A 144179-nucleotide genomic window follows, 5' to 3' on the forward strand; every position below is an offset into this window, starting at 1 on the left:
GCAGCATCTGTGGAGAACATGGATAGGTGACGTTTCACAGAGTGCTGGAGTAACTCAGTGGGTCAGGCAGCATCTGTGGAGGACATGGGTAGGAGACGTTTCTGGTCAAGACCCTTCTTCAGACTCAAGGGGAAACATAGCTGCTTCAAGAACACGTGAAGGTAATGTGTAATCTTGGCATTGGACCTTAGGGTGGTGAATCTGTGGAATTCATTGCCACAGACGACAGTGGCGGCCAAGTCAATGGAGATTTCTAAGGCGTAGATTGACAGATCAGAATCAGAATCACGCTTTATTCGCCAAGTATGTTTTGCAACATAAGAGGAATTTAATTGGCCCGGTCAGTCATACAATTAAAAGCAACAAATCACTCAAAAACACATTTTAATATGAACATCCACCACAGTGACTACTACACATTCCTCACTGTGATGGAAGGTGAAATAAAGTTCAAGTCCTTCCCTTAAACCCCCTTTTCACGGGGCGACTTGACGCAAGAGGTAACCAGAGTTTAACATCGTGGGAACCTCGTGCGGTAACAGTACGGCATTCGTGGACCACCGTGGCGCTAACAGCAGGTAATCGTGTAACTTGGGTACTCGGGAGAAAATTCAAACATGTTTGAATTTGTCCAAGAGTGACTTGTACACTTGTGGTTGAGCATTGCAACATTTTATGAACGAAGTGTCCCGTGCGATATCCGTAGTAACTCTTGCGGTCACCGTGGGAACTCCTGCGAACGGTGAACCCGGAAGGTGGATAGAGTGAATCCAGCCAGTTTGCTATTTACATACAAATCTAATAAAACTAGCTAACAAGCATTTCATTAATGTCAGTGTGTCTCTTTTTGTCTGAAAGCAGTTTCTAACTGGAGGAACTCCGCGGGCCAGGCAGCATCTACAGAGGGAAATTGACAGGCGAGCCTTTCCTCAGGCTGCCTTATCTCTCTACCCCCCAACTCCCACCCACACACACAAATGCTGGAGAAACTCAGCGGGTGCAGCAGCATCTATGGAACGAAGGAAATAGGCAACGTTTCGGCCCAAAAAGTTGCTTATTTCTTGTGTATGTGTCGGAAGGAACAGCAGATGCCGGTTTAAAGAGAATGAGTTCGACGGCAGGCAGCATCTTTGGGGAGAAGGAATGGGTGACATTTCGGGTCGAGACCCTTCTGATATGCTGCTTGTCCCGCTGAGCTACATGTTGTGTCTATCTTCGTTTTAATCCAGCATCTGCAGTTCCTTCCTGGCCGAACCCAATTGAAAGATGAGAGGCTGGGCGATAGAAATCATTAATTGAATTAAATAACTAGATACCTGTCTAATCGTATCTACAGGATTGGACAGGCTAGATGGAGGAAGAATGTTCCCGATGTTGGGGGAGTCCAGAACCAGGGTCCCAGTTTTACAGTCTACCGTGGGAACTCTTTAATTACAGCGGGAAACCTTCAGTTTCCCAGGGGGTCGGGACGGGACTGGAGTTGGCAGGGAAAGGTGGGGGAGTCGAGGGAGAGGAGGGGGAGACAGATGGGGGTGTCTTCATTCACTGGCGGTGGGTGTCTGTCACTGAAACAGGCAGGTGAGATTTCGCATCCACCTTGTGTGTGCCTCTCTCTCTCTCTCTCTCTCTCCCTCCCTCCCTCTCGCACAGGCATGAATGGAGGAACTCCGCGGGCCAGGCAGCATTTACGGAGGGAAATGGACAGGCGACCCATTCTTCAGGCTGCCTTGTGTCTCTCTCCCCCCCCAACTCCCACCCACACACGCGAATGCTGAAGAAACTCTGCGGGTGCAGCAGCATCTATGGAACGAAAGAGTTTCTCCAGCATTCGTGTGTGTGGGTGGGAGTTGGGGTGGGGGGGGGGGGGAGAGAGACATAAGGCAGCCTGAATGGGTCGCCTGTCCATTTCCCTCCGTAGATGCTGCCTGGCCCGCGGGGTTCATCCATTCATGCCTGTGTGAGAGAGGGAGGGAGAGAGAGAGAGAGAGAGAGAGAGAGGCAGTCCTGGTCAGTCCTTTGAAGATAGACACCAGTTGCTTGGAGCAACTCAGCGGGACAGGCAGCATCTCTGGAGAGAAGGAACGGGTGGCGTTTCGGGTCGAGAGCCTTCTTCAGGCTGAAAGTTTCACCTCTCAGTAGATCATAAAATAACACAATCATCACGGTCAATGTGAGATACAGTTTATTCATATTTGACAAAATAAAAAGACGACTTCTTGCACATATTGAGAGAAGGTGCATCACACCAAACAACATTTGTCTAAAAAAACACAGATTATTCTTCAGCTCATTAAAGAGCTCGGGTGAAAAAAACCAATATAGTGTGTGACAACAAAGTAACATCATTTGTGCCACGTGATTAACTACACTACAGTCCACGATGTTCATTCACGATTAACGGGAAAGATCGGGAGGCGGACAAGTCACTCGCACAAATGACAGAATTGCCGAGTACCGTGGGAACTCTTTACTCTATCCCCGTTATATCGTGTGATATCGTGCTAGACCCCGACCACTCCACTCTGGCTACATCTTGCGTCAAGTCGCCCCGTGAAAACTAGCCTTTAGTTCTTCCTTGGTCTGGGGCATCGAGCCCCCGTTGACGGGATGGTCTTGACTCCCGTAGTCGGCGGCGTCAGGGCCCTCCGTGTCGAGGCGTTCAGCTCCCACATCGGGGGGGTGTCAGCCCCCCCCGCGCCGGGCGATCAAACCTCAAGTCGGGGCTGGTCGAACCTTCTGCGGCGTTGGAGCTCCCGACCGGCCTCTCCCGAGACAGCGAGCCCTTGATGGTAAGTCCGCAGGCCGCGGTGGGAGCGATCCCAGGCAAGGGATCCGCTCCGATGTGAAGTCTGCGCCCCGCGGTGGGTCTCACGACAGTCCGAGGCGGCTTCCCGCTCCAGCGAGGCCGCAGAGCCCGGAGAATGTGATCCGAAAATTGATCACCTCTCCGGGAAGGTAAGAACATGGAAAAAAGTTTCCCCGGATCCCCCCCCCCCCCAACGTAAAACATACCGAAGTACATTAAATCAAATTTTAACAAACACTAAAAAAAACCAAAAGATGAAAAAAAACAAACAGACTGCCGGCAGGGCTGGCCATCTCCCCAGCGCCCCTGTAGTCTTTTTTATTCTTGATTAGTACGGGTGTCAGGGTGGGTTATGGGGAGAAGGCAGGAGAATGGGGTTGAGAGAGAGAGAGATAGATCAGCCATTATTGAATGGCAGAGTAGACTTGACGGGCCGAATGGCCTAATTCTACACCTACAACTTATGAACTTATGAATGAATGGCGGAGTAGACTCGATGGGCCAAATGGTCTAATTCTCCTCATATGACGTACTATTTTAACCCGCAGAGCTCCTCATTCAGCCTAACTGCAGTCAATAATTTGCTATGCTCGGATTCCCTTCTCCTTGAGAACCTTTGTTTCTGATCTTTGGAACATCCATGCTTGAATGGCAGAGTAGACTTGATGGGCCGAATGGCCTAATCCTGCTCCTACAACTTATGACCTTAGCACTACATCATCTGCTTGAAGCTCATGGGCTGGTTTGTTAATGTACTTCTTGGAAATACAAGATCAGGTTGAGTTGGGTTTACAGAATGAGTAACCCCGGTGTGTGATTTTCAATCAGCCCCACCCAGACTTGCTAAGTAAATTATTACTTGTGGCAAGATTTAGCAAATGTAAAACAAGTTAATTTGCAGGCTCACCAACTAATAAAGAGCAGTTTAACCCTTGTTCATAAGTGTGTCAAATATTGTTCTTCATCTGGTCACGGTGGCACAGCGGTAGAGTTGCAGCCTTACAGCGCCATTGACAATAGACAATAGACAATAGGTGCAGGAGGAGGCCATTCAGCCCTTCGAGCCAGCACCGCCATTCAATGTGATCATGGCTGATCAACCCCAATCAGTATTCCGTATGGCTGTGCTGGCTCGAAGGGCCGAATTACCTACTCTTGCACCTATTGCCTATTGTCTGTTGCATCCCGAGGAGATGCTTTCTGGGGCAAGTGAGAATGAGAAACCTTACACAGCGATATGTGGGCTAGGTTACGTAAACGCTTGCCCCACCCTGAGTTAGAAGGACACTTTGACTGATCAGAGGTTTGTGGTAAGCAAATACTGAGTAAACATGGTTCCTATAACTGAAGTGTGAACTGCCTGCAGTTACTGCTGTGACAATTTCTGACAGTTTTACATTCTAGATGCTGCATAAATAATGGTGCCAATGATTGAGCAGGGAAAGAGTATCATTGTAGCAAGGTACAACAACTTAAAATCCAAAATGTTTATTGTACAATGAGATATTTATTTCAGTTTAGTTTAGTTTAGTTTAGTTTAGTTTAAGGATACAATGCGGAAACAGGCCCTACGGCCCACCGAGTCCGCGCTGACCAGCGATCCCAGCACACTGACACTATCCCACACACACGAGGGACAATTTAAATTCTTATATCAAGCCAATTAACCTATAAACTTGATAGGCACAAAATGCAGACTGAAGAAGGGTCTCCCCCATTCCTTCTCTCCAGAGATGCTACCTGGCCCACTGAGTTACTCCAACATTTAGTAAGTAAGTAAGTTTATTGGTCAAGTATTCACATACAAGGAATTTGCCTTGGTGCTCCGCCCACAAGTCCCAACATGACATGTTATGTTAGCTTTCATTGCAAAAGGATTTGAGTATAGGAGCAGGGAGGTTCTACTGCAGTTGTACAGGGTCTTGGTGAGACCACACCTGGAGTATTGCGTACATTTTTGGTCTCCAAATCTGAGGAAGGACATTATTGCCATAGAGGGAGTGCAGAGACGGTTCACCAGACTGATTCCTGGGATGTCAGGACTGTCTTATGAAGAAAGACTGGATAGACTTGGTTTATACTCTCTAGAATTTAGGAGATTGAGAGGGGATCTTATAGAAACTTACAAAATTCTTAAGGGGTTGGACAGGCTAGATGCAGGAAGATTGTTCCCGATGTTAGGGAAGTCCAGGACAAGGGGTCACAGCTTAAGGATAAGGGGGAAATCCTTTAAAACCGAGATGAGGAGAACTTTTTTCACACAGAGAGTGGTGAATCTCTGGAACTCTCTGCCGCAGAGGGTAGTTGAGGCCAGTTCATTGGCTATATTTAAGAGGGAGTTAGATGTGGCCCTTGTGGCTAAGGGGATCAGGGGGTATGGAGAAAAGGCAGGTACGGGATACTGAGTTGGATGATCAGCCATGATCATATTGAATGGCGGTGCAGGCTCGAAAGGCCGAATGGCCTACTCCTGCACCTAATTTCTATGTTTCTATGACATACAGTGACAGTTACGAATGACTCAGCAAACACTAAACATTAATAATAATAAAACATTCATGATAAAACACCATTGATCAAGCATGTGAACCAACAAAATGCCAGATCAAAGGGAGGCTACAGATATTTGGCTGTTGAGTAGAGCAACTACTCGTGGATAAAAACTGTGTTTATGTCTGGCTGTGGCAGCTTTGGCAATCCGGAGTGCCTACCTTCGATTTAAACCAGCTTCTGCAGTTCTTTGCTACACAAACCTGTACGTCTTTGGAGTGTGAGAGGAAACCGAAGATCTCGGAGAAAACCCACACAGGTCACGGGGAGAGCGTACGGACTCCGTACAGGCAGCACCCGAGGTCAGGATCAAACGCGGGTCTACCTCTGCACCACTGTGCCTCCCCTATTATAATGCAGAAATGACTAACAATGCTTTTACAGATCTTTCTATCTGTATCTCACTATCTGTCAAAGAGCAATTTATGTCGGTGCTCACATCAAGGTAAATTATATTTCTTGTATCAGGGTCTTTAAGGTTCTCAGTATAAACATGGAAATTATGCCAAGTAGTGTGGCATTCTGAGAAAATGTGTGAAGAATGACAAAGACAATGGTTCAGTGGCACATTATTTGTAGCAGGTGCAACTGCACAGTCAGATTCTCTCTGCATATTTACACATGTGGGCACCACCATGTTTTGGGGCCATTTCCAAAGTCCGGTTGACCCACGCGCTCAGTCTACTGGAGCGGCTCCTGATCCAGGCGAGCCCCAGGCTTCTGCAGGGCCTTCCTCCGTCACCCTTGACCGGATCGGCCCATAAACCGTGAACCGACGTCCCTCTCCTCTCCTCTCCTCTCTCTCTCTCCTCTCATCTCCTCTCCTCTCTCTCCTCTCCTCTCCTCTCCCTCCTCCTCTCCTCTCCTCCCCTCCCCTCTCCTCTCCCCTCCCCTCCCCTCCCCTCCCCTCCCCTCCCCTCCTCTCCTCTCCCCTCCTCTCCCCTCCTCTCCTCTCCTCCTCTCCTCTCCTCTCCTCTCCTCTCCTCTCCCTCCCCCCTCTTCTCTCCTCTCCTCTCATCTCCGCCCCTCTCATCCCCTCTCCTCTCCTCTCCTCTCCTCTCCTCTCCTCTCCTCTCCTCTCCTCTCCTCTCCTCTCCTCTCCTCTCCTCTCCTCTCCTCTCCTCTCCTTGTTCCTCTCCTCTCCTCTCCTCTCCTCTCCTCCTCCTCTCCTCTCCTCTCCTCTCCCCTCCTCTCCTCTCCTCTCCTCTCCTCTCCGCTCCTCCCCTCCCCTCCCCTCCCCTCCCCTGTGGAAGTCTGTGGAATTCTCTGCCTTAGAAGGCAGTGGAGGCCGGTTCTCTCGATACTTTCAAGAGAGAGCTAGCTAGGGCTCTTAAAGATAGCGGAGTCAGGGGATATGGGGAGATGGCAGGAACGGGGTACTGATTGTGGATGATCAGCCATGATCACATTGAATGGCGGTGCTAGCTCGAAGGGCTGAATGGCCTTCGCCTGCACCTATTGTCTATTGTCTTACCTCAAGATGGAAGGAAGAAAATATTCCTGAGTGAATAAAAGAATGAGAGATAATCACATTGCAATTGATTGTTAGAGGGGTCAACTGGAGTATGGTGAGCAATTTTGGGCCCTGTGTCTGAGGAAGGATGTGCTGCCTCTGGAGAGGGTCCAGAGGAGGTTTACAAGAATGATCCCAGGAATGAATGGGTTAACATGTGATGAATATTTGACGGCACTGGGCCTGTATTCGCTGGAGTTTAGAAGGATGAAGGAGGGGGACTTCATTGAAACTTACCGAATAGTGAAAAGCCTGGGGGGGTGAAGTTCAGTTTGGCCTAGTTTATTGTCATGTGTACCGAGGTACAGTGAGAAACATTTGTTGTGGGCTAAATGTGGAGAGGATGTTTCCACTAGTGGGCGAGTCTAGACGAGGAGGAATTTCTTTAGTCAAAGGTTGGTGAATGTGTGGAATTTATTGATACAGACGGCTGTGGAGGCCAAGCCAGTGGATATTTTTAAGGCAGAAATTGACAGATTCTTGGCTAGTACGGGTGTCAGGGGTTATGGGGAGAAGGCAGGAGAATGGGGTTGAGAGGGCGAGATAGATTAGCCGCATTTGATGGCGGAGTAGATTTGATGGGCCGAACGGCCTCATTCTGCTCCTATCCCTTCTGAACATGAACTGGGTAGATGTTAAGGTGTTGCTTTGTTGTGTGAGATATGGGCAACTGTGATTCAGTCACAAGAAGCCACTGACATGCCTCATTGCATATCAGTCAACATTAATCCCTCAGCTGGGAATTAGGCAGAAACATGCACAATGCCTGTTAGCTGTGCAGTGATTTGTAGTCTTTAGTGTCTTTTAGGACTGAGATAAGGAGAAATGTCTTCAGTCAGGAAATTGTTTACCTCTGGAATTATGAATGAGGAGTATATGATGGCTCTGAGTCTGTAGTTGCTGGAGTTGTGAAGAATGGGGGGGGGAAGGATCTCAGAAAGTCATGAGGTCATAAGGTCATAAGGTCATAAGGTATAGGAGTAGAATCAGACCATTCGGCCCACCAAGTTTAATCAGCCATTCAATCATGGCTGATCTATCTCACCCTCCTTCTTCTTCTTCTTCTTCTTGCGTATGGCGGGCACAGCCTAAAGTTGTAAGGCAACTTGTTCTCATTGATCTTATTTGATTGTGCACGCCGGGTTGATTGCATTCGTCGAAACAGGGCGGACCACGTGAAGGTTGCAATCTCTCACCCCTCTCACCCTCCCAACCCCATCTCACTTAAACCGTAACCATAAAATGATGAAAGGCCTGGATAGAGGGTGGATGTGGCGAGGATGTTTCCACTGGTGGGAGAGTCTAGGGCCAGAGTCCACAGCCTCTGAATAAAAGGACCGACCTTTAGAATGGCGATGAGGAGGAATTTCTTTAGTCACAGGGTGGTGAATCTGTGGAATTCGTCGCCACAAGAGGCTCTGGAGGCCAAGTCAATGGATATCTTTAAAGCGGAGATTGGCAGGTACTTGATCAGTACTGGTGTCAGCGGTTATGGGGAGAAGGCAGGAGAATGGGGTTGGGAGAGAGAGGTAGATATTTTGAGTCCATCTTCAGTGTAAACCAACATCTGCTGTTCCTTCCTACATACTATACAATACGATACGATACGATATGATAATACTTTATTCATCCCCGGAGGGAAATTGTTCTGCAAACAGTCACAACAAGGTATGCAAAACATTTTTTTTTAAGTGAATAAAAATAAATAGACAAGCGACTGTGGGCTGGCTGACATGTGCACATAGCCTTCACTGGAACGAACAAACAAACAAACAAACAGACACAGGATTCTAAACTAGATTGCTCCCCCCTCTCCTTCACACAGTAGGCATGTTACAATACTTACCTTCAGCGGCGCTGCAATTCTGCCACTGGCCGTGTGCGCGATTTTGGCGCATTTGAGGGGGGGTTAAAACGCGTTTTTTTTCTTACCTTGTCCCGGATTAAACTTGGTTGGAGTGCAAGCTTTAGCTGAAGAATCGTTCCGACGGGCGTTCTGTGTATTTTTATTTTTTAATCGCCGGACTCGTTCAGCGCTGGAGTCATTTTAAAATCAGCTTCTAAAGCCGTCAACGCCGACAATGGGGCCAGATTTCATGTAGGTGACAGGTAAAAGAAAGCTGTTTATTTTTATGTATAAAAGTGGTCCTTAAGATGCCTTTAGTTCGCATTTTAAGTTGCGAAACGGTGATTTAGTCCCCATACCGACCGGCAGTGTTTTTCATGCCGATATGGGGATCTAAATCACTGCAAACCGCAACGTTCCAAATGGTCGCGTTCCAGAAAAACCCACAGACAAGTTGATTTAAATGGCCATTAATTTACAGGTATTAAACCTTAAATTCCTTCCATTTGGCCTATAAATCCATGACAACGAGATTTAATAATTATGTTATATTCTGAATTATTGTGTGAATGTTATTTGGACACTTAGGCTATTAAAAAATGTTAATCTATTCTTAAGAAATTGATAGATGTTTATATCTAGTAATTGCATTTTGTAATTAGCTACAATTAGGTAACTAACTAATTATATACTTTTTCAAGTCATCTAAGTGAGATTGTTTCATATTTGTTTCAGAATGCTTCAATCTATAATAACTGAAAATTTCTTTTAGTTCTCTTAATTTTTAAGAAAGTTATGGCCATTTGACTGTCCTCGATCACAGCTTTTGTGTTAAGTCAATGGAAAAGCAACAGGGAACAAGATGCTAATTTCCAAGTATGAAAATGGCCATAACCTTTTTAATACTGAAGAAATGAAAGTGAATTATGTGTCAAATTAAACTTCTTTTTATGCTTTATCTGATGGGATAAATTACAGACTTGATTTTTAAAATCTCAAAATTTGTAATATTGCTACACACAGGCTCCCCCTTTGTTCTCCCATCATCCTTCATGGTGGTACCCCATTGTCTTTCCCTCCCTAGGCCGGCGTGGCTCCCCTGGGACATATAGCACAGTATAGCACAGGAACAGGCCCTTTGACCCACAATCAGCCATGATCACATTGAATGGCGGTGCTGGCTTGAAGAGCCGAATGGCCTACTCCTGCACCTATTGTCTATTGATGACTGCGCTGAACATGATGCCAAGACCAACTCTCATCTGCCTGTACATAATCACTCCATCCCAGCATAACTATTTTTATTTCTACAGACGCTGTCTGACCTGCTGATTTCTGAGTGTTCCAGCAATTAAAATAATTCTTTGTGGTTTAAAAAGAGTCCCTCTGTTCCATTTAACCCATTGAGATATGCGTTGAATTGGCGAGGACTATTGAGTTCACACCTCCATTCCATTGATAGAACATGGAAGATGGAACAGTACAGTAGGGGCGGTCACGGTGGCGCAGCGGTAGAGTCGCTGCCTTGCAGCGAATGCAGCGCCGGAGACCCAGGTTCGATCCCGACCACGGGTGCTTGACTGTACGGAGTTTGCACGTTCTCCCCGTGTCCTGCGTGGGGTTTTCTCCGAGATCTTTGGTTTCCTCCCACACTCCAAAGACGTGCAGGTTTGCAGGTTAATTGGCTTGGTGTAAATGTAAAAATTGTCCCTAGTGTGTGTAGGATAGTGTTAATGTGCGGGGATCGCTGGTCAACGCGGACCCGGTGGGCCGAAGGGCCTGTTTCTGTGCTGTGTCTCTAAACTAAACTAAAAAAAAGCATGCAAACAGGCCCTTCAGCCCACAATGTCCATGCCGAAGATGTGACCAAGATAAACTAAATCTCATCTTCCTGTACATGATCTATATCCCCCCATTCCCTGCTTGCACATGTACCTATCTAAAAGCTTCTTAAGCACCATTATCGTATCTGTCCCCACCTCCACCGCTCTGTGCATAAAGAATTTGCCCCATACACTTGTCTCCTTTAAACTCAGCCCCTCTCACCTTAAAGCAATTCCCTCTAGTCTTTGACATTTCCACCCTGGGGGAAAAGGTTCTGACTGTCTACCCTATCTGTGCCTCTCATAATTTTACATCAGGCCTCCTCTCAACCTCTGACCTTCCAGAGAAAACAATCCAATCTGAAGAAAGGTCTCGACCCGAAACATCAACTATTCCTTCTCCCCAGAGATGCTGCCTGTCCCACTGAGTTACTCCAGCATTTTGTGTCTATCTTCGGTGTAAACCAACATCTGCCGTACAGTTGGTCTATACAGTCCAGGGCTGGTCCAATTCCTTCTATTAGTATTGATTACATGAGGGAGGACAATTGATTCCATACTTTGACTCCATTGATGTCAATACAAATCAGAAATACTATTGACAAAAATATCAAACACTAATTTTCCTGCCCTCTTGGGACTAAAATGTATGGAACGAGCTGCCAGAGAGGTTGGTTGAGGCAGGTACTATCGCAACATTTAAGAAACATTTAGACAGGTACATGGATAGGACAGGTTCAGAGGGATGTGGTTCAAATGCAGGCAGGTGGGATATGTAGATAGAACATGTTGGTCAGTGTGGGCAAGTTGGGCCGAAGGGCAACTTTCGTCGCGGAACTGGCGAGCACTCGCCGGGGGTTGCCGGAGGGGAGCGCTCCATACGCTGGTCTGTGGAGTTCCAGCTGGCGCGGCGTCCGGAGCCTGGGATCCCTTGTTGGGGACCCCGGAGGAGAAGAGCTTGACCGCCGGCCCGCGGCCAACTTCTGACCGGGGGCGCGGCGGGGACTTATGATCCGGAGGGGGGTCCCTCGCCGGGGACCTCTGGAGAGGAGCTCTGACCGCTGGCCCTGCGGTCTGCGGTCTGCGGTGCTTCTGGCTGCGGTGCGGCGGGGACTTTAGATCTTCGACCGCCGGCCTGTAGCCTACACCATCTTTAAGGCACCGATTCAGGATTTACCTGGACTTACCTTGTCTGCACATCTGGACACCCGCAGCGGCGACTGCGGAGGGTTGAGGTCCCGACCATGGGGGAAAATGGAGGAGGACTGGCCAAATGTTGTACTTCCACCACAGTGATGAATGCTGTGGATGTTAGTGGTAAATTTTTATTGTGTACTGTGTGTTCTTTTTTTATTGTACCGCTGCTGGCAAATTCATTTCACTTGCACTTTATGTGCATGTCACGAATAATACTTGACTTGACTTGACTTGACTTGAAGGGCCTATTTCCACGCTGTTTGTCTCAATGATCCTGTGACTCTAACCATGACCTCCCATCCAAACTGAACACAGCGTTGTTTAGTTTAGTTTAGTGATACAGCGCGGAAACAGGCCCTTCGGCCCATTGAGTCCGTGCCGACCAGTGATTCCCATACACTAGCACTGCCCTCCACCCATGAGGGACAAGTTACAATTTTTACCAAAGCCAATGAACTTACAAACCTGTAAGTCTTTGGAGTGTGGGAGGAAACCGGAGCACCCGAGGAAAACTCACGCAGGTCACAGGGAGAACGTACAAACTCCGCACAGACAGCGCCAGTAGGCAGGATCAAACCTGGGTCTCTGGCGCTGTAATTCAGCAACTCTACCGCTGCCCCCGTTATTGACGTTGGTTATTTTTTTGGGATAAATGTTACAATCAAGTCCAGGAATTCTAGGTTTGAATTGCATTGTTACTGGTTGCAACACTTTGTGAGGAATATTCAGTCCACTCTGTCCCTATGTTGCTTGCCAACTATTATCCATTAACCAGCTATTGTGAAATGTCTAATCAAATAATGTCCATTTGCACCGCTTACCTGCGGTCGGCACATGTCATTCCCCAATAACATTAGAGCTGACATCATTGTATTGTAGGACAAAGTGTGGGGAATTTCTCAAGACCTTTGTAACAAGGGCAGTGGTTGTTTGGAAAGCCATTCTGTACAATGCCCTCATAGTCTCCGCCATCTTATCTTTATTATATGTCTGCCCCGTAATCTCTATGTGGTTTCCGAAGGCGTGAGAGGTTATCATTTCAAACAAAAATGCGGAGCAGAACATATTCAGCTCTGAAACAGGCAGGAGTGCAGATTGATGGTGGACCCTGCCATATACTGCCCAATACACAGGTTTGTGTAGGAACGAACTGCACATGCTGGTTTAAACCGTACATAGACACAAAATGCTGGAGAAACTCAGCAGGACAGGCGGCATAAGCTCATAAGGTCAAAAGTGATAGGAGTAGAATTAGGCCATTCTGCCCATCAAGTCTACTCCGCCATTCAATCATGGCTGATCTACCTTTCCCTCCTAACCCCATTCTTCTGCCTTCTTCCCATAACCTTTGACACCTGAACTAATCAACAATCTCTGCCTTGAAAATATCCGCTAATTTGGCCTCCACAGCCTTCTGTGGCAAAGAATTCCACAGATTCACCACACTCTGACTAAAGAAATTTCTCATCTCCTTCCTAATAAAACGTCCTTTAATTCTGAGGCTACGACCCCTAGTCCTAGACTCTCCCGCTAGTGGAAACATCCTCTCCACATCCACCCTGTCCAGACCTTTCACTGTTCTGTCTGTTTCAATGAGGTTCACACCTCATTCTTCTAAACTCCAGCGAGTACAGGCTCAGTTTCGACAAACGCTCATCATAGGTGAACCTACTCATTCCTGGGATCATTCTTGTAAACCTCCTCTGGTCCCTCTCCAGAGCCAGCACATCCTTCCTCAGATATGGGGCCCAAAATTGCTCACAATATTCCAAATGCGGCCTGACCAGCGCCTTGTAGAGCCTCAGCATTACATCCCTGTTTTTGTATTCCAGCCCTCTTGAAATAAATACTAGCATTGAGTTTGCTTTCTTTACTACCGATTCGACTTGCAGATTAACTTTTTGGGAATACTGCACCGGCACTCCCAAGTCCCTTTGCACCTCCGATTTCTGGATTCTCACCCCATTTACTAAATTGTCTACGCCTTTATTCCTACTACCAAAATGCATGACTCCACACTTTGCTACACTATATTCCATCTGCCACTTCTCTGCCCACTCTCCCAACCTGTCCAAGTCCTTCTGCAGAGTCCCTGCTTTCTCGACACTACCTGCCCCTCCACCTATTTTCGTATCATCCGCAAACTTAGCCACAAAGCCTTCAATCCCCTCGTCCAAATCATTAATATACAACGTGAAGAGCAGCGACCCCAACTCCGACCCTTGGGTGATTGGGCAGATGCATGGCAGATGCAGTATAATGTGTATAAATGTGAGGTTATCCACTTTGGTAGCAAAAACAGGAAGGAAGATTATTATCTAAATGGTGTCAGATTAGGAAAAGGTGAAGTACAATGAGCCCTGGGTGTCCTTGTACATCCGTCACTGAAAGTGAGCATACAGGTACAGCAGGCAGTGAAGAAAGCTAATGGCATGTTGGCCTTCATAACAAGATGAGTTGAATATAGGAGCATAAAGGTCCTTCTGCAGTTGTACAGGGCCCTGGTGAGACCACACCTGGAGTACCGTGTGCAGTTTTGGTCCCCTAATTTGAGGAAGGACATTCTTGCTATTGAGGGAGTGCAGCGTAGGTTCACGAGGTTAATTCCCGGGATGGCGGGACTGTCATATGATGAAAGAATGGAGTGGCTGGGCTTGTATACTCTGGAATTTAGAAGCATGAGAGGGGATCTTAGGGAAACATATAAGATTATTAAGGGATTGGACATGCTAGATGCAAGAAACATGTTCCCGATGTTGGGGGAGTCCAGAACCAGCGGCCACAGTTTAAGAATAAGGGGTAGGCCATTTAGAACTGAGATGAGGAAAAACTTTTTCACACAGAGAGTTGTGAATTTGTGGAATTCTCTGCCACAGAAGGCAGTGGAGGCCGATTCACTGGATGTATTCAAAAGTTTGATAGAGTTTGATAGAGATCTTAGGGTTAGAGGAATCAAGGGGATATGGGGAGAAGGCAGGAACGGGGTACTGATTGGGGATGATCAGCCATGATCACATTGAATGGCGGTGCTGGCTCGAAGGGCCGAATGGCCTACTCCTGCACCTATTGTCTATTGTCTATAATGGACTCTAAAATCTTACCAATCACCGATGTCAGACTAACCAGCCTATAGTTCCCACTATTCTGCTTTGCTCCCTTCTTGTGCAGTGGGGTAATATTGGTAACTTTCCAATCATCTGGGACCTCTGGAGAGAAGGAATGGGTGACGTTTCGGGTCAAGACCCTTCTCCACAGATTTTTCACACAGAAGGTGGTGGGTGTATGGAACGAGCAGCCGGAGGAGGTAGTTGAGGCTGGGACTAACGCAATGTTGGAGAAACAGTTAGACAATTACATGGATAGGACAGGTTTAGAGGGATATGGGCCAAACGCAGGCAGGTGGGACTAGTGTAGATGGGGCATGTTGGTTGGTGTGGGGAAGGTGGGATGAAGGGCCCGTTTCCACACTGTATCGCTCTGTGACTCTTCTTCAGACATTGAACTTATTTAATGCAAGGTCATTTAACCATTTGGTCTTGTGATTAGATCGAGCACTGGAAACCCCCAGCAAGAAGTCCATCGTAATGGGAAAATCTCCGGCCATTTATTGTCCTGGTAGGTTATCTCCTCATCGGTTACAGGATGTAACAAAGATTGCAATCTTTTGTGGATTGTTTAGAAATTGCACGCTGCTAAGTAATTGGAGAAGGAAGGTGCATGCTTCATGGATGGAGGGAGAGGCTGACACGTTTGGCTTAGGTACCATTACCTTTCTGGTTTGCCATCTCCTTCTCAACTATTCCTCCTCAAGACTTGTCCCTCACTTTTGATGACATCTCTTGGTGTCTTCATCATTTCCTGCTTTCCTGTATGTATACAACGATGGGGCGGCACGGCGGCGCAGCGGTAGAGTCGCTGCCTTACAGCGCCAGAGACCCGGGTTCGACCCTGACCACGGGTGCCGTCTGGATGGAGCTTGTACGTTCTCCCCGTGATCTGCGTGGGTTTTCTCCGAGAACTTCGGTTTCCTCCCACACTCCAAAGACGTACAGGTTTGTAGGCTAATTGGCTTTTGTAAAGTGTAAATTGTCCCTCGTGTGTGTAGGATAGTGTTAGTGTAAGGGGTGATCGCTGGGTGGCGCAGACTCGGTGGGCTGAAGGGCCTGTTTCTGCCTTGTAACTCTAAAGTCTAAAGTGGTCAAAAAGGCTTTTGGCACATTGGCCTTCATCTGTCAGAGTATTGAGTATAGAGGTTGGGAGGTCACGTTGCAGTTGTATAAGAAGTTGGCGAGACCGCATTTAGAGTACTGTGTTCAGTTCTGGGCACCATGTTATAGGAAAGATATTGTTAAGCTTGAAAGGGTTCAGAGAAGATTTACAAGGATGTTGCCAGGAGTGTGTTTGCTACAGGGAGAGTTTGTGTAGGCTGGGACTATTCCTTGGAGCCTAGGAGAATGAAGGGTGATCTTATAGAGGTATATAAGATCATGAGAGGAATAGATCGGGTAGATGAACAGAATCTCTTGCCCAGGTTAGTGGAATCGAGGACCAGAGGACATAGGTTCAAGTTGAAGGGGAAAAGATTTTTTTCACACAAAGGGTGTTGGGTGTGTGGAACGAGCTGCCAGAGGAGGTAGTTGAGGCTGGGACTGTCCCATCGTTTAAGAAACAGGTACATGGACAGGATAATTTTGGTGGGATATGGCCCAAGCGCAGGCAGGTTGGACATGTTAGCCGGTGTGGGCAAGTTGTGCTGAAGGGCCTGTTTCCACACTGTATCACTCTATGACTCAAAGAGGAGATATCTGCTGCTACTGAGGCACATTGCCCATTTATCTGCTGCAATTTTCGCTTAACAATGATGCATAATAATATTACCAGATCACAGACTATCAACATTTATATCAAGGAAATCAATTCTCAGCCCAGTTGTGGGAGATAATTTACACTGTAAGGCCTTTCCTTGAGAGAAGCACGACAGATAGACACAAAATGCTGGAGTAACTCAGCGGGACAGGCAGCATCTCTGGAGAGAAGGAATGGGTAACGTTTCGGGTCGAGACCCTTCTTCAGACTGGAGTAGGCATTAATAGACTTGGCATTGATGTCACCAATAATCTGTCATGAACCAACCACATTAATGGCTAGGAAGACACACCTACGCCTCTACTACATCAGCTGACTGAGAAATTCGGCATTCTTAAGGGCCTGTGCCATATAGGTGATTTTCTAGGCGATTACAGGCGACTAGGCTGTTGCCACGTGGTTGCCGGGGTGTCGCCTGTATGGTCGTGAGTCGTCTCCTCAGTCGCCCAAAGAGTCGTAGCGTTTTTCTGGTCGCCGTTGGATTTTGCGTCAGTCGGCAACTGTTGGCTAGACAACCATGAGCGTAGCTTGACATCTCCTGACGTGGGTGCTGTCGCTAGGCGACGTAGATTGTTGCCGGCGCTGACTTTGGTGAATTCCATTGGCGAATACCTCCGTCAACCGGTGACAGGTGCCGGCGACTGAATTGTCTCACCTTGTCATTGCTTGTCACGGGCGGACGTAGGTCGTCGTAGGTGTGGTCATAGGTGGACGTCCTAATGGGTCGCCGGTTGTCGGAAGCTTGACGTTGAATAGGTGGCAGGTTGTTGTAAACATTGTCGTGGACATTGTCATGGGGGGGGGGTCCAGTTGCCAGTTTTTCGGCGACCTGCTACGACTGTGACAGTCGCTGGCAGTCGTCGAAAAAAACGCCTAAGTGGGACAGGCCCAATAGACAATAGGTGCAGGAGTAGGCCATTCGGCCCTTCGAGCCAACACCGCCATTCAATGTGATCATGGCTGATCATCCACAATCAGTACCCCGTTCCTGCCTTCTCCCCATATCCCCTGACTCCACTATTTTTAAGAGCCCTATCTTGCTCTCCGGCCTCCACCGCCCTCTGAGGCAGAGAATTCCACAGACTCACAACTCTCTGTGAGAAAAAAGTGTTTCCTCATCTCTGTTCTAAATGGCTTACTCCTTATTCTTAAACTGTGGCCCCTTGGTTCTGGACTCCCCCAACATCGGGAACATGTTTCCTGCCTCTAGCGCGTCCAAACCCTTAATAATCTTTTACGTTTCAATAAGATCCCCTCTCATCCTTTACAAACATACAAGCCTCTACAGGTGGACCGTAGAAGGCATACGTTCGGGTTGCACCACAGCTTGGTTTGAGAGTAGCACTGCTCAAGACTGATAGAAATTGTTGCAGATGCAGCCCAGTCCATCACACAGACCAGACTCCCCACCATTGACTCCGTCTACACTTCATGTTGCCTTGGAAAAGCAGCCAACATAACCAAAGACTTGTTCCACTCCCGTCATTCCTTCTTCTCCCTGCTCCCATCCGGCAGAAGATACAGAAGCTTGAATGCGCGCATCACCAGACTCAGGAACAGCTTCTTCCCCTCTGTTAATGGTCTTTTCGTTAAGCTAGGGTACTGTCCTCTACCCTATTGTGGACATTGGACTTTGTCTCTGGAACTGATGCGCTACAATGCTGAGAACTATATTCTGCCCCCTGTGTCGGGGAGGAAGGGGAGAGGGGTCGGGGAAGGAAGGGGTGAGGAGGGTCGGGGCCAGTTTTGGCCTGGGAAGGGGCTAGAGGGGTCGTTGGGGGATTGGAAGGGGGGGGAAAGCTGGAGGGGTCGGGGAGGAAGGGGGAGGGGTGGGGGGGGGGGGGGGGGGGAAGACTGGGAAGGATAGAGGGGTCGGGGGAGAGAAGAGGGCAAAATCAAGTTAGAGGCTGCCTCACAGCGGAGAGGGACCACGGGGGCTCTCTGTACGGGGTACGTTCTTCCTGGGAGGGGTTTTCTCCGGGTGGGTTATCCTCCCTCAAGTACAGGGGATTGGCTTTGGGGTCTTAGTGTGGTATGGGGGAATGGGGGAGGGGTCGGGGAGGGCCTGTTTCCGGGGGGAGTGGGTCGGGGAAGGGATAAAGGGGGAAGATAAGGGGAGGGGTGGGGGAGGAAGGGGGGGGGGGTAGGGGGAGGAAGGGGGGGCAAAAGGGGTCGGAAGGGGAGAAGGAGGAGGGGAGGGGTCGGGGTCGGGGAGGAAGGGGGGAGGGGTCGGGGGGGAGGGGAGAGGGGTCGGGGAGGAAGGGGGGGGGGGGGGGGGGGTCGGGGGAGGAAGGGGGGGAGGGGTCGGGGAGGAAGGGGGGAGGGGTCGGGGGGAGGAAGAGGGGGGAGGGGTCGGGGAGGAAGGGGGGGGGGGGGGGTCGGGAGGGGAGGGGAGGAAGGGGGGGAGGGGTCGGGGAGGAAGGGGGGAGGGGGGGGGAGGAAGGGGGGAGGGGTCGGGGAGGAAGAGGGGAGGGGGGGGGGAGGAAGGGGGGGGAGGGGAAGGGGGGGGGGGGGAGAGGAAGGGAGAGGAAATGGGGGGGGAGGGGGAGGGAAGGGGGAGGGGTCGGGGAGGAAGGGGGGAGGGGTCGGGGAGGAAGGGGGGAGGGGTCGGGGAGGAAGGGAAGAGGAGATGCGGGATTGTGAGTGCTAATTTCAATGTCCACATCGGGAACAGGAAAATTAACTTCCAAATGCAGATCATGGAAAAATATATTGGAAAAACAACTTGAATTCCCAGCACGTGGGGAATAAATGCTAATCTGCCCTCAGGTTATCCCATTTTAAGAGAAAGCAACTAGCAAAATGATTGTCTGAAGAAGGCTCTCGGCCCGAAACGTCACCTATTTCCTTCGCTCCATAGATGCTGCCTCACCCGCTGAGTTTCTCCAGCATTTTTGTCTACCTAGTATTAGGATTCAATTGTTTCCCAGTAGGATCCTGGCAACTTTCAACAAGGGTATAAAGGCTCATAAAATCCGATTCAAATCCATCAGAAATAATCTGCTTGAATTGAAGTTGAATTGAAAGATACAGTGTGGGGATAGGCCATTCTGCCCACCAAGTCCCTGCTGATCCATTTACACCAGTTCTATGGTATACCACTCCCTACACACACAGAAGCCAATTAATCTACAAACCCGCACGTCTTTGAAGTGTCAGAGGAAACCGGAGCACCTGGAGGAAACCCTACGTGGTCACAGGGAGAACATGCAAACTCCACACAGACAGAGGATGGTGGGTATATGGAATTCATACAGAGAGTGGTGGGTGTATCTAACGAGTTGCCAGAGGAGGTAGTTGAGGTGGGTAGTATCGCAACTTTTAAGAACCATTAAGACTGGTACATGGATAGGACAGGTTTAGATGGATATGGGTCAAACGCAGGCAGGTGGGACTAGTGTAGATGGGACATGTTGGTCAGTGTGGGCAAGTTGGGTCGAAGGGCCTGTTTCCACACTGTATCACTCTATGACTCTAGAGATGTTGGCCCGACTCACGGAATTACTCCAGCGCGTTGTGTCTTTCTTTTTGTTAATCAGCATCTGCAGTTCCTGCAGTCTCTATTTCTTTTAGGTGGTATGACTCTATGACCAGAGAGCAGACCTGAACTACGATCAGACTATCGTTGATCGGACTTCGTTGGCTTTGCGTTGCACCTTATTCCCTTATCATGGATCTGTACACAGGGAACAAAAACAAAACGCCATTTTACGACATTTCTATTTTTCCTGCATGGACAAGAAATTGTAAATGTTCTACATGTGGATAAATGTGAGGTTATCCATTTTGGTGGCAAAAACGGGAAAGCAGACTATTATCTAAATGGTGGCCGATTGGGAAAGGGGGAGATGCAGCGAGACCTGGGTGTCATGGTACACCAGTCATTGAAGGTAGGCATGCAGGTGCAGCAGGCAGTAAAGAAAGCGAATGGTATGTTAGCTTTCACTGCAAAAGGATTTGAGTATAGGAGCAGGGAGGTTCTACTGCAGTTGTACAGGGTCTTGGTGAGACCACACCTGGAGTATTGCGTACAGTTTTGGTCTCCAAATCTGAGGAAGGACATTATTGCCATAGAGGGAGTGCAGAGAAGGTTCACCAGACTGATTCCTGGGATGTCAGGACTGTCTTAGGAAAGAAAGACTGGATAGACTTGGTTTATACTCTCTAGAATTTAGGAGATTGAGAGGGGATCTTATAGAAACTTACAAAATTCTTAAGGGGTTGGACAGGCTAGATGCAGGAAGATTGTTCCCGATGTTGGGGAAGTCCAGGACAAGGGGTCACAGCTTAAGGATAAGGGGGAAATCCTTTAAAACCGAGATGAGAAGAACTTTTTTTCACACAGAGAGTGGTGAATCTCTGGAACTCTCTGCCACAGAGGGTAGTTGAGGCCAGTTCATTGGCTATATTTAAGAGGGAGTTAGATGTGGCCCTTGTGGCTAAGGGGATCAGGGGGTATGGAGAGAAGGCAGGTACGGGATACTGAGTTGGATGATCAGCCATGATCATATTGAATGGCGGTGCAGGCTCGAAGGGCCGAATGGCCTACTCCTGCACCTAATTTCTATGTTTCTATGTTTCTATTAGTTAGCGTCAGCGTGTGGGATCTGGTGTCGGTTCTGAAGGTCACACATTGTGGCATATCTGGTACGTTACTGAATTGGATTTGTGACCTCCCTCCCAGGAAATAAACAGTGAGAAGCGATAAATTGATATTTGCTTTCTTATCTTGACACCCACACAAAATTGCATTGGGTTCCACTTGGTTCCTTCACTTTATCAACATCCTGATTGTTGTCACCAGTGGCGATGGGGTTTTTTTTTTTCTAATGACATGTGTCCTCCGCGCACTCCTTCAATCCCTCCGGTGAAAGATAAAGACAAACCCGATCTCGGCTGGAAGCTATAAATAGAATCAGAATGACAAATTGTCTACTATCTTCAGTTTTGTGAGAGTGCGAGTCAATAATTTAGTCAATAATGTTGGCTTGTGAAGTTTCCCATCCAAGTCCCTCTGATTATTAGCATTCTCTTTAGAAGGCTTGGTAATCAAATCGGAGTTACGTCATGGCATGCCGGAGGCAAGCTCAGCTGGAAAAGGTGGTGAAAGGATTGGTAAAAACAACGGCAAATCGCATCACAGTTGGTAATTTTGAAATATTAAAAATGAATGATAAACTTTCATCAGAGCTGCCAAAAACATCCATGCCATGAACGCGCTGCCAGGGGTGGTGGTGGAGGCAGAGGTGTTTGAGTTTGGTTCATTGCCACGTCTACTGAGGTACAGTGAAAAGCTTTTGTTGCGTGCTATCCAGTCAGCGGAAAGACAACACACGATTACAATCGAGCCGCCCACAGTGAACAGATACATGATAAGGGAATAGCATTTAGTGCAGGGCAAAGCCAGTAAAGTCCGATCAAAGATAGTCCGAGGGTCACCAATGTGGACAAGCTTTTCCCTTTGAGAATAGGGAAGATTCAAACGAGAGGACATGACTTCAGAATTAAGGGACAGAAGTTTAGGGGTAATATGAGGGGGAACTTCTTTACTCAGAGAGTGGTAGCGGTGTGGAATGAGCTTCCAGTGGAAGTGGTGAAGGCAGGTTCATTGGTATCATTTAAAAATAAATTGGATAGGCATATGGATGAGAAGGGAATGGAGGGTTATGGTATGAGTGCAGGCAGGTGGGACTAAGGGGAAAAAAAATTTGTTCGGCACGGACTTGTAGGGCCGAGATGGCCTGTTTCCGTGCTGTAATTGGTTATATGGTTATAGGTAGATAGTAGTTCAGCACAGCTCTCTGGTTGTGGTAGGATGATTCAGTTGCCTGATAACAGCTGAGATGAAACTGTCCCTGAATCTGGAGGTGTGCGTTTTCACACTTCTATACCTTTTAGACCGCCTTTTAGAAACATAGAAAATAGGTGCAGGAGTGGGCCATTCGGCCCTTCGAGCCTGCACCGCCATTCAATATGATCATGGCTGATCATCCAACTCAGTATCCTTTACCTGCCTTCTCTCCATTTAGCCCGATGGGAGAGGGGAGAAGAGTGAGTGGCCAGGGTGAGACTGGTCCTTGATTATGCTGGTGGCCTTGCCGAGGCAGCGTGAAGTGTAGATGGAGCCAATGGAGGTTTGTGTGATGGTCTGGGCTGCGTCCACAATTCGCTGCTATTGGGTGGAGCTGTTCCCAAACCGTGCTGTGGTGATGCATTCTGGTAAAATGCTTTCTGTCGAGGTTGGTGAGAGTTGATAGGGACACAGTGGCGTTTAAGTGGCTGCTATATAGGCACATGGATATGCAGGGAATGCTGGAATATGGATCATGTGCAGTAAGAGGGAATTAGTTTCTCTTGAGATTATGTTCGGCGCAGACATTGTGGGCCAAAGTGCCTGTCACCATGTTGTACTGTTCTCAGTCTGAGGAAAGGACTCAGTCAGTAAATTTACAGGTGGCACAGCGGTAGAGTTTCTGCCTTACAGCACCAGAGACCCGAGTTCGATACTGACTACAGGTGCCGTCTGTACGGACTTTGTACGTTCTACCTGTGACCACATGGGTCTTCTCCGGGTGCTCCGGTTTCCTCCTACACCTCAAAGACGTGCAGGTTTGCAGGTTAATTGGCTTCGGTAAAATTGTAAATTGTCCCTAGTGTGTAGGATAGTGTGCGTACGAGGTGATCACTGGTCAGTGCCGACTCGGTAGGCCGATGGGCCTATTTCCATATTGAATCTCTACAGTAAAGTCTAAGATCACCTATCCACCTGACCCGCTGAGTTACTCTTGCACTCTGTGAAACGTCACCTATCCATGTTCTCCAGCGATGCTGCCTGACCTGCTGAGTTACTCCAGCACTCTGTGAAACGTCACCTATCCATGTTCTCCAGAGATGCTGCCTGACCCGCTGAGTTACTCCAGCACTCTGTGAAACGTCACCTATCCATGTTCTCCAGAGATGCTGCCTGACCCGCTGAGTTACTCCAGCACTCTGTGAAACGTCACCTATCCATGTTCTCCACAGATGCTGCCTGACCCGCTGAGTTACTCCAGCACTCAGCAGGCAGTGAAGAAAGCGAATGGTATGTTAGCTTTCATAGCAAAAGGATTTGAGTATAGGAGCAGGGAGGTTCTACTGCAGTTGTACAGGGTCTTGGTGAGACCACACCTGGAGTATTGCATACAGTTTTGGTCTCCAAATCTGAGGAAGGACATTATTGCCATAGAGGGAGTGCAGAGAAGGTTCACCAGCCTGATTCCTGGGATGACAGGACTTTCATATGAAGAAAGACTGGATAGACTCGGCTTATAGTCGCTAGAATTTAGGAGATTGAGGGGGGATCTTATAGAAACTTACAAAATTCTTAAGGGGTTGGACACGCTAGATGCAGGAAGATTGCTCCCGATGTTGGGGAAGTCCAGGACAAGGGGTCACAGCTTAAGGATAAGGGGGAAATCCTTTAAAACCGAGATGAGAAGAACTTTTTTCACACAGAGAGTTGTGAATCTCTGGAACTCTCTGCCACAGAGGGTCGTCCAGGCCAGTTCATTGGCTATATTTAAGAGGGAGTTAGATGTGGCCCTTGTGGCTAAGGGGATCAGGGGGTATGGAGAGAAGGCAGGTGCGGGATACTGAGTTGGATGATCAGCCATGATCATATTGAATGGCGGTGCAGGCTCGAAGGGCCGAATGGCCTACTCCTGCACCTAATTTCTATGTTTCTATGTATCTATGTATACTTTTGTGCAAACCAGCATCTGCAGTTCCTTGTTTCTACATTATGTATTGCTCTATGTTCTATGAAGCTGTTGGTGTCTAGATTGGCAGCTGTTGTGTGTTACAATTCCTCCATATAATGTGAACCACCAGAAAATAAACAAAACATCCAGGTTATTGCAAATTAAAATCTGTGATTTTTACCTGTGGAGTCAAACATTCATAATGGGAATATAACAAAAATATTCGATGTTTTAGCAGTTTATGTCAAGGAATCTTGTCTCATACCATGAATGCAACGTAATAGCAGGTATCGCTGCATCTTATTGTGCCACCACCATATGTGACATATTTTCACGTTGGCTCAGCGGTAGAGTTGCTGCCTCACAGCCTCAGAGACCCAGGTTCGATCCTGGGTTCAGACTCTGAAGAAGGGACCCGACGCTAAACGCCACCCATCCGTTTCTCTCCAGAGATGCTGCCCGACCCGCTGAGTTACTCCAGCACTTTGTGTCTATCTTTGATATAGGCCAGCATTTGCACTTCTTTGTATCTACAGGTTTGCAGGTGAATTGGCTTCTGTGTGTGGAGGATAGATCTAGCGTACGGGTGATTTTCGGTCGATTGGCTTCTGTAAAATGTTCCAGTTCAGTGTGATAGAATTAGTGTGCGATTGATCGTTGGTCAGCATGGTTTCGATGGGCCGAGGGGCCTGTTTCCAGGCAGTATATCAATAGACAACAGACAATAGACAATAGGTGCAGGAGTAGGCCATTCGGCCCTTTGAGCCAGCACCACCATTCAAAGCGTTGATCATGGCTGATCATCCACAATCAGTACCCCGTTCCTGCCTTCTCCCCATATCCCCTGACTCCGTTATCTTTAAGAGCCCTATCTAGCTCTCTCTTGAAAGCATCCAGAGAACTGGCCTGAACCGCCCTCTGAGGCACAGAATTTCACACTCATAACTCTCTATGTGAAAAAGTGTTTCCTCATCTCCGTTCTAAATGGCTTACTCCTTATTCTTAAACAGTGGAAGGTACACATAAATGCTGGAGAAACTCAGCGGGTGCAGCAGCATCTAAGGAGCGAAGGAAATAGGCAACGTTTCAGCCCAAAACCTTTCTTCAGAACCCCTTAAACAGTGGACCCTGGTTCTGGACTCCCTCAACATCAGGGACATGTTTCCTGCCTCTAGTACCTCTGAAACTAAACTAGTGCAAAATGTCCATTTGAAATGCCACATTAGCAACGCCTCAGACATCAAGTCACACCTCCTTTGTAAAACTGCCAGGTGATGTTGTTAGCTAAAACACAAGGTCCATGCAGGTCGGGTGCCAGAGTTACAGGCTATTTTCAACCTCAGAAAATATCTGGCCCGTACGAAGCTTTTGAAAAAGGAAGGTGGCATGACAGGGTTACAAAAATGTTATGTGAAATAATGTGCGCGCAACGCACAACACGAGCGCGAAGCCCCTAGCGGTCCGGGTCCAGGGCCCGCTTAATTACGTTAAATTTATATTTAAAACTATGATGCAAAAAGAAAGTCATAAACTAAGGAATTCATATTTTTCAGTCTTGTTATCAAGGAAAAGAAAGAAATTCTAATTGTTTGATATTATTCATATAGAGGAGAAAATAATAGCTCAAAAACCTACCTTAATTTTGTAATCTCACAAAAGATAATCCCCCTTTCCCTCTCCCCCTTCCTCCCCTTCCTCCCCTCCTCTTCCCCTCTCTCTCCCCCCTCTCACATTCAAACAAAGAGTAGGGATTAACGGGACCCTTCCATAATGGCAGGCAGTGACTAGTGGGGCACCGCAAGGCTTGGTGCTGGGACCGCAGCTATTCACAATATACATCAATGATTTGGATGAAGGGATTCAGAGTAACATTAGCAAATTTGCAGATGACACAAAGCTGGCTGGCAGTGTGAACTGTGAGGAGGATGCTATGAGAATGCAGGGTGACTTGGACAGGTTGGGGAGTGGGCAGATGCATGGCAGATGACGTTTAATGTGGATAAATGTGAGGTTATCCACTTTGGTAGCAAAAACAGGAAGGCAGATTACTATCTAAATGGTGTCAAGTTGGGAAAAGGGAAAGTACAACGGGATCTGGGGATCCTTGTTCATCAGTCCATGAAAGTAAGCATGCAGGTACAGCAGGCAGTGAAGAAAGCGAATGGCATGTTGGCCTTTATAACAAGAGGAATTGAGTATAGGAGCAAAGAGGTCCTTCTGCAGTTGTATAGGGCCCTAGTGAGACCACACCTGGAGTACTATGCCAGTTTTGGTCCCCTAATTTGAGGAAGGACATTCTTGTTATTGAGGGAGTGCAGCGTAGGTTTACAAGGTTAATTCCCGGGATGGCGGGACTGTCATATGCTGAGAGAATGGAGCGGCTGGGCTTGTACACTCTGGATTTTAGAAGATTGAGAGGGGATCTTATTGAAACATATAAGATTGTTAAGGGCTTGGACACTTTAGAGGCAGGAAACATGTTCCCGATGTTGGGGGAGCCCAGAACCAGGGGCCACAGTTTAAGAATAAGGGTAAGCCATTTAGAACAGAGACAAGGAAACACTTTTTCTCACAGAGAGTTGTGAGTCTGTGGAATTCTCTGCCTCAGAGGGCGGTGGAGGCGGGTTCTCTGGATACTTTCAAGAGAGAGCTAGAAAGGGCTCTTAAAGATAGCGGAGTCAGGGGATATGGGGAGAAGGCAGGAACGGGGTACTGATTGGGGATGATCAGCCATGTTCACAATGAATGGCAGTGCTGGCTCGAAGGGCCAAATGCCCTACTCCTGCACCTATTGTCTATTGTGTAGGAAGGAACTGCAGATGCTGGTTTAAACCAAAGATAGACACAAAAAGCCGGAGTAACTTGGCAGGATCTGTGGAGAGAAGGAATGGGTGACGTTTCAGGTTGAGATCCTTCTTCAGAAAAGAAACCTCAGATAAACTAGGTGTCTTTCTGAAGTTAGAACTTACTTTGTATGGCTCAACTAATATCCCGCTAACCCTGCTGATATATGTATTTTTATTTCTATTTACTTGTTGTTATTTGCACTGCACACTGAATGGACACTGGTTGAGCAACGTTTTTTTGTTTCCTCTGGGTATGTGAGTACTCAGGAAATAACAATAAAGATATACTGATATACTGATACTGATACTGATGAAATTGGAAGCCAGAATAATGAACTGTTTCTTCTTCCTCACACAAGTAGATTGAAAGCAAGGTGATAACATATCTGATGGAAAAAACAGTCACAGTAAATGATAAGCTGGTAAAAAAAAAAACGGCTGGAGTAACTCAGCGGGTCAGGCAGCATCTCTGGAGGACATGGATAGGTGACGTTTCACGTTTCACAGAGTGCTGGAGTAACTCAGTGGGTCAGGCAGCATCTGTGGAGAACATGGATAGGTGACATTTTGAGTCAGGACCCTTCTTCAGTCCAACGTGAACCACTGCCTATTGAATTGAATGAAATACTTTATTGTCACCTGTGACAAGTCACAGTGAAATTCTTTGCTTGAGAGTAGCAACGTAAAGGGTGTTTACAAAGTGTCCCACGCCATCTCTCCCCCCCCTCCCCCCCCCCCTCCCCCACGCCGGGTCCATGTTTGTTCTCCTCCCCCCTCACGGCGCTCCTCCTTTGTTCCTGGCCGTGCGTTCTCTGGCCGTGTTCGAGGCGAGCCCCTGCTGCGGGTTCCGTGGGCCCGGGCTCCGCCTCCTGTCACCTGCACGTTTAGGTCGATATTTAATCCTGATCTTATACCTCACCTCTTCTTTCTTGCACTAACCTCATATCTACTCAAAGTAGATTTCCCTTCTACATTCGACTAGATTTCACTTATTTCCAGAATCCCGACAGTGACTGAGCCTTGACGGTCATCTTGGGACGAAATATCCAACGATTCAATGTTCTCTGGGAAAGAAATTTCATTCAATCTCTATCCTTGAAATCAAACTCCTCGTATGTTGCAAAACATCTTTGGCTAATAATGTATGATTATGATTATCATCCTGAATGGGCAATACCTTAGTTTGAGTGGGAAGGAACTACAGATGCTGGTTTTTACCGAGAATAGACACAAAATGCTGGAGTAACGGGCCTGTCACACTTTCACAAACTAATTCACCACCTTTTTTGCTCATGGACATTTTTCATCGTGCTAGAAAAAACGCCCCGACCTACTTGATGTCACGAGTACCTACGACTAGCATCACGTCCTGCTACGACCTACCTACGATCTCGTGACGACCATGCTGCGAGTACTAGTCAAGGGCAAACTCGGCAGAGGTCGTGAAAGTGGGACAAGCCCTTAACTCAATGGGTTGAGCTACCACCCCTTGTAATAATCAACATCAATGTTCTCTATATCCCTTTTGCTGCTCTAACTTTAAAGTCCGTTTCATTGCTGACTCTTTCTAGTTCTGATAGAAGTTGACACCCCAGAGCATTGACACTGTCCCTCTCTCCAGCAATGCTACCTGACCAACAATTCCTGCTTTTCTCCTAACTCTAATTATCTGCCGAAGATAGACACAGAATGCTGGAGTAACTCAGCTGGGTCTGGCACCGTCTCTGGAGAAAACTAAACCTAAACCTACATGATCTTGGTGAGACCACACCTGGAGTATTGCGTACAGTTTTGGTCTCCAAATCAGAGGAAGGACATTATTGCCATAGAGGGAGTACAGAGAAAGTTCACCAGACTGATTCCTGGGATGTCAAGACTTTCATATGAAGAAACACTCGCTAGAATTTAGGAGATTGAGGGGGGATCTTATAGAAACCTACAAAATTCTTAAGGGGTAGGACAGGCTAGATGCAGGAAGATTGCTCCCGATGTTGGGGAAGTCCAGGACAAGGGGTCACTGCTTAAGGATAGAGGGGAAATCCTTTAGGACCGAGATGAGAAAACCATTTTTCACACAGAGAGTGGTGAATCTCTGGAACTCTCTGCCACAGAAGGTAGTTGAGACCAGATCATTGGCTATATTTAAGAAGGTGTTAGATGTGGCCCTTGTGACTAAGGGGATCAGGGGGTATGGAGAGAAGGCAGGTACGGGATACTGAGTTGGATGATCAGCCATGATCAAATTGAATGGCGGTGCAGGCTCGAAGGGCCGAATGGCCTACTCCTGCACCTAATTTCTATGTTTCTATGATCTCCTAGTTGCTAAACACTTTAACTCCCCCTCCCATTCCCACACTGACCTTTCTGTCCTGGGCCTCCTCCACTGTCAGAGTGAGGCCCAGCGCAAAAACAACACCTCATATTTTGCTTGGGCAGTTTACACCCCAGCGGTATGAACATTGACTTTTCTAACATCAAGTAGCCCTTGCTTTCCCTCACTCTCCATCCCTCTCCCTTCCCAGTTCTCCGACCAGTCTGACTGTCCTCCTGATTAAATTTTACATTGTATGCTTCCTGGTCACCTTCCCCGAGCTAACATTGATCTATTCTACATTTTCCGTGAACTTCATCCCCTTTGATCTCCTGTTTTCACACCTTGCCCTTCCATATCTGTCATTTCCCCTCTCCCCTGAATCTCAATCTGGTGAAGGGACTCGACCCAAAACATCACCCATTCTTTCTATCCAGAGATGCTGCCTGTCCCGCTGAGTTACTCCAGCATTGTGTGTCTAGTCTTTCAGTCAGTACATTTTTGGACTAAATAACAGTTGAAAGTGGCCATGGGGAACATGTCTGTACAAAACAATCACATAACAAGTGAAACAAAGTCATCCTTTGAAATGAAATGCCCTGTGAAATGTAGTTCTCATTGGCAAACCATTTAAGCCCCTGTCCCACTGTAAGAGTTCTCCCGAGTTTTCCCCCCGATTCAAACTCGGAGAATGTCCGTAGCGGGTCCGTAGATGTCTCGTTGTGGTTCGTACGAGTAAAAGTAACAATTTTTTTCATCACGAGTATTTTTTTTACTCGTGGACATTTTTCACAGTTGAAAAAACGTCACGTGTTTACCTGATTTCCGAGTACCTACCGTTAGCATTACGAGCCGCTACGTGACGTCCACGAACTCCGACGGACCCGCTACGGACATTCTCCGAGTTCAAATCAGGGGAAAACTCGGGAGAACTCTTGAATTATCTCGTACAGTGGGACAGGCCCTTTAGAGTCAGACAGCAAAGAAACATCTTGTCCACAGATGCCCCATCTGAGCATGTTCCCCTCTCAACCTCAGATAGATGGACACAAAGTGCTGGAGTTACTCAGCGAATCAGGCAGCATCTCTGGAGAAAACGGGTTCAGACCTATCCTTTGTCTCCAGAGATGTTACCTGACCTGTTGAGTTACTCCAGCACTGTATCCATTATCGGTACGTACCAGCATCAGCAGTTTCTTTCTACACATTCCCTTTAAACCTCTCTCATCCATGTACCTGTCCAATTATCTTTGTAAATGTTGTCCTTGTATCTGCCTCAACTACCTAGCATGGTGGCACAGCGGTAGAGTTGCTGACTCGCAGTGCCAGAGACCCGGGTTCGATCCCGACTACGGGTGCTGACTGTTCAGAGTTTGTACGTTCTCCCCGTGACCTGCGAGGGTTTTTCTCCGGGTGCTCCGGTTTCTTCCCACACTCCAAAGACGTGCGGGTTTGGAGGTGAATTATCTTTGGTATAATTGCAAATTGTCCTTAGTGTGTGTAGGATAGTCTTAGTGTGCAGTGGTCGCTGGTCGGTGTGGACTCGCTGGGCCGAAGGGCCTTTCTTTTCCGTGCTGCATCTCTAAACCAAACTAAACTGAATCCTCTGGCAGGATACAGGTTCGATACATCCACCTGATGCCCGATACCCCTCTGGTTCCTTTTAAATCTTTCCCCTTAAACCTATGTCCTCTGGTTCTCAATTCCCCTACCTAGGGAAAAGGACTCTGAGCATTCACCCTGTCTATTTCCCTTTCATGACACAGAAATGGATTTCAGTCCAAAACGACCTGAAATTTTGGAAGGCTATTTGGAACTACCGCTCGTCCATCGAGAGCCTGCTGACATACTGCATTACAGCATGGTATGGCAGCTGCACCATGGCAGACAGGGAGAGGCTTCAGAGAGTAACCAGGACAGCGCAGAGGATCATTGGCTGCCCTCTCCCCTCCCTGATGGACATCTACACCTCCCGCTGCCTTAGCAGGGCAAAGAAGATCATCAAAGACAGCTCCCATCCTGCGTTTGGACTTTTCGACCTGCTGCCCTGTGGAAGGCGCTATAGGTGCATCAAATCCAGGACAAACAGACTCAGGAATAGTTGCTTTCCGAGAATTATAACTACTATAAATTCAAATTCACACATGCACTGACTACACCGCCCAACACGGACTTCCATCTGTATATATGTATATATGTATGTAGCGCCGCAGAATGTGTGCACCTATTCCACCCCCCATCTCCCTTCTGTTTTTTGTTTTTTCTGTTTCTTGTTTTTTGTGCTAAATTGTATGTATGCACTGAGTACGAGCAGCTTTCAGTTTCACTGTACATGTATAGTGACAATAAATGGCATATCTATCTATATCTAACTAGAAAATTATAAGTCAGTCGCGAATGACAACAAATACATTGCCTCATTGAAAGATCAGTCTAAACAAAGTAACTCCGATATCTTTTTTCACCACAAACTGCCTGACAGATCTGTTTGTGGTTTAATCAATCAGCAAATCCAATTAAATTCATTAAAGACACAGAATCTGCCATTTGATCTTGTGCACAAAATTGTGATTGATTGTGAATGCTGAGTGACGTTGAGTTTTGCTACATGGTTTTGACCAAGCCCAAATATGACGGCACTTTCGAAAGAGATGGGTGACGTTTTGCGTTCCAAAAGCGGAATTCAAAGTAGGTGAGAATGCAACATATAGCTACGTTAAATACAATGTCAGGGTGGCACGGTGGCGCAGCGGTAGAGTTGCTGCCTTAGTCAGCAGAAAGGTAATACATGATTACAATCGAGCCATTTACAATGTATAGATACTGTACATGATAAGGGAATAAAGTTTAGTGCAAGGTAAAGCCAGCAAAGTCCGATCAAGGATAGTCCGAGGGTCACCAATGAGGTAGATAGCAGTTCAGCATTGCTCTCTGGTTGTGGTAGGATGATTCAGTTGCCTGATAACAGCTGGGAAGAAACTGTACCTGAATCTGGAATTTGAGAACAAAGTAACATTTAATGGAATTGCAGGTGATCTTTAATGCCGTCAGCAATGATAGCACCCTGATGCATTTACCAGTAAACTAATGCAAGTAGAATGAGTTCATGCTGCAAGAATGTTTAAATGTCCAGAGTAATGACTTGATTGTCGATATGGTAACAGATTGTATTCAGTTCAGTCTAGTACCATTGAGGGCACCTCCATCTTGGAGACATTTAGGAAATTCTGATCATAGGCACCTGTGTTTGGAGTTTGCATGTTTTCCCAGTGACTATGTTGGCTTCCTCTTTTGCCGGTGCTTGGTTTATTGCCACGGTGTACCGCATGAGATGCAGCGCAAAGTATTTGGTGCGTGCTAACCAGACAGCAGAAAGACAATACATGATGACTATCAATGGATGGAGCTGCTCCCAAACCACGCTGTGGTGCATCGCCGTAAAAAGCGCTCTACGGCGCATCTGTAGAAGTTGTTGAGTTGCAGGTCTTTAGTGTCGTTTCCCTTACATTCCCTCAACCCATCCCTTCCCCACCCTGCTAGTTTCACTGTTCCTATCCCTTCATTGTCTCCTCTTCCACAGCCAACAATGGACCATTGTGGGCTCCACCTTTCGATGGTGCCAGCTCTGATTTGTTCTGTACCTTTATTTTTCATCTCCCGACTGCCTGAAGAAGGGTCTCGACCCGAAACGCCACCTATTCCTTTTTTTCCAGAGATGCTGCCTGTCCCTCCGACTCCAGCATTTAATGTTTATCTTGTTTGACTGTCCCGTTAAATAAGGTGACTGGGGGAAAAGTTCAAGATTCAAGATTCAAGAGAGTTTATTGTCATGTGTCCCTGATAGGACAATGAAGTTGCTTGCATCTGTTGAATTAGATCATAGGAGGTGGGTCATATTCAGCCCCTCATGCCTACTTCGTCATTCAGTGGTAGCCAGTGCCATCTTCTTTGCTGCCCTGTGCTGGGGCAGCAGGGCGAAGGCCCCGGATGCCAACAGGATCAACAAACTCATCAGGAAGGCTGGCTCCGACCTGGGGGCAGAGTTGGATTCATGGGAGGTTGGTCTTGGAGGGAAGGATCCTCATCAAACTGCAGAGCATCCTGGACAATACAGCTCACCCCCTCCATGACACACTGGTCAACCTGAGGAGCACCTTCAGCAACACCTCCTGAAGAAGGGTTTTGGCCCGAAACATTGCCTATCTCCTTCACTCCATAGATGCTGCTGCACCCGCTGAGTTTCTCCAGCATTTTGTGCATCTTCAGCAACAGACTGGTTCCACCAAGAAGCAACACAGAACGCCACAGGAGATCCTTCTTCCCTGTGGCTATCAAACTGTACAACTCCCCGATCATATAACCATATAACAATTACAACACAGAAACAGGCCATCTCGGCTCTACAAGTCCGTGCCGAACAAATTATTTTCCCCTTAGTCCCACCTGCCTGCACTCATACCATAACCCTCCATTCCCTTCTCATCCATATGCCTATCCAATTTATTTTTAAATGATACCAATGAACCTGCCTCCACCACTTCCACTGGGAGCTCATTCCACACCGCTACCACTCTCTGCGTAAAGAAGTTCCCCCTCATATTACCCCTAAACTTCTGTCCCTTAATTCTGAAGTTATGTCCTCTTGTTTGAATCTTCCCTATTCTCAAAGGGAAGAGCTTGTCCACATCAACTCTGTCTATCCCTCTCATCATTTTTAAAGACCTCTATCAGGTCCCCCCTTAACCTTCTGCGCTGCAGAGAATAAAGACCTAACTTATTCAAACTATCTCTGTAACTTAGTTGTTGAAATCCAGGCAACATTCTAGTAAATCTCCTCTGTACTCTCTCTATTTTGTTGACATCCTTCCTATAATTGGGCGACCAAAATTGTACACCATACTCCAGATTTGGTCTCACCAATGCCTTGTACAATTTTAACATTACATCCCAGCTTCTATACTCAACGATCCTGATCCTATACGATCCTGATCCCTCTCCCCCTCCCCCCAATCTTTGCACGTCCCCAATCCTTTCCACTTATCACTTTAATTTCATGTTTCATGTATTTTGTGTTTTTACGACTGTTGGCAGACCAATTTCCCTCCTGGGATAAATAAAGTTCTATCGTATTGTATTCAATAAGATTCCGGCTGATCTTTTACTCGAGCTGCTTCTCTTCTCTAAACCCACTACCTCTCAGTTCCTCAACATCCAAAAACATATAAAGCACTGGTTTGAGACTATTCAGTGACTGGGCCTCCTCAGTCCTTTGAGGAAGTGCGTGTCAAAGACCATCTCCCCTCTGGGCGAAGATACATCATTCCATCTTGATTTTGAAAGTTACATGCTTTGGCCGGGGGAATAAAGGGCCTGTCCCACTTGTGCGACCTAATCCCCAAGTTCTGGCGAGTTTGCCCTCGACTCATACTCGCAGCATGGTCGACACGAGGTCTTCGTAACTCTCCTTAATGCTCGAGAGTGGTCTCCGCGTACTCGAGGCCTCAGCTACGCCACGGCGTTTTTTCCACAATATGTTAAAAAATGCCCGTGAGTTAAAAAAGGTCGCCATGGAAAAAAATCTATACTTTTAGAGGTACGAGATTCTCTGGATGCTTTCAAGAGAGAGCTAGATGGGGCTCTTAAAAATAGCGGTCAGGGGATATGGGGAGAAGGCAGGAACAGGATACGGATTGGGGACGATCAGCCATGATCACATCAAAGGGCCTGCTCTTGCACCTATTTTCTAATCATAGGTTTAGTCATAGTAGATCGGTATGTTAGACGTAGGTGATCGAGAGTAGTTGAAGATAAGTCTTCATCATAGTCGAAGGAGGTTGTCTTTACTCTACTATTGGGTTTCCAATTTTCCCCGAAGTTAGTCGTAGCTGGTCTTCAACATAGGCGAAGGTCTTCAACATGTCATTTTTTCCAAACTCTTCAAAACTCACCAATTAAGTCACCCAAGTGGGACAGCCCCGTTACCCTCGCATCTATTGTCAAGCTTAGGAAATATTCTGTATATTTCAATGAGATCACATCTTTCCACCCTCCCTCTCCCCAATCTTTGCACATCCCCAAACCAGGACTTTCCACTTTAATTTCATGTTTCATGTATCTTGTTATGTTTTGTGACTATTGGCAGACCAATTTCCCTCTTGGGATAAATAAAGTTCTACCTATCGTATCGAACCTGCATTACATGTATGAATTTGAGTTGAGTTTATTGTCACGTGTACCGAGGTAGAGAAAAGCTTTTGTTGCGCACTATCCAGCAGAAAGACAATACCCAATTACAATCGAGCCATCCACAGCGCAGATATACGATAATGGGAATAACGTTTAGTGCAAGATAAAGCCAGTAAAGACCGATCAAAAAAAAAGTTGGAGGGTCGCCAGTGAGGTAGATGGCAACACAGGACCTCTCTCTAGGTGTTGGTAGGATGGGTTCAGTTGCCCGATAACAGCTGGGAAGAAGCTGTCCCTGTATCTGGAGGCATGTGTTTTCACATTTCCATACCTTTTGCCCGATGGGAGAGGGGAGAAAAGGGAGGGGCCGGCGTGCAATGTACTTGATTCTGCTGCTGGCCTTGCATGGGGAGGCCATTTTCATTTGCATTTCTCCTTCCATGGGAGATTTTGCAAGGACCTTTTTACAATTACATCTTTTCTCATGCACTTGAATCCTCTTGCTCAAAAGGCCAGAAGCATTTGTATTTCTAATTTCATGCTGTACTTCCATGTCAACATTTTAATTCTTGTGCAGGAAGGCCTATTGTTAGGTGGGGAGGATGTACCAATGACAGGGAGCCAGAGAGCAGTAGTGAGTGAGACAGAACACCCAGAGGGAAGAGACGAACTTCTTCAAAGTAGGCATACCTTGAGGAGCTTTGGCAGTGGAGCAGACAAGATGTGTCGGAAGGAACTGTTACACCAGAGACAAAATGCTGGAGTAACTCAGCGGGACAAGGCAGCATCTCTGGAGAGAAGGAACTGGTGATGCTTGGAGTTGGAATCTTTCTTTCGATTGAAAGGTAGGGAAGGCGAGAACAAAACAGGGGACCTCAGGCAGGGTGGAGTCCATTTGGCCCATTGTTGGCTGGGGAAAGATGTGCTTCCACAATGGCCCATTGTCGCTTGGAGAACAACCCTATTCCTCTGAGCCTTCACAATCCACATATTCCGTTTCCTCATTTCACTTACCCAGTGTAAATTCCCTTGACCACACGTTGACACTCAGTTTGCATCAGAAGCAAAGCCTGGAAGTAGCACAACTCCTCCAAATCATTGATATAGATTGTGAACAGCTAGGTACCCAGCAGTTATCCATACATTAGCTCATCTTCCAGCCTGAAAATGCTCAATTTTTCCTACTGTTTCCTGTCTCTTAACTAATTCTCAGCTTATGCCAATAAATAAATCCACAATCTTAGATTTTGCATGTCTCCATATTGAAATAAAAATGTAAACTTCCCCCTGCTACTCACTTCAACAATCCAATCGGTTTGCGAAATCTAATTTCCCTTTCATTATCTGCCCATTCCTATTATTTTTCAAGTACCCCGCTATCATTTCATTAATAGTCCAATAGGCATTAAATCATGCAAGGTTAAAAGTGAATACTGGTTGTAATATGGAGCTTCAAGATAGTCTCTCTAGTTTAGTGATACAGCGCAGAAACAGGCCTTTCGGCCCCACTGAGCCCGTGCCGACCAGCAGTCCCCGTACACTAACACTAGCCTACACACACACACACGGGACAATTTACAAGCTTACCAGGTCAATTAGCCGACAAACCTGCACATCTGAGTGTAGGAGGAAACCCGAGCACATGGAGAAAACCCACGCCGTTCATGGGGAAAATGTACAAATTCCATGGACAGCACCCATAGGCAGGATTGAACCTGGGTCTCTGGTGCTGTAAGACAGCATCTCTACCACTGGCCCACAGTGCCACCGACCAGAACCGCCTGCATCGGGTGACATTGACAGCTGTGTGTAGGAAGTAACTGGGGGCTGATGTTGTCGACCTCCCTGTGGTGAGCCCTGTCGACTGACCTCATTCAGGCGAATGACAACAGAGACAGCAGCAACGCCACTGCTTGGCACCAACCAAGCACCCTTTTTTAAGGGCAGGAATCTACCGATGTCGAACCGTATGGCATTACCCTGCTGCAGACTTCCGCTGCCTCAAACGCAAGATGAAGGAAGAAATTGCAGATGCAGGTGTAAACCGAAGATACACACACACAAAAAGCGAGAGTAACTCAGCGGGACAGGCAGCATCTCTGGAGAGAAGGAATGTGTGATGCTTCGACCCTTCTTCAAACTAGTTAGGGAAAAGATAAATATAGACGATGAAGAGAGATAAAGAACAATGAATGAAAGATATGAAAAGAAATGACAACAATAATGGAAACAGACCATCGTTAGCTGTTTGTTGGATGAAAACGAGAAGCTGGTGCGATCTGAAGTTTGAGAAATCACAAATGATACCACAAGCGAAATACGAGATGCTGTTCCTCCAATTTGTGTTTAGCCTCACTCTGACACTGGAGACCTAGGACAGAAAGGTCTGTGTGGGAATGGGAAGGACAATTAAAGTGCTTCGCAACCGGGAGATTAGGTAAGTTCAGGCAGACTGAGCGAAGGCGAAATGATCGCCAAATGATCGATCGTCCAGTCTTGCCGATGTACAAGAGTCAAGAGACATCTTGAACAACAGATACAGTAGATGACGTTGGAGGTGGTGCACGTGAACCTCTACCTAACCTGAAAGGACTGGCGAGGTCTTTGGATGGAGTAGAGGGAGGAGGTATAGGGACAGGTGTTGCATCTTCTGCAGAGGAAGGTACCTGGACAACTAGATAATCTCATCATTTCCGAATGGTAAATCAGGCACTGATGATCAATAAATATTGTAGAATTGTTATGCAAATTTGAGTTAAAAACTTCAGAATTTCGTGAAGATATACCAATGTTGGAAAAAAAATCTAGGTTGAGGCAAGAACATTCCCCCCCCCATTCAGTCATAAGTGCCATTAGTTTGGTCTTCTGTACCGTGATAAATTGTACAAACTTCCTACTTGCTTAAGTGCACATTTTAAATTCATTTCTCGCAAAATTGCTTAAATGGCTGCAAATAGTACTTTTACCTAAAGATCTGTGCAGTATTAAGTAATGCATGGAGAGGTACCTGTCAGCCATAATTCAAATGTGGCCTATAATGAAAGAAATGGTAATTTCATGGTTATGTAGTCCCTGAACAATAGGGCCTTCTTATAGAAAAGGGGATTTTTTAGCTCTAATGCCATTAATGAATTCATAGGTGTGCAGTTACCAAGGATCTTTCAATTTAACACATTCTCGATGTCAATATCCATGGCAACTACACACCTCCCGTCTTCATGGCTATTTAAAACGGCTCCTTGCAACAAAAATCTACAACCACATTATGTCGTCACGTGAGAAACGGCAGTTAACAGGCCATGGAAGCTATTAAAAATTCTACATATAGCTTCCCCCTCAGCTCCACACAAAGCACTTTTTTCCAAACAAAACTTTATTCCTTATGATAGCCATATACATGAATAATAGCAAATTAAAATGAAAAAAAAAACCCTAGTAAATCTAGAACAAGCATAGCTTTAAGAGGCTGTACTTCAGTGATAGTAGAGACCTCAGACAATGCTGCCTATGTTGATTTTTTTTTTTTTTTTTTTTTTTTTTTTTTAAATGGAAAAGGCTTTTTAAACAAAGCAATCTTAACTAATGTACAAACATTATTTCAACTAATGGAGGTTAAGTTTTTTTTAAAAAGACTGAAAAGAAATAGCAGCACATCAGGCATCAACTGCAGTCTCATGGTGATGATCCCGCCCAAGGGCCTAGCAGAACTAAAGTCGTATCTGATTTCTCTTTTGGAAAGTAGCTAGTCAAAAATGAAAAAAAAAAAAAAAAAAAAAACCTTGGAAAAAACAGAATTAATTCCTCACGAGATTAGCTGAAAGATTCCACCCTTTCCCCACTTTGAATTTACTCTAAATACTCAACGGAATGTAGAATAGTTCTGGGATGGGGGTGATGGGGACTTTTTCTTTTAAAACGCCCAACATCAGGACAAAATTCTGCAACTACATTTATTACTTCAAGAAATAAAATGGCTCATGAATAATTACAAGATTAATATCCTTTCAGATCAGTTTTGTTAAGATATGCATCACCATGTGAAAACACAAAGTTCCACAACCAAGGAAGTTTCACAGAAATGCAACACCAAACAAAATGGCACACAATGCAAATTTTTTTTTCTTTAAAAAAAAAGCTCATCAGCAGTAGTACCATTAAAACAAAGCATTACACACATTTAAAAAGGAGCAAAGCTTCTTCAAAAAACACAGCTACAGCAAAAATACAAAGAACGTACACCGTAGAGACACAGAAAACGAAATGAATTTCCAATACAGAAAGAAAATTCTGTGCGCACAACCAGTTCAACACCCAAACACTTAACAGTTTGATTTAAGTTTTGTAAAGCTCATCGCACGTGGTACCTTTGGAAGAGCTTAAAGCATGCCCATGGAACCATAATTACTTTGTTGCAGACACGGGACCAGGTTGTTTCACACTACCAAAAGCACAAGTATTCTCAGGTTGGAGAATATTCAAAATTTGCAAGAGAGCGAGTGGTGCCCTCAAAAGGGTCATAAGGTGAATAATGCCACAGCCTAGCACACCTTTGTAGTCTAATAGTTTAGGTTTAGTATCTTCATCACACATCAGGGAGAAGTAGACAATGCCAACTTTTCCTCACAAGCTAATGAAGATGACTTGAAGAAAGGTCTGAAGGGGCTCAACCCAAAAAGTCACCTACCCAAGTTCTACAGGGTTGCCGCTTGACCCGCTGAGTTACTCCAGCACGTTGCATCTTAAGGTGACTTGCACATTGGATTGCGAAATAAGCAAGCCCTCTGCTACCAAGTTTTTATTTGTAGAAAAATGTTTTGGAAACATTGGTTTACTTGTGGAATTAAATTAATATTAAACTTTACTCGATTGTCTTTTAGCAGGTTTGAACATTATGTTCTGCGACAACTCAAGTTGCATAGTCATCAATGCTTGGCTATGTAATGTGCAGAAATAATCTAAATCTTAAAACTGTGCAATAGATCACTTAGCTTGGAGAAAGTTCAGCTGCAAGAAATGTTTCCAATTTATTCTCCCGACCCCTTCTCTATCATGGCGGCCTCCGTTAATGTCGAATACAAAAATGGTTCACAAGTCTCTAGTGACTAATTGCAAGGTTATAATGACTCAATTATTCTGTAGCTGTATGATCCAGCGTTCTTCGAGAAGGTTTACTTTAAAATGGGGGGGTGAAATTATGAAAAAAAGTCCTTAGATGTGAAATTAAAAAATCTGTAGATCTGTTGCACAGACAATTTAGTTCGGAAGGCTAGTTATGCTAGAGGACTACACTATACAGCTGAAAAGTTAAATGCGCTACAAGGGTACTGTGTCTTCCCTGGAGTCTCAAAAGGTGCACCATTACACTGTTGAAGTTCCAAAACGCTTCTGCTTTTGTGTTGTGTGAAACAAGAAGCTGAATTATAGCAATGCACCGAGCAAGATAAAGTGATTTGATATCAAACATGTTGTTTTCCCACTAACACGACCACTATGGGTTCAGGTACACGGTTACAATTATGCCCATTAGATGGCTAATTTTGTTTTAAAAACAACTGAGGTAATAAGTTAAAAGTGCCAAGGCCCACAACTGCAGGACCATGGTTTAATTGAAGATAAAGGTGAAGCAAGTCAGAAAACAAGGAGTATATTAAGCTTGATTTTAAAAAAAAGCTTATAGAGTGTAGGGATGGAAAACTGTGGTGACACTAAGAGTTCCAGGTTTCAAATCGGAGCAAGAAATTTGTTAACATTAGGTTAGGGCCTTGATGCTTTTGTTGTGGAAAAAGAAAGTTTAGTGTTTTCTGGATATATAAAATATGGCCGCTTGTTAGGCGAAAACAACGTGGTTTAAACACAGTTAAACCAGTGAAAAACCACCGCTATACACAAAATTTCTGAAATAGGTTTTGAAGTTCGATTCATAAATTTTGTCTTAAAATCGTCAGAATGCTGTTGAGCCAGTGATTTACATAGAATCCATCAGATTCTCCACCCTCTCCTCCCCTCAAATTTTCAACGCTGAATTCACAGGCACCCTTTGTGTTTTGGAAACACCCAACACAACAATGTGAAAACTGACAACACTTTTAGGCAACAAAACAAAGCTTATATCATGGGTACTCTTTTTTTTGTTGAAAATGTGATATTGCTATGCAGGCCTGCATATTCCATATCTGAAAAAGAGCTGTAAAATAGGAAACAATGTAAAAGCTGCTATGATTAGGCTGATAGCATTTTTACTTGATCCAACTATCCCAGAGTGGGGATGATGCATATACATATTATATACATTATACTGTGTGCCACTTTTGTAGAAGTCTTTTCCTTCAGTTTTTTTTTTTAAACAGTCTATAAAACAGGCTTGCATGGCCTCAAGTCTAGAAATCCAGCACTTTTGACAGTGTCCCATCCGAGCAACCCCCTCACGTCTGAACAAAAAAACTTTCCCTTTCTCATGATAAACCTGGTACAAATTTTCCAAGGTGCCAGCTTGCTACATATGAAGTCCTCACTCATTTCTCTAATGAGCCGTTCCATTTTTGATTCATTTCCACGATCTGGATCAAAGAGAAACATTTCACTGGGTTCTTGTTTTTTTAATGAACATTGATGTTCTTCCTTCAGTTTTTTTTTTAAATTTCCATGGATTTGCAGGATCCAACATTCCAACTGGTAAATCCTTTCGAAGAATGTAAACAAGCACCAATAAAAACCTGCCCCAACATCCCGAAGGAGGAGACAGTTAATAGCAGTGCTCAATTAATATGTGCTTCCCTACAAAAACAAGCACGCTACGAGTTTATATTCAGAGCTCTAACGCGGTTGCTTCTCTCGTCTCTGGAAAGCTCAAGTCAAGTTTGCACACCATCGCCTGAACAGGAATCAAACTGAATCAGGGCAGAGTAGAAGCCATTTCCAATGACCAAGTCCAGCAGTCAAAAGCCAAGTCTTCATCTCTCATCTTCTCTGATTGCCATATACTGGATAAGCTAGTGTGACATTAAGGGAGTCATTGTGCTGTACGAGTGACGTATGCTGATAATGAAGCACCAGTTCTCGAAGGGAGTTGTACAAGTTGTATGGCTCCGCAAATCCATATCCGGTGGGAGTTTTATTTATGACACAATGTTTCACATCGCCATCCACCCTAAAAGGAGGAAAAGAAAAATTGAAATGAATTGGAAATAGTACATCAATCAATAGAGTTTAAAACCCTTTCGATTATCTTTAGGTAGAAAATGTCAACTTATACTTGTTTGGATAATATCACCTATCAAGAATTAAACATAGAATGGTATAGCAGAGGAACAGGTCCTTTGGTCCACCATGTCCATGCTGAACATAATGCCACGTTAAACTAAGTTCAGAAGTGAACGGAGCAGATTTAGGCCGTTCGGCCCATCATCTACTCCGCCATTCAATCATGGCTGATCCCTCTCTTCCCCCTGAAGCCCATTCTTCTGCCTTCTCCCCATAACCCCCCATATCCATGCTAATCAGCAATCTATATCTCTATCTGCACAGGATCCATATCCATGTAAACCTCTCAAGGGCCACAAACACAACTGCCTCCACCATCATCTCTAGCAGCATGTTCTAGGTGTGCGCCACCCTAAAAAAAAAAACTCCAAAAAACTTGCCCCTCACATCTCCTTTAAACATTTCCCCACTCACATTGCAGATACGTCCCCATGTCTGTGATAATTCCATCCTTGGGGGAAAAACTTTCTATGCCTCTTGGAATTTTATATACTTCTATCAGCATTAATGCTTGACACACCAAGTACTGATATCTTCCAGCAGACACAACAGTAATATTCCAACCAGGTCTCCGATTTTAAACATCACATAGAAACATAAAAAATAGGTGCAGGAGTAGGCCATTCGGCCCTTCGAGCCTGCACCGCCATTCAATATGATCATGGCTGATCATCCAACTCAGTATCCTGTACCTGCCTTCTCTCCATACCCCCGGATCCCTTTAGCCACAAGGGCCACATCTAACTCCCTCTTAAATATAGCCAATGAACTGGCCTCAATTACCTTCTGCGGCAGAGAATTCCAGAGATTCACCACTGTGTGAAAAAAGTTTTCCTCATCTCAGTCCTAAAAGATTTCCCCCTTATCCTTAAACTGTGACCCCTTGTTCTGGACTTCCCCAACATCGGGAACAATCTTCCTGCATCTAGCCTGTCCAACCCCTTAATCCAATAGTCCAACGTGATAGGAAGATCACGTTGCACTATTGTTGGATAAACTTGTCTGAAATTCAGATGGCGAGTGTAGCAGAAAAAAAAGCTGTTTAACAGAGACGGGTCAGAAAACAAAACAAGGTGGAAACATAGAAAATAGGTGCAGAGGTAGGCCATTCGGACCTTCAAGCCAGCACTGCCATTTAATATAATCATGGCTGATCATCCAAAATCAGTACCCCGTTCTTGCTTTCTCCCCATACCCCCCCGATTCCGTAAGCCCCAAGAGCTATCTCTAACTCTCCCCTTGAATATTCTTGAACGAGAACAGTTAATAAAAGGGAACGAAAATGTGATATAAATTAATGAATTATTCCAAAGCATTGGCTGAAAAATCACTTTAGCTTGCATCCCCAACATTTTGTAAAAATTGAGCTAATCCATTCACCATATTCAAATCTAGGCTGCCACTTCAGGAGTACTTAAATTCTGCTTCACCGCTGGAGGTGACGTACTCCTGATAAAATATTGAACCAAGGCCATATCTGACTGCTGAGAAGTATGGACTACATGCGTTGGCCTCGGATATTCCTCAAGGCAACAACAATGCTCATGTATGTAACCCTGCGACTTGGTTGCTATGTGTGTTTCTCCAAGATCTTCAGTCTCCTCCCACATTCCAAACACGTTTATAGGTTAATTGGCTTGGGTTTGTATACATGGTATACGTGTAAGTTGTCCCTAGCTTGTGCAGGATAGAGTTAATGTACAGGGTTTGCTGGTCGGCCCGGACTCGGTGGGCTGAAGGGCCTGTCTCCCCGATGTATCTTTAAATTACTTCAAAAGGTTATTAATCATGCAGGAAAATCTCTACAGTGCCCTGACTATGATCTTAAAATAGTTTTGTAGAGGCAAAGGAGTGTTTTATAGAGCATCTGCAAGCAAAGGCAGAGATCACGTACACGACTGAACACGCGTAACAGCCTGGCTTGCTGCTCTCCCGGATCAAGAACGTCCCATCCAGTTTTCCTCTTAGAAGGCTCTCCGCCCGAGTCCGGTTAAGACTCCCCACGTTCCAAGACCGATCATCGTGATGAGGTAGATCTTCATCATCCTCCACCATAGAGTATTGGCTAAAATAAATAAAACATTTTCGGTTATCAAAGCATCAAAATCCAGGAAAACAGTATCCATGTAAAAGTAGTTACAAATTAAAAAGTCACTTACTCTTCAGCGTTCTCGTTCTTAATGCCCAGCCACTCGTTAATCTTCTTTTGTCGAACTCCCTTTTGCGTCAACCACCTTGAACAGAAAAATAAAATTGACAGGAGTGAATATTATCGAGTATACAGATTATAAGAAACCCAAGTCACTATTTATAATCCACTTTACCCAATATTGTGCCTTTGCCCAGTCTAGTCATAGCCTCCAATGCTTTTGGTATCACAACCAAATCTCTGCCCAGGTGGTCCACTGTCATATTGAAGGAGTTAATTTTCTGAATCACAATGCACGGCAATTTCTATTTCCAATCCAACTGCAACAATCTCATAAAGATTTCAACCCAAATAACATGTTTCTTATTGTGCTGTATTCATATAGCTGCCACACATGCATCCCGAGAATTTCAAAACACCAAACAAAATTACAGCAGAGGATGTTTCCACTAGTGGGAGTCTAGGACCAGGGGCCATAGCCGCCTCAGAATAAAAGGATGTACCTTTGGAAAGGAAACGAGGGGGAATTTCTTTAGTCAGAGGGTGGTGAAGCTGTGGAATTCTTTGCCACAGAAGGCTGTGGAGGCCAAGTCAGAGGATATTTTTTTAGGCAGAGATAGATAGATTCTTGATTAGTATGGGTCTCATGGGTTATGGGGAGAAGTCAGGAGAATGGGGTTGAGAGGGAAAGATAGATTAGCAATGATTGAATGGCCCGAGTCGACCCGATGGGCCGAATGACCTAATTCTGCGCCTAGAACTTATGATGGAAATCTGAAATTGCCAGCTGGTCAGGGAGTGTACACGCCGACATTTGCCTCACGTCCCAAGTATTGCAGGACCTTAAGGTTTGAATGACCTTGAATTATTTTGCTTACGTGAGGTACTGGTCTCTCGTTTTTCTTAGTTGAATGAGGTCAGGTTTGATGCTGTTCATCCGTTTGTCAATCTCCCTGTAGTCAGCGGCTTGTTTCTTCAAATCTTCTTCTAACCTCCGTTTGCTGTCGACAATTTCACTGATGCGAGACTTCAGCTTATCATAATTTACCATAATCCTAAAGAAAAGTACATTATGAACATTAACTCTGAACATGATACGTAAAGTAGGAACTCCCAGTTTTAGGTTAAGGGTTAGTTGACTTAAGCAACCACAGAAAATGGGCCCTTTGAAAAATTTCAAAAACATGCCTTCTCCAATAGATTAATTACAAATCTGATACTGCTAGCGAGATAAAATTAAATCTGGGGAAAATAGTATAGATGACTTAAGGACATAGGAAAGCAGAGGAACTGGAAAATATTGTAGAATTAAACACAAATATTGTACGATAAAATAAGCAAACATAAGATAGATAACTGAAGTCAAAACAACATCAAGAAAATGTGGACATTTTCCCCCGAACTTTCACTAAAGTAACAAAAACAATGAAAATCGTAGGAGGGAAGATTACAAGAATAAGAGGAAAGTGACATGAGGAACTGCAGATGCTGGAATCTTGAGTAAAACAGAGTTCGAGCAATAGGGGGAATTTTTTTTTTGAAAAGCCAAACCAGAGGAAAAATGCCTTGGTTCAAAAGAATTGCACCATTGGATATTCAGGTACAAGCTGGAATATAATTATATTCACATACAATAATTCAATGGGAGAAAAAAGAAAAATGGACAGGAGTGCAATTCAAATAAAAGGCGGATTTCTAGATTCATTCCCACCACAGACCATGTGTCATCGTGGCTTTTACAGAAAAAGTAGAAAAGTACTAGAAAAAAAGCACAAGATATCTAGGAGACAGAATGAAAAAAAGATACTTTACTTACATTCCTAAAACAGTTATTGTTTAGTTTATTATTGTCATGTATACCGAGGTACATTGCAAATCTTTGCTGTTGCATGTTATCCAGGCAAGACTACATATGATTACAATCAAGCCGTCATATTTAAAGGGTATATTATTCAGTGCAAGATAAAGTCCAATTAAATGTCAGTTTAAAGGTCTCCAATGAGGTAGATGGCAGGTCAGGGCCGCACTCTAGCGTGAGAGGACCACTCAGTTGCCTGAACAGACCCCGAGTCTGAAGGTATACGTTTTCGAACTTCTGCATCTCTTGCCCGATGGGAGAGGGGAGAAGTGGGAGCGACCGGGGAGAGACGGGTTGATTATGTGTAACCTACATTCTAAGAATTACCAGGACAAGTAGATAAGTGCTTACATTAATTAGAAAACTAAACATTCAGAGCACTTTACGAAAGAACTAGGTTTAGTCTGCAGCGATGACAGAGAATTTCCTTTTGCCTGCCACTTTAATTTTTCATCTCACCAATCTGCAATCAGTGGCTTCCTGCATTGTTTATAACAAGCTTGAGGAACAATACCTCACCTTACACCTGGATTGGATATTTATAACTTCAGGTAACTGGCCATTTCTGCTGTTAAATAATCCATCCATGCTGTTAAGTGTATTGGCTTCTTTTTTTCCCCCTCAAGCACAGCCTGACATTCATTACATAACATGTTATGTTTCTTTATTTGCATTCTCCTAAATGCCCCAATTAAACCACTGACCAGAAGACCTCCATAACCTATCCCACGCAACCTGGCTGTGCCCCATAGCAGGTTATGTCCTTTGCATTAGACAACCCTTCCTCCACCAAGTGCAACATTAAACTGACTTTTTCCTCCTCTCCCCCAGTCCAATTATTTCTTGGGAAGGATGACGTGGGTGTTGGACTAAAGACGTATGGGAATGCAGCACATAATTTACAAAATGGACAAGAAAATCATAACGAAAGCAAATGTAAATCGATTCAAGAGGAATAGAATCCAATATATGGGAAATGTAAATTTCCATACATCATGAGTGCATAACTTTCAGTAGCATATGTAACTCTGAACTTTATAAAAGTGCAGTGCAACACTAAATTAAATGCAGAAAAGGTCAACTCGAGAGAGGATAAAACTATCGGAAATGATAAAGCAGATTGACAATTGATTATCTTTCTCTTGGGAGAGGGAAAAATAGATGGAGAGCCAGGATGGTTCTTCAAAATAATAGAGGCTTTATACAACAGACATGCAAAAACCAGTTTCCGATTGTGACCCTGTTTAAGTCTGAGGCAAAGATAGCCATCACAAGAATTTCGCTTTTGTTTACGTTTCACTAATGCAGAACTTACTGTTGCATGTGGTGTTTGAAACGGCTATGATTGATGGAAATGGGCTCAATGCAGACGTGTCGGTGATGGGAAAAGGGGAACATAAGAAATGTTTGAAAACAAAAAATAAGGCTCATTAGGAATATAAATATGGGTGTAGACCAGTTAGATCAGACGGCCTGTTACTGAGTTGTAATTAAAAAACCCCCATATAAAACAGCATTGAAGGACTATTCAGACCCAGATCAGTCCACATCGTTCATGCACCATTTGAACCGTATCCCATGACATGTATTTTTTTCTCTCTCGGAAGTTTATGTAACCTTCCATTGTCTGTGTTTATACCATTTCCTGCAGTACAGATTTCTGTACTGTCACCACTGCTTAACATAGGTGTTCCTTTCAAAGTTAGTGCAAATACATACTAACTATATCACAACTGGAAATTAAATTAACAATGAAAGACCAAAGCTAGTAAGTTGAGTAGATATGAACCTTTGGATCTCTTTTTCATTTCCTTCTCGCCTGAATTTTTCAATGTACTCCTTGCTGTACCTTTCCTGTGTTTGACACTGTTCCTCGAATATTTTGATTGTTTCATTAAATGCTTCAATTGCTGTCCTTTTCATTTGTATTTCCTAATTGAAAATAAACAGTTAAAGAAATTGAACACAAATAATTCCATTTCAAAAATCTAAAATCAATTTTATTAAATGAATAATTAACAATTCAACTCTTAACAAAAAATTTAAAAAAATCTAGTCAACCTCAAACATTTTGTTGCACAAAAAAGTATCAATTTTTTTAATAGACATTCTGTTTGCAGCAAAACTCACTTGAGATGTCCTTGTACATTCTTCATAAAGTCGGTCGTATTCCCTGCTTTTCTCTTGGTATTGAGTATGATACTCATGGAGTTTCTTGCCTACTGCATCAATGTTATCCTCTTTTACCACCTGATCCTGAAGACAACACAAGAATATGGACTGATAAATAACCAGCACCACACAGCAGCAATGGATATTATACAAAAATCTCTGACGAATCAAATCATGCTGGTCGATATCAGAAGAGATATTATTCTCTTTTCTCATCCACTTAAATGGAAGTCAAAGACTTCCGTGCAAGTCCCAAAGCTCCCCGACAGATTCAGAACATCAAATCTGTCATTTTCCTCTGGCAGCTGTGAGTCCAAAGGCAAACTTAATCCAGAATTAAGGACAATGAACCACAGCTGTTAGAAGCCAGCAATGCAGGTGGGGGAGTTTTGCCAGCTGTTAAAAAGCTTTTTATGGAGGGTTTCAGGTATTAGGGATATCAATTGCCATTGGAGACGCCACTGCTAGTGAGATCACACTGCTGGATACGCTGGGCCAGAAAGGTGGGCCTTCTATATCTGTGTATTGTGGTGATCATGGATGGTGATAGGATGGTAGACAGTGGAATGTGTCAGCATGATCTGGTTCAATATCATAAAGTTTCCTTCTAATTACGTAATTATGTGTAGGAAGGAACTGCAGATGCTAGTTTATACCGAAGAGACACAAAATGCTGGAGTAACTCAGCAGAACAGGCAGCATCACATGAGAAAAGGTGACGTTTCGGGACGGAAACCTTCTCCAGACAGTTCAAGCTATAATAGGCTTGCTTTACATTTAAAGAAAGTATAAAGGACCACTTGCAAACAAATCATACCTGTTGGAACTTGGACACAGGATACAACAGTTTAACATCTAGCTTTGGGTTGTATTGTGCCAAAGATTCATGGCGATAGTGATTTATAAGCTCCACCACCGAATTGAAAGTCAATGGGTCAGAAAAACCATATTTGCCATCTCGATGAAAAATTTTGATTAATTTATTGTTGCCGCCTTTCCTGTAAAGAAATCGCATTTTCCAGTTTAAGTTTGGCAAGACCGTATTTCATGACTCAGCACAAAAGAAAAAGTTCAGAATATTGGGAAAATTCACCTCAAGGTAAGAGTGTAGTCACCATGCATTTTCGTAGATGCATCTCGGACCAAGAAGGTACCGTCAGCGGTATCGCGCAGTTTTTCATTGACTTCCTCCCTGAAATCAAAATTAATGTTCCGTTATACCAGTACTCTGTGGCAGAATGCAGCTTAAGGATTAAGCAGAGAGAAAAATAAAGAAATAAATTTAGCATTTAGGTGCAACTTAGATAAATACTGCTGTAGAATACAGAGATACTGTTTTGGGAATGTTAACTTCATTTTAGCAGATACTTTTCCTTTGGGAACAAGTTTGAATCCAATTTACATTAGAAAAATGTGTGCACGTTATATATACAGTGCCCTCCATAATGTTTGGGACAAAGACCCGTCATTTATTTATATGCCCAATTTGAGGTTTGTAATAGAATAAGTCACACGTGGTTTAAGTCCACATTGTCAGATTTTATTAAAGGGTATTTTTAATACATTTTGGTTTCATCTTATGTTTATGCATATGTAAAGGAATTGCATCTGTTTATCCATTTCAGGGCACCATAATGTTTGGGACACGTGGCTTCACATGTGTTTGTAATTGCTCAGGTGTGTTTAAATGCTTCCTTACTGCATGTATAAGAGAGCTCTCAGCATCTAGTCTTTCCATCACCTTTGGAAACTTTCATTGCTATTTATCAACATGAGGACCAAAGTTGTGCCAATTAAAGTCAAAGCAGCCAGTATGAGACCGAGAAACAAGAATAAAACTGTTAGAGACATCAGCCAAACCTTAGGCTTACCAAAATCAACTGTTTGCAACATCATTAAAAAGAAAGAGAGCACTGGTGAGCATACTAATCGCAAAGGGACTGGCAGGCCAAGGAAGACATCAACAGCTGGTGACAGAAGAATTCTCTTTATAATAAAGAAAAATCCCCAAACACCTGTCCGACAGATCAGAAACAGTCTTCAGGAATGGATTTGTCAATGACAACTGTCCACAGAAGACTTCATGAACAGAAGTACAGAGGCTACACTGCAAGATGCAAACCACTGGTTAGCCGCAAAAATAGGTTGCCAGGTTAGTTTGCCAAGAAGTACTTAAAAGAGCAACCACAGTTCTGGAAAAGGTCTTGTGGACAGATGAAACGAAGATTAACTTATATCAGAGTGATGGCAAGAGCAAAGTATGGAGGAGAGAAGGATCTACCCAAGATCCAAAGCATACCACCTCATCTGTGAAAGAGTGGTGGGGGTGTTATGTTATGGCCTGGGCATGTATGGCTGCTGAAGGTACTGGCTTACTTATCTTCATTGATGATAAACTGCTGATGGTAGTAGCATAATGAATTCTGAAGTGCATTCAACAGCAAGACAATGATCCCAAACATACTACTAAAGCAACAAAGGAGTTTTTCAAAGCTAAAAAATGGTCAATTCTTGAGTGGCCGTCAATCATGACTTGCATACTTCAAGCCATCATTGCATGCAAAGGATATGCAACAAAATACTAATAACTACTTTCATTTACATGAAATTGCTGCGTCCCAAACATTATGGTGCCCTGAAATGGGGGGGATGGGACGGACTATCTATAAACACTGCTGTAATTTCTACATGGTTAAAATCAAAATTTATAAAAATGGCCTTTATTAAAATCTGACAAGGTGCACCTTAACCACATGTGCTTTTTTCGATTAAATATCTCAAATTGTGTACAGAGGCAAATAAATAGATGATGGGTCTTTGTCGCAAACATTGTGGGCAAGCCACCCAGCCAAATACTTTTACGAGGTTTGCATAGTCCAGTTATGTTCCAACCTGCATGCAGCAGGAAAAATATATTATAATCAAGGCCAACTTTGACTCGGTGAATGTTTCTTCTCCAATTTAATTAATCTCCTTAATGCTACCGCTGTTGACAAGCACACACGGACTCCACTTTAGCTATTCAAATAACAAAGATAGTTTTTTGAGGGTTCGGTGTTTATATTTAATCGCATTTCCTGCTCTATATCTGGCTGATCATTTTAGCTCCATCTTAAGGCTGAACTATAGTACTTACTGTTTTCTTTTAATACTTGGAACTTCTAAGCTCAGACTTACCTGGAAATGTCTCCCCAGTACCATTCAGCATCTTGTAGAGACATGGTGCTATTTATTCCGTTGTTGGTTACAGGTGTTACTTTTGGTGGTTTCGGAGGCAGAGCTGTGTGAATTAAAAATAAAAACTTAGGAACATTTCCAAAATACTTGTTTTTTTAAAAAATCATGTCTAATATATCAGATTTGTTTTAGATAAAACATGCCAGTCGAATGAATAATAGGTTTTCAAAAGTTCCCACAAACAAAGAACACATTTTAACAGTACTCAAATGTTTAATTACTAACGCTGTGCGTTAAATGCGACTGTATTAAACTTTTAGTGCATTGCAGTTGGCTGTGGTTAAAATGGATGCTGCTTAGCCTCACAAGAATGAATCATTTTGTATTAACAGCATCCTTCAGCAACACACCAGAAATCAACTGTTATTTAATTAAGGAAGTCGATTTAGTGTATGAAGGAAAATGCAGTGGTTGAATACACCAAGTATCACATTCTAGGGAAATGTATCATAAGGAAATAGATAATTCCACAATATGGGCAATTACCCAACTGCAATAAGAATGAACACATCCCTCCAATTCAGCTTTCCAGAAATTCTGCATATAGGCAAGGACAGACCAAAAGATGCTTGATGCCTTTAACTGATAATCAGCAGGGAAGATTTGGAACTTGATTGCGAGTCTAGTTCTATACTGAAATAGTCGCTTATTTGCTATAGGATAATTCAACAATATTAAATTTGAAAGCAATTTTAAAAATATGCACCAAATTAGATCTTACTTTTGAAACAAATAGCAAATTATGAGCACACCTGAATTTAAGGAGCTTCCCAGAGCTAAAACATGTTCAAATAATCACCAATAATATTATGTAGCATCAGGAAATGTCCAATGATGTATTCAGTACCCTACCAGACGTGAGCACACCTGTCAGATTAAATCTGACATTATAGCACTTTTGCGTAACAATTTTCAAATATTCTCCTACTCATTTTTAAGTTTCAAAAAAAAAAAAAAAAACCCAAATATTTTTCCCGGTCCACTTTAAGTACTTCATCTGTTTGACTGGTGGAGAAGGAAATGGCCATGGAAGAGTTAAGATACTGCACTGAAACCCTGCTCAGAGCTCTTTAAATGAACCATACAGAAACAAATTCTACAGCCAATAAAAACAATACTGCAGAATTTTTTTCAGCTCCAGTGGACATTAAATCGTCAAAGATTAGTCATTAATATAGGGACACTGAACACAGTCAGGCTCTTTATAGGTTTTGAGCTGCACATTAAATATGCCATAGGAAAGAATATGAACCAGCCACTATCATATAACGCTGGTATCTAAAATGCAAATTAAAAACCTACGACATGTCAGCCAATTTAATTTACAAAAAAAAATACTAACTTGCAATTGTTCATAGACCCATTATATTTTCCCCACATATTTCAATACAATTTAACATAACAGATTACTGACTAAAATCTGCAGATTTAACTCCCCGTTATTCCAAATTTGTATAGGATACAAATTGGACTAAAGATTAAGTGAAACTATATATACAAAACAAAATAGTTAAAATTAAGATCAGAAAAATCAGCACTGATATTAGGTCAACTTTAGAGTTTGAAGTGAAGCTGCATTTCATCAATTTGTCTGCATAAAAATATACATTTTTTTCAGTTTTTACTGCAAAAGCAATCCTGGAATGCGCAACTTTCCTCTCAAAATTCAGCCCTTGTATCATGAAACTAGAATTTAACATTGCACATCATTTTAATGTCAATGAATCCTGCACGGGTCTCAATAAACCATCGCTGTGATGCTCATCACATACAAGTTCAATTTGTCTGTGCAGATTCAGAGGCATCCGTAAAGTCATTCTTAGCTAATTACTTATCTTGAAATCATTTGTTTGTCTAAATGCACTCCTTTTACATCACTAGTTAGATCTGAGAAAAATTTACCGTGATGCATCTTGCTAAACATCAGCTTATTTACGAACCTCACAGCAAGGGTAAAACAATATTTTGGGGGAATTTCCTTTTATCATTCAACATTCTTAAAAAGGGATAAATATACTCTTATCAGTTGCTAACTAGTGTTACAAGCAATAACTAAAGAATCCCCGACAGCTCTGAAGTTAATGAGTCCGGTACAAAGTGATGATGGGGGAGGGTTTTGGGGAGGAGGGGAGTAATGGGGGTCGTGGGAAATCTTCCTCATTCACAATAAACATGACATGCCTTTTCTGAAACGTTACTAACACTGTACAATCGGCATTGCTCACTTGTTACCAAGAATAACATCCCAGTTTCTAACATTGAAAAATTGTACACACATACATTAAAACCAGTGCTGGTTTGATTTTATTGCAGCATTACCTGGTGGATCCATTTCTATGTAAAACATCAAATCTGTGGCACAGTGAAGTTCTGTTCTATGGTAGTCTAATTCTAGTTCTTCCATATTCCGAACAGTATTGCACAATAAGATTCAAACACTGCTGCTCAGGGTCAGTCATAAGAACAAATGCAGTCTTTTTATAATGGTGTCTTGGAATTCATTTTAAAACCTATGAAGGGCTGCACTGTAACCTCTTACATCATACTGCACAGCCAATCCAATCCAGATAATGTCACCAGACCACTCCTGCTCATTTCCTATATGCAGTGGCTTTCAGTATCATTTTATATTTCAATTCCAAAATTAAGTACATGGAAACATTACATTAGAACAGAAATAGATAACAGAAAAAATTAACCCTTGCAATTTTCAGCTTCATATCCAAGGGTTCCAGCTTGGTACATCCCACTTTTGGCAAGCTGACAAAACCCTAACTGCAGCACGTAGGCTTCTCACAGCATTTGGCAACAGACACAGCTAGTTCATTTCAAGAAGTGTTAACATTGAGAAGGATTTACACTATTTTAAAACCTATTGCAAACCTGAAATAGCAAGTCTAAGGTGAACAAATAACAGCACATTTCAAAATAGCTACGAGCCATTAAAAAGGTAATACATAAAATCCAGTTAAATTATCGGTCTGAAGTTTTTAAATATACATCAACTGACATGAAAAAAAATGACACAGGCAAGGAGGTAATAGTGCAAAGTCCAACAGGAAGAACACACACATATACACCAGAGGACAAAGCACTGCCCAAGTGGGTTTACCTATACAGAGCTTTGCTCTTGAAATACCTCAGCACTTGAGTTGAAGCATCCCACTTTCTCTTAATTCTACTAGATCAAAGTAGGACTAAATCAAAAGGGAGACACAATGAGACATTCCTCTATTCTACTCAAAAGCTGACTTTGAGACTTCACTGCAAAGTTGCCACTTGGCAATCAAAAATCACAACGGGATTAACAGCCAAAAAAAAATCAACCCGATACACTTAAAAACCTATTCAAGATCCCTGCAAAACTGTTGCAGCTTTTAATGAGCCATTTATGGTACAGCACTTTACCGATTTACAAGTCTGATGAATTTTCTATTTGTCTATCTGCTAGAGAAAGTTTGCAATAGAGGTTTCATACAAAATCCAACACTGAAGTGCTTCTATTAAACTGGTAATGGGACCACCTTTTTTCTTTAAACAATTAACATTAAAAAACTATGATACTGTGGAAATACACTCCGATTAAGTATATGCACAAAGGTAAAATTACTTTGACAGGTGGTGGTTAAAAAAAAAATAATTGAAATAGTAATTAGTTATGAAACCAGAACACGAACATTTTAAACCTCCAGGCCTTTACTGAAAGAGCCTAGCCCTGGTTGCATACACTTGTACAAACAGGTTAATGCACAACTCAAACCAATCTATCTTACTGCGCACCATATACTAAGCCAGCATAGGTAGAACAGACAGGTGATTTTCCACTGCCTCCACTTGGTCTGCTATGGCAAGTAATAAGTACAATGTATTTGCTGGACTCAGGAAGGAGAGGATAAAGAAATAAAAATCGTGCTGCAAAACTTAAGAAATAAAATTAGATTAAAAAGAATGCACATGGATAAGCTTACATTTTGCAGTGTATTATCACCATTTGTGGTTTGTTTTGATTAAACTTTTTTTTAAATTTTTATTTTCTTAAATAAAGACAGTCTCTACAACATTCTGGACAAATGTAGAAAAACTTAAAGCCAACCACCTTTTGCCTTTCCCAAATGCATGTTTAGAGTTGCAGAAACAGCTCGACGTCTGTTAAAAAACAAAAAACAACCTGTCTGTCCTCAAAAATGCATGCAACTGGTCTATGAACTTTTTGCAATGAGGGTGCAGGTACCTCTGCAGAGCACAAAGTTAATAATTAAAAAATGAACCCAAGTTCTGTACTTCCAGCACTGCCAGTGGTCTGCATTTAACTAACGATAAAGATCTCTCATTAAACATTAACCTAAGCAAGCTCAAATATTTGCTGAGTTTGGGATTTGTATCTGGTATGAATACATGAAGGGGGAGGAGGGGTATTCTTGGTGGGAAGGAGGAAGGGAAGGCTGCGTTAGAAATGTGAATAAGCTCTCACAAACAAAAGTACAAGTTTCTCCAATACAGAAAATACCAGACCCCAATTCAGAAACACTGCAAACTTTCTTAAATAGTCCCTGCAGAAAAGCAAACTATCTCAAGCAGCTGCATGCAAGAAGCAAGCTAAGCTTGTTCAGCAAAAATACAATCAAAGCCTTCCTCAAGCTTTCTTTTGCAAGCAATCCAACTTGGAATCAGACTATGAATCCCCTCAGGTCAGGCTACAGGTGCAGAACAAAAATTACTGCATTAGTTTAGACAGCTCATATTTCAGCCCTCAGTGCATTTCAATGGAAATGCCCACGTGGCAGGCAACTCGGTACAGATTTTAAGAATACTCGCGATAAAGATTTCAAACTGTTCCAAGGAAGTTAATCATCAACACTAGCATAAAGTTAGCTTAAATTGCAAATATGTCCTACAAATCTTCTCAATTCACCCCCCAAAACAAATTATTAGTCATAGAGTCAGAGTCATACAGCTTAGAAATAGGTCCTTCGGCCCAACTTGCCCACGCCGAGCAACACGTCCCATCTACACTAGTCTCACCTGCCTCAGTTTGGCCCAGATCCATCTAAACTTGTCCTATCCATGTACCTGTCCAAATGCTTCTTAAACGTTGCGATGGTCCCTGCCTCACCTACCTCCTCCCGCAGCTTGTTCCATACACCCACCACCCTTTGTGTGAATAATTACCACTCGGGTTCCTATTAAATCCACCCCCCTTTACCATAAACCTATGGTTCTCAATTCCATAATTCTGGGCAAAAGGCTCTGTGTTTATGCAATCTATTTCTCTCACGATTTTGTACACCTCTAAGACCACCCACCCCTCATCCTCCGGCGCTCCAAGGAATAAAGTTCTAGCCTGCTCAACTTCTCCCTATAGCTAAAGCCCTCAATTCGTGTCAACTTACTTGTAAATCTTCTCTGCATTTTTTTACAACTTGACAAGACCACTGTGACCAAAACTGAACACAACACTAATTGTGGCCTCAATCTAACTGCAGCATAACCTCCCAACTTCTATAATCAATACTGACTGAAAGGCCAATGTGCCAAAAGCCTTTTTCAACATCCTATCTACCTGCGACTCGACCTTCAATGAACTATGTACCTGTACTCCTAGATCCCTCCGCTGTGCAACACACTCCCCAGAGCTCTACCATTCACTGTGTAGGTCTTGCCCTCATTAGGCTTCCCAAAACACAACCCCTCACATTTCTATGCATCCTGCCACAATGGGGATGGTCAAACCAACAAAAACAGTAAACATATGATATTTGTATCCTCAGCAATGCTTTGGCCTATCATAACAGCAAATGGCAGCACCACCAATTCCAAGTACTGAGTGAATGATTTATAAGTATTCCCGAGGTCGCTAGTTTTCAATCAATTTAATTTTCTAGTTTAGTTTAAATACAGCATGGAAACAAGCTGATCAGTCCACTGACTCATTTCCCCATCGATCACCCGTTCACACTAGTTCTGCGTTATCCCATTTTCTCATCTATTCCGACACACTACGGGCAATTTTACAGAGGTCAATTATCCTACAAACCCATACATCTTTGGGATGTGGGAGGAAGCCGGAGCACCTGGAGGAAACCCACACGGTCTCTGGGAAATGGTGCAAACTTCACACAGACAGTCTCTGAGATCAGGATTGAACCCAGGTCTCTGGAGCTGCGAGGCAGAAGCTCCATCAGATGTGTCACTGTTCTGCCCTTTATATTAACAAACAGCTGAGTGAATATAGTACACGAGGGGTTCCAAAAATACTTGAATAAATGACGTTCAAGAATCATCTGCACTTCTAGTCAAGACATTAGATTCAAGCACAACACAGTAAATTGGTTGGGACGTGTCTTGTCCACACTCAAAACCAAATCAGACCATTTGATGCCATCTGCAAAATATTAGAATGGATTGCAAGCAGAGGAATGTATCGCGCATGTCTAGTTTCCAAGAAAATGCTCACTTGTTTTTCATCAGGTCATTGGGTTCAGAACTCAATTCAGCTTTGGATACAAAAAAAGCGAATCCATTCCAAGGGCAGATTGGAGGTGTCCATCTTAAATGTCAAATTAGCATTTCACCAAATGTGATATTAAAGAGCTCAATTGAAACTAAAGTCGATGAGAAGCTGGGGTAAACTCCATTAGTTGGCAACACGTCTTGAAAAAAGTAAGGTAGACACAAAATGCTGGAGCAACTCAGCGGATGAGGCAGCATCTTGGGAGAGAAGGAATTGGCGATGTTTCGGGTCGAGACCTTTCTTCAGACTGATGTCAGGGGAGAGGGCAGGACACAGAAAGAATGTAGGCGGAGACAGTAAGACTAGTGGGAGAACTGGGAAGGGGGAGGGGATGGAGAGAGAAAGCAGGGGCTACCTGAAGTTAGAGAAGTCAATGTTACCTGAAGTTAGAGAAGTAGGATGGTTACTGTAAAGAAATCATAAGTTCGGAGCTTCCAGGCTTATGTAGTAACATTCCTTCAGTGTGAGAAATATCATGTTCAGTGCATGTTGCACTTTATTCCATTACATTCACAGCTCATTAGATAAAGAAAAGCCATGCTCATCAGGATCAAAGTACCATTTAAGACATGCTAAGTGTGACCTCCACATAACACCACATCCTACATTGACAGCATTGACCAAGTCTCAAACTGCCTCCCAATGAAACGAGGCACTGGTTTAGCGCAAAGGGAACCAGAATACTCAGAATACTCTTTACTCAGAGAGTGGTAGCTGTGTGGAATGAGCTTCCAGTGAAGGTGGTGGAGGCAGGTTCGTTTTTATCATTTAAAAATAAATTGGATAGTTATATGGATGGGAAGGGAATGGAGGGTTATGGTCTGAGCGCAGGTATATGGGACTAGGGGAGATTATGTGTTCGGCACGGACTGGAAGGGTCGAGATGGCCTGTTTCCGTGCTGTAATTGTTATATGGTTAGAATACGAGATTGACCCAATATATTGGCTTACCGATAACTACCGAACACCATGGCCCCATAGCAGAAGCATCCACGTTGCGGGGCTGGAAACTGGAAGTATCCTGAGCTAATTCTGCTACCACAATCATCTATTGAAACAAGTGATGGTTTCCACTGATTGCCGCCAGAAGCTGCCATCCTTTTCAGATCGGATGATGGCAGCGAGGTTAACATTTGTAACAAGATGGAAACGAAAAGACCAAACACCAAGCACTAAAAAAAGCGCCCGACCATTGGTCATCCAAACAGATTCAACCTAACAATTTAATTCATTCATGGGATATGGGTAAACCCAGAATGGTTTCCCCCAATTTTGTTAGCCCTTGTTATCTCCTCCCCTTCCTCAGCCCTCAGGCTCCACCTCCTCCTTTTTCCCTTCTTCTCCCCGCCACCCCCCATCAGTCTGAAGAAGGGTTTCGGCCCGAAACATTGCCTATTTCTTTCACGCCATCGATGCTGCTGAACCCACTGAGTTTCTCCAGCATTTCTGTGTACCTCCCATCATTTATCTATTTGCCTCTGTGCTCCACAATTTGAGATTTGTAACAGAAAAAAAAAAATATATTGTATTTGGTTAAAGTGCGCATTGTCAGATTTTATTTCATTGTATTTTTATACATTTTGGTTTCACCATGTAGAAATTACAGCCATGTTTATATATAGTCCCCCATTTCAGGGCACCATAATGCTTGGGACACATGGCTTCATAGGTGCGTTTAATTGCCTCCTTAATGCAGGTATAAGAGCTTTCAGCACCTAGTCTTTCTTCCAGTTTCCATCATGTTTGGAAACTTTTATTGCTGTTTATTAACATGAGGACCAAAGTTGTGTCAATGAAAGTCAAAGAAGCCATTATGAGACTGAGAAACAAGAATAAAACTGTTAAGAGACATCAGCCAAACCTTAGGCTTACCAAAATCAACTGTTTGCAACATCATTAAGAAGAAAGAGAGCACTGGTGAGCTTACTAATCGCAAAGGGACTGGCAGGCCAAGGAAGACATCCACAGCTGATGATAGAAGAATTCTCTTTATAATAAAGAAAAATCCCCAAGCACCTGTCCGACAGATCAGAAACACTCTTCAGGAGTCGGGTGTTGATTTGTCAATGTCCACGGAAAACTTCATGAACAGAAATACAGAGGCTACACTGCAAGATGCAAACCACAGGTTAGCTGCATAAATAAGAATGGCCGGGTTACAGTTTGCCAAGAAGTACTTAAAAGAGCAACCACAGTTCTGGAAAAAGGCCTGTGGACAGATGAAACAAAGATTATTTTTTGTCAGAGTGATGGCAAGAGAAAAGTATGAAGGAGAGAAGGAACTGCCCAAGATCCAAAGCATACCACCTCATCTGTGAAACACGGTGGTGGGGGTGTTATGGCCTGGGCATGTATGGCTGCTGAAGGTACTGGCTTACTTATCTTCATTGATGATACAACTGCTGATGGTAGTAGCATAATGAATTCTGAAGTGTATAGACACATCCCATCTGCCCAAGTTCAAACAAATGCCTCAAAACTCATTGGCCGGCAGTTAATTCTTCAGTAAGACAATGATCCCAAACATACCGATAAAGCAACAAAGGAGTTTTTCAAAATGAAAAAAATGGTAAATCGAGTGGCCAAGTCAATCACCAGATCTGAACCTAATTGAGCATGCATTTTATATGCTGAAGAGAAAAGTGAAGGGCACTAGCCCCCAAAATAAGCATAAGCTAATGATGGCTGCAATACAGGCCTGGCAGAACATCACCAGAGAAGGCACCCAGCAACTGGTGATGCCCACGATTCGAAGACTTCAGCCGTCTTGCATGCAACAAAATACTAAACATGACTATTTCATTCACATTACATTGCTGTGTCCCAAACATTATGGCGCCCTGAAATTGGGGGACTATGTATATAAACACTGCTGTAATTTCTACATGGTGAAACCAAAATGCATAAGAATGGTCTTTATTAAAATCTGACAATGTGCACTTTAACCACATGTGATGTTTTCTATTACAAATCTCAAATTGTGGAGATTTACCACCTCAGGCAATTGAGGAAATTCAGAGTGTCTCCGAGGATCCTCCAGTGCTTCTACGCAGTGGCGGTGGAAAGCATCTTGTCCGGGAACATTACCATCTGGTTCGGGAATTGCTCTGCCAAGGACAAGAAGGCTCTGCAGAGAGTAGTGCGTTCGGCCGAACGCACTATGGGAACTTCACTCACCCCCCTGCAGGAACTATACAACAGGAGGAGCAACTCCAGAGCAAACAAAATCATGAGAGACCTCTTCCACCCCTGCAACGGACTGTTCCAGCCGCTACGGTCAGGCAAACGCCTCCGTTGCCATGCAGTGAGAACGGAGAGGTTGAGAAGGAGTTTCTTCCCAGAGGCAATTCGGACTGTAAACGCCTTTCTCACCAGGGACTAACTGTACAGAACGTTTTTCCTTCTATTATTTATTATGTAAAATAATATGTGTGTTATGATTGTGTTTATAATTTGTTTGGTTGTTTTGTTGTTCCGCGAGCATTGCCACTTTCATTTCACTGCACATCTCGTATGTGTATGTGACAAATAAACTTGACTTGACTTGACACCGTTAAATAAATAAATTATGGGTCATTGTCCCAAACATTATGGAGGGCACTGTGTATATGTATGTGTGCATGCTTATGGGTATACACACACACAGAACTTTTTTCTCTCTCGTTTATCATATTGTTTACAGTGTACCATGTTTACATATTCTGTTGTGCTGCAGCAAGTAAGAATTTCATTGTTCTATCTGGGACACATGACATTAAACACTCTTGACTCTTGGATGCGCATGAACACAGAACTAGATTACAATTTGTCAGTTCAGTGTGGGGTATTGGTAATAGTAAATGGTACTGAATCTGTAATTAACAAAAGCAGTATGCATCTGTAAAGTTTACATTTGAAGACTACATAATACATAATTTGTGCTGCCACATTGCAGATGACTGCAAAGATCATTGCAGATGGCTGCAAAGCAAAAGTCTGAGGAAAGGTTCCAACCCGAAACGTCACCTATTCTTTTCTCCAGAGATGCCGCCTGACCTGCTGAGTTACTCCAACATTTTGTGCCAAAGGATTATACAATCCAGTTGAGCTAATTGAGAATCACTGCAGAGTCCTTTAGTGTGAGGGGTGAACATTTTAAGTGGTTTGTAATTCCAAAAGCTCACCTACCTTGCATAGTATTGTGTTATATTACTCACTACCAAAGTTTTCTACAAGTACTCATCCCAAACATTCATGCTCACAAACGCAGCAATGTCACAAGCCTTGCATTTATTGTGCCAGCTCTTCATGACAACAGAACTCAAACACTGCACACACCTATTCCCCAGGGATAAGGTGATATAACCAAACTTAACCGCAATCAACCCCAAACAGCCATTCATGGGCATGGATGCATCCCTAAATTACCTGCATGGGAGTTAGTTGGCCATCATTGGACCATGGCTAGCACAAGGACTGGAAATATCAAAGACCCAACCAAAACCCCCTTCCTCTTTCAAGTACATTTAAAATAATAAAATTGTAGATAGACTGCAATGACACATTCCTTCCCTCCTCCCAAACTTTTATTCACTACAACTTCTACCCCATTTGCCCAAAAAGCACATGCTCTAGCAATTGTATCAAGAAAATGTGACCAGGCCAGAATGTTACTGAGCTTCATTTGTTCATCCACAAGCTCAGTAATCAACATTGCCATTCCTGTAATTGTACACAAGGAATTTACAAGGGATTGAGACATTTGGCCTTGGCGGTTCATTGTAGGGGGAGCAGTGATAAAGATGTACAAATGCGAGGCCAAGATTGCACACTACCCTTAGTAGGCTCTGACGAGGCCTTCAATGAAATTCAAAGCGAAGAAAGGCTTATTGGTTTACACAATGAACACGCGTTCCATTGCAATGTCGACAAGAAATCCCATGTGCAAGGTCATGGAGTACAGAGAGATTCAGCACAGATTTGGCTCAGACTTTAACACGGGGCTTGGATCCCAACATATGGTACCTCACCGCTTTATAACTGAATCAAACTTGCAGTGCCTCATGTAAGCAAACATAGGAGACACATTCAAACTCATTCCCATCATATTAGGACGATCAGTATGCAAAATACCTTGCAATGTCTCTAAGCAAATCAGCCTTCCCAGAATAAATGCAGCTGCCTAGTTTATACAGAGTACAAACCAACCACATTTTTTCAGGATAGCATTGCAACTTCATCTGTATGGCACATGGGCATGGTATAGTCCATAACCAGGGCCTTGGACCTGCCTGGAGATCATGCCAAACTCACCAGTGGTCTTCATAAAAAGTCAACCACTATCAAGCAATGGTGCACTGCAGGCAGGAAGGAACACATGATTCTTTTGTATTGAACACTATCAATAAATTTACAAATTTGGTTTGCGTAATTACATTAGTGGCAACTCATCGTTGCATAGGTGCCGAGCAGGCAACATGATTAGTAATGACAGAAAGGAAGGCAAGGCGTGGGATATTGAACAGGGACTTGAGATCCCCAAAACTGAAACTGCATAGACGTACGGGAAGGAAGTTGTCTAGGTTGCATTTCCTCGTTCTATTTCTCAGAAGATCAAGGCGTACCTAACTTCCTCACAGCAACAAGGCACTTGAGCATACAAACCTTGATAACTACTTTAATGTTGGAAAGACCCTTCTTTCACAGCAGTGCTGCATCACAGTGAGAAGCAACAGGGCTTTCACTATGCGAGTTGTCCAGCTACATCTGTACCGAGCATCAGAAACTTATGCAGCCATTGGATAACAATTGTTGCTCTTTATTTTGTTATGGTGATCATGGCATGAAGGCATGATGACTGAAGCCATGACAAAGGTGTGCTGCCCACTTTGCATGATTCACTTTTGATGAACTACACCAGCTGAACACAAGAGTTTGATCGCTTTTGGTCTGGCATAAGGCAGATCATTCACTCATCCCATTGGGAAGACTGCTACTCTTGCAAACCCTTGTTGTTTTTCTTCTCTAACTGCCCTGCAAGGCTCTGGCAGGACAGAAGATAAGAGCTAGCTCTTGTTGAATAGAACATCTATGACATCCTTCATGTAGAAGCACATGACAAAATACAGGTATTTCCAAGTCCAGTCTGGAAGTAGCCAGATACAAAACGTGCAAATTAGTCAACGAGAGACAACAATATCCCTATTGAAAACATATTTCACATTTCTCTTCAGAATTTCAATGAGTATTTCTCCTTGAACACCTAATACAGACGTACATGTTCTTCCAGTAATGCTTTGTTGGAAAGAAGCTAACAATGGAATCAAGTTTGGGAACACTGCACAGCTATATTATTGCTTGCATACAACAGCAAATTGAACCACCCCTCAAAACCACAAAATACTTGCAGCAATATAACAATGGGTGAAATAAATCAACTAAGCTGTAAATAATTCATGAACTTTTAAATAACACCAAGGTGGGGCCATGTAGACGGGAGTCCTTTTGGCTCTGAATGGATATTCAATAACGTGCAATAGTGCATGTTCACTGCACACAAATTCAAAATGGCAGCCTTGGCATCAAGTCAGCATAGGACACTAATGGGCATAATGATCTGCTCAGTCAGCACACTCCCCTCAGATGCCTCAAACCAACACCCTCAGAAGGCGCAGTCCAGAGCAACTCATGTGTCAATGCTACCAAAGTGGACCTCCAGGCAACCATGTCCACTTATACTCCCATGGTTATAATTATTCAGCACACCATTACTAAAAAATGCTACTGCATTTTTGAAAATTTGCAAATATGCATTCATACGTAACAATAAAACTGTGCGGTGGAAGATTTGTGACATGGGCACAATTTAGAGAGCGAGAGAGAGAGAGAGAGGGAGAGATGTGAAGATTTTTTTAGATTTATTATCACTTAAAATTTCCTTGGGCTTGGAAAATGCAGTTTGTCGGTAACACATAGCACCCCTACCTTCCCCACAAATAAAATGTAGAAATATAAATGACATATGGAGCCAAAAGGTGGAAGATTAGAGTGAAAGAAGCCAAACATAGGCAAATGGAAACAAATTAGATAGTCATACAGCATGGTACAGCATGCCTTAGGTCTTTAACAAAAGCTGAAGATATAATTATGTTCAAAATGATGAGGAAATTTCAAGTATTCTTTTTACTTAACTCTTAAGAAAATTTGTCGACATGGCAATCAAGAGTTAAAATCTTCTATCCCTACATGCGAGTTCAGTAGGCCATCACTGACCAAATAGAAGTTGGTCGATTCATTACAGAACAGTTGTCAAACTGTGGACTTCCTGTTTTGCTTTGTTCAGACAAACTAACCTCAGTTATACAAGAAACAACCATCTGCAAATGCCGTTATTGGTACAATTCAGAAACCCACTCACAGGAGGATTTTCAAACTAAAGTTGATAATGAACAAATGACATGGTGTTAATGATCAAAGGTTTTTTATAAATATTTGTCTTGAGAAAGACCGAAAGAAACAAAGTTGAGTGAAAAATTCCAAAGCAGACAAGGCTGCTTTAGCATGGCTGCCCGAGGAGGAGGAGTAATTAAAACCGTTTCATTAAGACCAGTGGTATGCTATCAACAGATGATTCAGAGGCATTCCAAATTAAAGACAGGATAATTGCAGTTGGTTGAGTTGCCTACAACACAGAAATGTTAATGCGGATATTGACGAATCCAACAGACTCAAATAATATCAGGTTAATTGTAATTTAAATACACTAATCATTATTGAGAATACATATGGGCCTTCAATACTCTGCCACGTAGATTTCTAGGCCTAACAAGGAACCAAAACTAGATTGTGGATATAAAGAACGGCAGATTCTGGTTCATAAAAAAGACAGGGCTGGACGAACTCAACGGGTCAGACAGCATCTCTAGGGAACACATAGATGACATTTCTGGTCGGGACCCTTCATCAGATTCACGTGGAACAAAATTCATAGCCGTCATCAACTCCCACCACAACAAAAGCTTTTCACTGCACCTCAATATATGTGACAATAAACTAAACTGATTAAAAATAATTAAAGATGAAAACTAAAGTCTCAATCATGCTAGTGGGCTCTAATTTAATCTCAGAGGTCAATGGGCTTCCTCTTCACCCCACCAAAAATGAAATTCAGGCAAGGAAAACAATGGTGCATCCATTAGGAATAGTCCATGTAGCATATCCGAAGTTCTAGTTGAGCAACTGGTCTATTAAAACACCTCCGATAATCAGTGGAAGAACATTAAAACATTTCTCCCTCTTACTCAGATGACAAATAATGAAATATGCAGAGAATGCAATGCAAAATTAGAGATTTCGCATCTATGAAATAAAAAGAAAATCCAAGAATATCCTATATTCCACAGATCCCATTTAGTTCTGAAAAACTACACAGAATGTTTTATTTTTAAAGATTAATATGCTAGCTCAAATGACGAGAACAGAACCAGACCAGGTCCTTCATCCCATAATGTACGCTAAAAATGTACAGTTAAATTAATCTCCTCTGCCTGCACCTGATCCATATCTCTTCATTCCTTGCATATCATGTGCATATCTAAAAGCCTTTTAAACATGACTATTGTATCGGCCTCCGCCACAACCCCTGGCAGTACAGGCTGGGCACACTGCTCTAAAAACTCGACATTCTTGCTAACAAGTTTCCCAACCATTAAAAAAAAACTGAAAAACATTCAAAATGAAAGCAACTAAATAGCGTAGTTCTTTACCACAACCATCAATGTTATGCACGGTTCTGTCTGGATAACACAAAAGTATCCAATGCCTAGGTCAATTATTTGATACAGGAGCTTCAAATCTAAAACTTCTACCATAAGATGAACTTTGAGAAAAAGCTATACCAAGCCATCTTTGTAAATGAGTGCAAGCATAAACGAAAAGATACCTTACTGGAACAAATGGTTTAATACAAGAATATTTACTTGTTAAACAATCTAATTTTGTTCTGAACTGAAGTATAAAACCATGTTAGTTCTTTATACAAAACAAAAGCGATCCTTCAGGAGTCATACCAGCATTGGGGTTTACATACGTTTTGAACATTTAAGCAAGAGACATAATCTTACCTGGTGCTGGCGCAGGAGCAGTCTGACTTTCGTGGCATTCGCTAGTTATAAGTACTTCCACAATTTTTGTGAGATATTCAGGATTTGTTTCCGAACTAGATAAGCAAAGATATAACATTTAAAATCTCAAATAATGCAAATCTGAAACCAAAACATGTATTAAAAAAATATTACAATGGCAAATTTAATTTTATACTGGTATAACATTAAAATCATACAAAAAGTGTTAATATTTTGATGTTTCTCAAATGTTTCAGAACCAGACTTTCTGGTAGCATACGTACCTTGGCGCCTGTTGTCTAAAAAGCAGAGGACTGAAAATTTCCGCTAAAGTTCTTGCACTCAGGTTGTTCTTTCCAGAGTTTTGACAAAGTTTGCAGAAATGCTTGATCAAATAATGAAGTGTAAGCCAATACTGCTGAGGCACATTCTGGGACCGGATAGCTCTCCTCAGCAACTGTGCACACTCCTCTGTATTGAGTACCTCTGCATGTAAGAAATTTAAATATCATGGCTGTCAACATCTAGATAAAAGATCTATTAACATGCAGCAATGGTGATCAAAATTCACTGTATCCAAAATTTGTTACGATAACATTTAGACTAATCTAGTCTAGAGAGTTAATAATCCACGTCTGGTTTAAAAGAAAACCTTTAAAGCACTGTGGGTAGCTAGTGGAAAATTGCATGCATTGTGATACTGACCACAAATACTCAGTACGCGCTGTACTATAGGTCTGCTACTTCTCTGATGCAACTGATTGGACAATTCATAGATCGAGTAGAAGGAGAAACCACATCCTTTCATTGCATTCTGCACCAATATAAAAAGTCTACAGACTTCAGGCTAACCAGTGCTACATACTGGGCAACAGGAGCTCTTCTGCATTTTAATTTTGTTCTATAACCACACCCAAGCTTTATATACCACATAGTACAAACTGTGGTTAGGCCCCTCAGTACGGTGCGTGCCAAATCAAGCTCACGTTAGAGGTTCATACCTACTTCTGCACACAGCTCTTGCTTTAAAACAAACTACTTAAATTTGTGGGCAAACTACAGGCAAAGGATTAACATTTATTCTCGTTTGCAATTGAGAACAGTTCAATGAATGAAACAATTTTTATTCTGACCCTCAACGTCACATCAATTTGACATAAAATGAACGGAACCATTAGTTTTGCACGACGTGCATAAAAATGTGAAGTTTACAATGAAAGCAAATTTAGAAGTAAACCACAGGCTAGGACCTGAGCAAAACTATGAAGCAGTTGGGGCAAGAGATTGTTAGAAAAATAAACCATTTTGAATTTTTCAACAAGTCCAGTTGAAACTTGGTCTTGCGTTTTACTCGAGAATTTGTTTTTTAAAAATCCAATTATTTTTCAAAAGCACAATTGCCATTAGCTAAAACAATTTAATATGTTCTTCTCTCATTTGCAATGTATAGAATTTTACAATACATAAACTATCCTCTCTCCCCCCCCCCCCCCCACAAATGCAACCTTGATTCCTGAAAATCTTTCAGAATTTCCACGTTTCTTTCAAACCCTTTTCCAAAGTATTTCAATACCAACTAAAGATTTTTATATTCTGAGACTGTTAAGAGGTTTATTACAAATTCAAGATATTTCTTTCTTACCTTGAGCTATATAAACCATATCACTGTGGATCGATGAAGGGATGACAGGATTTGGTAATTCCTGAAGATATAGTTTCAATGCCTCAGTCTGCGACTGCAGATCAAACTGTTCCATGTCCACCGAAGCTGCATCTAGTGTTGAGAAATACACGTAACTACATAGAAATATTTTCAAAACAATTTGGCTGTTGTGAGTTTCACTGAACTTTTAACTTTATAGCGAAGGCACAGCAATAAGCGTGCAGAAATCTGTTTACAAAAAGCAGTGTCATTGTTATGAGATATATACCTTCTGATAAGCCTGTGCAGGGCAGATTTTCAGCACAAGAAAAAAACCCACAAACTTCCACAAATAGCCATATTAGGAGTTCCCAGTGGTTGGATTGGATGAAGTGAGGGTGTGCATATTGCTAGTCAGTGGGAGCCAAAGTATCTTGCTAGACCTAGTTACCAACCACAAGTAGAAACTAGCATTGAGGGCATTAATATTGCTCCTAGGCAGGAGAGACAAAAAGCAGCCATGGGTCAGATGACACTGAAATGTACTTTGTAACACAGGGTCACATAAATAAGTTAAACTCAATGGCCAACCAGTACGCTCATGTTCAATGTAACATAGACCTCAACTTGGATCTCGAAAGGCAGTTGACATATAAATAAAAAATGGTGCTTTACATGTTTTACCTTTCATAGAACACAACACAGTATAACACAAGAACAGGCCTTTCGGCCCACAATGTCAGTGTTAAACATGATGCCAAGTCAATTAGCAACCTGCGCATATCCCATATCCCTCTTATTGACTACCCAAAAGTCTTTTTTTTAAATTAAATTACACTAATGTACCTGCTTCAAACAACACCCCCGACAGCATGTTCTAGGCACTAGCCACCCTCTAAAAACATCTCCTCTAAACTTTTCCCCTCTCACCATAATGATATGGCCTCTAGTATTTATTTTTCATCCCGGGGAAAAGAGTGACTTTCTACGCTATCTATGACTTTAATACACTTCTATCAGGTCTCCCTGCAAACTGCGGGGTACCAGAAAAAAACCATTTCAAATCCGTCCAACTTCTACTGGAGGCTAATACCCTCCACTCCAGGCATCAATCTGGTAAACCTCCTGTGAATCCTTTCTAAAGCCTCCATATCATAAAAAACATAGAAAATAAGTGCAGGAGTAGGCCATTCGAGCCTGCACTGCCATTCAATATGATCATGGCTGATCATCCAACTCAGTATCCCATATCTGCCTTCTCTCCATACCCCCGATCCCTTTAGCCACAAGGGACACATCTAACTCCTTCTTAAATAGAGCCAATGAACTGGCCTCAACTACCTTCTGTGGCAGAGTCTCCTTCCTGTAATGGGATGACCAGAACTACACGCATTACTTCAAATGCAGCCCAACGAATGTTCTAAAAAGCGGCATTGTGACTTCCTGATTCTTACGCAATGCTCTGACCCATTAAAAAACAAGCATTCCACATGCCTTCTTCAGCATTATTTTTAAAGTGTGCGTATTGTACAAGCTCATTTACAAAGGACTGGGTCAAACTTAATTTAGATGGAAATAAAACTGGCAGTAACAATTTTGATTTCAATGATAAATGGGATAAATTAGTTTTGGATAAATCAGCTGGTATCTTTTGGTCCCCTGGTAATTCATTTCTGTAATGTGATCAACTTGAAACACTGTATTAAACAGCCCCCTAGTGGTAACCCAAAGTACATACAAACAAAAAGTACTTTGGCACCGAAAACTGTCTAGATTAACTGTTTCAGTAACTTCACACCAAGGTTATGCAGAGGCTACCCAAAACAACTTGGATTTTATTTTAAACTGCAGTGAAGGTAAGCAAAAACTGTGAAATTTAAGAAAGTCAAAATTGGCAATATTCTCCACCACACTTGTCGCACCTTCCAACAAAATGGGAAAAATGCTACTCCTTTATCAATAAAGTGATGGGGAAAGACAGCAATAGTTCACTTAAGTGGCAATACACTTAACCATTAATACATATAAATGTATACATGTGTTCCTTTATATCAAGCATTAAATGTTACAACTTGAAAAGCATCCAAATGAGACAAGTATTTACCATAATCCAACAACTGCTTTAATTCAGCACCACCACATGAACCAGAAGTCCGGTATAAATTGGCACTCTCAAGACCTGGTAAACATAAATCAAATGTTTGCATTGAGTGAGCAGCAAGCTTAGGTTGTACTGGAAAGTTAGGGAACTATAAAGCTAAGTGACCAGTTTAGAAGGGCAGTGACAGTCATAAACCATTCTTTGAGACACTTTGACAGCTGGAGTAACTCAGTGGGACAGGCAGCGTCACTGGAGAGAAAGAATGGGCGTCGTTTCGTGTCGAGACGAGAGTCAGGGGAGAGGGAGAACACAGATATAGATGGGTAATGCGTGAAAACGACAGATCAAAGCAGAGGGTGATCAAGGAAACGTAGAACGGTTCACTGTTGGCTATGGGGAAGATGATAAGGAGGCATACAGAAAAATTAATGATGATGAAACTAGTTGGAGAACTAGGGTGGAGGGGGGATGGGGAGAGAGGGAAAGTAGGAGTCACTTCAAGTTAGAGAAATCTATATTCATATATTCAATATTCAAACAATTATTTAACAGCATTACCAGTAAATAGTGAATTTCAGATGTAGACTTGTCCTTTATTTCCATGAGCCACACTCTCATCAAACTATAGCGTATTCCTGAAGCTAGTAACTCATGGATTTAAAATACTAACATTAAAAGATCATTTTCCATTTGATTATGATCTGCAGATCAGCTAAAATTGCAGCACTACAAATAATGTTAACTAAAAACATTTGAGCAAAAATCATGCACCATTAAAATTTGAAATATTAGTTGACTCCAAATCACAACAATTTTATTTTGCTGGCAACATTATCATGCAAAATAGTTATAAGACGCCATAACCATAACTCCAGCCATCTTTTAAACAAATCGTATTTGTTTTAATTCAAAATATTATTTCTGAAACACCAATTATGAAATCTGTTCATCTTACCCGCCCTTTCGATGGCCTCCACTAACTTCAGAAGGACTGCCGGAGCAAGACTTGGGGGAGAGAACTGCTCCATTAAATCTGGTATAATTGGACCTGCAGATGAAAAAAAATATCATTATAATCATTCAATAGTCTAAAAATAATTTGCATGAATATTTATATTTAAATTTTAAATATATGCATCGACAGTCTCAGTATTGCACATTTCTATATTACTAAAACTCTCATCTTGTTTGTTTGTCTGCTCGGTTTGTATATGCACAAAAACGGTATACGACAGCGCAACAATTTTTGGCCCGCTTTACTCACCATTGTCCTATGATGTAAATGAAACAAGTTTTGTTCAGATTGATGGTATATTTTACAAGTTATTGACGTTTAAAACTTCTCAAATAACAGCGCCCCCAGTTGCCACCTTTACTTGACAGGCGTCACGAAGGACACTCGCCACAAAGGACACCCCACAGATCCTCAGCGCGGCCTTTGCACAAATTCAGACCGCCGTCTTTTTTCCCCCGTCACAACGGCGACCCGACGGTTCCACAGGTAAGTTTCCTTCTATTTAAATGTCTGCCCACCCGGGCACTGGGCTGGAGTTGGAGCCGGTGCAGGGACCGGGGGTGGGAAAAGGCCGCGCCGGGTACCCTCAGCCTCTCCCTCCCCTTGCTCCAGGACGCTCTCCCCCCCCCCCCGGACAGCGCCCGCCTCAAGCCCTCCCCCGGCTCCAGGACGCTTTCCGTGATGGCGAGGCGCAGTTGGAGGGTTGTCTTAAAGAGAGGAGGGTTGCGTTACTCGCGTCACAACGGGAACTCCTCAGCTGCACCTGTGCAGTTCGGGGCTATGGGCGAGTGCTGGAATATTGCGTTGGGGGAACGGGCTCACACTTGGTCTAGTTCCCTCTATCACTGTGGCACTCATACAGTTTATACTTTCATTGTGCAAACAAGAATGCTGGAGGAACTCAGTGGCCCAGACAGCATCTGTGGAGAACAAGATCTTAGTTCAGGGCCCTTCTCCAGATTTTCATTGCAATTCCCCAAACATCGTGAGCAGTTTTATGGCTTAGTGTTTAACTTTGCACAGCTTGAAGTGATTTATTACGACATATTTCAAACACCAAAAGAGCTGCCGTGTTTTGTTTAAATAATTCCCAGGTTGCAATTTTACAGGATACGATGAAAACTAAATCTCTGGGCATCAGTTTTGAGTAAAAAATATTACTGGAAGTTAGAAAGACCTGTAACGGCTCAACCAACATTATGTTTGAACACGCTTTTATCTACTTCCAGTCCTGCTCTAAGTTATGTACATGTTTAAATTGCTAACTAGAGAAACTTGGATTGGGTCTGAAATACAATGAGGTTGTAAAACATTTTTAAAAGCAGTGCAGCATAGTAGTCACCAGATGAGGGCACTGTTGTTGTATTTCTGCACCCTGAAGGATACTTTTTCATGGCATTAAAAGTGGAAAATAGTTTGCATTGAGGCTTATTTATTTCAATTCATTTTCAGAATTCTAAAACAAATGTAATTAAGTCAGTATTAAGAGCAGAATTCAGACTTCTACCCCTTTGAATAAAAAAAACGTTAAGGAATGTAGCCAACTGTGTTGACCTTCAGTGAACTAATTCCTTCAGATTTGTAAATAAGTGACATGATATATATCGCTTTTCTTTAGATAAACTAATGCATAAGTATTCAAGGATGGAAATTTGTTGCCTGTTCAATACAATTTTTTGTATCTGCATAGAAAGTGTCTCCCTCAAAAGATCAATACAAATTTGAAGATGTGGCCCATATTTCACTGAATTAAGTTTTGAAGAATCACGAAGTTCAGTTGTTAACAAAAGTTTAAATTAAAAGCATGTTCAAGAGATGAAATTGAAAATCCCAGTAAGAAACCCAATTACAAATACTGAATGTGCAAGGAAAAGTGGGATATGGACCATGTGGTGCAGAGGGGATTAGTTCATCTTGGCATTATGTTCGGCGCTGGCATTGTTGGCCAAAAGGGTTGTTTCTGTGCGGTTTTTCTATAATCTATGTACAAAAGTATCAGCAGTAACTATTTGAATCAGTTTTCTATATGAGACGAAAGTTGAATGATGGGTTTTGTATGGAAGTAAAGCTCTGAATGTTTAGTTTTAAGTTTAAAGATACAGGGCAGAAAACAAGTCCTTCGGCCCACTGAGACCACGCCAACCAGCAATCCCTGCACACTTACACATTATCACACACACGGGACAATTTGCAATTATATCAAGCCAATTAACCTACAAACGAGCACATCTTTGAAGTGGGGAAAAAACGGAAATCCCAGAGAAAACACTCGCAGGTCACAGGGAGAACATACAAACTCCGCACAAACAAGCATCCATAGTCATAGTCTTTAGCAACTCAACTGTTGCGCCGCTTCTAGAGCACAATGAGATTTCTACTAAGCTCTGGTAAATGCATGGATTATCTGCTTTACAAATCCTGCAAAAATCTTCCACATACAGTCAGTAATTCTACACAATCAGGAAAGCTATTACTTGCTCCAAGATATGCATGTAGAAAATTGAGAATTCAGGCCCTTTTCGGGGCTGCTTGGGGTGTATAAAACTACTAATTTTACAGAATGCCTACATTCTGCACCTTCCAGCGTCATACCTTTATTAGAACTCCCCTTTCTTTATCTCACCTTCCCTTATGAATCTATCATTTACTCCAACTTTTGCAGCAACTTCCACATCCATCTCACTCTGGCTAAACAGGTTTCTCCAAATTCCTCATTGGTCCTTTTCATGACAATTCTATGTTGATTGCTTATAGTTTTGCTATACCCCACAGGTGGAAACACTATCCACCCAAAATATATAATTATCAGAACACCAAGTTAAACCTTCCAGCTGCTTTTCCAAAGAAACAAAAAACCTTTTTGTACACAAAACCCCCAAATTTCTGGCATTGTCGTGGTAAATCAATTTTCGCCTTTCAGTGCTACCCTTTTAAATACAAAGATTTGAATTATAACAATACCAAGTGTGGTCTAACTAGTTTGGCAAATTTAGAGGAATTAATTAGAAAAGTACACAATTTGCATTGTTAAAAATGGTCATGCTTCTTATATTTGTGCTCAATTCCTTCGTTATTTTACAAATAATTAAAGACGTTTTGCAAAATAAAATCTCACACAAATGTTTCATCAATCAGAAACAACCTGCAGGATGATTATTAATGTAATATATAGCCACACCCTTTTGATTATTTTTAGCAAAGGCAAATTCAAAAATCAAAATTAGTATAACAATAACCAGAGATATCTATGGGGACTCATTTCTACATATCCCAATTGCATTCACTAATGTATTGGGTGACACCCTGTTTAAGACCTTTTGCTAAGTTGGATATATTACATTACCTTTGTCCACGCTGGCACATCATGGAATTCAAATGAGATTGAAGCCCTTTGCAGAACATGCTGGTTATCATTTGCTTTCTTAGACTATTTTTCTCTTAAGTAGATATTCCATTCTGTGCTGTACTAAGAACGAGTTTCAACACTGCTGTTGGCATCCATTTGTTGCAATATTAAACAGGCGTCTCTAGTTAAACATCAGCTGTAATGTATTTTGGGATGTCTGTGGTGAAAAACATGCTGATAACTACTTGTATAGGCATTACTTTTAGTTCAACCATCTTATTAAATTATCTTATCTTTCCTGCATCATGCAGCATGCTCAGAAACTGATCATTGATTCTATTAAAATTTTCAACATTCGTAGAAAATGGAAGATTATTTTTCCCTTATTATCGTTTAAGACTAGCTTAAGCATGCAGTATTTAAACTGAGTTCAAGCAAATGTCCAATTGAAGATACAGTTGTACCTCAAGATATCTACAAAAACTTTATATTGGAACAATTCTCAAGGGATAGCCTTCAGATCACCACAGGATGTTCCATTTTGTTTACATCAAAATAAATGCATGAATAGATCATTTGGCTCCTTGTGCTTGCTCTGTCATCTGAGAAGACCATGGAATACAGATATTCTCAATCTTTCAATAGCATCTCAGTCAATTAACAAATTTCTGCATTTGAAACACACTGATTATCTAATGTAACGAATGGCGCCAAATTGGTGCCACGTGACATTTGCCTCTGATCCAAGTTATCATGTCAAATCAATGAAAAGAGGTAGAGCACAACTCTAAAGATAAGCCTTTTTGAAAGATGCTCAGAAGATTGAGCGGCTTGAATATTGTACACTTTCTTTGCTATATTATTGGCAGTGCCGTCTATACAAGCAGTTATCAGGTACCTTTACCCGATCACATTTGTAACTTTAGAACTTGTCAGCATCAACATGGGGCAACACTTGTGTATTGCCTAGGTTGTATGCAAAACAAAGCTTTTCACTGTACCTAGGTACCTATGTAGTAGCCATTTTGCTTAACTTAGTATGTTATAACTGCAACCAGTTACCTTTAAATTTTATCTGCCTGTAATTATGTGGGTGGGATTTATATGTAGTCTGAGGCGTGTTTGCGACTGGGATTCTCATGCAGACTAACTAGTAGTTTTTTTAGCTTAGTTTGAAGCATGAGGGAGAGGTCACAGCTTTCGACCATGCACGAGTAAGGTTAAAATGTACTTATACAAGAAGAAGTTTGGATGAATATCTTACTCTTTTTACCACTACAATAAACAAACTATTAAGAGACTGTTTGGAAGATTTGTCTTTCAACAGCATTGAATGTCTCGTGAATGTGTTTCGATTATCTCATGAATCCCTGTCTTCGATCATAGTGACTAAAGGAAAGATTCCTTTGAAAATCTGTCACTATACCCATGGTACATGTGACAAAGTATCATTCATTCCTCAAAGGAGAGAAAATGATCACTTTATTCCTGCTTAAAAACTTTTGATTACGTCTCCCTTTGTCTCTCCCTTTTGTACAATTAGTTCTGCTAAACACACTGGAATGCTTTACTACTAAGATATTACATGAATGCAAGCCGTTTTAGACCAGTTATTGATTTACAGAAAACAAGTGATCAGGTATCAGGTTCACAAGTACCCCAATGTCTAAAACTGAAATGCAAGGTTGGTGTAATTATAAATCTAAGACTTAAGAATTCTAATTCCTTATTTGCTTGTTTCCTAGGAAAGTAAAAATAGTTATAATTTAAAACTGATACTTTTCATACTTCTGCTGAGCTTGTATTTGCCTTTATTTACTATGTTACTAGTATTTGATGAAACCATAGGTCACTAAACCATTCTTTATAAAATCACATTGTTCACCAAGATTCGTTGGTTTAACAGAAAACAAAAAATGTAAATACAAATGCTATTTAATAGTAAGGTTTAATAGAAGACCAAAGACAACAGGCTTTGTTTTCTGGCAGCCAATTTAGAATTAATGCCAACAATTGCAACCATGTCAAAACTTTTCCACGCATCAATATACATCTGCTTACAAGAGTCAAATTGCTTAGCAGATGGTGATTCTAACTACAATAACACCAGGATCTTCCAGTTAATTCAGATGCTCTATTCCAGATTTACTTTTTGAACATTGAACTATTTTTTGCAAATGGCAAAGTACTGCACATGTTTGCTCGGTGCATTCAATTCCTCAATTCAAGCACAGTAATTTGAAAGGACTGTTTCGATATTTCTAAAAATTTTAATTTCTTGGATTAAGCAAACACATTTATCAATGTAAACCAAATGTTGGTATTGGTTCAACCAGTTACCATGGGAACTAAATATTAACACAAAAAAAAATCAAAAACTGCTGCAAGGACATTAAAGGGGGAGGGACAAATTAACTGTTGCACCCATTGTGGCAGCCAATGCTCACTGCAAACACACAATAAATCCAATCTAAAAGAAAATCCATGATTGCAGTACAATGGGTGCCAGAGAAAGCAACCACATTGCAAGGTAGGTGGGGAGGGGTTTAAGAGAAAGGAGAACATTGCCAGCTATGATCCATGAAGGTCTTGGCTGTTGATCTGGGTATGTGAAATTAAGTCTTCAAACTTGTGTATAATGTGCAAATAATTGTACTTAATTTTTCCAGTTGATATTTTATTTAAAACTATTCGAATAGTTTTAAATGGCAGTTCAGATCCATGCAATAGATCCTAATATATTATTCAATGGACAGTCCAGGTCTGCTGGTTGCATTCAATACTGAACACAAATGGCCAAGTCTGCCATTTCCCCCAAACCAGCCACTTTAACATCCATGTCCACAATGCAACTTAACACTGGCAAGCTGCCCAAAAGTTAGTGCCGTCCATGATTGGGACAAAAAAAAACAAACCACCATTTATTTATTTACCTCTGCACTCCACAATTTGCTATTTGTAATAGGGAAAACCCCCCCCCCCCCCAAAAAAAACAAAAAAACACATGTAGCTAAAGCGCACTGTGAGATTTTGATAAAGGTCATTTTTACACATTTTGGCTTCACCGTGTAAAAACGGCAGCTGTGTTTATACAAAGTCCCCCCATTTCAGGGCACCATAATGTTTGGGAACACATGGCTTCACATGTGTTAGTAATTGCACAGGTGTGTTTAATTGCTTCCTTAATGCAGGTATAAGAGCTCTCAGCACCTATTCTTTCCCCCAGTCTTTCCATCACCTTTGGAAACCTTTATTGCTGTTTATCAACACGAGAACCAAAGTTGTGCCAATGAAAGTCAAATAAGCCATTATGAGCCTGAGAAACAAGAATAAAACTGTTAAAAGACATCAGCCAAACATTACGCTTACCAAAATCAACTGTTTGGAACATCATTAAGTAGGTATGTTGCAAATTCTACGTGAAGCGTCGTTGAAAATCTGCCCCAGCCCGTGTGTGTGATTTTGGCGCTGTTTTGAGGGGGCGGGTTTAAAACGCGATTTTTACTAGGCTGTTGCAATCGAAAATGTTCAGCCTGGTAAATCATTAATGAAAAATCGCTGAAAGACCCCGTCACAAAAGGTAATATTAGTTTTTACGGCCTTGTATAATAGTTATAGTAGTTTAAAAATCACTCTCTAAACCCGCGACCTCTCGCAGCCCCAGGGTTTTATAAAGCAAACAATTAAAGGTATGTACCTTATTTTTACATTAAAAAGGGCTTCTTTAGAACCCTTTATACAAAGTTTACTATTGCGAGCAGCTAATTTTGGGCTCTTTATATCCCGCAGTATTTTTCTGGGCATTTGAGGCACAAATCTACCGCAATGTGAACGTTCTAAACCAGCGCGTTCCACAGGAACCCACTGGAAAGCTGATTTAAAATGGACCTTAATTTACAGCAATTGAACACTAAATTCCTTCCATTTCGCCTATAAATTAATGTAAATGAGATTTCAAAATCATGTTTTATTGAGAATTATTTATGAATATTATTTGGACAATTGGGCTATTTAAAAATGTTAATCATTTATTAAGAAATGGATAGATGTTTAGATCTAGTAATTGAAGTTTGAAATTAGCTACACTTGGGTAACTAACTAATTATATGTTTTAATTTCAGGTCATCCAAGTAAGATTATTTTATATTTGTTTCAGAATGGTTCAATCTACGATAACTGAAAATTTCATTCAGTTCTCTTAATTTTTAAGAAGGTTATGGCCTTTTGACAGCACACGATCACAGCTTTTTTGTTATGTCCATAGAAAATCAATAGGGAACAAGATGCTAATTTCCGAGTATGAAAATGGCCATAACTTTTTAAATACTTGAGATATGGAAGTGAATTAGGTGTCAAATTAAACTTCTTTTTATGTTTTATCTGATGGGATAAATTACAGACTTGATTTTTTAAATCTCAAAATTTTGTAACATTGCTACATTAAGAAGAAAGAGAGCACTGGTGAGCTTACTAATCGCAAAGGGACTGGGAGGCCAAGGAAGGCCTCCGCAGCTGATGACAGAAGAATTATCTCTATAATAAAGAAAAATCCCCAAACACCGTTCTGACAGATCAGAAACACTCTTCAGGTGACAGGTGTGGATTTGACCACTGACCTCAGAAGACTTAATGAACAGAAATATGGAGGCTACACTGCAAGATGCAAACCACTGGTTAACCGCAAAAGTAGGATGGCCAGGTTAGTTTGCCAAGAAGTACTTAAAAGAGCAACCACAGTTCTGGAAAAAGGTCTTGTGGACAGATGAGACAAAGATTAACTGATATCAATCAAGAGCAAAGTATGGAGGAGAGAAGGAACTGCCCAAGATCCAAAGCATACCACCTCATCTGTGAAACACGGTGGTGGAGGTGTTACGGCCTGGGCATGTATAGCTGCTGAAGGTACTGGCACACTTATCGTCATTGATGATACAACTGCTGATGGTAGTAGCATAATGAATTCTGAAGTGTATAGACACATCCTATCTGCTCAAGTTCATACAAATGCCTCAAAACCAATAGACCGGCAATTCATTCTACAGCAAGACAATGATTCCAAACATACTGCTAAAGCAACAAAGGAGTTTTACAGTTAAAAAATGGTCAATTCATGAGTGGCTAAGTCAATTTTAAATGTTGTATTTGCTAATTCAAATGTTACTACTTCTGGCAGCTCATTCAATATGTGAAAAAGCTGTCCCTCAGGTTCCTCTTTAATCTTTCCCTTCTCATCTTAAGCCTCTGCCCTCTAGTTTTAGATTTCCATGCCGGGGGGGTGGGGGGGGGGAGAAATATGGCTGCTCACCTCATCTATGTTTCACCACATGATTTGGTTCTGGATGACACGAATTTAAATCAACAAGTTAAAAGTTATAAGCCACAGTAGCAGTCCGTCTTCTCAACCAAATAAAAAAAAATGTTGCACTATTGGGCTTTCCAATGACTGGCTAGTCTATTAACAATCTAGTCAGCTGCTCTACCAATCAATTCAGATGTAGATCTATCTCAATTCCAATTGTCTCCACAGCTGATTTTTAGTAGGGGAGTTCCAAGATTGAAACCTAAAGTAGTGATATATTCCCATACAAGAATGGCGTGCAACTTGAAGGGAAACCTGCAGGTGGAGTCATTCCCCCTGTATTTGCCGGCCTCACCCTTGAAGATTGTACAGGGCTTTTTGATATTTATCCTTACTCAAATTCTATGCGTTGTAGCCTAGAACATTTAAATTAATGCAGCATTCACTACTTTGGAGGAGAGTTCCAGATTTCAAATACCCAATGTGAAGAGGTGCTTTCGATTCACCCATAAATTAGCCAAATCCAATTTTACTATGCCCCACATGTAATTATAATATTGCTTGGAACACTGCCTACTAAACACAGCTTGAAATTAATGAATTATGCATGGTTTAGTACTATAGAGGACAAATTAGACTACATTCAAATCTGAATAGAGCCAATGGGTTTTATTTTCTACAGTTGCAAAGACTTTCTCGATTGAGATAACATTCTCATTTTCATCGTTTACCTCTACAAATTCTAACTACAAACTTTCCACCCTACTTCAGCCCGAAGGGTGCCGACCCAAAATGTCACCTGTCCATTCCTTCCCCAGACGTTGCTTGACCTGCAAAGTTCCTTCAGCACTTTGTTTTGCACTCAAGATTCCAGCATCTGTAGTTTGTTCTGCCTACAAACCCAAGTCCAATGTCTTGGTTAACAACTTGTAATTCAAAATATCCTTTACTTCTTGCACCTTTACCAATAGCAAAATTGAGATGCATTCATGCAACTTGAAAAACAGTGATAAATGTAAAAATTCAATGGAGTTAAAGATGAGAGCATGCGAGAACAGATCTGTAGAGATTTTGTCCACCAGTTCTACCATGGAAGGCAGACTAGCCATATTTAAGTTAAAGACCGACAACCTGAATAACCATTAAATTAAAGTAATTTTTTTTAAAGTTTGTAATAGCATTAGTGCACCATTACAAGAAAGTTAATCAAAACTAATATCAGCTACTCGGTTTCAAAAATGCAAGCTTCTAATTACCCCATTGCAGCCCTACCCCCAATTAAAACGATCTATTCTTTGAAATGGCTCATAACTTCATTATTTGAAGTAGTAGATGATTTAACCAAAGGCTTGAATGTTATGTCATTCTACTGTGCCAACACAATATTCAAGTCTGGTAGGAAAGGACACTAGGGATTTTTATTACTGACTATTTAAAATTATCAAAGACACAAAGAGCCCCAGTTACGTTATCCGTATGCATTATGTACAATTTTAACAGTTAAATCCAAATACAACTTTCAAAAATGTGCTTACGATGAGAAGGTTCCTTTCGCGGAATCAGCAATGTAGCACAAGAATATCGAGAAGCAAGTTTGCACTTTAGAATTCGCGTAACTTTGAAGATTCCTTTACTGCTATTTTTAATCAACTTCTCACTTAACGTAATCATCTTTGTTGATTTCAGACAGATCAGATCATGGACCGGATATTAAACAGCTGTACTCAAAGAAGTTGGTAATCTGGCTAGATGTAGCGCTCACATATGCAGAACCAGCTATCTGCACTTTCAGTTTGCAATGGATTTGATGGCAGTAAGGTCAGACTTCTGATGACACATCACAACTGTCAAGATTCCACAGGTTCTATTTTTTAACCAGGCTAAGCAACAACCAATCATGCAAATCCAATCCAAGAAAACCTTCCCATCCACATTACAGTTCTTGGCAACAAACTCTTAATCAGAAACAGGCAACACTGCCTTGCGTGACAACGTACTCAGATATAGCAATGGTGACCAAGTCATCTAGCATTTCAAAAGATATGCAGTGGCAACTTCTAGAAATTTTTGTGTACCACATTGTTAATTTACAAATGCTTTTTAGATTACCACAGATACATTTGTTTGTATTAATACAAGTCCTTTGCATTGTTTACTAAGTGCTACAGAAATTTCCAATATGATTAATTAGTCAAGATTTTAGTTGCCATAAAACTATCAAGAAATTTCTGTAGCACTTAACAACGGCAATTTATCTATCAAGCTGCGATTCCTCATGTTTACAATTTCTTCTTTCCCCGCTATCGGAGAAAAAGTGGAGCCTTTATTTCAAACTTTATCAATTTCAACCAGGAAGCACCATAAACCATTATTCAAGCTGATTTATCTGGTTCAGGTTTAAGTAGAATTTTCATTTCCAGGTTGTGATTCCAGCTTAGAGTGTAAATATTCATTTGTAATCAACATTCTATTATATACCCAATTCGATTAAATTGGAAACGGAATAGATTGATAGAATCTCAAAGGACCCGACTTAAAACGCCGTGTATTTCTCTCCACAAATGCTGTCTGACCCGCTCAGTTCCTCCAGCCGTTTCTGATCAAGGCAGGCATCCGAATGTTGTATTATACACCGAGAAACCAACATGAACATCGTACACAAAGTTGTCCTGGCATTTATAATGTCATAATTTTTACTGAGGCTGGAACTTAATCTGTACCTTAATATAAGCTTACAAGAAGCATATTAAGTTTTTAATTTTTATTCACATTACATTCCTCATTTTTGGGAGCAAAGAACACATTGAACAACACAACAAGGCTGATAGAAGTTGGCCCTTCATATTAACGCTTACCTTAACAGGTACTTCCTCCATTTGTTTATTTTAAAATATAAAGCAAAGTAGATATAGATAAAATCTTAATTTTACATCCCCTCCTATAATGTTAAAGCACAAGATTTTATGGAACTTCATGGGTTAATAAGCTGCCTACCAAGTACATTTTGAGCTCCCAGTAATCCATCCAATTCCGACAAATATATTCTAAGAAAAGTATGCTATAAATAACAACAGATGGTTTTTGTAAGGTCTATTGATAATTACCGCAGCTCCATGTCACAGGCCAAAGATTCATCAGCATGATAAATTAGGCTGTGCTCTATAGCCAGGTCATATTGTAGCTTCTTAAGCATTAAAAAGTTTCCACATACCCTAGCCATGGGCTATTTTAGCGAAAACTAGACACTACAGTTTACATGGATTAATATGACTATCACCAATTTTCTATACCTGGGTAAGACAGAGGTTTCTACAAACATATCAAAGTCCAATTCATGCATGTGCTGTGCAGAGTTCAAGACTTCAGATGTAACCATTTTAAATTTTCATCATATAAAATTTCAGAAAATTAACAGTGTCTGCTTGTATTTGCTCTCTAAACAATCTTCCTCTCAACTCACTTTGCTGGACTCCAACATTCACTTACATACACCCAGTTCTCCCTCATCTACTCCACAAGAAATCATGAAATGATGTAAAGGATTCCCATCGCTTTCCATCTTAAAACGTTGTTTGTCCAATGTACACAGAATAAGCTGATGATGTTCTGCCTCCAAACAACAAGATACAAACCTCAAATCAGTCACAATTGGAACTCGGTTGATGTTGGACTAGCAGAATTTCCATACTACCCGATGTTATTCTTGTAAAGGGGCTGTCCCACTGTGGCGACCTAATTGGCGAGTTTAGGAGAGTTTGAAAAAAATGTCATGTTGAAGACCTCCTTTGACTATGTTGAAGACCAGCTTCGACTAGCTTTGGGAAAATTGGACACCGAAAAGTGTTGAGTGAAGGCGATCCCCTTCGGCTGTGTTGAAGACTATCTATGACTACCCTCGATTACCTACGAATAACATGCTGACCTACTACGACCTACTTCGCCTAAAGTTACGAGTAAAAAAAGTATCAATTCTATCCATGGCGACCTTTTTTTACTCGCAGGCATTTTTCAACATATATTCAACATACGCGACCTAGCTGAGGCCTCGAGTACGTGGAGACTACTCTTGAGCATGAAGGAGAGTTACAAAGACCTCCTAGGCCCTCGTGTCGACCATGCTGCGAGTGAGTACGAGTCGAGAGCAAACTCGTCTAAACTCGCGGATTAGGTCGCCGGAGTGAGACAGCCCTTTAATGCTCTAATGCAGGTATAACTCATTTTCTTTAAATGTTGCACAGTAGAATAATTTCTCCAGGAACTCCATCAAGCTGGTGGAGAGCAGGGGGAAAGATGCCTGGCGAACAAGATGCCAAATCATCAAGATTTCAGTTCAGCTGCATCGTGGATTATTAGTTTGACTGTACTACAAAGTATTTCCTCAATAAATGCTAAATTTGTCCATGTGCCCTTAGCAGGTTATATTTGCACCAACATTCAAGATCTTTCTTCAAGTTTTCTGTTGAAATTGCAATAAGCAGACCGCTCACCGATTACCCGCAACATCTCTTCAGAATAGGAACTGAGCAACGAGACATAAGCTCCTCAGCAAAATAACTACTTTGTGGAGATAAATTAACAAATGAGGTGCTAGTCACCAAGTTCCACACCAAAGGATTACCATATTTAAGTGTATGAAGTTAGGTCACTCTGCCGTTTGAGGAGTCAAGGACTGAATGACTAAAGATAGGAAGACCAGTATGAATGTTTTTAATTCATCCAAACAGTCTCAACTTCGAATTTTGAATATTTTAAGGAACCATCACTTCACTTTTGTTTGTATAGGAAGGAACTGCAGATGCGGGTTTAAACTGAAGATAGACACAATATGCTGGAGTAACTCAGCAGGACAAGCAGCATCTCTGGAGAGAAGGAATGCGTGATGTTTCAGGTCGAGACATTCCTTCTCTCCAGTGGTGCTGCCTGTTATTCCAGCATTTTGTGTCTATCAGCACTTCTGTTTTCAAGATAACTACATACAATGGATTTCAAATTCTAGTTATTTTTAAATAATCTAGCAAATACTTTCCTTGTAAAGACACACTGGGTTAGAAAACCTCCCTTGGCAAAAATATAATCTGGCCACTAGGAGACACCATACACAATAAAACCTGCAGAGTTGACTTCCAAAATACCAAATGCTTGCATAAAGGGAAGAAAAGCGGCATGTAGCAGAACCGTTAAAAAAGCACTTGAAATACTCAAGATGTCTGCCGGCAGTCAAAAAGAAAACCACCCGATATCCACAGTATCACCAATCCGTTTCTTTCCAGGCCTTTTAAAGTATTTCTATTTTGTTAATTCGTAACTGCCAGATAATGTAATGCACCAAAGCAAACATCGAATATACAATATAATGAAATGTGGAATATTCAAATATATGCAACTCTAATCTGTGTTCAGTCTATGGAAGCTCACTGATTGAATTTATTCAAAGCAAAAGTCAATAGATTTGTAGATATTAAAGGAAGTGTGGCAAAGGGAGAATGTGCAGGAAATTGACGCCGAGATAGATGATCAAGCATGACCTCAACAAATGGCAGGCAAGTTTCTTATGTTTAGGAAGGAACTGCAGACGTTGGTTTACACCAACATCAAAGCTGGAGCAATTCAGTGAGCCAGGAAGCATCTTTGGAGAAAATGAATAGGTGATATTTCAGGTGGAGACCCTTCTGTGCTCTTACAGTACATTTTAGACATGAGCTTTGGAACAAATCAGTGATGATGAATTACGTCTATTTGTATTTTTAGCACCTAAACATCAACCTGATATTCTATGAAAACAATTGCAACCACCTTCACCTCCACTCCTACAATAACATGCTAACTTGTAAATGGATGTAATGCACAACCCTTTAAGCTTCAAAGCAACCTCAGAATCTGCATTCAAGTTCTCCAATAAAAAGTATTCTCAAATGCCTCTCTGTACACACCTAGCCTAAAACGACAACTATCAGCTCAGGTAACGAAAACAATTTCACAAAGTTATATTATAATTATAATATTTCTCTAAATATGCCAGTAATTATAATTGGCTTGCAGAAATATCCAAACCAAAATATTTCATAAGTTCCTTTTTCAACCGTGAAGTGCATGGGGAATATTTTAGCTGTCATTAGAATTTAAAAGTGGAATATGATTAAAATGCATTAGGTGAACCACAACCACCCCTTCAACCCACAATTACCAGTTTTACAGATCCATTCATAAATGCTAATGCTGGAGTAACTCAACAGGACAGGCAGCATCTCTGGATAAAAGGAATGGGTGACTTTTCAGGTCGAGACCCTTCTTCAGACTTCAGGTGCTGCCTGCTCCGCTGAATTCAGCATTTTGTGTCTATCTTCTGTGTAAACCAACTGCAGTTCCTTCCTACACCATAGACAAGCCGAGATAGTCATATCAAGACTGACTTATTTGAGGGCAGCAATTAAAAATGCTCGTGTAATTGTTTCTGAATGACTAACTTTCGATTCCATAAAGTTCGGATTCTGGAGAATGGATTTGCTGTCACATGTACACATAAAACTACATTCAGAAATATTAACATATTTCTATTTTACCATCATAAACTGTTTAAGTTTCCAATACTTCCTTTTTATAGTCAAGCAGAACTATATGACGTCAGACCTCCACACATCATACCCAAGCATCTTAGAACTCTACTTAAATAGCATCATGTCAATACGGTCAACAAACTGACTGCAAGTTTAAGGTGAGTGACCAATCATCTTCTTGCGCCCAATTGGTAATAACCTTACATGTGAAATCTGCATCATATGTTTGAATAATGAAAAAAACAGGGACAATTTCAAAAGATCATGTTGATTTTTAATTTCACAAATCCCAGTCTCAACTGAATATTTTTGTTAGAACTCATGCTGCATTAAGGCAGAATTAGACATGGATTTCCCATGCATTTAGACCATAAAACATAAGAGCAGAATTAGACCATTTGGCCCATTGTGTCTACTCCTCCATTTGATGATGGCTGATTTATTTTTCCCTCAACTCCATTGTCCTGTGTTCTCCCTGTAACATTAGATTGTAAAATGAACAGATCATCAAACTGTGGGATAATGGATGCGACAACAAATTGTAGAATGACTGACTAAAGAAAAAACAATGGGGGGGTTGTTTCTCGATAGAAGAGCTGCGATAGCCTAGCCTGAATAGACAAATTTTATAAACATTTTGGATACAAACAGGGCTTCTACGCTGTGTTGCTAAAGGTATAAAAATCAAATGAACCTGTGTATACTGTACATATAATGTGGCTTCTGATTAAATACAACAATGTTTGCTTTATAAATATCTGCAATGTCGCAGTGTAGACAGTTATCTGGTGTATGAATAAAAGGTATTCCAAGATAATTATGGAAAAGGATGTCCATTCTGCCAATTCCAAGGGAGAGGTCTAATCTTGTTTTAGAGCAATTTGATACCTGAAGCAACTAAAACTATACTTAGAGACACAAAATGCTGGAGTAACTCAGTGGGGCAGGCAGCACCCCTGGAAAGAAGGAATGGGTGACGACGTTTTGGGTCGAGACCCTTCTGCAGACTCAACATGGAATCTAATCAACTCGAGTTTAAAAGGTTAATTTGTGTGGCATTCTATTAGTCAAACAAAGAAAGACAATGGAGAAAAAAGCATATAGATATAATCCATCTATTATTTCACTTGTAAACCTTGGGATTGTGATCTCTTAAATTGTCACCGAACAGCTGTGATCAATTTTAGAAATGGCGTTCCTTTCAAGGAACTGAGCCCATGAAGGCTTTAACTGCATGGGAGTCCGCAACATATGACACAGAAAAGGCTAATGTAGATGATGTGCAGTTAATTTCTTTAAAATTCAATCTACGGAATACAAAATAGTAAAAAAGTATCAGTAAGTAGGAAATTTTTCACAAGAACATAAATATCAATCAATATTACTAAAACTCTGTTCTTGACCGGTTATGGCGATCTGTGCTGCGATTTCCGAGAGAACGCCGCCACCTACGGCCGTCATTTTTGGTCACCTCGCTCAGAGCCCCCCTCCGTCTTATGTGTGCCGAGGATTTGTCCCGTCGATGAAATATGACAGAGATATTAATGTTTTTACAAAATTCCCCATTCTCTCTGCTGCCCCCGCTGGAGGCAGGGGAAGGGACTATAAAACCAGGAAGTGGTGTGCCTCAATTAGTCTCTGCAAGCTGGAGCTCTGCCAATTAGTCCCTGTCACTCTGAGCTCTGAATGACTGAACAAATGTCTACAGCACTGCGAGTACCCTTAATTTGGTTTGAAAATGAAAATACAGTTAGTTTGAAGTAAAAAAGCACTGCCTGCAAGTGGTTGTTTGGGTTGAATTAAAAAGGCACTCTCCCTCTCCCCGTCACCTCTCCTCTCCCCCTCTTTTTCCTCCCATCCATCCCCTTCCCCACCGTCCCTCCCCTAAACCCCCCTTCACCTTCCCTCCCCCCTCTGCTCCCCACCTCTCCTCATCTCACCCTCTCCCCCCACCCTTCCTCCCTCCCCTAAACCCCCTCCACACCCCCTACACTCTTCCCTCCACCCTCCCTCCCTGCTCCACCTCTCAGCACCCCCTCACTCTAACCCCCTCTCTCCTCCCCCACCTTTCCCCCCTCACCCACCCTCCCTCTTACCCTCCTCTCCATAAATCATCTTATTTGGATGAGATTCTCAAATCAAGAATAACCTCCTTTCACTCGAGTTTTCAGTCACGGAATAAGTAACTTTCCACATAGTTGGTTAAAAGTATTTTGGGAGCAAAAAGCAACTGGTCTACCCAGTGAAAAGATCTACCCAGATCTCCCAAAAGAGTTGGAAAATATATTTAGGGTAAGTCGATGAAGCTTTAATTCAATTTACCATGCAAGCTTCGATCCCTGATGAGAATAACAGCAAAGAATAATTTCTAAAGGAACTGTGCATACCAAGCAAAATTGAGGATTATACAACGGGAAACTAGATTAAGCTAGTACTTTATAAAACAGACCAGATCCAAGGGGTGAAGGGAGTATAAATAGCCAAATTTATGTTCTTAACAGTCAAATTATAATTCACAGCAATTTTATCCAGAAAGATATTTATGCTGGGAACAAAGGTATATTACCAAGTATTCAAGAACACAAAAGATCACACACAAAAGTCTACATATTTGATGTCAGATTAATTATGGTGGTGGGATAAGCTCCAGCAGTCTCCAAAGTTGCTCTACCCATGTTATGCATGGCTTTCTCAAGCAAAAATGTAGAATTTTCTATGGTTCACATGGCCCTTTTTGCCTGCCATGTAGTTAATCTGCCAGCAGACAAACTGTGCTTCCACAACTAGCTTTGCCAACTTAAACAAAAGGCTCCTTGAGCAATCAAGTAATGAAATGCACATGTACACATTTGCACGCACATACTGAGAGAGAAAAAAAGGCTTAAAGTTCCAAAATTAATTAGAAATCCTTACGGTATAATTAAAGAGGGGGTGAAAAAAAAAAAATCAAGTCCACACATCCAACTTTCTGTGAAGTACACTTTAAAAATACATTTCATTTGTTCACAGCAAGGTTTGAGTGCAAAGAAAACTGTGGTATCTCTAATAAATTACAGTAATCTGCAATCTAGGATCGATAAATACCATGGCACAGGATAAATTAATTGCATTTTCAGTTAAATTAACTCCATGGCAACAAAATAAGAACTCAACTTTGATGTTATGCAGTTCTTAAACCAAAGAACACTAGACAATCAGTAAGTATATAGACAAAATGCCAGAGGAACTCAGCGGGACAGGCAGCATCTCTGGAGAGAAGGAATGGGTGACGTTTTTGGGTCAAGGCCCTTCTTGAGGAAGGAAAAATTATCTCGACCCGAAACGTCACCCATTCCTTCTCTCCAGAGATGCTGCCTGTCCCGTTGAGTTACACCAGCATTTTGTGTCTATCTTCAGCTTAAACAAGCATCTGCAGTTCCTTCATACACACTGGGCAATCAGTAGCTTGGTTCCCAAAGAATGCTTAATTACGACTGTCAATTAATCAGCACCTTATGCACAATTAATACAGTTGCAAATTAATTCACATTAACATTTTAATTGTGCATGCTTAGAAAAACCTTTGAACCAGAATTAAGAGAATTGAAATAAAACAAGGTGAAATATTCAGATCATGCATTATCCGTGGAGAAATAAAATCTTAAGATCAATGACTTGAGAACCTCGGGAAACTCCAAACAGCATCTGCGTTTTAAAATTATTATTTCTCGTACATTGCTTTATTTCAATCTTCAAGTTTTCCTTTTAAAATAAATTGACGTGAATACTTTATATTGTGAAAAAAAGGTACTTCGCACATAGGCTACTCAAACAAACCTAACAAAACACACACGTTCTTACCCCATTGGTCAAGGCCATCAGGTGCAGGAGAACATGCCAATGACGCACACCATTCTAACTTGGAAATGTATCATTGTTTCTCAATCGCTGCTGGGTCTCAATCCAGGCACTCCCTACTCCCTGTGGGAATATCTTCCCCAGGGTAACTGCTTTTAAAATATATAGCTTAGCTTCAGTTTCAAAGGCAATTGGGGGCAGCAACAATGCTGCCTTGTCACCAACAGTAGTAGGCCCCTCTCAGTCATGATTGACCATGGGTGATGCATCCTAGTCGGATGCAAGCCTGGGCGATGTCATATGGAGCACATCCCTCCTCTCCACGTCGCTGATCGATCCAAAGGAACAGAAGGGTTGTTACAGTTTGGCACCAGCGCCGTCGCAGGTGCTGCCAGAACGAGGTTGTAGACAATGACGAACTGCCTTAGGGGCTCCGACTCCGGATTTTCTTGAGGTTTACTCCTGGAGCCTTTTCCATGACTGGATATGGCCACAAGACAGTGGAGTGTCTAGCTTCTCATGCAGGTCTACAGCACCTTCCCACTCACCAACACAAATACTACAAAAAAAATTATATATGCCATATGTCTCACTTTGGACCACTGGGTCATGCATCATCAGGCAATAGATCCATATCGATCTGTCAAGTTGTGCATTAATGACTACAGAACTCTTCCCGAGGCAAGCCATGAACCATCACTCTCAGTTACATCACACCAGCCCAACTCATGGTGCTGGTAGATGATCCATCATTCCTTCTCTCCAGAGATGCTGCCTGTCCCACTGAGTTACTACGCCTTTTGTGTCTGTCTTCCACCAACCTTGTTGCAGATTCCCAACCATGACACTACACACCACTGCAGCATGAATCCACGCGACACATACTACCACATTATGAGACCACGAGTTCGATATTTCCCTCCCTCACTGTAATAGTGCTCCAGTTTTCCGTGCCCTGGCATTATGCGTTATTTAGTTTCCATGGTATACCATTATCAGACGAATAAAGTTAAAATATCAGGTGAAAAAAAAGTTATTAATCTGCAAGGACAACACAGTATCCACCCATCTTTCACCAGTACTTGAATGCAAGACAACACATCTTATGCCTGCCAGTAAAATCATGCATAGAATTTAATAGTAAGATTAAACGAGTACTTACCAGTACGAAGTTTGATCTGTATTTTATGAGGAGTTACGGTGAGGGATTAAGTGAAGACCCCAGCTCCAGTGCGCATGCGGCATACTTCGAAGCAGCGGTGTGAAATCACAGAATAGACACAATATTTGAAGTAAGATAGTAAAGATCACGAGACATCAGTTTATTAGCTTGATCTGTATAATGAGGGTGGGAGCGGCGGGCACTTAATCCCTCACCGTAACTCCTCATAAAATACAGATCAAACTTCGTACTGGTAAGTACTCGTTTAATCTTACTATTTTACTTCGGAGTCACGCGAGTGATTCCGTGAAGACTTCAAAGGTCTGTGATTTCAAACCGTGTAACAGTTTTTATTTCACTCACTGCCGAAGTTTATGAGGGAGGAAGTGTTATCGTAATCAACCAGTGGATCTGCTTTCAAAAGAAACAGAAAGGTATTTGTTAACAATAACAACATAACAGAGCTCCTCTGAGCTTAAATTAATATTGCAGTTTGTAATATTCTCCTGCAATTAAATCAGGTTTATCAACGGTTTATAATAAAAAATGTTCTGAACGCGGTTCCCTTGACCATTCTGCTGTATTGAAAATGTGGTCAACCGGGATGTCCATTCGTTCAGCCGCTGATACCAATGCTGCCCTAGTGGAATGGGATTAAATGTATTATTATCTATTCCGGCAGCTTTCAGTACCTGTTTGAGCCACCTTGGAGTGGTTTGGCTCGTACCCCGTTTTGGGTTACTGTGGTTGACCCATAGGCTTTCCTCTCCCTCTAAGATAGTGGGTTGTGTCTATATATAGTAGTAGATGGGTCACCACACTCAACCTGGACTCTGGTGGGTAGGCCCGGAATCCCACCAGTGAATCGGGCGTTCCTGGTCCATATAGCCATATAACGACTACAGCACGGAAAACACAGGCGATCTCGACCCTGCTAGTTCGTGCCGAATCCATATACCTGCGAGTTAGATTTTACCAGACCTAAATATGAACTTGATGCGTCTGGGGTAATCACCATGTATCCAGTCTAGTTTATGGAGTGACCGGACTCTTTGAGCGTGTACGAGAGCCATAAGCATGAGCCTTTTTTAAAACATAGATTAAGCAAGCTGAGGGATCTGGCTGGTGCCATTCTCTGAGGTATGTCAATATCACACCAATATCCCATACATGGGTATATACCTGGGTGTTTGGGGCTTATACTATAGTTGCCCTTCATAAGTTTACCTTCAGTGGATGGGATCCCATGCTCTGCTGACATGCGGTTTTAGATAAGCAGATAAGGCGCTCCATGCTGTATTTACGGCACTGTAACTCACCTTTTAGTCATGGTGTAGATTTTCCAGGAACTCCAATACGTCAGTGGTTGAATAGTTCGTTGTCCCTGCGTCGTGGCAGTATTTTACCCATGTTAGCTTTTAGTGACTGTTCGCAGGGATGCCGACATGGTGGTAATGGTTCCTTTGGATAATCCCAGTCCCTGGTAAGGTCTATTCAAAACCTGCACCCAGGAGTTTGATGTTTCCCTGGCATGGGTGGATTATGCCTGATACTGGGTTGAGTCAGCAACCATGGTCCACTAGGGAAATCCATAGGTGACTCGCCCACCGTGTCGTGATGAACTGGGAACCATGGCTGTAGGCCGGTCGGGCACGTTCAATATCTCGGAGACAGATCCCATCTGTATTGCGAAGTGCCCGACTGATGAGGCAGAAGGGAGGAAGGCAAAGCAGAAATTCCCCCTTCCAGCGTATAGGCATCTATCGCTGCTGCCTCTAATCTGGTTCCTAAGTCACATACATGGGTTACTGGTGATTCCGTCTTGTGCAACCAAATTGATATCTGGCTTTCAAACTGCTTAATAAATTTAGCAGATATTTTGGGTTATGACATCTATTCAATGTAATCATAAATTGTACCCCGTGACATGGTGTCTCCCACTGTGTTCTAGCTTCCTAGGACATAGGCAGCTGATAGTTAAAATGTCTTTTGACACACCATTGCCAGATTTGTTTGACCAATTTGTTGCACAATAATGATTATTATGCTCCCCATATGGTTGATATAAGCCACCACCATAGTATTATCAATCCGTAACCACATATGTACGTGCTGCATTTGAAATGCATATGCTTTTTAGCCCAATAGGCGATCACCAATCCCAAGAAGTTGATGCCCGGTATGTGTAGTAACGATGTTTGTGACTTGGTCCATCTGTTACCTGTGCTGGATATGGAGTTTAGTTGCTCCCCAGCCTAAAGTACTGGCATTGGTTTTTAAAATAACCAAGTTGGGATTGGTGATGATAATAGGGCTGAAAACTATGCCAAATATATGTCTGCCCACCACCTTAATTGTGATATAGCTTCAGTGGGTACAGTCATGATTTGATTATAGTGACCCAAGTGTCTTGGCAAAGTAACAGTCATATGGACGGAATTGTTATTGAAGCCCAGATAATCCTTGGTAGTAACGCTTCAATTCTGGTTTATCTGGGCGTGGGATGAACCTCAGCTTTAGGGAGCTGTTTCGTAGCTAGAACTGCTCCACAGCTAATTCCTTTGTTTCCCCTAATATGAGGATATCATCCAATATGTGCCATGATTATGCTTGTTTTCTTAATATTTTCATGGCCATTTTTAATAGTTTAGGGCGGAGGTTTAGACCATATGAAATGCTATAGGCTCCCATGGTTGCCCTAACCGGGATATCCATGATCCAGGTAAATATATTTAGGTATCTATAATGATCCTAGTGTATGGTATAAGATAGTTAGCATCTCCCATATCAATGCTCCCCATAGGTATCCTAGGGAGATCAGATGTCTGGCAGTGACAAAACTCCACCTCCATCTTAAAGTGGATATACTCAACAGGTTTATTTAGTGATATTAGATCAATGATGATGCTACATTCATCATCTTTTATAGTTTTGGTGAATATATTCGATACAAATTCCAATCCGTTTAGTAATGTGCCTGTTTAGTTCAGCTTGCCTTCTCACTTCTCTTTTCTTAGAGGGAGAAACAGCCCTTTGGGCGCATTGCTGAACTGGCAGTAAAATGCCCAATTTGAATTCGTTTTTATCCTCTAATGCTGTTGAGTATATTTTGGTTATTTGTGACAGCATCCCATGCTTAGCCCACTCCCCATGCAGTTTAGTAGAACACCCTTGTTTTAGTGTAAACTGGGAGGAACCAGACTACCTACCTCCATGCTTGTTGTTTTTCATGAAGGCGTAGTTTGCTGGTATGCTGGTGCTGTCGGTGGGGCGGCGCATCTTCCCACGGCTCCGCTCTGGGCCCCGTCTAAAAAGAACTATGGGGGATCTGCAGCGGTCACCAGGCTTTCACCAGTCCTTGTTTGATATTGCTGGTGGATGCCGAGGGGTGCTGCCAGCTGGGTGTTGGATGTGATGTCCTGCTCGTCCCATAGCCTGCTCCCTCTTCCCCGCAGCAGCGGTTTGCATAGCCCCATATTCGGGGTTGCGGGCAGGTCTATATGCACCATCGTTCAGTCGAGTATCCCAAATATGGGAACATCTTAGGCGTCAGCACCAAAGGCGAGCAAAGGTGGTAACATCTTGACCTTCTGTAGAATTCGCTGCTTGTCTGTGAGTCTACGAGACCCAGCTGCCTGCGGATTTGCCTCTGGAAAGGCCTGTTCCTGCAGGGCTTTTGTTGGGAAGATGGTCGCGTGGAGGAGCCATGTAGTGGCCCACGACACCCAGTGGCTCTTCCTGATCCTGCTCCCCTGGCATACTGCTGTTCTCGTCCGCCTGCCCAGCGCTTAAGCCAGCCCAGCCCTGGCCTCCTTAGCCCTTAAAAAAGGAGCATAAAGGATGCGCTAAATGGGAGGAGGCAAAGCACTCCACTCCCCTGTTGCATCAATCCCTCGACAAGGGAGATGGCTAGTGCAATAGCACTGGGGTAGGAGTCAGCTCCCTTGGCATTCAGCCAGTGCCCCTTTACACCGGCGGCACAGGGAGCGGCTCGGTGTCGAGTGAGCGGGAGCATTGAAATAGCTCCACCGCTACCGGTGGCTGCCTCCCAGATAAGGACCCTCGTGTGGAGTTGGGCAGGCAGTCCTTCTCCTGGAGGTGAACTTCATGACCTCCTCTGGCTTGGGGAGACAGACATACTTATTTTGCCTTCTCCAACCTGTTCCAGCTTGGAGGAAGATGGCTCCTGTAGAACCTGTAAATTGGTAAGATTTCCCCTTACCTGTAAGTAGAGGCTGCCTGCCGTTTTCCAGGCGGCGTTGTGGCGGTTCCCGGGCGGTGATTCTCCTGGTCAGGAGTCTGCAGGGCTGCCGGTCGGGTTTTTTAAAATTTCCCGCCGGTCCGCGGCTGTACGGAACAGCTGTTCAGCGGACCGGCATGAGCGCAGCTCCTAGCAGCGGTCCGCAGCGTTAGCGGTCTGGGTGGCACCTTTGGTCCGCAGCGTTAGCGGTCCGGGTGGCACCTTGTCCCCGTCACTGTCGGCCCCACGCTGGAGTCGAAACGGGGCCCGCTCACCATGCCTCACTTTGCTCCCGCTGGAGCAAAAAACACAAGGCCCGATTAAGGTAAGTACTTACCTCTCGTCCTTGGATGCGGGAGCTAGCCCGACTCCCGCTGGCTGCCGCGTTCTGCACGCTGTGCGATTATGGCCGCATGCGCACTGGAGCTGGGGTCTTCACGGAATCACTCACGTGACTCCGAAGTAAAATTAGATTTCATCATGGAACATATACAAAATCCAATAACAGGAGATGAAGGGCTATAAAAATCTGGTGTTGGCATCCTCCAACTTATATTAGACTGTTTATTAGTTTTGTTTCACTACATTTAAAAAGCATTGCAATTTTGTTCAGAATCAAAATGATATGGAACAATGATTTAAAGTTAACACTCCCCAACAAACCAATGTCAACACAAGAATGTTTATAAAAAGTACATTTGCACAAAAATTGGAACAACTTCAGTCCATTTGCATTTAATCTGCTTCTACGGGGAAGTATGGTACAAAGGGTCAAAAGGCCATATTCCAAAAGCTGGCAAACGATCATGAGTTTTATACCATGTACACTGCAAATATGGAGGTCAAATCCTTTCGAGGTAGCTAGATTTTCATGGGTTTATGAAAGTATGTTGACCAAAATAAAAATCTGATTAAAGCACCCCAAATACTGACCCCATCATGAAAATGCCATTTTGAAACACAACTGCAAAAGTCATATCACAAATTCCTTGCAAAGGGAATGAGTAGCAGCACTTTATTTAATGGTGCCAATGTCAGGTCCTATGAAGAAATTAAAAACTGACAGGTACCCAAGAAACTCTATTTTTCCATTAATTTTTATGTTCCAAATCAAAATAAACTATAGTCTTAAGCCATCCAAATGAAAGATTTAAGACTGGCAAGATAGGCAAAAAGACAGACATTAGGCACTTTAAAGCTTTTCATGTTTACACTATTTAATCACTGGTTGCTGAAGTACTGAAGCTTACATTTTTGAAAAATTGGCAGATTCTGGAAGGTAGCATGTTAATTAAATGTTTTTATACATTAAACTGCAAACTAGATCGAGAATAGATGGGCAACTTTTGCAGAAATGGGAGGTTGGCAGATGGAACGCGCTCCCTGAAGAAGTGGTTGAGTCGGGTACAATGAATATTTAGACACGTACACGGATAAGAAATATGGGCTGTATGTAGGTAAATGGGAACCATCTTGGATTCAACATTGTGGCCAGCATGGAGGAGTAGGGATCAAGGGCACATTTATGTGCCATATGACTATTATCAGTAGAAACTAACATTCTTTCTCAAAATGTGCCGAATGTATCTCTTGAGTTTCCTTTACACTTTCATACAGAAATCCGTAACTCAATGAGTTGACTTCACATCATACATTTCTGGTAAAATTCCACAGGTCTTTCCCTGTAATTTTTCATGCTTTTCATGCTTGAGATATTTAAACAGCATTGAAAACAAACACATGTGCCTGCTCCTGAAATATTTTTCTCAACAATATGGTACAGTAGCTTTGTGTAGAAAAGGTTTGACTAGAATCTAATAGCCCAACTATTATTTTGGACTGTTCACTACAGGTGGGAGAGTTAAAGTAACAAAATACACCAGAAATAAAATTAACTACCACAAATACCCTTCTGGGCAGAGAATAGAGCTTTTCCTCATCTTCAGAAACATTCCAGCAAGTCATTTCCACACACTCTTCATTGTTTCTCTCAAAGTTTGGAGTGGAGAACTGAATTAATACTGCAGCAGAACTAGGTTTTATGTAGGTTTGGCAGTAATTTGTCAAGTATGCATTAACAGAACTCTGATTTTTTCAGCTGTGCTTAAGAAATATAATCCAGTCTGGAAGAACATCAAGTATTACTTTTTTTCCCCTCAATCTTTTCTTGGACTGGCTCTATCACACCCTAAGGAACGGCAGCTCAGAAATGAGATAAGCAGTTTACATTTTACCTTAAAATCATAGTTTGACCTGATTTAGTGGATACAAATTCAGATTCTTCATTCAACACAAAGTCTTATTTTGTGCAACAACTTAATGTGAACAAGTCTAGTAGAAATTTAACAGAGCAGAATGAAAACTGATATCGCTGCACATCTTTAGAGATATCCAAAATATGCTCACCATGGAAACCATGCCAAATGAGCCAATTTGCAATTGAAACTTTCCATTTTCTTAACTCCAGCAAAAGCAAAATACTTAATCTGTTAGAATACAACATTGTGAATGCCTTAAATCACCCATCTTATGAAATGACCTCAACAGCTTGCTTTTTGGATACCTTAACTTCAAGAACCAAGAACATTAATGCAGTGGAGACTTCCAAATTATGAGAATATCAGAACAAACAGGAGCAGAGCACCAAATTTGTTTAGGACAGAACTGCAGATGCTGGAAAATCGAAGGTAGACAAAAATGCTGGAGAAACTCAGCGGGTGAGGCGGCATCTATGCAGCGAATGAAATAAGACAACGTTTCGAGTTGTGACCCTTCTTCAGTCTGAAGAAGGGTCTCAACCCGAAACGTTGCCCATTTCCTTTGCTCCATAGATGCTGCCTCGCCCTCTGAGTTTCTCCAACATTTTTGTCTACCAAATTTGTTGATGTTGTTTAAACAATATGGACATTGCCAGGTAATGCCCATCTTGGTGTTCCGAGCTGAAGGTATTCCCACTGTGCTGTTGTGAAGGGAGCTCCTGGATTAGGCCCAGCAATGATAAGGGAGCTAGCAATATATTTCCAAGAATAAGCCATAGACGATGACCCTGTAGATCTATTGCCCTTGTTCTTTTTGTGCTTATCAGAGATTAGGGGAAGAAACATTCTTTTGCAGCCACTGAGCATTTTGTCTGTTGAAAGCGTAGCATGCCAGTGCACCAGATGGGGAGTGAACAGATGTTCAATGATCCTCAATTGGTGCTTTGTAGGGGAGATGACGGTGATGTTGAGTTCAATTGCTACAGATTCTTTGCCCTGATGGGTCAAAATACTTGTGTTGTGTTTGCATTCTTAGAGACGTGAGAAGTGTACCTTGTTTGAGCAGTCATGTGGAAAATTGATTACAAATTGGTTAGGAAGCCTGTCTTCTGACTTTCTCTCATAGCTGCAAAACATGCATTTCAATTGATTTATATGCGATGATAATCCCAGTGTGTTGACATTCTTAGCGATTAAAAATATCTTGGGAAGGTGTCTAGATTCCCATTATATCAGGGACACGGATTGCGAGCAACATGGAGCAATAATCCGATGGGTTTATACTGATGTATATAAGAATTGAAATACAGATAACTCATTATAACAGACCATGGGGGTGGGGATAAAAATGGTTTCTGTCATTGCTGCTATAACTGAAAAAGCAGCCAACTAACATACTAAACCTCTTCCTGAAAGGTTTAGACTTCTGTTGGAACACTGGCAACTTCACCATGAGAACCATGGTAATTTCAAAATTGCCATAGTTCATAAGGAATAGGAGTAAAAATAGGCTATTCGGCCCATCAAGTTTACTGCAATCATGGCAGATCTATCTCTCCTTCCTAACCCCATTCTCCTGCCTTCTTGTACAGGGCCCCAGTGGGACCACACCTTCTTGTATAGGTTTCTCGTGAGACCACACCTGGAGTATTGTGTACAGTTTGTCTCCAAATTTGAGGAAGGACATTCTTGCTATTGAGGCAGGGCTGTCATATGCTGAGAGAATGGAGTGGCTGGGCTCGTATACTCTGGAATTTAGAGGAATGATAGGTGATCTTATTGAAACATAAGATTAAGGGTTTGGACACGCTAGAGGCAGGAAACATGTTCCCATTGTTGGGGAATCAAGAATCAGCCACAGTTTAAGAATAAGGGGCAAGCCATTTAGAACAGAGATGAAGAAACACTGTTTCACACAGGTACACAAAAAAGCTGGAGAAACTCAGCGGGTGCAGCAGCATCTATGGAGCGAAGGAAATAGGCAACGTTTCGGGCCGAAACCCTATTTCAGACTGATCGAGGGTGTGGGGGGGCAGGGACAAGAAAGGAAAAAGAAGGAGGAGCCCGAAGGCTGGGGGATGGGAGGAGACAGCAGGGGGACTGAGAAAGTGGAGGAGATAGCATGGACTAACAAAATTGGGAGAATTCGATGTTCATGCCCCCAGGATGCAGACTCCCCAAGCGGAATATGAGGTGCTGCTCGCTGTGGCCATGGAGGAGACCCAGGACAGAGAGGTCGGAGACAGAATGGGAGGGGGAGTTGAAGTGCTGAGCCACCGGGAGGTCAGCTTGGTTATTGCAGACCGAGCGGAGGTGTTCGGCGAAACGATCGCCCAACCTCCGCTTGGTCTGACCGATATAGGTCTGCTGACATCTAGAGCAGCGGATGCAATAGATGAGGTTGGAAGAGATACAGGTAAACCTCTGTCGCACCTGGAACGACTGTTTGGGTCCTTGAACGGAGTCGAGGGGGGAGCCAAAGGGAAACTGTTTCACACAGAATTGTGAGTCTGTGGAATTCTCTGCCTCAGAGGGCGGTTCTCTGGATACTTTCAAGAGAGCTATATAGGGCTCTTAAAGATAGTGGAGACAGGGGATATGGGGAGAAGGCAGGAACAGGGTACTGATTGTGGATGATCAGCCATGATCGCATTGAATGGTGGTGCTGGCTCAAAGGGCCGAATGGCCTACTCCTGGCACCTATTGTCCATTGCCTATTCTTCCCATAATCTCTGACATCTGTACTAATCAAGAATCTATCTATCTCTGCCTTAAAAATATCCACTGACTTGGCCTCCACAGCCCGTGGCAAAGAATTCCACAGATTCACCACCATCAGACTGAAGACATTTCTCATCTCCTCCCACATCGACTCTGTCCAAGCCTTTTACTATTCTGTACGTTTCAATGAGGCCCTTCCTCATTCTTCTAAACTCCAGCAAGTACAGGCCCAGTGCAAACAAAAGCTCATCATTGGTTAATCCACTCACAGGGTAACCTACTCATCATAGTTACCCATCACTAGCCTCAAACTACAACATTCCCATATGCCCGGCTAGTCTGCCTGTGGCATTTTGGATTTCTATGCCACGGACGTATATACCACATTTACGTTCTTGCGTATGCCACTTGTAGACGTCTTCAAGATTTTTATCTTGCGCAATTCTCATGCTTCCTTCTACTAGAGGAAGTTTAAGATGTAGAACCTACACTGAACTTTAATGAAAATGAGACAGACATCTAGCGACAGTAAACAGATCGAGACGATATCATTCCACCCGTCACTCCGTGAACAAATTCAGTCCTTTGTTCCCAATATAACCTTGCGGTGCAGGCTCGAAGGGCTGAATGGTTACAACACGTTGTCGTTGTCCACTATTACCAAAACCTCTCAAAGGGGTCCGTATAACAAAGGTAGACTGTATCCAAGTTCATCATTCTACATTTTCTGCTAAATTATTTATCTTCTGTTGCTTCCCCTGGAGCTTGCGGCATATTCACTTTCATCTGCTAATATGCCAATTCCCATTATCACTTGACTACACCAATGAGGTGATATACAATATTCAATTAACCTACCTCACACTGTTCGGATGTGGGATGAAACCAAAGCAGCAGGAAGAAACTTATACACTCAAAGTCAATGTACAAACTCCACACTGACAGCATAAAAAGGTCAGGCTCAAAACAATTCCTGGAGCTGCAAGGCAACAGTATTAAGTGTTGCATCATTACACCAGTGTTGCAATTGCAGAGCAATTTGGCAGGGAACAGTGATATATCTGGATGCAAACATTCAGCTGCTCTTCCATTCAATATAACCATAGTTGAGCTGCATTTCATCCACTTTCCAATCCAATCCTCATCCATTATACCAAAAAGGCCACCACTTTCATCCTTGAATCCACTCATGAGAAAAGCACTCCAAATTGAGAAGATACCGAAAGATAATTTGCAATTTTTAAGAAATAGTGGTTGATAAATTTTTAAAACGTTCCCATCACCCACAAAAACATTTTATATATATGAAAATATTGCAAAAACCACACTTCTCAAAGGGACCAATATGTCACGGATGCAAACCTTGCAAAGTAACAAAGAACACCATTCACTTTAGAGCATTTCTGAAGTGGAGCTCAAGAAATACAACTACTTTCCAACTTGTGACACTTCACACAGAACAAACAAAATAGACTAAACCATTACATTTAAACCTTAGCACTAACCTATGGCATTTATAGATGTGTACACATGGAAAATGCCAATGAAGAGGCTTTCCTTTTACAGTAATTCCAGGCCAATACAAAGCAAACACCTTACTTACTATCTAGTGCAGGTCACTCGTTCTCTATTGGTAAACCAGTAACCATCAGTAATATGATGCATATGTTAAACAAGATAAAAATAGATTAGTAATTTAAATCCATCCACTTTCATGTGACAAGTTGCTCCAATTTCAGATTAAGATTTGTATTTTAATTTTATTTTAAGTGTTGCAACAGCCTTTCCACAAACTAAACTCAAAACACAATGGGATAAAGAGGCAACCAAGATTAATGATTTAGAGGTAGAATGATGAATAAACAAAACTTGACGTTCTCAAACGCTGCATCAGGAGAAAACATGGACTGAAAACAGGGCCAGATGCATTCAAACCACTTCACAGAAATATCTTAATTAAAATCAGCAAAAGGATTCTTGACATTAGACAAAACATGATTAATTTTTGTATTTAAGTGTGTTTGCAGCAGTTATTCTCACCAACCTCTTTTGAAGATACAGTTTGATATCTTTCTTTGTCAGCGGAGCAAAATCCTTACCACATTTTAGCCAAATAGTTCTTCAATGGTAACAAAATAACAACTCGTCGGCTGGAACTATTCTTATAAATAGGCCTGCAATGGGTTTAAACACTAGAATTATTATTACTTAAAAGAAAAAATTATAGGTTGTTCCTGGGTTCTGACGCCTGAATTATCGATATCCTAGATACATGAATGAACATTTGGAAGACTGGTGGGACAATTTTGCCAGAATGGGGTATCGACCTGCCTTTCTACCACCCCCCCACCACCGTCCCAAGACTCAAAACAAACTAGGATCTAGATCGAACCAAGGAGAGCTGGGAGCGCCGAGTACATGCACTCAGTCACTCTTCCTGCACCTGTTCTCCCATCAAAGCCGTTTCTATTCTATTCTCCTCTCCCAATAGATATCTTTATTCATTTCAGGATACGAACAGTTCCTGGGAATAGAACCCTGTCATACCCTAGGGACTGTATGTACTATATTGCAATCCAAAATATTAGATACGCAATTTCAGACAAAAACACAAAATTAATTCAGTTAAGATTGGAAATCTAAAAAAAGTGGCAATTCATCTATTGGAAAGCTGGAAGAATCAAAGCAATCTGTCAGAATGCAATGATTTTAAAGCCAAATTTAAATTCAACCTGTATTCCACAGATGATGATTAATCGTCCTTTTCCTGAAGAGACACACACAAAGCCTTCAATTCAGTGAAAGGAATTTATAGCAACACGGAAATATTTTTCCACCCTTGGCCAGATTCCATGACTCATTACTGCACATATAGAAACCCAGATGAATTACAAATGTATGAACTAGGAGTAAGGCACTCTTTCAAAGTGTTGAGCACTATGCAACTTGTTCATAAAAAGGGAGAAGCATTTTTCTCCCGTTTCAAAAACGTGGGTTCTAGTAGCTTAATTGGCTCCTGTAAAACATCCATAATTTTATGGGCAAATCATGGTCTGGGGAGAGTTGATGGGACTATGGAGAGAATAGAAAATTGTGATTGTACATTGATTACTGCAAATGGATGATAAATAGTGCAGCATAATCCTGGCGGGTCAAATCCCAGGTTTGTGCTGTATCTCTCTCCGACTGACTGTTTTTATGGCTGAAGTGGATAAAGAAATGAAAAGCCAAACTGGAATGTGAAAATGAGGTTACAATCACATCTTTTTGAATGAAGACAATTTGAGAGGCCATTTGTGCTCTTAATTCTAGTATTTTTCAAAACTAGGCGCCTTTATGTGATTACTAGTCCCCCCTGCCCCCAACACAAATGCCTTTAGCTATAGCATCTAACATTTTCTCTATGGCAGATATTAAATTAACTGACCTATAGTTTCTTTTTTTTCCCTCCTTTTTGAACAACATACAACATTTGGTCTGGAAATGGAAAGGAAAGGTTGAGAGGGATATGGGCCAAATATGGGCAAAAGGGACCAGCGTTGATGGACATTTTGGTTGGCAAGGCCAATTTGGCCCATTTACATGAACAAATGGAATCTTCAACAAATCTAGGAAATAGAGAAAATTTAAAACCAATTTATGTTAAGACCCCGTGATGAATACCATGAGCATCTGGGGAATTTAAGAGATGAATAATATTTTTTCTTGATCAAACAACTTAATAAAGTTGATCTTTATTTCACTGTCCTTTACATTATAACCATTTATGACACATGCTCCTTTTCATACTAATAATGTAAAAATCTATTTGCACCACTTGGAAAAGATGTGGATTGAATACACAGGCCTATATACATGTGTGCCCTCCACAACGTTACCTCCCAAGCCAATGTCACTTTTCTGCTCGAGGCTGTGAGAAACTATTTGCGCTGTTTATCGAGACTAGTATTTTGCCAAGTCCAAAAGATTTCAATTCCCAACAGTCAAATTCTAACATAAATAGCCTGCAGCTCCTATTTCTACTCATTTTAAAGATCCAGACAAGAATGCATAAGAATATTTTACCTATGCAGAATCAAACTATTAACAGATCATATCTCTTAATATAGATCAAAGTGTTTTTTATTTAAAAAGGCAGTTAAGCCTCTGAACAGCCCCTACATTATTTAGTCAAATTCATAAACCATTAAAACAACATATCAAACACGGTATATAACAGCACTTGTTTGCAATGCCATTGTTTGCTTCTGGAGCAATGGTGTAATCATTGTACTCATTCCTTTATTTCCACATTTAAAATATAGAATAGCATACAGAAAACATGATTTTAAACAAAAGCATTTGATAATTTGAATAATAATTCAGATGTATTAGTGAGAATTATCCATTTAGTTAAGAGACACATCATGGAAACAGGCCTTTGTCAATATACAAACAGTGTAAGCTACCCGAAGTTGTTGAATTAAATAAAGTGCCGGTACAACGTAGATGGACAAGATCTTCTTCAAGCTTACATTGAACCTCATTACTGCAGCGCAAACACCACAGGCATGTGGGTCAGAATGGGACTGCGTTGGCAAAACAAACGCAACTAGAAGCTTGGTGACTTAACACAAGGTTGTTACATGGAGACTAAGCAACCAATGATGCCCATTAGGCAGCACCTTGCAATTCTCTCATTGCAATGTCTAATTATTTCTAAAACAATTGCATGCCCTTCAGCTACACAAGTATCTAGCATCAGTCACACAAGTTCATAAGCTATCAGTGAAAAAAACATTCTGAAACTTAGGTAGCTATGATTTGGACTAGTGCAAAGGTATCTTTGGTTAAAACAAAAGTTGCAGCTTTTTTTCTGCTTAATTTTCAATGTGGTTCTATAACCGACCCAAATCGCATTTAACCACATGATACAAATGGTGCACCCAAATTAATCAATCACATCATATCAAATTTACATTATGTAAACACTTTATAGCAGAACAAGTAGAAACAAGGAACTGTAGATGCTGGCTTTATATCAAAGATAGACACAATGCTGGAGTAACTCAGCAGGTCAGACAGCATCTCTAGAGATAAAGGATGGGTGACATTTCGGGTCAGACAGCCTGAAGAAGGGCCCTGTCCCGTAACTCATTCATCCTTTTTCTCCAGAGATGTTGTCTGACCCGCTGAATTACTCTAACACTTTGGCTCTATTATATGTAATGCTTTGAGGTAATTCAGCAACAAACAGACCAATAAGGTGGTGAAATATGATTTGAAAACTGTTATAAAACAAGCAGAGTTCCAGAAAAACTCAATTTTAGAGGGTTGAATGTTGGAAAATAGCTACAAATTAAAGGCAAATCCAAATGTGCCAAAGAAGGGTAATGATAGAGAGAAAAGAAAAGTTGATGTCACGCTAGACTTCACAGATGGACAGACCAGTCCATATAAAAAAGGGATCAAGCATTTAAGAGCAAGGTGTATAAACTCAATAGAAATGCAAGGGAAACAAAATATGCAAACACATTGACTCTAACCATTCACAAGTCCCCATTGCCCAAAGGTTAAGTGGTTATGGAGTTAAAATGACTTGGAATTGTTCTCATCTCATCCATTTGCAAAACAGAGCAGCCCGACACATTACAAATAATAGGGTTCTGTAGATGGAACCTGAAGCCCCAGACTACCCAATGGACTGTACATTGGCAGTGTGTGCTGGCGCAAGATAGTTTCCACCATTTCTAAACACCTCTGATAATCACATTGAGTCATGTGACATGCAGTTAAATCGATTAAAGCATTAACATTAATCAAAGTAAAACAGTGAAGAAAACAAACCACTCGTCTTCATTTATCTCAATGATAAAGTTATAATGATTTATCACTTGCAAACAGGGCCTTTGAACAGTTTATGACAAACATAAAATCTAATGTCCAGGTAGTTCTAACCATAGTTTTAGGCTTATCTCACTGTACGTACAGCCTTTATGCCACTGACACTTGAAAAAACCCAGGTCACCAGGATGCATCTCCAATTGAACAATTAGCACATCATGAGGATTTTTAATGAAGGTTACCCCACAGCCCCCCCCCCCCCATGCACAATCTCAAACCTGAAGCCAACCATTCCCACAGCATCCAAGTGTTTTCAAATGCCAAATAAGGGTTGTTACATTCTGTTAATTGGCAAAACACTGTGGAGTCGCTACAAGAGTAACATTGTAAAGTGTATTCATTAATTAGCCTTGTAAATATGCATGTTACCAAATACAAAGACAAGTCAATACTACAGAGCTCTAACATGTGATTTGCAAAGCAAACATCAGAGTGCCAAAGATCTGAACAGAATACAGCAGAAACTTCTCATTGCTGATATGTGGAGATACAGGAACTCAATATGTGCATTCATTAAAATGATAAATTGTTTCCACAGTAAGGAAGATTGGTAACCCGATGTTGCAACTTTAAAATAACTGACATAAAGAGGGAAGTGGGATGGAACTTGGTCCTAGAAGGGCAAAATCTATAACACTACTTGAAGGAAAATGAAGTGGCGATAACATTTAAAAAAATAATGTTTTAATGGATCACGCAAATTAAATGCATTCTAAAGAGAATATTTTTGGAAAATGCTGGAATGCAAGACTGAAGTTGTTTCAAGCATATACCTAACCACATGGTTTATTTCTTTGCTGTAAAGACCAATTAAACAATTATACAATTTGAATAGTTTATTGCTAATTTTATGGCTTTACGATATACTATAGTTATTGTTTCCAAAAAAGAACATAATGAAAGGTCAGTCCAAATTCATCGGCTTTAAATTTCGATCAAGACCAACTATTTTCTATAATAATTGGGGGAAAAACAACTTTCACATGTTTCTATACGAATCATTTTGAAGCAAATGTTCAAACTTGTTCAAGAAATGCTTATTAGGTGTTGATGGGACTTTCATTGTTGATTTTAACAAATACTTCCGCTTTATTTAAATTATGGTGGCACAGAATGAATGCTTGCCAGTATTGAAGTATTTTTATATAATACTTTTAATGTAAAAACTATAATTTTCCTTGGGTGGTCTCATCTAAAATTTATGATCATTCTCATAATCTTCTGGATCTTCTCAAATGCCAGCACATCCTTCTTCAGATATGGGGCCTAAAACGGTTCACAATCTTCAAATGTGGTATGAGCAGTGCCTTATAAAGCCTTAGCAGTACATTCCTGTTTTTATATCCTAATTTATGATATTAATTTTGGATAAGAGGCTGCAAATTTGTGTTGATAAATGCAAAACAGCAGATTGGAGAGGTCCAATCCAGGAAATGTTCACATTGTTCTGATGCTGTGGTATACAACAATGTTTTTTGTGAGACAAGCCAGATTTGCAATTAAAACCACCTTCAACAGACATTAAAACAGCATTTCATTTTGACTAAGCCATTCAAAAAACACAAAACCCTAGTTTCTATTTTTAAAAATGCTAGCGATTCACACCTTCCTCTTAGAAAGCCAACAATTCCCACCACCTTAAGTCAGGAAGCCAAATGCATTTCCGTACTCTGCAACTTTAATAACCATTGTGCTTCTATTTCATATAAATGTGCCCATCTGTAACAAAAGCAACATTAAGGAAGGAGGAGATGGCAGGGATAGCAATTCATAAGAATTTTACTACCCACTAAAGCACATACCATTTTAAAATGCTCTTTGAAATTGCAGTTGGTGCAAGCAAAAACCCCACAAAAAAAAACATGCATCCCCCATATACATGCATCTAAAGCTGGATGCAATTCAGTGTGTAGATTCAAATTCAGAGGGTCAGTCTGGACCAAACATAGTCCTTGGGTCCCTCGTCACCGAATCCATTGTGCAGCATCATGAGAACCACAGGTGCAGATCCCGAGGTGAGTAGTTCAATTTCAGGTCCCCAGCCAGTTTCCACAATGCTTCTCTAAATCCTTTGTGATTCTGCTGGAAGGGGCCATAGGTCACATTTACAGAAATGGAAACTCCTGGGAAGGACTGTTGATCCTCTGACTTGAATAGTAAGTAGCCAGATTGGACAGATAGCCCTTGAGGGGGCAACTAGCAATGGTGGGCCAGACAGTACCATTCAGCATAAGAGATTTTGCTCATTGAGCATTCAGGCCAACTGGGAGTGCAACAGCCATTTAAGATTAGAATTCCACCAAAAGTCAGAATGTTCATATCCAGAAGTAATTTACAGTAACTCACTGAGATCCAATATTTCAATTTTAAGCAAAGTTATTTAATATGCAGCACATGGCTCAAGTCAGTGCTAACCACAATCTCAGTGCTAACCATGATGCCAATACAAACTTCACATAGTCCATATCCCTCCATTACCTACCTGTCTAAATTTCAATGACATGTTCTATTTGCTTCCACCTGTTGTGTGCTCCAGGCACATACAACTTTCTATATAGGATACTTGCCTTGTAAATCCCCTGCAAACTCCCTCCCTTCCATAAAGCCACCCCTCTATTATTTGACAAGGGAAGGGTATTATGTGAGATGCAAGGATATCACCTCCATTTGCAAACTATACCAGAAGGTATACAAGGTATAAAATGGGAAAAAGAATGGTGGGTGAGGGAAGGGTGAGATTAAAAAAACAAGAGAAATACACTTTGGAAGCAGAGATTTTGGCTGAGATTCTAAATTACTTTGAATGGGTTTAGAAATGAGTGCCACCAAACTGCAAGAACAGACTCGAAAGGGCTCCATTGTTCCACTGTAATACGTTTATGATCTAAGCACCAAAATGAATACAAGTAAAGGCTTTTCACCCAGGAAACATAATTCTCTAACAGCAATTAAACCAATTGCTATTTAGGCATTTAGAAGAAAATCTAAAGTAGATGAAAATATAAGCAATGTCCAAAAATGTTTGAGCAGTTCAAAAATGTTTTCTACAATTCACAGCGTGAAACAGCTGCCAATTTGCATGCAGCAAGCTGACACAAGCAAAACAGATAAAATCAATGTCACAATATTAGATCAAGAGAAATACTGGCAAGAATTCCAAACAATAACTGCTGCATGCTTCATTTTAAACATGTAGAACATTTACATCTATATGGGGTGGGGGGGGGGGGGGGGGGGGGGGTGGGGGGGGGGGGGGGGGGGGGGGGGGGGGGGGGGGGGGGGGGGGGGGTGGGGGGGGGGGGGGGGGGGGGGGGGGGGGGGGGGGGGGGGGGGGGGGGAATAATGCCAAGATAAAAGACAATGGGGCAACAAAAGTGGAGTGGGAGAGTATTAGGCAAGGATGATAACAGGAATGAGTTGAACTGTTGTATTTGCTTGGAATAACATATCAACTGAACTAGAATTAAAATTCTAATCATTCCCAAATACCGAAAATTAGCTAATCGTTTGCCCGACAGAAATGTTCTGCAAGTGATCTTATAATACGGCAAAAACAGTGTGCTCAAATAGTCCCATTACAGTAACTTGGTATTGGATGAAGAATGAGACAAGGAAATAATAGAATGGATCTTGGACTGCAGACCTGCAAGAATCTGACATTTCCCTGCAACCTCCGAACTCCTGGATGAAAATGGAAAACTGATCTTGACTTACTGATTAAGCACAGACTGCAAGTACCCAAAACGCCTCAACTGAGTCCATCAATGCCTCTACTTAGAAGATTGAGAAGATCTGGTATGTCAACTAATACTCTTGAACCTCAACAGGTGTACAGTAGAATGTATCACAGCCTGGTTTGGCAACTCATATGCCCAGAAACAAAGATTGGGAAAAATGCTAAACACTGCCCAGTCCATCAGGTTTACTGACTTCCCCACTATTGAAGGGAACTACAGGGCTCACTGCTTCAAAAAGACAGTCTGCAGAGACCCACACCACACTGGCCACATTCATTTTGCTTAAACAAGGTTTGGCGATAACCATGCAATATTAACTCCACATTAACTCAACAAATGAAGCAGCATACAGCATGATTTGAACAACACTTGGGCATGGCTGGGAAGTAACATTCATATCACCAAAACAGCAGATAATGATCTCTAACAATGATCCCGGTGGTTCAATGGCAACACCATCACCAAATACCCCCATTAATATCATATAGGTTGCAACTATGAGGCACAAGACTGGATGTGTGCAACTACAACATGAAGCTTGACACCATTCAGATCAAAGCAGACTGCTTGACTAGTAGGCTGCCCATCATCTACATCAGGGGTCGGCAACCTATGGCCCCCGGGCCAAATGCAGCCCGTAACCCGAAATCATCTGGCCTGCAGGCGGATTTTCCCCCCGTAACCATCCGCCCCGCCGAGCGCCCGAACCGCATCCTGCGCAAAGCCGCCGGCAGGGCTGCGCATCTTCGGTGAACACGTTTAAGAAAGAACTGCTGATGCTGGAAAATCGAAGGTAGACAAAAATGCTGGAGAAACTCAGCGGGTGAGACATGCAAGGATTGCATGAGGCTGCCTCACTCGCTGAGTTTCCTCAGCATTTTTGTCTACCTTCTGTGAACACACGATTTGATGTCTGCCATCTGGGGTGGGACCCATGTGTACACGCGATAGATGTGGCCCCCCATCCGCTCAGAAATGCGTCCCGGCCCCTATGCAGAACAAGGTTGCCGACCCCTGATCTACAGTTGCTTGTCCAAACAATACCAGCAGTACCTCCCAAATCTACAACCTTTATCTTGAGATAGACATGGTCTTAAGATTCACCCCTTCAATCATACACCACCCCAACTTGTAAATTACTGCTGGATTGTTTTCCCTAGAGTGGAGATGACTGGAGGCGACCCAAGCGGTATACAAACCTATAGGGACAGAATACAAGAATCGCCCCCTCCACACGCAGTGGAAATATGGAGATAAAAGAGTGTCGATTGGATTCAATTGATAGGAGATTTAGAAGGCTATCATATGGCCAAAGCCATCACATTCACCTGTTATTCTACAAACTTCAAAGTACCAAACACAGGACATATTGAAACTCCAAGCCTCCAGCAAGATTTATAACTAGGACTAGAGATTTAACCCGTGGGTGGTACATTCAATCAATTCCACAAGAATGATAATGCATGACAAAGAACAGCAAAATACAAATTAAATTCTCAATTTTGTAACATAATTTTACTATTCTTAGTGCTTATCAGATCACTGAAAATTTGCTCAGTAAATTTCCTTGGGCTACCAATGTATTCCTTTCTCAATCCTCCTGCATGTGCAAGTGAGTAAATGACACATTCCTCAGTCAAGTGTTCTCAGCATAGAGAGCAAATTATTGGTTTCACAAGAGATAAGGAAAGCAAAAACAATTTACCTGCTCCATTTGTCAATCATTTCTACTTGAAAAACTCACTCATGCCTGTCAAGAACTGCAGGCAATTCAAAACTGGCTCGTGACATTGTAAATACAAGAAACGGCTAGTCATTTGACCACAAGCGTGCTTCATCATCCACCATTCATCAAGACAATAGCTGATCAAGCAATGCCATTTTCCTAAAACTCTATAATCCCACCTTCTTATCTACTGATCTGTTTAGAACAAGACAGTCTCCCCACATCCCAGCAATAGAGAATGTTAAGCATTCACCGCCCTCAGTGAAACAATCTCTCTTCCCCACGATATTTTGAGACCAATTCCTGGGTCCAGATTTCTCAATTAGGGTAAACATCCTCCTTCTATCCAGCCTATCAGGTGTTGGAAGAGTTTGGGAAGGAACTAGATGCTAGTTTACACTGAAGATAGACAAAATGCTGGAATATCGTGGCATCTCTGGAGAAAAGGAACGGGTGATAATTTGCCGAGTCTGAAGAAGAGTCTCAACCCAAAACATCATGTTCAAATTTATTCACCTATTCCTTTTTTCTGCATGCCCGACCGCTTAGTTACTCCAACAATTTGCGTCTATCCAGGTGTTGGAAGAGTTGCCTTAGTTCTAAAGAGGTCGCAAATCGTTCTGTACTCTGGGAGAACTCAGTTCACCCAATCCTTCCTCAAACAAAACTTGTCAAACCCGAAACCAGTGAATCTAGCTCACTGCACACCTTCCGTCGCAAATATATATTTTAGAAAAGTAGATGAAATGTACACATTACCTTTCAAAAGCATCAAATAATCAACTGAACACAGAGGTCTGCTGTATCAATCTAATTCTACTCCAGCAGAATTCATAACCTTGAGATATGAGCAAAGTAAATTTACATGGGCAATTTTCCAATCAGTTCACTGACTTAAAAAGTCACTTTTCATGAACAGTGTGTAAATATCCTCTTAAAAAGCAGAAATGCATTCCAGACTTTAAGTATAATTCAGATAATAGAATTTGTAAACTATATAATGTCTTCAATTTGCTATTAGATTAATACAATAAATTAATTTTGGAATTGTTGTGATCCTCTCCCCCCCCAAAGTGTTCCCTAACTGTTACAACTCCAATCACTGCTTCTTTATGCCAGGCGACTTCGACTGCACCACCTCCCCACCCAACCAATCATCGTCAGCCTTGTATCCAAGTATCACGGAAATGACTGACCTTGCTGATCCGCATCCTCTGGTCTCAATGGATTTGGAGCCACTGGCAACGGCCTGGGAGGACGTGGCTTGGGTGTTGGCGGAGAAATCTTCCTGCGACCATAAAATTCTACATATGTTCCTGGAAAATCTCCCCTTTCCTGGGTGGTTTCATTTATGCCGGTGAGCCAGCCAATGTCCTCGGGTCTCGCCTCATCTCCCTCACCAAAGCCCAAGGCTAACAGAGCACTTTTAGTGACAATCAGTATATCACCACTATGCAAATCAATGTCTTCTTCGCGTTCTTTTTTGTATTCATATAGAGCTCTATATTGATATCCATCAGCACTCATTTTGTCCATTGTTATTATTGCAAAACACAAAAAAATTTGGCTTATGTACCCAACAAGTGATAAAACTCAAATTATAAATGAGGTTTCCCCCCCCAAAGTAGATTCACCCAGTAAAGTATTCACCAAAAGTGCCTTGCTTAATCAAAAAAAGGTCTCAAACTACTCTACCATTTCCATCAAAAATTTGCAATTCGGTTCTTCTAAAGAAACTATTCTTCTCAATGGCATCAGCAGATTCTTGAAAAATTCATGAGGTGAATTATTTGAAGTATCTTTTTTTAAGTGCTCCATCCACTGTATTCAGTCAACATTAAGTTGCATCCACTGCTCTGCTCTCTGACTGGTTCTGACCTATAAGGGGAAAAGGAATGTTTTATTTGTTAATAGAAGGTATTTACCATCTCATTTCTTATATAATAGCCAAGTCATAACAACTCGTGCACGATTCATATGAAGATAGCCCAACCAAATGCAGAATTTGTATATATGTACTTGAATACATACTGCAATAAAAAGGAAGGAGTTATAATTTACAACCTAATAAACTAGTTTAATTCAAGATCAAATGTTATGTTCATATCTTTTGAGGGCGGTCAGTTATTAATAAGGGGACAGAATAATAAATATTAGCACTGAAGCAAGAACTAGATGAAGGTGTTAGAAATTTATTGGCTTCACAGCCTTAATGAGTTGGAAATAATTCTATTTTCTAATTTTGAAACATTTTGTGTAAGCCTTGGTGTAATGGGATAGTATTTCAACTGCAAATTCACTTGCTGTGCCAGACAGAAATTTGATGCTACCTATAAAAGAAAACTAAAAAAACACTGAAAGCCTGTGTCATTGTATTTGATCATCCATGAAAGGATCAAAGAATAAATTCAGTGTGAAAAACAACTCAATCATGATAATCCATTACTTAAACTGAAGACAAAAATGTAACCCAATACAAATCCATAATTATCACCTCGCAATAATCTAAAAATCGGAAAACTAAGATTACAAATGCCTCAATAATTTATCAAAATAATTTTCATTTACTATTAATTCATCGTGCAAATGTCATATATCTTGAATCTCTTAGGAATGAAAAAAAATCGTCCTAAAAAGAATGGAGAAAGGCTGAAATAAAACAGAAAATGTTTTAAAAAACTCCTATAAGGCAGCGTCTGTGCAGAGAAACATAATTAATATTTTAGCCAGACAGCCTTTCGTCTGACTATTTCCACTACTTCAGTTTTTATTTCAGCTTTTCACCATCTGCGGTTCGTTTTTGCTTTGAGGGAAAACTGCAGATTGGAAATGGAAGTCTCCCTGGGCTTACTAGCATGTGGATTTGATTACTCGGTGAAGCTCAAAAATTCAATGCACTGCACTATTTTGGGGGGTGGGGGGGCGGCAAGAAAGTTTTCTTATAGATGTGGAAGATCAAGGGAAGCCAGTAACAACTTTTACAGATTTGATTTTTTTTTTCGTTCGACTAGCTAGCGTAGCAGCAATGGAGACTCGTGCAATCAGGAGATCGGTTAATATTTAAGGTAGAACGGCGAGAGCTCTTAATTTTTTTTTAAATAAACTTTTATTTCACATCTTTGCACCCCAAGCACGGCAATATTGCAAAAATACAACGCACTCGGTCTACATTTTACTGCATTCCCCTTTTCTTATGGGCAAATACGGCGGTTAAAGAAAAAGCAAAGGGCGCCTTATGGTCGCTAGCACGACGCTCCGCAGAACAATCCATATGGACCGTATTAATGTAGATACGTGGTCGGCGTAATCTTGCAGAACGAGGCTTTAGTTTAATTTGTTGCAATTATTTTCCAAAACAAAAACTTAAATTATGCGAAACTTAAATAGAATATCAACTAGAGTGCTGATGAGCAAGATTTTATCCCGCAATCTCAGGGGGTGGGGGGTTAAATAAGAGATGAATAGTTTATGAACAGAATAACGAGAGGCGAATGTTCCGACACGATTACAGCGCTCAAATTCCCTATATAGGGAAGGTGAACGACCCCCCCTCTTCCTCCCTCTGCAGAAGTCGTTAGTCTTTTCCTGCGGTGTCTTCCTTTCCAAAAAAAACCCTCTCTCCTCTCACCCCTTCACCCTCTATACCACTCACCCTCCTTCTCCCCCTCCCCATACCACTCACCCTCCTTCCCCCCCCCTCCCCATACCACTCACCCTCCTTCCCCCCCCTCCCCATACCACTCACCCTCCTTCCCCCCCCCTCCCCATACCACTCACCCTCCTTCCCCCCCCCTCCCCATACCACTCACCCTCCTTCCCCCCCCTCCCCATACCACTCACCCTCCTTCCCCCCCCCTCCCCATACCACTCACCCTCCTTCCTCCACCCCTCAACTACCCCAAACATCACCCCTCACTCCAGCTTCCCCCTCCCCAAGCAACCCCCCCAAACTCTCACCTCCTTCAACCCCCCATCCCCAATCCTCACTTCTCCTCAGTCTCCCCCCCCCCCCCCCCCCCCCACACCAAAGCCTCGACCCCTTTGATTCTCACCCGTCTTTCACCCCTCTCCTATCACAGGACTCGCTCAATCCTTACTCCACTTTCAGCCCCGCAACCCCCAACCCCCTTCACCAGTCTCACCCTCCCCGGGCCTCAACCCTTCACCAGTCTCACCCCTTACCCCCTCCGCAGCCACTCAGCCGCCAACCATTCCCTCACCCCTTTCTTCACCAGTCTAACCCTTACACCGCCCCCCTCCCCCCCCCTGCACCCGCCGACCATTCCCTCACCCCTTTCTTCACCCGCCAACCCCCCCCCCGCGCCCCCCCACACACAGACCCCCTCACACCCCCCCCTTTCTTCACCAGTTTAACCCTTACCCCCCCCCCCCCCCTCCCCCCCACCCCCCCGCTGACATTCCGTCTCCGTCCCACCCTCCCCCCCCCGGGGCCATGACACCGGGCCGAGCCCGCTAGCAGCCCGGGAGCGGGGGGGTAGCAGCAGCGGACGCCGCCGCCGCCGTCGTCGCGGCCGGGGGGGGGGGGGGGGTTCGTCGCGGCGGCTCCCTTTCTCCACCTCCCTCCAAACACAGACGCGGTGGCGGCGCTGTCTTACCCGAGGGTTGAGGCCTGGTGGTGGCGGCGGCGCTGGGTCCGGGCTGGTCTGGGTCTGGTCTGTGCCGGCGGGCAAGAAGGGAGGCCTGGAGCTGCTCGCTCGCTCGCTCGCCAGTCCAGTCCACTCCAGTCCGCGCCGCTCCTCCTCCTCCTCCCCGCGCGCCAGTATTGTTCCCCTCCGGCCCGCCCCTTCTGCCCACCCATTGGCCGCACCCGCTGCCGATCAACCAGCCTACCCCGCCCCTTCCTCATTCCTCATCTCCCATTGGTCGCCGTCCTTGTCCGTCAGTGAGATTAACCCGCCCTGCGCCGCGCCCATTGGTCCCTCGCCGTGACAGTCACCGGCGTTGTCCCGCCCCTTCCGCTGCTCTCCGCGCCCATTGGACCGTGACCCTGTCAATCACCCAGCTCCTCCCGTCTCTTTTGCTCAACCCAGCGCCCATTGGCTAACGCCCATGTCAATCATTATCATCGACCCGCCCCCTCCACTTTTCTTCATCTCCCATTGGCCTGGTGGCTGGTTAGCAGGGGTGAGGAGTCACGAGTGAAGAGTCAAGAGACAAGACTCAAGAGGGAAGAGTCACAAGTCAAGAGGGAAGAGTCACGAATCAAGAGGAAAGAGTCACGCGTCAAGTGATAAGACTCAAGAGTGAATTGTACCCTTCCTCACTAAGTCACCCAGCCTGACCTGTGACTCACCCATGTGTGACGACGCCACACATGAGGAACTCCGGTCCATCTTTCCCCAAAGTCTTTGAGTGATTTCATGGGACTGTTCTTTTCCTCATTGTCTCCTAACAGCTGAGGCGCACACCCTCTCTGCTCTCTACCGCCCCTCCCTCAAGCGACTTTGTACCCATTCAAATTACCTCTTGGTTTCCCACATGCTCATTTTCACCAAGAGAGTTGTGAATCTGTGGAATTCTCTGTCTCCGAAGGCAGTGGAAGCCGATTCTCTGCATGCTTTCAAGAGAGGGTTAGAGAGGGATCTTAAACACAGCGGAGTCAAGGGATATGGGGGGGGGGGGGGGCACTGATTGTGGATGATCAGCCATGATCACAGTGAATGGCGGTGCCAGCTCGAAGGGCCGAATGGCCTACTCCTGCACCTATTGTCTATTGCAAAGTCACGAGTGAAGTGACAAGATTCAAAAATCAAGAATCAAGAGGGAACAAAGGACAAAGGACATTTATTGTCACATGTCAATAGTGAATAGTGTCAAGGGTCACGTGTCAAGAGTGAATAGTGAAGAGTCAAGGGTCAAGAGTCACGAGTGAAGAGTTCCGACTTAGTGTTTTATATCATGTCCCAGATAGAACAATGAAATTCTCACTTGCAGCAGCACAACAGAATATGTAAAGTATGGATAGAACCTAGGTTTAATTATGCTGATAGACACAAAATGCTGGAGTAACTCAGCGGGACAGGCAGCATCTCTGGAGAGAAGTAATGCGTGACGTTTCGGTTGGAGAACCTTCTTCAGAATTTAATTATGCTGGTTCCTCAACTTCAGTCGGAGTCGCCAACCCCTCTCGTGCTGCTACAGGAGGCCAATTGCAATTATTGGTTTGGTGGTGGAGATCTCCCAATCCTTTTGTTGGTCATGTTCTATCTCAAACATATTCAAGGCATACAAGTTTGCAAGTTATAGGACCAGAATTAGGCCATTCGGCCCATCAGATCTACTCAGCCATTCAAATCATAACTAATCTATCTTTTCCTCTCACTGGCTGACATTTTTAAATTTCGTTGTACATGGTTCATGTTTTCTTGCCTTGTCCTGATAACCTCTGACATCCATATTAATCAAGACAATTTTTTCAACTTACCGAAGCCAATTAACCTACAAACCTACACGTCTTTAAAGTGCGAGAGGAAACCGGAGCTCCCGGATAAAACATACCCAGTGTACGAGGTGATCGCTGGTTAGCCTGGATTTGGTGGGCCAAACGGCCTACTCCACGCTGTATCATAAGTTCCAGATGCAGAATTAGCAATTTGGCCCATCAAGTCTACTTCGCCATTTAATCATGGATTCTCTCCAACACCAGCACATCCTTCCTCAGATATGGGGCCGTCCCTGCCTGCTTCAAAGTCTCCACTATTGTCCCTGTACCCAAAAAGGCAAGGATTACTGGTCTTAATGAGTCCAGGCCTGTCGCACTGACCTCTGTAGTCATGAAGACCCTTGAAAGGCTTGTGCTGGCCAAGCTGAAAAATATCACAAACCCCCTGCTGGACCCTCTGCAGTTTGCATATCGGGACAATAGATCTGTGGATGATGCAGTCAACCTGGGCCTGCACTTCATCCTCCAGCACCTAAACTGCCAAGGGACCTATGCGAGGATTTTTTTTGTTGATTTTAACTCTGCATCCGACACCATTGTGCCAGAGCTACCACACCCCAAACTTTCCGAGTTGACTGTGGCTGAACCCTTCTGTCGGTGGATCACCAGCTTCCTGCCAGAATGGAAGCAGCATGCGAGGCTGAGAAAACACATCTCGGACCCGCAAACCCTCAGCATAGGAGCACCGCAAGGCTGTGTACTCTCTCCTCTCCTCTACTCTCTCTACACCAATGACTGCACTTCCAGTGACTCCAGTGACTGCACCTCCAGTGACTCCTCTGTCAAGCTTCTCAAATGTGTGGATAACACAACCCTGATTGGACTGACCAAGGATGGGGAGGAATCTACCTACAGACAGGAAATGACACAGCTGGTGTCATTGCAACAACCTGGAGCTCAATGCTCTTAATACAGTGGAATTGATTGCAGACTTTAGGAGAGGTCATCCCACTCACCATCAACAACACCACAGTCACATCTGTGGAGTCTTTTAAGTTCCTGGGAACCACCATCTCCAAGGACCTTAAGTGGAGGGCTACCATCGACTCCACAGTCAAAAAGGCACAACAGAGGAGGTACTTCCTGCGGCAGCTGAGGAAGCACAATCTGCCACAGGCAATGATGGTCCAATTCTACATGGCCATCGTAGAGTCTGTCCTCACCTTCTCCATCATGGTCTGGTTTGGCTCAGCCACCAAGCACGAAATCCGGAGGCTGCAGCGAATTGTCCGATCAGCTGAGAAGGTTATTGGCTGCAACCTTCCCTCCATTGACGAACTGTAGCAAGGGCCAGGAAGCGAGCGGGCAATATCATCTCTGACCCCTCTCACCCTGGCCACAAACTCTTGGAATTACTTCCGTCTGGAAGGCGACTCTGGACTGTCATAGCTGCCACACCCAGACATAAAAACAGCGTTTATCCACGAATAGTTGCTCTACTCAAAAACCTAAAATCTGTAGCCTCCTTTTGCTCTGGTATTTTATTTAATTCACATGTTTAATCATTAATGTTTTATTATTAATGTTTAATGTTTTATGTGTCATCTGTCACTGTATGTCATGTTGTCACTCGTGGGCGGAGGACCAAAGCAAATTCCTTGTATGTGAATACTTCATTCATTCTTTCATTCAATCATTCATTAATCTAAAGTATCTGTGGACAGTTTGATTGTAATCCTGTATGGTCTTTTCGCTGGCCGGTATAGCATACAGCAAAAAGCTTTTCACTGTACTTTGGTACAAGTGACTATAAACTAACAAAGCAAAACTAAGGGTGTCCCTAATCTTACAATGGCAATGTCACTTTAATTGCCCCTCCAGTTACCACTTTAACCTCTTGACAAAGATGCTCAATGTTAGCCTCTGACTAATTCCTTCAGGATTTAGCATTGAATCAGAACATACAAAACAACAGAAATATGCCATTCATTGTGTCAAGCCTGCTCCACCATTCAACAACATCATAGTTGATCTTCCAACTCAACACCATTCAACAATTTCAAATAGGAGCAACAAAAAACAAGTGCTTCCTCAAAATATCACCCGTCCTTTCTCTCCAGAGATGCAGCCTGACCCACTGAGTGCCTCCAGTGGTTGTTTTTTTGGGCCATGTGCCAGTCTTTTGTATCTTACATTCCATACTCGGCTTGTACTCGCTAGAATTTAGAAGATTGAGGGGGGATCTTATAGAAACTTACACAATTCTTAAGGGGTTGGACAGGCTAGATGCAGGAAGATTGTTCCCGATGTCGGGGGAAGTCCAGGACAAGGGGTCACAGTTTAAGGATAAGGGTGAAATCCTTTAGGACCGAGATGAGAAAAACATTTTTCACACGCAGAGAGTGGTGAATCTCTGGAATTCTCTGCCACAGAAGGTAGTTGAGGCCAGTTCATTGTCTATATTTAAGAGGGAGTTAGATGTGGCCCTTGTGGCTAAAGGGGTCAGAGGGTATGGGGAGAAGGCAGGGATGGGATACTGAGTTGGATGATCAGCCATGATCATATTGAATGGCGGTGCAGGCTAGAAGGGCCGAATGGCCTACTCCTGCACCTATTTTCTATGTTTCTATGTTTCGATATGTAAGGCCTTTCAAGTTACAATTTAGTTTAGTTTGGAGATGCAGCGCGGAAACAGGCCCTTCGGCCCACTGTGTCCATGCAAACCCACGATCCCCGCACACTAACACCATCCTACACACACGAGGGCTAATTTACTATTTTACCAACGCAAATTAAACGACAAACCTGTACGTTTTTGGAGTCTGGGAGGAAACTGGAGCACCTGGAGAAAACCCACGCAGGTCACGGGGAGAACGTTCAAACCGTGTACAGACAGCACCCGTTGTCATAGTCATAGAGTAATACAGTGTGGAAACAGGCCCTTAGGCCAAACTCGCCCACACCGGCCAACAATGTCCCATCTACCCTAGGCCCACTTGCCTGTGCTTGGTCCATATCCCTCCAAACCTGTCCTATCTATGTACTTGTCCAACTGTTTCTTAAACAATGCAATAGTCCCAGCCTCAACTACCTCCTCTGACAGCTTGTTCCACACACTCACCACCCTCTGTTTGAAAAAGTTACCCGTCGGATTCCTATTAAATCTTTTCCCCTTCACCTTGAACGAGGCTAACATTGAGCATCTTTGTCAAGAGGTTAAAGTGGTAACTGGAGGGGCAATTTTACTTCGGAGTCACGTGAGTGACTACGTGAAGAACCCACCCAGCGCGCAGGCGCGGCATTACGTCAGCAGTGCAACAGCGGCAGCAGCTGGAGCCAGGCTCTCCAGCTGCAGCATAAAGACAAGACCTCAGGTAAGTGCCCTTTTTGTTACAGAGTCGCTCCAGAGAGAATCATGGCCTCTCGCAAGCGACCAGCCAGGAGGACTGCCTGCCCAACTCCACCCGAGGACGGGTCCATAGCGGGACGGCAGCCTCTCGCAGCGGAGGAGCCTTTTCAACGCTCCCGCTCACCCGACACCGAGCCGCCCCCAGTGCTGCAGATTTCAACGCCCCGCACAGGGAGGAAGGCGACACATAAAACCGACCGGCCGGTGTCCTCCGATGAATCGGAGGAACGGGAACACTCTCCCCCACCGAAAAGGGGAGACGCTCGGATCAGCTGCATGAGGCAGCTCCTAGAGAGAATGATAAACGAGGAGATGCGACATCTCCCAGGAGGACGGGCTTTGGCCTCCTCCTCTCCACACCCTTCTGTACCCTCTATGTTCGAGGGCAGTAAGGGAGGCCAGGACTGGGCTGGCCTATCCCAAGGGCAGGCGGAGGATACCATCAGCATGCCGGGCGTGCCGGAAGAAGAGCTACTGGGTGTAGTGGGCCGATATGCAGCGCCCCCAACAACTGGGATGGTGTTGCCACCCAGAATGGCGGCCACCATAAACAGGCTGTCCAACAACCCGCTGCAGGACAAGGCTGTCCAGCAGGCCCTTGACAATTACATAGCGCCAGAAAATTGCGAGGCGCTGAGGGTCAAAACGGTCAATGGGCAGATCTGGAACCAGCTGGGGCAGCAAATCAGGGCTCAGGAAGTCAAAATGAAGCTCCACTCAGCAGCCGTCACCGCCTTTGCTCGGTCCGTTGGGGATGAAGACCTGACCATACCCCAGCAGGATGCCCTCGCACTGATGTGCAGCACCACCTATGAGCTAAATAGCCTACGGCGGGACAACATCAGGCCTGCCCTCAACCCAACATATGCCGGCCTCTGTAAAGCTCCAGCGCCCGAACGACAGGCGCTGCTATTTGGTGCGGATCTGGCCAAAAGGCTGAAGGAGTTGGAAGAGGCGGCAAAACCAGTAGGCCTCATGAGGGCAGGGCCAGGACCGAGCAGGGTGAAGACACCCAGTTGGCCGCACGCCTCGGCAGCCACCAGCAGATACCGAGCTGGTGAAAGCCTGGTGACCGCCTCCCACTACCCCCAGAGCTCTTTTTTAGAGCGGGGCCCAGGGCGGAGCCGTGGGAAGATGCGCCGCCCCACCGCAGCACCAACACGGACAACCTTGGGCCAGACCCACCGAAAACGACCCCACAAGTGAACATGGAGGTAGGTGGGTCTGGTTCCTGTCAACATACACAGACAAAGGGTGTAGTATTAACAGGGGGACGTTTGAGGTTCTTCAAGCATGTTTGGTGCTCCCTTACTAACAATAAATTTATACTCAACAGTATTAGTGGATACAAAATTAAGTTCAAACCAGGCGTAGAACCGCCAGTTCAGCACATGCCCCAAAGGGGGTTCCTTCCCTCGGCAGTTGAGAAGGTAGAAGGACAAGCTGAACTTTATCGGCTCGTCGCTAAAGGCATCCTAGAAATGACCACATACGAGCCGCAAGAATATGTATCAAATATATTTCACAAAACCAAAAAAGAACGTGGATGTCGCATTATTATTGATCTGACGTCACTTAATCAGTCTGTTGAGTATCAACATTTCAAAATGGAGACATTTGTCACTGCCAGACAACTGATCTCCAAGGGATACTACATGGCAAGCATAGATATCAAAGATGCTTACTATTTGGTACCCATTCATAAAGATTACTTTAAATATCTGAAATTTATCTGGAGGGGCCAGCTATGGCAGTACCGAGCTTTGCCCAATGGTTTAACGACAGCTCCCAGACTATTTACGAAAATTCTTAAAGTGGCCATGAAGAAATTGAGAGAACTAAAACATTTAGTTGTGGCCTATCTGGACGATGTTCTCATATTAGGAAGAACACGGGAACAAGCTGTCGCAGGAGTGTTAGCCACTAAACAACTCCTTGAAACTTTGGGTTTTATCCTTCACCCAGATAAATCAATATTGGAGCCTACTACTAACATGGATTACCTAGGCTTCACTATTGACACGATTCACATGACTGTCACTCTGCCCAGAGACACAACAGTTTCACTCATTGAAGCTTGTAGCCATTTAATTGCTACACCGCAACCTAGAATACGGCATGTAGCCAGAGTTATTGGCTCTATAGTAGCAGCATTTCCGGCTGCCCAACATGGGCCCTTGCATTATCAAAATCTACAAAGAGCAAGGACTCATGCATTACGCCTTCATAGGGGGCATTATGATCGCAAAATGGATTTACCCGCTGAAGCCAAATCAGAACTTCAGTGGTGGGTTGACAATATTTGGCACAGTCACAGTCCTATCGCCGTAACCAATCCTAACATAACCATTGCAACGGATGCCAGTGCTTTAGGCTGGGGAGCTACTAACTCCATAGACAGCACAGGTGGCAGATGGACTAACTCAGAGGCATCGCTACTACAATCACTGGGCATTAACTTTTTGGAAATGCTCGCCGCCTTTTATGGGCTAAAAGCATATGCATCTGATATGCGGCACGTGCATGTTAGAATCATGATCGACAACACTACGGCAGTATCTTATATCCAGCACATGGGTGGCATTAAATCAGTATCATGCGACAAATTAACTGCTATAATCTGGCAATGGTGTGTCGAGAGACATATTTGGCTATCAGCTGCCTATTTACCAGGCAAGCTAAATTTAGTGGCGGACACCAGGTCACGAAAATTCAACGACAACATCGAATGGATGTTGGACCCAAAATTATTTGCTAAAATTGTCAAGCAATATGGTACGCCAGATATAGATTTGTTTGCGTCTAGGTTAAATCACCAACTACCCATGTATGTGGCTTGGGAACCAGACCCAGAGGCAGCAGCGGTAGATGCCTTCACGCTGGATTGGGGAAATTTCTTTTTCTATGCTTTCCCTCCCTTCTGCCTCATCAGTCGGGTACTCCAGAAAATTCAGGCAGACTCAGCCTCTGGCATTCTGGTCGTGCCCGACTGGCCTACCCAACCATGGTTCCCAATGTTCCACGACATGGTGGTAGAGACACCTATGGTCCTTCATCACCACCCCCAATTATTGACTCACCCGGTAACTGGCATTAGCCATCCATGCCACCAAAAATTGAAACTCCTGGTTTCCAGATTTTGAACAGGCCTTACCGGGGATTGGGGTTATCAGACAGAACAATCACCACCATGTCGGCATCCCTGCGAGTTTCCACCAAGAAACAGTACCTGACCTTCATCAGGAAATGGGAACAGTACTGTCTGGACGCAGGGACATCCTACAAGACGGCTTCGATCTCGGATGTGCTGGAGTTCCTGGCCCACCTGCACCATGATCTCAAGATGAGCTACAGTGCCATCAATACGGCTCGGAGCGCACTGTCCGCATACCTCATGCCAATAGGACAGCATAGTGTGGGATCCCACCCTCTGGTCATCAGACTCCTTAAGGGGATCTTTAATACCAAACCCCCTACACCTAGATACACCCACATGTGGGATGTGAGTGTAGTTCTGACACACCTTCGAGGTTGGCCTCCGGTGGGATCCCTGAGCCTGGAACAGTCCACTTATAAGACCCTCATGCTCATGGCGCTTGTCTCAGCTCAAAGGGTTCAGTCGCTCCATCAGCTAAATCTGAACTACATGGTGACCACCCCAGATACCATTACTTTCACCATGCCGGGGTTGGTAAAACAAAGTAGACCAGGTACATCAAACTCCCCGTTGATCTTCCGGGCTTACCCTCCAGAACCTAGGCTGTGTGTGGTGACCCACCTTCATCATTATCTAGACACAACCCAAACGCTTAGAGGGAGAGAGAAAGCCTTATGGGTTAGCCACAGAAAGCCTTTTGGACGGGTTACCAGCCAGACATTATCCAGATGGTTGAAACAGGTCCTCAGCATGGCAGGGATTAACACAAATGTTTTTAAATCCCATTCAACCAGGGCAGCGTCCACCTCAGTGGCGGATAGGATGCAGGTTCCCCTAGACCACATCCTCAGAGCAGCGGGATGGTCAAGGGAATCGACATTCCAACGATTTTACAGAAAACCGCTGATGGAACAGGACGTCTTTGCGGATACCATTTTAGAAACCGCAAAGTTATGATTTAAAGCCCATGGGAGCTACTTTTTGTTATAGTTAATAAACATTTCTTTTATAACTAAACAAACTTGTTGGTCTTTAGCTACCACTTCCTCCCTCGATGATCTTTCGGCAGTGAGTGATATAACTGTTACACGGTTTGAAATCACAGACCTTTGAAGTCTTCACGTAGTCACTCACGTGACTCCAAAGTAAAATAGTAAGATTAAACGAGTACTTACCAGTACGAAGTTTGATCTGTATTTTATGAGGAGTTACGATGAGGGATTACGTGCCCTCCGCTCCCACCCTCATTATATAGATCAAATTCGGACTAATGTCTCGTTGGTCTTTACTATCTTTACTTCAACTAGTGTCTATCTGTGATTCCACACCGCTGCTTGGAAGTATGCCGCGCCTGCGCGCTGGGTGGGTTCTTCACGTAATCCCTCATCGTAACTCCTCATAAAATACAGATCAAACTTCGTACTGGTAAGTACTCGTTTAATCTTACTATTAAAGTGACATTGCCATTGTAAGATTAGGGACACCCTTTGTTTTGCTTTGTTAGTTTATAGTCACTTGTACCAAAGTACAGTGAAAAGCTTTTTGCTGTATGCTATACCGGCCAGCGAAAAGACCATACAGGACCTCGAGTCCTCTGGTCCTCGATTCCCCTACTTTGGGTAAAAGACTCTGTGCATCTACCCGATCTATTCCTCTCATGATTTTGTACACCTCTATAAGATCTCCACTCATCCTCCTACGCTCCATGGAATAGATACCCAGCCTACTCAACCTCTCCTTATAACTCACAACCTCTAATCCTGGCAACATCCTCGAACCCGGGTCTCTGGCGCTGTGAGGCAGCAACTCTACTGCTGCGCCACCGTGCCGTCCGAGTGAGTTTTTCCAGTGGTTTTTGTTTGGTACAAAACCCAGCATGTGCCAGTCTTTTGCATGTTGCATTTCAAATGCAATAACTTTCAAGTTACATTTCAGATGTCTTACATTTCAAATATAAGGAATCAGCTGACCAGCTCTGATGAAAGGTCTTTAAAATGTAATGTGAACTCTGTTTATTTCCATCCATTAATGCTTCCTGGTTTAGGACTGTAAGAATTAGGTTCAGGGTCTAAGATTGTAAGAGCTTCAATTGAGTGAGTTTAGTTTATTGTCATGTGTACTGAGGTACAGTGAACCTTCTGAACCTTCTGAATTTTGTAACCGGCAGGGCAGTACTCTGCATATCGCCAACTTGGACAATTTAACTTTTTTTTAAATTGCCAATTAACCTACAAACCTGTACGTCTTTGGAGTGTGGGAGGAAACCGGAGCTCCCGGAGAAAACCCACGCAGATCACGGGGAGAACGTACAAACTCCGTACAGACAGCACCTGTAGTCGTGATCGAACCCGGGTCTCTGGCGCTGCATTTTGCTGTAAGGCAGCAACTCTACCGCAGTGCCACCGTGACTGCCCAGTGAACAGTTTCTTGTACAGTTTTTTTGATTAGACAATAGGTACAGGAGTAGGCCATTTGACCCTTCGAGTCAGCACAGCCATTTAATATGATCATGGCTGATCATCCCCAATCAATACCCCGTTCCTGCCTTCTCGCCATATCTCCTGACTGCTATCTTTAAGAGCTCTATCTAACTCTCTATTGAAAGCATTCAGAGAACCAGCCTCCTCCGCCCTCTGAGGCAGAGAATTCCACAGACTCACAACTCTCTTTTTTTCCCCCCTCATCTCCGTACTAAGTGGCTTACCCCTTATTCTTAAACTGGGGCCCCTGGTTCTGGACTCCGCCAACATTGCGAACATGTTTCCTGCCTCTAGCGTGTCCAAACCCTTAATAATCTATATGTTTCAATAAGATATCCTCTCATCCTTCTAAATTCCAGAATATACACGCCCAGCCACTCCATTCTATCTACATATGACAGTCCCGTTATCCCGGGAATTAACCTCGTGAACCCACGCTGCACGCCCTCAATGCCAAGAATGTCCTTCCTCAAATTTGGAGACCAAAACTGCACAGAATACTACAGGTGTGTTCTCATTAGAGCCCTGTACAACTGCAAAAGGACCCCTTTGCTCCTATACTCAACTCTTCTTTTTATGAAGACCAACATGCCATTCGCTTTCTTCACTGCTTGCTGTACCTGCATGCTTACTTTCAGTGACTGATGAACAAGGACCCCCAAATCTCGTTGTACTTTTCCCCATTCAGATAATAATCTGCCTTCCAGTTTTTGCCATCAAAGTGGATAACCTCACATTTATCCATATTACACTGCATCTGCCCACTCACCCAACCTGTCCAAGTCACCCTGCATCCTCATAGCATCCTCCTCACAGTTCACACTGCCACCCAGCTTTGTGTCATCTGCAAATTTGCTAATGTTACTTTGAATCCCCTCATCTAAATCATTAACGTATATTGTAAATAGCTGGGGTCCCAGCACCGAGCCTTGCGGTACCCCACTAGTCACTGCCATTTTGAAAGGTACCCGTTTATCCCTACTCTTTGTACGGGATTAGTATGGGTGTCAGGGGTTATGGGGGAAGGCAGGAGAATGGGGTTAGGAGGGAGTGTTAGATGAGCCATGATTGAATGGTGGAATAGACTTGATGGGCTGAATGGCTTAGTTCTGCTCCTATCACTTATGAACTTATAAAAAAGTTTTGTTGCGTGCTAACTAGTCAATGGAAAGACTATACATGATTACAATCGAGCCATCCTTAGTGTACGGTTACATGATAAAGGGAATAATGCTTGGTGCAAGTAAAGTCCAGGGCATGGTCCAAGATAAAATCCAATGACAAGGCAAAAGGAAAAGTCTAGTAAGGGTGAATGAGACATGAGAATTTATGGTGGGCAGGAAATGACAGAGGGTTTAAAACAATCGCATTGTGCTTGACAGGAAATGACTTAAAAACCTCCCAGGAATACTGGGGAACCAAGGTTAATGCCATTGATGGCTAGGAAGGTAGTGGATAGGTTTAGCTTTGTTATTGTCACCTACACCAAAGTACAGTGAAAAGCTTTGTTTTGGATATCATCCATCAAATCAGATAATACTATACATAAATTAAATTGTCAAACAGTTGCTGCCAAACAGTGCTTGCAGAGCCGGAGACCCGGGTTTGATCCCGACTACGGGTGCTGTCTGTACGGAGTTTGTACATTCTCCCCATGACCCCGTGGGTTTACTCCGAAATCTTCGGTTTCCTCCTGCACTCCAAAGACGTGCATGTATGTACTGAAGGTTAATTGGCTTGGTGTATGTGTAATTTGTCCCTAGTATGTGTAGGATAGTGTTAATGTGCGGGGATCACAGCTCGGTGCGGACTGGGTGGGCCGAAGGGCCTGTTTCCGCATTTTTATCTCTAAACTAAACTAAACTAAAGTCAAGTACAATAGGTAGAACAAAGTGAAAGATAGAGTGCAGAATATAGTTTACATTAGTTTAGTGTAGAGATACAGCATAGTAACAAGCCCTTCGGCGCACCGAGAATACACCAACCAGCGATCCCCACAAACTAACGCTATCCTACACACAATTTCCAATTTTTGCCGAAGCTAATTAACCTACAAACCTGTAAGTCTTTGGAATGTAAGTCTTTGAAACTGGAGCAACCCACAGAGGTCACACAGAGAACGTGCAAACTCCGTACAGACTGCACCGTAGTCAGGATCGAACCCGGGGTCTCTGTGAGGCAGCAACTCTACTGCTGCGCCACCGTCCCACACAGTTATCCTTTCTGGGTGCATACTTGCCTTATCATCCCTGGCCTATGACCAAGGAATTAATATGTTCCCATGGTGTATTTGGAGAGGAATTTCAGAATTTAGGTTTATTATCATCACATATACTGAGGTACAGTGAAAAACATTGTTTTGCACGCTATTCAATCAAATCAGATAATGCTATACAGACAAATAATCAGGCCCAATTCAAGTGGCAAGCCAATTAACATACAGACCTGTGCGTTTTTGGAGTGGGGGAGGAAACAGGAGGGCCTGGAGAAAACTCACGCGGCCATGGGGGAGAACGTACAAACTCCGTACAGACAGCACCCATAGTCGGGATTGAACTCGGGTCTCTGGCAACAGCACTACCGCTGCACCACTGTGCCGAAATATCGGGTTGCCGAATGGGCAGCTTTTTTTCAGCTTTTGTTCAGTTTATTGTCACATGTACCGAGGTACGGTGAAAAGCATTTGTTGCCTGCTATCTAATATAATATCATAAAGTTTAGGATCGGTATGGAAATGAAAAGAACACTCTTGGGTGGCATGATTGCGCAGCGGTTGAGTTACTGCCTTACAGCGCTTGCAGCGCTTATAGTGCCAGAGACCCGGGTTCGATCCCAACTACGGGTGCTTGTCTGTACGGAGTTTGTACATTCTCGATGTGACCCTGTGGGTTTTCTCCGAGATCTTCAGTTTCCTCCCACACTCCAAAGGCGCACAGGTTTGAAGGTTAATTGGCTTGGTAGTAATGTAAATTGTTCCTAGTCCGTGTAGGATAGTGTTAATATGCGGGGATTGCTGGTCAGTGTGGACCCGGTCCGCCGATGACGTGTTACCATGCTGTATCTCTAAACTAAGCCAAGTCTAAAGTAAAACCCAGTCAATTGGGAAGGGTTGATTTCAATAGATTGAATAGTTCTTGATTAGTACGGGTGTCAGGGGTTACGAGGAGGTCTCCATCTGCTCTCCAACTCTAGACAGGTGCATATGCGTTGCATTATTTATATTCAAACAATTAGTATGGATGTCAGAGGTTATGGGGAGAAGGCAGGAGCATGGGGTGAGAGGGGAGAGATAGATCAGCCATGATTGAATGGCAGTCGACTTGATGGGCCGAATGGCCTAATTCTACTCCTACCACTTATGACCTTGTGACCTTATGATTAACCATGCAGCCAGCTAGCCTAACCGTCTAAACTATCTTAGTGGGGCGCACACTTCAACTGTGGTAGTGGTAGGTACAAGTTATTTGCTTTCCATCACAGTGGGGAATGTGAGGTCGCTGAAGAACAAGATGGACGTGCTGCCTGCACTGGTGAGGGCTCGGAGGGAGTGCCGTGAGTGCAGTGATCTCCGTCTTTGCGGGAACACGGCTCTGTGTGGACATCCCGGAGTCTGGAGCGAGTGCGGACTGCTTTCTGACTGTTTGGGGGGACAGGGACTGCAGAGAGAGTGACAGCAGTCGGTACAACTCTGGTCACATCACGGTGAAGGAGCGTGTGTGTGTGGCCCAGGCATTGAACTCATGGCTGTGGATCTCCACTTATGCTGTGCGCCCTGGGGATTTTCACACGCTGCTGTGGTGGCTGCTTATGTATCAGTAACAGTAGTTATGTATCTTGTTGCTTTTTTTTGTATGACTGTATGGCAAAACAAATGTCACTGTACCTCGGTACACATGACAATAAAGGACCGTAGAACCATTGAACCATTGACTTGATGGGCTGAATGGCCATATTCTGCTCCTATCACATGATTGAGAAGAGATCTGGTTCCTGTGCACTGGATACAAAAACTTGGGCAAAGTTGTACTTGAATGGGAGACCTTTAAAGCTGAGTTGTCTCAGCCACAGTCTCGGTACATTCCGATGAGGGGGAATGCCAGAGAGCTCCCTGATAACTAAAATTTAGGAAGTGAAACAGTGCAGACAAAAAGATATCAGACAGTATTCGGCCAGTGAGAACGAGACTGATTACGGAAAGGTCAGCAAGGAGGTTAAAAAAGAATTTAAAAATCAGCAGAAGATTAAACATTGAAGGAAATCCAAAGCTACTGTGCAGTCATTAACAGGAGAATGACTGGAAGAGGAGATGTGTGGCTGATTGGAGACAAAGGGTTTATTTATTCTTTAACCAGTAGTTTAGATTCTGGATGGGCTAAACATTGATAAATAAACGGTGCTATAAAGGTTAGTTGCACTTAAAATGGATGACAACTGGAATGCATGGACAACTGAGCATATTAAGATTGTCGAAGCATGAGTCTGAAGAAGGGTCTCGACCCGAAGGTCACCTGTTCCTTTTCTCCAGAGATGCTGTCTGACACGTTGAGTTACTCCAGCTTTTTTGTGTCTATCTTCGGTTGAAACCAGCATCTGCAGTTCCCTCCTACCCATATTTTTTTCAAATGTTTATAGATTTATCTGTGTCTGAGAAATTGAATATTGCACATGTTCACTAAAGAGTTTAAGAGTTTAGAGACACAAAATGGAAACAGGCTCTTTGGCCCATCGAGTCCACACCGACCATCGATTCACACTGGTTCATTGTTATTCCAATTTCTTATCCACTCCCTCCCTACACACCAGGGTCAACTTTATAGCAAAAAGGATTTGAGTATAGGAGCAGGGAGGTTCTACTGCAGTTGTACAGGGTCTTGGTGAGACCACACCTGGAGTATTGCATACAGTTTTGGTCTCCTAATCTGAGGAAAGACAAAGCCATAGAGGGAGTACAGAGAAGGTTCACCAGACTGATTCCTGGGATGTCAGGACTTTCATATGACGAAAGACCGGATAGAGTCGGCTTGTACACGCTAGAATTTAGAAGATTGAGGGGGGAATCTTATAGAAACATACAAAATTCTTAAGGGGTTGGACAGGCTAGATGCAGGAAGATTATTCCCGATGTTGGGGAAGTCCAGAACAAGGGGTCACAGTTTAAGGATAAAGGGGAAATCTTTTAGGACTGAGATGAGAAAAACATTTTTCACACAGAGAGTGGTGAATCTCTGGAATTCACAGGCACAGAATGTAGTTGAGGCCAGTTCATTGGCTATATTTAAGATGTGGCCCTCGTGGCTAAAGGGATCAGGGGGTATGGAGAGAAAGCAGGAACAGCCATGATCATATTGAATGGCGTTGCAGGCTCGAAGGGCCGAATGGCCTACTTCTGCACCTATTTTCTATGTTTCTATGTTTCTATGTTTACTGAGTTAATCCACAAACCTGCAGATCTTTGGGATGTGGAAGGTAGCCGGAGCACCTGGAAACTCCACACGGGCAGCACCCCAGGTCAGGATCGAACCATGGGTCTCTGGCCCTGTGTTGTGGCAGCTCTACCAGCTGTGCCTTTATGCCGCCCTGGTGATTTGGGGGAAAACCTAAAAACGACAGGGTGATAGTTGGTGGTGATAACGAACATTCTAAAAGCAATATCATGGGCAGAACTGCAATCACTTGGGTTATTGATTAATCCAATGTGTGCATTGATTACAGAAATCCAGTATACATGGTTACGTGTATCCTTGATTATGTTGGCTGCTTTCTTGAAGTGTAGATGGAGTCAATGATGGGTCAACAGTTTCCAAATATGCAGATGACATTAACAGGGGTGTAGTGAACGTGAGAAGGATCACAGTAGATCTAAAGAGATAGACAGGTTGATGAAATACTTGGTTGGTTGGTTGGTAGACAGAAGTTATAACAGGAGCCTCAGCTCCTGCATTTTCTTGGGTTACACAGAAAAGCTGGAGAAAAACTCAGCGGGTGCAGCAGCATCTATGGAGCGAAGGAAATAGGCAACGTTTCGGGCCGAAACCCTTCTTCAGACTGATCGGGGTGGGGGAGGATGGGGACAAGAAAGGGAAAAGGAGGAGTAGCCGGAAGGCTGGAGGGTGGGAGGAGACAGCAGGGGAGCTGAGGAAAGGGAGGAGACAGCAAGGACTAACAGAATTGGGAGAAGTCGATGTTCATGCCCCCGGGGTGCAGACTCCCCAAACGGAATATGAGGTGCTGTTCCTCCAATTTCCGGTGCTGCTCGCTGTGGCCATGGAGGAGACCCAGGACAGAGAGGTTGGAGGCGGAGTGGGAGGGGGAGTTGAAGTGCTGAGCCACCGGGAGGTCAGCTTGGTTATTGCGGACCGAGCGGAGGTGTTCGGCGAAACGATCGCCCAACCTCCGCTTGGTCTCACCGATATAGATCTGCTGACATCTAGAGCAGCGGACGCAATAGATGAGGTTGGAAGAGATGCAGGTAAACCTCTGTCGCACCTGGAACGATTGCTTGGGTCCTTGAACGGAGTCGAGGGGGGAGGTAAAGGGACAAGTGTTGCATCTCTTGCGGGTGCAAGGGAAAGTGCCCGGGGAGGGGGTGGACCGAGAGGGAAGGGAAGAATTGACAAGGGAGTTATGGAGGGAGCGGTCTTTGCGGAAGGCAGATATGGGGGGAGATGGGAAGATGTGGCGAGTAGTGGGGTCACGTTGGAGGTGGCGAAACTGACGGAGGATTATTTTTTGTATGTGACGGCTGGTGGGGTGAAAGGTGAGGACTAGGGGGACTCGGCCCTTGTTGCGAGTGCGGGGATGGGGAGAGAGAGCAGTGTTGCGGGGTATGGAAGAGACCATGGTGCGAGCCTCATTTATGGTGGAGGAGGGGAACCCCCGTTCCCTGAATAGTGAGGACATTTCAGATGTCCTGGTGTGGAACGCCTCATCCGTGGAGCAGATGCGGCGTAGACGGAGGAATTGGGAGTAGGGGATGGAGTCCTTACAGGAAGCAGGGTGGGAAGAAGTGTAGTCCAGATTCCTTACAGGAAGCAGGGAAGCTGCATTTTCTTCACCAGCTTCCCAGATTGTCCTTGAATATATCTGACCAGGCCCAGGAGATTTATCCAGCTTTATATGTTTTAAGATATCCAGCACCTGCTCGTCGACTGTAAAACTCTCCCCCTCTAGACATCGGCATTGACTTTCCAAAGTTCTCTAGTCCTCATGTCTTTCTTTAGTATCTATCTTTTTATCAAAGATGGACAAAAAATGTCAAAATCAAAGTATCCTTTATTGTCATTCAGACCACTCGGTCTGAACGAAATTTCGTGCCTTGCAGTCATCCATATAATAAAAATAACAAAAACACACAATAAACACAAATTTAACATCCACCACAGTGAGTTCACCAGGCACCTCCTCGCTGTGATGGAGGGCAAAAGTCTTAAAGTCCTTGTCTCTTCCCTCCTTGTTCTCCCTCTGCGCTGAGGCAATCCAGGCATCCGATGTTGTGACCCCGCCGGGTGATGGTAAATAAGTCAGTCCCGCGGCTGAATTCCGAGCCCCGCGGTTCAAACTCCGCGGCCCGGGGTGGTCGAAGCTACCGAAGCTGCTGAAGCTGCCGCCCTCCAGTCCAGCGGATGAAGCTATTGTTGCGGGAGCTCCGGAAAAACAGGTCACCCACCTGTGACCTGCGAGCTCCTGACGATGTCGTCCACTGGGCCCGCGGCCGAGCCTCCGAAGTCGGGTCGCTGTCGCCGGAACGCCGCCTCAGCCCCGAAGTCGGGCGGCCGCTACCGGAACGCCGCCACAGCTCCGAAGTCGGGCGGCCAGCTCTGCCATTAGGCCTCAACGCAGACGAAGATGGAGACGGGGGACACGTCAAGAAAAAGGCCACATCCCCCCCCGAAGGAAGAGACCAAAAACATGTTTCTCCCACCCCTCCCTCCCACACATTCACAACCTAATAAACTAAAATCAACTAAAACAGGACAAACGAAAACAACAAAAAACAGATGGACTGCAGGCGAGCCGCAGCCGCAGCTGCTAAGGCAGCGCCGCCACTGCTGGAGTAACTCAGCGGGTCAGGCAGCATCTCTGGAGACGAAGGATGGGTGACGTTATGGTTGTCCTTTTTCTCCCAAGATGCTGCCTGACCCGCTGAGTTACTCCAGCACTTTGTGTCCATCTTCGATACATACCGGCATCAGCAGTTTCTTTCTACATACCTTGTTGTCGATGCTTGCTGTCACTCCACACTTTGGTATCTCTTGTGCCTAATTTGCATTGAAGGCAGATGCATTTGGTTTCATTTACAGTTACAAAGCATACGCCACAAACTATGAAGAAAATATTTGTTGATGATTAAAAAATATAATCACATTTTAAAACCACGGGAACATCATAGTTTCTTAATGGGTTTAACAAGTTGCGTGTAAAAGTGTATTTGGAAAATCTTGTTGGTATTTTTCACTCCGTTTTTTTCCCCCGTCCCAGCTCTCGGGAATTATATCTTGGAATTTCCATGACCATGACCACGACCACAAAAATCTATCTCCGCCAAATGCCATCATAATGCCACTTTTTCTCATTGCAGGAAGTCTCCAGATGAGGATTGTCCATAAGCTGAAGTGTCGATCAGTTTTAGTTTAGTTTAGTTTGGAGATACAGCGCGGAAACAGATCCTTCGGCCCACCGAGTCCGTGCCGACCAGCGATCCCCACACACTAACAATATCCTACATGCACACTGGGGACAATTTACAATTTTACCAAAGCCAATTAACCTACAAACCTGCTTGTCTTTCGAGTGTGGGAGGAAACCGGAACGCCCGGAGAAAACCCACGCAGGTTACAGTGAGAACGTGCAAACTCCGTACAGACAAGCACCCGTAGTCGGGATCGAACCTGGGTCTCTGGTGCTGCAAGGCAGCAACTCTACTGCTACGCCACCGTGCCGCTCAATTGTTAGCGTGGTTCGTCGGAACTAAATAAGCAGTGTGAGCGGGAGAGGATGACAGCATCAGCTGTGACGGGAGAGCAGGAAGTGTGGATATCATCTGGCTTCACTGAATTATTTCCTGTGACACTTCCAAACTGATCAGTTACTCTGAGGTACCTTACATGTCAGAGTGAGGCCCAGCACAAATTGGAGGAACAGCAACTCATATTTTGCTTGGGTAGTTCACACCCCATCGATATGAACATTGACTTCTCCAACTTCAGATAGCCCTTGCTTTCTCCCTCCTTCTCCTCCCCATTCCCAGTTCTCCCACGAGTCTTACTGTCTCCGTCTACATTCTATCTTTGTCCTGCCCCCTCCCCTGACATCAGTCTGAAGAAAGGTCTCGACCCGAAACGTCGCCCATTCCTTCTCTCCATAGATGCTGCCTCACCCGCTGAGTTACTCCAGCATTTTGTGTCTACCTTAACTAAATATCATCTTGACACCAATCAACTTTGCTGAAGTCTGAAGAAGGGTCTCGACCCGAAACGTCGCCCATTCCTTCTCTCCAAAGATGCTGCCTGTCCCACTGAGTTACTCTGAGAGTGTACCTGAATAACCCTTTGAATCAGAAGGTACTGGATTCAAGTCTGGCTCTAGAAATTTCAGTGCAAAAATATCTCTGTGAACGTAGCACAGTACAGCTCTGTGTCTGCACCAACCAGCGATCACCCAAACACTAGTTCCATCCCGACGCACTAGAGACAATTTACAGAAGCTAATTAACCTACAAACCTGCACGTCTTTGGAATGTGGGAAGAAACCAGCACACCTGAGGAAAATGTATGCGGTCACAGGGAGAACGTACAAACTCTGTGTGCACACACTCCAGGTGCATGGTCAGGTGCATGGTCAGGATCGAACCAGGTCTCTGGTGCTATAGGGCAGCAACTCTACCGCTGCGCCACTGTGCAGAACCTTTTTTTTTTTTTAATTTCAAAATAGACTTTATTCAATTGATAAATATATACAATTCCTGAACCATTCAAACAAACAAAATTCATCCGACTTTTTCGGAGACTATACAAATTTTTCCAGTACAATATTTTACAATTGTCAAATTTCACCAAACAGTCCCCCACCCATGCCACTTTGTGGCCCCTGTCCAAGTAATAAATATATACAATGTTTACAGTGCGAAAATTCCATCTGACATTTTCATTTCCACAAATAATGTCCCCCACCCGTCCGCCACTGTGCAGAACCTACAGCATTAAGCTGTATTGGAATATCTGCTGAATTACAATCAGGGATCCTCAACAACACTGTGAGTGGGTTTCAACACTCAGTTGAGCCAAGGTAAGGTTGCACGTGGACACTGGTAGGGAGGGTGAAGTGGGTGGTTTTGCTATAACTCATTTTGTGATCGTATTTAACTTGCAAACCTTTTGTGCTGAAATAGGGAGCAGGGAACGTCACCTATTCCTTCACCCCATAGATGCTGCCTCACCCATGGATTCCTCTTTCGTATCTTCCCCTTTGCTCTACCTGTTGTTCCTGTTTGGACGACGGTTCAGTGGTAGAGTTGCTGCCTTACAGAGGCAGAGACCCAGGTTTGATCCTGACTACAGGTGCCATCTGTACGGAGTTTGTACATTCTCCCTGTGACTGCATGGGCGCTCCGCTTTCCTTACACATTCCAAAGACGTGCAGGTTTGCAGGTTAATTGGCTTCAGCAAATCGTAGCGTTTAGGATATAACTAGTGTACGCGGGCATCACTGGTCGGCGCGGACTCGGTGGGCCGAAGGACCTGTTTCCACTCTGTATATCGAAACTAGACTAAACTATCTAAGTATGGCCTTTCAAATCTTAAGTTGAGGAGAGAGCACAATCCTCTCCCCACAAATATATGGTGGAATTCTCTGCCTCAGAGGGCGCTGGTGGCCGGTTCTCTGGATACTTCCAAGAGGGAGCTAGATAGGGCTCTTAAAGATAGCGGAGTCAGGGGATATGGGGAGAAGGCAGGAATGGGGTACTGATTGGGGATGATCAGCCATGATCACATTGAATGGCGGTGCTGGCTCGAAGGGCCGAATGGCCTACTCCTGCACCTATTGTCTATTGTCTATTGTCTATCTGATCTGTTGGATAACATGCAGTACAACGCTTTTCGTTGTAACTTTGTAGATTTGGAAATAATAATAATAATAATAATAATAATAAACCTAAAATCAAAATGAAATCCTGTGATATTATCTGAGAAGGTGCCAGTTTGTCTGAATCACCAACAAAGGAAGAGACGGGAGTGAAAGTCCTGGTATCATTTTCAAGAGCCAAATCAGAGATTACGAAGTAGGACCACACAGGTCAAGAGTGAAGTGTTATATTGTCATATCTCCCAAAATAGAACAATTAAATTCTCACTTACGATACAATAAACCTTATTCATACCCGGAGGCACATTGGCCTGCCGACAGTCACAAGGTACGCAAAGACTTGATATTAAAAGTGAAAACAAAAAGAACTAGACAAGCGACTGTGTGCCGGCTGCCGTGTGTACAGCGTCCTTCAGTGGAAGGAACGAACGAACAAACAAACAAGCAAGCGCAGGCTCATCCCCTGTGCAGAGGATTCTCAACGTGCTCCCCCCCTCCCCCACACCGGGTCCCCCTTTGTTCTCCCATCAACCCTCACGGCGGTTCCCCCACGCCGAGTCCCCATTGTCTTCCTCTCCTCCCCTCACACTCATCGATCGCGAGGCTCCACCTCTACCGAGGCTCCCGCCGCCACCAAGGCCCACTTTGCTGCCGAGGCCCATGTTGCTGCCGCCAAGGCTCCCATCACCGTCACCGCTGAGGCTCCTTCAGCCCAGAAAGGCCTCGCTTCCCAACTTGCAGCAGCACAACAGATATTTAAACATACTACTCTGTAAAAGCCCATGACAAACAACAAAAAATAGTTACTTATATATAGTTTAAAAATCGAACAGACAATTAAATAGAGAATAGTAGTGCAAAGTCAAAAATAATGTCCCCACGTCTATATAGTTCTGAGCCCATTTGGAGGTTGTAGTGTTTAATAGCTTGATGGGTGTAGGGATGAAGCTGTTCCTGAACCTGGACCTTACAGTTTATAGGCTCCTGTTCCTTCTTCCTGATGGCAGGGATGAAATGAGGGCATGGTCAGGGTGGCGTGGGTCTCTGATGATGCTGTCTGCCTTTTTGAGGCAGCGACTCTTGTAGATCCCTTTTTCTTCTTCTTTCATGTGGCGTGCACAGCCTAAAGTTGTTGGACAACTTGGTCTATTTGATCTTCCGTTTGTGCATGTCGAGTTGAGTGCATTAGTCGAAACAGGGGCAGACCACGTGAAGGTTGCAATCTTCCACCCCGTAGATCCCTTCGATGGTGGGGAAGTCAGTACCGTGATGGACTTGGACAGTGTTCACCAGTTTTTACAGTCTTCTTCGTTCCTGGGCGTTCGAGTTGCCGAACCAGGCCGTGTGATACAACATTAATAATAATCTTAATAAACTTATTTATATAGCACATTTTTAGTCAACTTGCATTGACCCCAAAGTGCTTCACATAATTACATTACATTTACACACAGGCAAAGGTGAGTTTGCACTCCAAGCGGGATTCGAACCGGCTACCTTCCGGTCGCCAGCCGAACACTTAGCCCATTGCGCCATCTGTCGTCCCAGGCCAATATGCTCTCTACCCTACACCTATAGATCAAGAGAGTCCACGCCGACCAGCGATCTCCGCACACTAATACTATCCTACGCACAAGGGACAATTTGCAATCTTTACCAAAGCCAATTAGCCGACAAACCTGTGCGTCTTTGGAGTGTGGGAGGAAACTGGAGCACCTGCGGAAAATCCACACTGCCACGGGGAGAACGTACAAACTCCGTGCAGACTGAAAGATAGAAAGATAGAGAAAATATAGATCCGTCGTCATTGAATGGTGGTGTAGGCTCGATTGGCCGCATGGCCTATTTCTGCTCCCATGACATATGAACTTATGAACATGACGGCAAGTTAAATTAATATCCCCTTAAATTAATATTTGGTTGGTTTATACTCTCTAGAATTTAGAAGATTGAGAGGGGATCTTATAGAAACTTACAAAATTCTTAAGGGGTTGGACAGGCTAGATGCAGGAAGATTGTTCCCGATGTTAGGGAAGTCCAGGACAAGGGGTCACAGCTTAAGGATGGGGGAAATCCTTTAAAACCGAGATGAGAAGAACTTTTTTCACACAGAGAGTGGTGAATCTCTGGAACTCTCTGCCACAGGGGGTAGTTGAGGCCAGTTCATTGGCTATATTTAGGAGGGAGTTAGATGTGGCCCTTGTGGCTAAGGGGATCAGGGGGTATGGAAAGAAGGCAGGTACGGGATACTGAGTTGGATGATCAGCCATGATCATATTGAATGGCGGTGCAGGCTCGAAGGGCCGAATGGCCTACTCCTGCACCTAATTTCTATGTTTCTATGTTTCTAATATCCTGCATGTGATCTACACCTCTCAGTTCCCTGCATATCCATGTGCCTATGCATCCCGGGGGTCCCACGTCCACTCCATGTTTTGAGAGGTGGGGGACAATCCCCCCCCCCCATGTTTTGTAATCCGGATTTTGAAATTCGGTGAAAAAAATATTAAAAATCTCCGCTTTCCGCGAGACAGTGGGGGTGGGACTGATGATCGAGGACGCCGATTGGACGAGAGAGACGTCGGTCTGCAGGCAGTGGGGGGGGGGGGGGGGGGCGGGACATGATGATTCAGCGCGATGATTGGAGGAGGGAGGTGTCGGTCAGAGGCGGCAGTAGGGGGTGGGACTGAGGATAGAGCGCGGTAATTGGAGGAGGGAGACGTTCTGGTGGAGCAAAGATCATAGAGCGGAGCTTGAATTGGCCCATTCGCGGGGCCCTTCATCGCCCGGCTCGGCGCGGCTTAAAATCGGCCGCGGAATCTTCCACTGCCCCGCGGTCAAATTGCTGCGTCGAGCCGATCGAGGCTCCTGATGTGGAAGCCCGCGCCGGGCGATGAAAGGCCCCGCCAACGGGCCAACTCAACACCCCACGATTCGGGGCGGACGAAGCTGCTGCTGCTGGAGTTCGGAGTCGGTCACCAACCAGGTCAGCTCCCGATGTTACCGTCCACAGGGCACAGCCGAAGCCTCAGAAGCATCGCGTGTGTGCGCATGCGCGTGGGGGCACCAAAAAATGATGCCCTCCCCATGTTTTGACAGCAGTTTCCGCCCCTGTGCTTACGGATCCATATCCATATCCAATATCCATTTACCCTTGTAAATGCTACTATCGTATCTGCTTCCATCATCTCCTTCCCCTGGCACTGCGTTCCAGGCACTCACTGTGTGAAAAAGTAGAGAAAAAAGGTTAAAAAGGTTCATTATTTTGTGACTACTTACTAAAAATCTGTTCAGGCGTAAATATCTAATTTATTTTGGAGAAATCCTTGCCAGTCAGATTGCACTTTGGCCGTTGTGTGTTTGGACGGGCACGATGACAAGAACATTTGGTAGAGACAAATTGTCAGGGCATAACAACAAAATCAATGGGAAATCATTGTTGACCCACTGCTTATTTGCACTGATAAAGATGGCCAATTTGTGAAACAGAGTGCAATAGTAATTGATTAATGAGCTTTCTCTGATGTACAGAGAACAAGTAATGATGATGAATAGAGACGCGAGGAATCTTGGGCAAAGCACAAAGTGCCGGGGTGATTCAGTGGATCAAACATCTCTGGAGAACATGAAGTTTCAGGTCAGGACTTCTTCAAACTGATTGTAAGTGATAGGAGCAGAGAAGTAGGCCATTCGGCCCATCAAGTCTACTCCGCCATTCAATCATGGCTGATCTATCTTTCCCTCTCATCTCCGTTCTCCTGCCTTCACCTGACACCTGCACTAATCAAGAATTCTATCATATTTTTCGTATGTTGATAGAATGGTACAGCTGGGCTTGTACACTCTGGAGTTTAGAAGGATGAGAGGGAAACATATTGAAACATATAAGATTATTAAAGGTTTGGACACCCACCTCCAGTTTAAATTCCATTTGGAATATTTTGGAGGGCCAAGAAACCAAGAACCAAGGACAGGCTAGAGGCAGGAAACATGTTCCCGATGTTGGGGGAGTCCAGAGCCAGGGGCCACAGTTTAAGAATAAGGGCTAAGCCATTTAGAACGGAGATGAGGAAACACTTTTTCTCACAGAGAGTTGTGAGTCTGTGGAATTCTCTGCATCAGAGGGTGGTGGAGGCCGGTTCTCTGGATACTTTCA

General features: G+C 43.3%; 1 protein-coding gene across 1 annotated transcript; it reads right to left on the reverse strand.

The window, feature by feature from the left end:
* Positions 1 to 39619: 39619 nt before the first annotated feature.
* LOC129695104 (phosphatidylinositol 3-kinase regulatory subunit alpha-like) lies at positions 39620 to 118194 on the reverse strand. Its single transcript, XM_055631857.1, has 16 exons — positions 118109 to 118194; positions 114689 to 115370; positions 72670 to 72762; positions 71718 to 71792; positions 69614 to 69745; positions 68256 to 68457; positions 67972 to 68066; positions 52300 to 52402; positions 50216 to 50314; positions 49940 to 50120; positions 49081 to 49206; positions 48740 to 48882; positions 45971 to 46147; positions 45103 to 45177; positions 44838 to 45008; positions 39620 to 42830 (listed from the first exon to the last, which is right to left on the reverse strand). Exons 2-16 carry the CDS (start codon positions 115026 to 115028, stop codon positions 42641 to 42643), a joined length of 2202 nt encoding a protein of 733 aa, XP_055487832.1. The 5' UTR covers positions 115029 to 115370; positions 118109 to 118194; the 3' UTR covers positions 39620 to 42640.
* Positions 118195 to 144179: the final 25985 nt, after the last annotated feature.

This window comes from Leucoraja erinacea, chromosome 3, assembly GCF_028641065.1.
Source record: "Leucoraja erinacea ecotype New England chromosome 3, Leri_hhj_1, whole genome shotgun sequence".
NCBI lineage: Eukaryota > Metazoa > Chordata > Chondrichthyes > Rajiformes > Rajidae > Leucoraja > Leucoraja erinaceus.

Coding starts and splice junctions, on each gene's coding strand:
- LOC129695104 (XM_055631857.1), bottom strand. CDS start 115,028: ATGGACAAAATGAGTGCTGATGGATATCAATATAGAGCTCTATATGAA. Junction 69,746..71,717: donor AAAGCAGTTGTTGGATTATG/GTAAATACTTGT, acceptor TCTCAACACTAG/ATGCAGCTTCGGTGGACATG. Junction 68,458..69,613: donor TATGGTTTATATAGCTCAAG/GTAAGAAAGAAA, acceptor TCTTACATGCAG/AGGTACTCAATACAGAGGAG.